We start from the raw sequence: 144,179 nt of genomic DNA on the forward strand, positions 1-144,179 counted from the left end.
CTGCATCATGAACACACGGCAGGTGCCTCAGTCCCCTCGGTGTCACTGGGGCCAGTCCTGACCCTCCAGTCATCTCCTCTCTAAGTGGCCTCCCTCTCTGGCTCCTGGCATCCTCACCTGGGTCGGGGAGCTCTAATGAGAGGCCAGTACTGCAGCCACTGAAATGTGTGCCCTGCACCGGAGGGGCTGGTACCACCCGCCGCCCCCACTCGGTGCTTCCCCCCGGATGTGGTGGGGCAAGGAGCCAAATGGGATGATGATAGCTCTCCTCAGCTGAGCAGATCTTCCCCAAACACAGCTTTCCACGGCTTCTGCTTGGCTAAGAAGCTTCTGTTGCCCAGTGACTCATCCCAGCGCCTACCAGCAAACAGGTGGAATAGAATCACACCTCAGCCCTAGAGGCCAGAGGCAGCCTGGCTGCTGGGACGGGCTCTTTCCTGGCACCTCCGGGCTCTGTGGCTCAGGTGCTTGCTGGCTTCTGCAGGAGCTCCGGTGAGGTTGCTGGACTCAGTTCTGCCTCCCTAGGAGGGTGGAGGCTGAGCCTGTGTGTGTGCTCGTGTGCATGAGGGCAAGGGCAGAATGCAAGCGGCGCCTTAGAGGACTTGGACTTGGCAGCAAGGCCGCTGCCCCCTAAGACTCTTGTGTACACCAGGAGCAGGACCTTGCTCAGCACAGCCCACACAGTGGGGCATGTGTCCTAAGGGTGCATCGAGCCCAGAGGGGAGACTGGGATTTCCAGGATTTCAAGCGAGGTCGCCCTCAGGATGTACTGGACCTGAGCACATATTTTGTGCAGAATGGCTTTCTATATACACAATTAGAGTCCCTTGAAATCCGTACCACCACACCACTCCAGTGGCCCATCTCGGGCAACCCAGACCCAGTCAGAGTGATGGACTGACTTGCCAGGCCCACCCCCTGGAACCAGCCAAAGGGTTCAGTGGAGTTCTCTGGGAAGTTCCAGACCCCTGTACTCTTCGGGGCATCTGGCCAGGCCCCACCCCACTCACTGGGAGTGTGTGGAGGGTCGGAGAATCCCCCAGAGGGGCCCAGCTTAGCTCAGGGCCCCCACCTGAAGGCACTGCCAGCCTTGGCCAGTCCCAGCAGCCAGGGAGACACTTAGACACTTTGGATGAGGGTGGGAGTGCCGGTCCCTGAGGCGCAGGCTTCTTGCCTGGGCTTAAGGCAGGACTGACTCCAAGAACAGCGACTGCGCACAGCCAGGCCCTATGTACTGACCAAGCAGAGAGCTGGGCTGCAGCAGCTGGGGTCCATGGTGCCCCCCTCAGTGTCCCGCTGTGGACGCTACGGTCCCCTCAGCTGAAGTCCCAGGCTGCAGCAGCGTGCATCCTCACGCCCACTCTTCCAACCTCAGGAGTCTGGTGCACACAGCCTCGCTTGCTTCTCACGGCACAGCCCTCTGGGCCAGAGCCTCATTCCTTCAGGATCTCTGAGTCCATGGCCCTGAGCAAGGGAGCCCGGACAGTTCATGTGGGGCCAAGTGGGGTCCCAGCCCAGCTCACTCCTGGTCTGATTGCCTGCAGCCGGGGGCGGCCCACACAGTACGTGGTCCCGCACCAGCCAGGGACAGGGGACAAAGCACAGCCTGGAAGCCTGCCTCCTGACCTAGGCCACTGCGCATTTGTGTCACCATTTGGTCCTGGTGGAGGCCGAGTGGCTCAGGATGAGGCTGAACACAGGGCCAGTGGCAGAGAAAGGCAGGAGGAGAAAGGAGAGGAACTCCTGTCAGCAGGGACGTGGCTTTCACGGCAGCATCACATGCAGGATGAGATGAGACATTGGCAGGGTTCACATCAAGAGAGGGTTTTTATTTTTTATCATTTTAACTTTTTCTGAGACAGGGTCTCGCTTTGTTACCCATGATGGAGTGCGGTTGTGTGATCGTAGCTCACTGCAGCCTCAAACTCCTGGGCTCAAGTGATCCTCCTGCTTCAGCGTCCCAAGTAACTAAGACCACAGGCACATGCTCCCATGCCTGGCTAATTTTTACATGTTTTTGTAGAGCCTGAGTCTTGTTATGCTGCCCAGGTTGGTCTCTAACTCTTGGCATCAAGCAGTCCTCCTGCCTTGGCCTCTCAAAGTTTGTTTTTGTTCTTTTATTTATGTATTTTTTTGAGAGTGAGTCTCACTCTAATGCCCAGGCTGGAGTACAGTGGCACTATCTCAGCTCACTGCAACCCCTATCTCCCGGGTTCAAGCAATTCTCCTGCCTCAGCCTCCCGAGTAGCTGGGATTATAGGCGTGAGCCACCACGCTCGGCTAATTTTTTGTATTTTTAGTAGAGATGGGGTTTCACCATGTTGGCCAGGCTGGTCTCGAACTCCTGACCTCAAGTGATCCGTCCTCCTCAGCCTCCCAAAGTGCTGGGATTACACGTGTGAGCCACCATGCCCAGCCTTGTTTGTGTTTTTTAATTAAAACCGGCCTGCGGCAGGAGCTCCACGCATGGAAAGCGGAAGACAGCTGCTCTCCCAGGCCTTCCTCCTCGTCTCAGTTCACTTGCACTGCTGTCACAAAATTCCTGAGACTGGGTAATTCAGAAGGAGAAGAAACTCATGTTCTCACAGTCTGGAGTCTGGGAAGTCCAGGTCATGGTGCTCGCAGGGGCAGGGGCTGGTGAGGGCCTGCTTCTCACCGATGGCACAGCCTGTCTTCATCGGCATGAGAGTGGACCCACGACCTCAAGCCCTTTCATGAGGGCCCAGAGCCCATCTGTGAGGCTTCACCCTCAGGCTTCCTTCCCCTTGGAAAGGCCTCTTCTCTTCCTAATATCACACTGGCGATTAAGTTTCAATATGTAAATTTTGGGGGGTATGTTCAGACCACAGCACTCCTCAAATCCAAGCAGGATGTAGCAGAAGACAGAGGAGGAAGACTGGGCAGAGTGTCTGTGTCCTGAGCCCGCAGGGGAGCTGTTGGCACCCTCAGGAAGTCCCACAAGGAGCTGTGGGTCAGCCACCATCAGGTAACAGGTGGCAGGAAAGGGGGCTCTAGCCCTGGAGCCCAAGAGCCTACATGTCAGGAAGATGCCGTCCAACTGCCCCTCAAAACCAGGATCTGTGGAAACAAAAAAACACAGCAAGGCCTCACATCCCCCAAGGACTCTAATTCCAGGAGTTATGGAGCCTGCATGCCCGGCTTCGGGTTCCAAGGACCTGGCTGTCATTGCACTGCTGGGTGATGTCAGACACGTGCTCTGCACTGTCTCTTGCCACCTTCCCTGCAAAGCTATGAAGAAGCAGCAGGCAGAGTGGGCACCCCGCAGTGCCAGGCCCTCCCCTTTCCTGGGAGCCTGCGCTTTCAGGTCTCCCTTCACCCTGAACCTGGAAACCTCGAGGTCCCTGGGAGGGCGAAGTGTTTCTCAAAGCACGTGCTGCATCTTCATGAGGGGCTCCTGTGTGGCCCCCAGTCTAGCAGCACCAGGGTCACCTTGAACTCATCAGAAGTGCAAAGTCTGGGGCTCTACCCCAGAACGGCTGAATCTCAATCGGCCCTTAGCAACGCCTTCCCCCAGGTGGCCGTCTCAGGGCTGCTGACATGTGCATACATGCGCATATACACGGATCCATGCATGTGTGTGCAAATCAACTGGGACCATGGCCAGCTGTTAGAAAACGTGGGTTCTCGTCTTGGTTATAACATGGATTTTCTGGCTGCGTTAGTCCGTTGGCAGTGCTATAAAGGAATACCCGAGACTGGGTAATTTATTAAAAAAAAAAAGAGCTGGCCGGGCGCGGTGGCTCAAGCCTGTAATCCCAGCACTTTGGGAGGCCAAGATGGGCGGATCACGAGGTCAGGAGATCGAGACCATCCTGGCTAACACGGTGAAACCCCGTCTCTACTAAAAACACAAAAAACTAGCCGGGCGAAGTGGCGGGCGCCTGTAGTCCCCGCTACTCGGGAGGCTGAGGCAGGAGAATGGCGTAAACCCGGGAGGCGGAGCTTGCAGTGAGCTGAGATCCGGCCACTGCACTCCAGCCCGGGCGACAGAGCAAGACTCCGTCTCAAAAAAAAAAAAAAAAAAAAAAAGAGCTTTATTTGGTTCATGGTTTATTTGGTTCAGGATGTACAAGAAGCATAGTGTTGGCATCTGCCTCTGGAGAGGGCCTCGGGAAGCTTCCAATCACGGTGCAAGATGAAGGGGAGCCAGTGTACCCCACGGCAAGTGGGAGCAAGAGAGACGGGGAGGTCCCTGACTCATTTTAATAACCGGATCACGTGTGAACTCAGAATGAAAACTCACTCATTACTGTGAGGAAGGCACCAAACCACTCATGAGGGATCCATCCCTATGACCAAAACACCTTCCACCAGGCCCCCCTCCAACACTGGGGATCACATTTCAGCATGAGATCTGGAGAGGACACACGTTCAAACCATATCATTCCACCCCTGACACCCCAAATCTCATGTTTTTCGCACATTGCAAAATACAATCATCCCTTCTCCATGGTCCCCTGAAGTCTTGACTTTCTAGTATTAACTTAAAAGTCCCAAGTCCAAAGTCGCATCAGAGACTCAAGGCAAATTCCTTCCACCTATAAGCCTGTAAAATAAAAAACAATTTACTTCCAAGATACAATGGTGGTACAGGCACTAGGCAGTGATTCCCATTCCAAAAGGGAGAAACTGGCCAAAAGAAATAGGGAACAGGCCCTACACAGTCCAAAACCCAGCAGGATAGACATGAAACCTCAAAGCACCAACATAATCTCCCTGACTCCATGTCCTGCATCCTGGGCACACTGGTGTGAGGGGTGGGCTCCCACGGCCCTGAGCAGCTCTGCCCCTGCGACTTTGCAGGTTGCATCCCCCATGGCTGCTCTCCAGGTTGGACTTGAGTGCCTGTAACTTCTCTAGGCAAGCTGCTGGTGGCTCTACCATCCTAGGGTCTGGAGGGTGATGGCCTCATTTCCACAGGTCCACTAGGCAGTACCCCAGTGGGGACTCTACGTGGAGTGTCCGTCTTACATTTCTGCTCAGCATTGCCTTAGTATTCTCTCTGCAGGGACTCTGGGTGGAAATCTAGGGGGAAGCTGCCAAGCCTCTTTCACTATTGCACTCTGTGCACCTGAAGACTTAATACCCAAGGAAACCGCCAAGGCTTACAACTTGTGCCCTCCGAAGTGGTGTCCTGAGCTCTACCTGGGGCCCTTTGAGCCAAAGCTGGAGCTGGGGTGCCAGGGATGTGGGGAACACTGTTCTGAGGCTGAACAGGGCAGCAGAGGCCCTGGGCCTGGCCCACAAAACCTTTCTTTCCTTCTAGGCCTCTGGGCCTATGATGGGAGGGGCTATCATCCTGAAGACTTCTGCAATGGCTTTGAGGTCCTTTCCCATTTGACCATTAGCACTTGGCTCCCCTTTAGTCAAGCGAATCTCTCTAGCAAGTGGTTGCTTCAGCTCCTTTCAATTCCTCTCCTGGAAATGCTTTCCCTTCTTTACCACAAGGCTAGGCTGCAAGTTTTCCAAATTTTTACACTCTGCTTCCCTTTTAAATATAAGTTTTAACTTTAAGTCATTTCCTTATTCCCATATCTGAGCGTAGGCTGGGAGATGCAACCACACCACATCTTGAATGCTTTGCTGCTTAGAAATTTCTTCCACCAGATACCCTAGGTCATCACTCTTAAGTTCAAACTTCCAGATTCCCAGGACTTGGACACAACGCAGCCAAGGTCTGCTGACGTGTAAAGGGTGACCTTTGCTCCAGTTCCCAGTAAGTTCCTCATTTCCACCTGAGACCTCATCATTCTGGCCTTCACTGTCTATATTTCTATCATCATTTTGGTCACAACCAGTTAACAAGTTTCTAAGAAGTTCCAAACATTCCCCTTGTCTTCCTGTCTTCTGAGCATCTTCAAACTCTTTTACCTCTTCCCGTTACTTAGCTCCAAAGCCACTTCCACACCTTCAGGCATCTTTATAGCAACACCCTCCTCCTCAGTACCAATTTTCTGTATTAGACAATTTGTATTGCTATAAAGGAATACCTAAGCCTGGGTAATTTATAGAGAAAAGAGGTTTATTTGGTTCACAGTTCTGCAAGCTGTACACAAAGCAGTGTTGGCATCTGCTTCTGGTAAGGGCTTCAGGAAGCTTCCAATCATGGCAGAAGGTGAAGGGGAGCCAGTATATGTGGTGAGAGGGAGCAAGAGAGATGGAATTGGGAGGGGAACCCCGACTCTTTTTAACAACCAGGTCTTGCATGAATGCAGAGCGAGAACTCACTCATTAACATGAGAACAGCATCAAACCATTCATGAGGAATCCACCTCCGTGACTCAAACACCTCCCACCAGGCCCCACCTCTAACCTTGTGGATCACATTTCAGCATGAGATTCGGAGGGAACACACATCCAAACTCTATCACTGGCGACTCTTGGCAGATCACAATTTCTTTGAGCATCGCTTTCCTCCTTTGTAAACATGAAACTTCTGGCTAGCTGTCATCTGGGCTCCTTATCCTTTCTTGCCCTGGTTTGCCAGAGGCTGTCTTGGTCTTAAAACTGCAAGCCACAGCTAGGCGTGGTGGCTCACGCCTGTAATCCCAGCACTTTGGGAAGCCAAAGCAGACGGATCACCTGAGGTCAGGAGTTCAAGAGGTCAGGAGTTCAAGACCAGCCTGGCCAACATGGTGAAACCCTGTCTCTACTAAAAATACAAATTAGCTGGGTGTGGTGGCGGGCACCTGTAATCCCAGCGACTCAGGAGGCTGAGACAGGAGAATCACTTGAACCCAGGAGGCAGAGGTTGCAGTGAGCCGAGATTGCGCCATTGCACTCCAGCCTGGGCGACAAGAGCAAAACTCTCTCTCACACACACAAAAACAAGAAACAACCGCAAGCCACACACTGAAGGAACCCTCTGTTTTTGCCTCCTGGGGCTGCCATAACAAAGTAACCCAAACTGGATGTCTTACAACAATAGAGACGTATTCTCTTGTTCTGGGGGCTGGAAGTCTGAAATCGAGGTGTTGGGGGGTTGGTTTCTTCTCAGAGGCTCAGAGGAGAACCTGCTCCAGGCCTCTCCTGGCTCCTGGTAGTGCTGGCAGTCCTTGGTGTTCCAGTCTCTGCCTGTGTCCAAATTTATTTTTCTTTATAAGGCAGGGGTCCCAACCCCCAGGCCATGGACTGGCCTGGTCTGTGGCCTATTAGGAACTGGGCCATAGAGCAGGAGGTGAGCAGGGGGCAAGCAAGCATTACCACCTGAGCTCCGCCTCCTGTCACCTCAGTGGTGGCTTCAGATTCTCATGGGAGCACGAAGCCTATTATGGACCGTGCATGCGAGGGACCTAGGTTGCGTGCTCCTTACGAGAATCGAATGCCTCATGATCTAAGATGGAACAGTTTCATCCTGAAACCAACCCCTCAACTCCAGTCCGAGGAAAAACTGTCTTCCACAAAACCAGTCCCTGGTGCCAAAAAGGTCAGGGACCACTGTTCTAAGGACACCAGCCATTGGTTTAGGGTCTGACCTAATCCAGTATGTCCTCACTTTAACTTGCTTCATTGGTAATGACCCTATTTCCAAAGAGTCACATTCACAGGTACTGGGAATGAAGACGTCAACATGACTTTTGTGGGGACACAGTTCAACCCACAGCCCCCACTCAGTCCCAGTCCCCAGGGGGCGGTTAGTGGCCCGGCCACCTCTGCGATCCCACAGTCCTGTCACTCCGGCCCATGCTCCCTCCTTATTCGGACAAGAGCCCTGTACCATTATTGTCCAAGCCAGTGCTTCTCAAAATGCAGTCCCTGAGCCTGCAGCAGCAGCAGCAGCCTCCCTGGGACTTGGGAGAAATGCAGACGTCCTGCACCCGATGCGGTCTCCGCAATCAGGGACTGTGCAGGGGAGGCTAGCCTGTGTCAGCGAGCCATCCAGGTCACTGTGATACACGCGAATGTGTGGTAACTGCCGAGCCAGGCGGCTGCGCTGGCTTAGAGCTGTTACTGCCATTCTACAACTTTACACAATGACCCAGACACAGAAAAGGTTGCGCCTCGGAAAGATTTCTGTTATGGGATAATAAAAATCCCGACGTCAGAGCTAAGGAATGTGACCTTCCACTGCTCCAGTTGTAACTCCCTGCTGTCCTCCTGCTTGAGCCTTTTAGGGTAAAGTTCAGCACATATCACCCTCGTCAACCGCGCCCTGTAAAGCAGCCACAGAGTCCTGTACTGATGTGCTTGACTTCCTTGCTGATCTGATGATGGTAGGCGCAGGAGGGGAGTGGAGGGACATACAGAACGCCAGGCGGCAGCCACGCGGTGCAGGCAGAGGCTCTCTCCCCGCGGGGGCTTGCCAGCTGGCTGCTGTGTTCTTGTAGGGAATAAATCAGGAGGCATAGCTCTGCCCGGGACTTTCTTGGGCAGTAGGAGGAACTGGGTGAAAGGTCTTGGCTGCCGAGGCCACAGTATTTTCCGAATCCTGTGCTATTTCTTGTGAAACTACTAATGCAAGACTGTTTCCTAGATTGTGGCAGATGTGGGAGCTGGGGGGACCTTCGGAGCCGTCTCCCAGGCGACCCTGTTCTTCAGAGATAAGGAGCTGAGGTCCCACTGCTCAGAAGCTGACTGGGCATGTCAGCAGCCTCTCTGGCCATGACACAATCTGCTGTGCTGCCACAGGGTCTGACTGGGCAGGTGTGAGACTGAGCTCTGGGGACCCATAGTGACACCACACAGCCAACCTTCAGCATGCTGGTCATGAGGAGGGCGGGCCTGCAATCCTTGAGTCACTGTGTTGGTAGTTCTGAGTAGATCATACTATTCTTGATGCCTTGGGCCAGACTGGAATGAAATATTTTTTCTCGGATTTGGTAAACTCGTTTGCTGGGGTAAGTCGTGATGTTCCGTATTGTTTCTTTGGATGTGTAGACCAGGAATAAGATGGCAGCACTGCAGGATTCCGGAGCCACCCACAGCACCGACTGCTGCTGCAGATACACAACCGTGGGTGCTCATGAAGCTGCAGAAACTCGTGGGGACCCTGACACCAGGTGAGAGTTCCAGCTGGCAGTCTGAGGTGAACACACCCATCCTCAGGACTGTGGCTTGGTGCTTCTGTAGCACTTTGGAAACATCCAGGGTTTTCATACTTTTGACTGTGACAACAATCCCTGGTGAAGGGAAGCTTTACAAATAAAAGAAGATCACAGAATATAAAGGAGTTGCCCAAAGGTTCATATTAGCTGCAGAGGGGGCCAGGACTGGAATGTTCCAAGTCTTTGTCCCTGACTAGGGGTGAAGCTCTGATTGGGGTTCCCTGTGGACATCTGGCTCATGGGCTTTGTCCCAATGTGGTGTGGTGGAAACACGGACTAAGTAGGGGATCTGGAGACTAGCTGCCCCTTGACCTCTCTGGACCTCGAGTTCCATGCTCTGAAAACAAGGATGTTAAATTAGATCTGATTCTTTCCAGTTCTAACCCCACAGCAGCTCTCACCTGGCCATTCTGTTGCCCTCTAGGAAGTCATTGAGGTAGGGAGGATGGGCAACACGAAAATTCTCTTTCTGTTTTTCTTTTCTTAATATAAAACGTTCCCTTCTTGGGGGAGGGTAAGGAGGTGGAATGGTTCTGGAAACTCCCAAGGAATGCTTTGAAGGCATCCTGGTTCAAGGATTGCTAGGCAGCGTGGGCAAACAGAGTAACCACAGCCTCCAGAGGCTTCTGCGAGCACACACCTCCTGGAACCTCAGGCTCTGCTGAGGCGGCTCTGGCACAGGGGCAAGGCAGCAGTGTGCACACCTCTCAGACTGGGGCAGCAGCCCGCAGGCACTACAGACGTTTCCTTGAGAGCCCAGACCTCTACAAGCATCGCTATGAGGCAGTGGCACATTCTGGGGCATCTGAATGACTTCCAGACCTGTGGGTACAGCCGTGATCTCAGTCTGTTTGCATTAGTAATGGCAGAGGGCGCTGAGCAGGAGCAGCCCTTCCTTGTTAGGAGGTGGTGACAGATGGACTCAATAAAGACAGGTCAAATGGCAGCACAATGCACTGTATACATGGTGGGGGATTTTAACCACGCAGCAACAGGTGCAGGTTAAACTCAAAAGAACCTGCCCAGGTGGTGCCCTACAAAGGCTCCTCTGCTCATTCATTCAGCAGCAACACCATCAGACCCCAGGAACACAATGAGAACACTGGCAAAAACTGTCCAAATAAATAAACGTTTCCAGAGCTCCGGAAATTAACTAAAGGCTCATAATCCAGGGAGTGTTGAAGGAAACTGGCCGAATCTCAGAGCAGCAAGCATTGTGGCATTTTTACTTGCCCTATTCACAGCCCTCCAATCCTCTGCCCCCAAGCTCCCTGGTAGCCTTGAAAGCAACAGCAGCAATCCCCACAAAACCCAGCAGCTTAGCAGCCACAGGAAGGGTCAAGTTGAGGTTGGAGCTCAGTAACCTCATTTGCCTGGTCTGGTGGTCCTACCTGCAAGGCTAGCCTGTGACCTGACTCTGAGCTTGGCTCACCCAGCACTTTCTCCCTGGGGTGTCAGGGATTGCTTGTCAAAACAGGGATTGTTTGTCAAAACAATCAGCAGCGATTTTGGTTGACACTGGGGCAAACAACAAGCTAACAAAAACTGGAAAATGAGAAGCCCACAGGGGGCCTGAGAAGCCATTGTTTCTGGGGTTACACAAGAGCCTGCAGGCTCAGGGCTGAGTGCTGCTCAGGAAATACCCGAATAAGTTGGATGAGTAGAAGTGCTGACAGCAAAACTCTCCCCCCAACTTTTATACCCAACAAGACTATCCTTGAAAAATAAAGAAGACATTCCCAGATAAACAAAACCCAAGATAACCCATTGCTAGCAGACCTGCTCTATAAAATATACCAAAGGAGTCTTTCAGGCTGAAAGAAAAGGACACTAGACAGTAACTTGAATCCAAATGAGGCGTAATAATGGGCACCTGTAAAGGCAACCACATAAGCATGTAGAAAAGACAATATCAATGTATTTTCTTATTGCAACTTCTTTTCTCTATTTGATTTAAAAGGCAACTTCATAAGCAAATTGTAAGCCTGTGCTGATGGGCATATAATATACAGATATGCCATTTGCATGACAATGGCACAAATGAGGAACTAGAGCTAAGTTTTTGTATGCTATTGAAATTAAGTTGGTATGAATCTTAACTAGAGTATTATAATAAATTAAGATGTTAACTGTAATTCCCAGGGCAACTGCTCATAACTCACACACACAGAAACCACAAGGAAATTAAAATGGCACAGTAGAAAGTATTTCGTAGGGTCTGTGCTAGGAGGAGCTTGGAATCCAAGATGTCTGAGACAGACACTGTCTCCACTCCAGCCAAATCTAGTTGAGTAATACACAACATACACAATACAAGGAACAAAAGTGATGATCAGTTATGATACATGCTGTACCATGTAAGACGAGAGTGCTTGGATAGATTCAAATAGAGGGGTGCTTCAGGCCATCCTAGAAGCCCCTGAGAAGAGAGAATGTTGAGCTCTGAAGGCTGAGAAGTCTCAGGAAGGGGTGTCCAAGGCAAAGGGAAGAGCCCCGGAAACCCCCATGGCTAAGAGAGCTTTCTGGCTCTGGAAACTGACCAAGGCCACTGACCAGACAGGGTTGAGCTAAGCAGCAGCAAGGTCATGCTGTCTTGAGGCTGGGACACACAGATTTGGCACAATCACCACGGAAGGATTTTAAGCAAAGGAACTACATGATACTATCTTTACAAGCTGGCTTTGGCTGGGGTGTAGGGGCTTACAGAGTGTGCCATTGCAGACCAAGACACAGTGGAGACAAAAATGGACAAAATACAAGGTAGATTTTTGAAGGCAAGGCCCTTAGGATTTGTTGATGGATTGGATGAGAAGTATGAGGGAATGGATAAAGAACAGCTCCCAGATTGCTAGTTTTCATAGGGACCCAGCGAATAATGGTGTCATTTCGTGAAACACTAAGTCCAAGGGAGGACCAGGTTTCCAAGGAAAATCAAGAATTCGGTTCTTGATTTTTGGACATGTCAACGTGAGATGCCTACAAAACAGCTAAGTAGAAGAGTCTGTCAGGATCAGCCTGGAGCCCCAAGAGGTCAAGGTGGGAGACATTCTGGACTCCTCTGGCTACACAGAGTTAAAGCTATGCTTGAAGAACATCAACGCAGAGGGTGTGGGCAGGAAAAACGGCCTGCTGAGAGGTTTGATACAAAACAGCCGAGGAGACTGATGTACCAGCAGAGCTGGCAGGCCGACCAGGAGATGGTGGGGTAATGACACAGGGGAGATGGCGGTGAACTGTGTGGAATGCTACAGAGAGGTCAAGAAAGCAACCAGAAACTGCCTATTAGATTTGGTGACAAGCAGGTGAGAAGCCATTCAGGCAAGAGCATCTCCAGTGAACCACTGGGGAGAGATGTCCAGAGAGGATGGACAATTTAGTTTTAGCAAAATTCTATCACATTAATTTTAATTTGTAATGTGATTTTATAATTTGTATTTTAAAATTCTGAACTGCAAAATATTTTGGATATAGTTTTACAGTTGCACTTCCTGTATTTCAATAAATCTAAGACTACACTTATGTACCACAAAGAAAAGCATTGCCTTTTACAACACAATTTTATTTTAAGAGACAGGTCTGGCTGTGTTGCTAGGCTGGAGGGCAGTGGCTACTTACAGCCACGCTCCCACTGCTCATCAGCACAGTTCTGTCTGCTGGTTCCAGGTTGGACGGGTTCACCCTTCCTTAGGCAACCTCGTGGTCCCTAGCTCGCAGGTCACCATACTGATGCCGAACTCAGTGTACACACAGGATTAGCACTGCATACTATAGCCCAGAATGGGTGGGCTCCAGCAATCTCCCACCTCAGCCTTCCGAGTAGCCAGGACTGCAGACACATGCATCATGCCCAGTGACAATGTTTTATCACCGATTGTAAGACTAATACTCTGGCCAGGCGCAGTGGCTCACGCCTGTAATCCCAGCAGTTTGGGAGACCAATGTGGGCAGATCACCTGAGGTTAGGAGTTCAAGACCAGCCTGAGCAATATTATGAAACCCCATCTCTACTAAAAATACAAAAATTAGCTGGGCGTGGTGGCATGCGCCTGTAATCCCAGCTACTTGGGATGCTGAGAGAGGAGAACTGCCTGAACCTGGGAGGCAGAGGTTGCAGCGAGCCAAGATTGTGTTGTCATTGCACTACAGCCTGGGAAATAAAAGCAAAACTCCATCTCAAAAAAAAAAACAAAACAAAAAAACAAAAACGCTAATGCTCAAACTATCAAGTAAAGGAATCAACTGTCTTCTTGAGATTGCTGCCGTGGGCAGCTGGACTGGGGCCTCCCCTGTGTGGCATCTCCAAGACTTAGTGCAGGATTGACGCGGCACACGGGTGCGGGTTTCTCTGCTGTGTTCGTGGCACGCAGAACAGTGTCTGCTACGTGGCAGGTACTCAGGGCGTATCTGAAGGAATGTGTGCACTACACCACATACAGAAATGATAATATGCTCCCTCCAATCAGGAGGTCCAGTCCTTAAAGGACCACCCCAGGAGAGTTGAGTTGAACTTCAGTTTCTAGTACAATATGCGGCTGTAAGTTCCATTTACATAGACATAACTGGATGAACTAGGTCCCCATTTTCTGCTTAGTGTTCACACATTTTTAGTCCTAAGAATAACCCAGGTAATAACAATATCATGTTGTTAAAATTTATTTTTATTTAGAAGGTGATTATTTGGCCAGGCATAATGGCTCAGGCCTGTAATCCCAGCTACTCAGGAAGACCACCTGAGCCCGAGCCCAAGAGTTTGAGGCTATGATCTGCACTCTAGTCTGGGTGACACAGCGAGACCCTGTCTTTAAAAAGGGGTTTCGTGGAGGTCTTCTAAGGCAGAAATTTCATCCTGAAATGACAAATGAGGCAAAAATATTTAAAAGATCCAAATTAATGACATGTGTTTTAAGAACATAATTTTTCATTAACAATCAACTGCAAAGCAAAACTATATTTTGTTAATAAAGTCAATGGTAACATTTGCTTACGTATTAGAAATAGCCCTGTGACATTTCAGCTGCAAAAGGGAATCATTTAAAAAGCACTGCTCAGCTCCAAGTTTGACTTACAGACAAGGTAACAGCCACCAGGCAAATGAAATCCCTCTTCTCCTTTATAGTTGCTCCTTGGAGAGAGGGAGGCCCGTCGTCCGGGTCTGAAGGAGGCTCCCGAGACTGACACAGATCACTAAACTCCGGGGTGTTCTAGGAGAGTGACAGGCAGGGGTGTTTTCTCAATCATCTCCTGTCTGACACAGACATCAAGCTAAGCTATGAGCTAGGGTGAACAATGCCTCTCAGCAGCTCCTCCTCCTTGACCAGGCTCCCGACCACGGAGCATTTCAGCCAAGGTTTGGGGATCTAAGGATGGAAGGAAAGAATGTGATCACTGGGGAGGAATTCCCCTCACAGACCCCCGCCAGAGCCACTCAGCTTCAGTCAGCTGTAACCCAGCCTCAACACCTGCCCGTCACTGCGCAGGGAGTCCATGGCAGCAGCCGTGTCAGCACACCTCCTCCTGTGGCCACATCGTCACTGGCTTCTGGAATCCAACCTGGGGCCTTCCTGAAGCCAAGTAAGAAACTCAGGACAAGGCTTCTCTTCTTTGAAAGCCACATCAAGTAGCACAAAGGACTGAGGTTTGCAGCTATTTTATTTACAAGTATACATTAACACAATGAAATAAACACTGATATATTGAAGCCTAGTTAATAGTAGTGTAACAATATGCATCATTTTGATGATTACATTATTTTAAACAACAAACTACACTGAAAAATTAATGCCGATAAAATTCTTGGTCATAATATTAAGAAATACAATATATAAATTGAAAATATGATTGCTTAAAATTTGAAAATGGAAGTGAACTCATTTGGACAGACTCAGAGTTAACATAATCTGAAGGGAGGGGAGCTCTGACCCAAATGGTATCTTTCAGGTTAACAGAAGAAAAAAGAAGCATAGTTGATCTTCAAGGAGAACGGGCAGTTTGCTTCTTCAGGTAGAATATATTCCCAGTGTCCTCAGGCTTCACAGCAGAATCACATCACCGAGCATGAAGACTTGCCTTGTGAAGCTGCCCCATCCATTTTTTCTGCCTCCAAAATTATCCTTCTAAAAACATCAACAGCAGTCTGGAGGGAGAAAGAAACCCAATCACAGTGTCAGTGTGAAGCTGAACTCCGAGACTACTTCCTGGACTGAGGAGGGCGTGCCACTTGCCTGGCCCTCCTGCTGGTGGAGGAGGAGGGGTTCTGGTGAGCCCCAGAACTTCAGGGCCCCCCGACGCCCAGTAAGGCCACTGCCCACCCCTCCTGACCCAGACCATAACCAGCCTCCCACTGTGCTTTTGACCGTTTTCTTCAGGCACCAGGAGAGGCCCAAAGAGTCCTCACTCCTGGACTCACCACCATCTCCTGTCCCACTCCACCCCACGACCCCCACCCAGTGTCCTCTGGACCTCAGAGTCCCTCTTCACTTCTGGCGCTATCTTCCCTCCAGTCCCATGGGACACACTCTCCTAGCAGCCCTTGCCTCTCACATCCTTGACTCCAAGAGGCCTCGAGTGGGGGAGGCACCCTCCGTGCTCCTGAGATGCCATGATGCCAGCCTCCAACACCTCTGCGGCATAATTCTTGGCCACTTCAATCCACAAACTGCCCTCCCTATCTCCTGGCCTCTCCTCTGCTGCCCGTCTTCCTGCCCTTAGCCTCAGCCCAGGGTCAACTCCACCAGTCCTTCACCACAAAGAGGAATCATGGCCACTTGTGGCAGGAACTCTTCTTACACTGAGGGGAGAGAAGAACTGTCAGGTCCTGTCTTTTTTTTTGTTGTTGTTATACAGATTGGAGGTTTCTATGTTGCCCAGGCTGACCTCGAACGCCTAGCCTCGCCTCCTTATGCACCACAACACGCCTGAGCCACCGTGACTCCCCGACCCTGTCCTTTAATAAATGCAGTCCTGTGGTCATGAAAACCTGCCCCTGTTCTCAGAAGCCGCACGGGAAGTGCCCAGTTCTCCTAATCACCAAGAATCCCCCTCCCCCATCACTCCAGTGACTTCCAGTATCCCACGAAATGACAACACACCAACTGCCAGTGTCCCACCAAACCACCTTCCCAGCTCTTTTTCTCTAGCTACCCTGAAGCAACAATTCTCAGCCCCACAGGGGCCTGATTTGTTGACCCTATTATTACATCTCCCATGATCCTTAACCATTTCTTGCTGTTCCTTTCCCTCTCAGTCAGCTCAGACTCTGCAGGCCACCATGGCGCCACTGTACTTCAACTCCCTTCCCTACCAACTGTCACCAGCATGGTGCCCGCGGCCACCCAGTAAACGCTGCCCAGGGAAAACACACACCGCTGACTACTGACCTCACACCCATGACCAGGAACCTGGGACAGACGCTTGGTGCTGCCTAGCCACCCAATTGCATCCCTGGGGCTGGGCACTCCCCAGAGAAAGGATTCATGCCTTGTCTCTTCTCCTCAAATGTTCCCCATCCTCATGCTCAGCTGAAAACCTTGTTTTACACACTTCACTGGAAAACAGAAGCCACATTCATGAAAGAACTCCACATCCTCCGTCCACCAAGCTGACCCACCCACTTGAATGTGGGCTCCCATCCTCAGCCTTCTGTCCTATTGCTATGAATGAGGTGTCTGTCCTCCTAGTTAACCGAAGCCAACCCCAGGTCCCACCCCGCTTGTCTAATCTAGGTCACCGGCTTCGGATCACCTGATTGACAGGAAGCAGTGTGTAGAGAAAAAAGGACTAGATGTGGATGAGATTTACAATTCAGTCTTAGTTCTTACACCACGTAAGGTAGTGGGTGATCTTAGAAGTCATTTAACCTCTCTGAAACTTAATTTCCTCACTTCTAAAATGAGGCGGTTCAACTACATGATCTGAGGGATACAGTCTGTAGGCACTCAATAGATGACTGATTTAATTCAATTTTTAAAATATAGGTATCTCTTAACTATCTCAATTCTTATTTGAATTCTGCCTATACTCAGAAACTGAGCTGACTTCAATAAATCCCTTGCTATCTGGAACTTGGGAACCAATTACACAGATCTGTTTATTCATTGTTTTCATCCACACATAAGAGGACATAATCACACGGATTCACTATCCCTCCATATCCCAACACAGGACGGATTCACTATCCCTCCACATCCCAACACAGGACGGATTCACTATCCCTCCATATCCCAACACAGGACGGATTCACTATCCCTCCACATCCCGACACAGGACGGATTCACTATCCCTCCATATCCCGACACAGGACGGATTCACTATCCCTCCATATCCCGACACAGGACGGATTCACTATCCCTCCATATCCCGACACAGGACGGATTCACTATCCCTCCATATCCCGACACAGGACGGATTCACTATCCCTCCATATCCCGACACAGGACGAAGCCAATTTGACTAATATGGGATACTTGGGCTGACGGATAACCCACTAGATACTAACACACCGTGCTGAACGTTATGAAGGATATTTATGTAAATGATACCGACTCAGATCTCAGAATAAATTAAGGGGGCTAAGAGAAGAAACCACAATTTCTTTCAGCTGGATGGATCCGGAGGGTTCAACAAGAAGGTGAAATCTAGGTGGAGCCTTGAGGACTATGAACCTCTGTCATGGTGAGAGGGGCGGAGCAGGGAAGGAAGAGTGCCAAGGCTGCTGGCTCCCGGCCCTCCCAGGGAGGAGGCACCACCTTACTACACTAGAGCTTCCTCAGAGAAATGAAAACCGAGTCATCTTACCTGAGGATCAAACACGGCCACACGTTGAAAACACATTCAAAATAGAAAACCCCACATGCTAGAAGCAGATACTTGGAGAAGGGTTATTTTAAACCAGAGGCAGCATGAGGAAAGGTGAGACATTCTGAAAGTGGAGTGGACAGGAGATGATGTATTTAAGGAAGGGAGCAGTTTGATGTGATTGAAAGTACAAGAATGTGGTGAGAGAAGAAACTAGAAAAGAACAAATCACTGACTGCGCTCAGGACCAGGCGAAGGTTCTACGGAGAAAGGGCAGTTCACTGACAGTTTGAGTAGAGGACGGTACCATCAGATGTATGTCTTTAGAAAGTTAAGGGCAGCAAAGAGAAACATATAGATGAAAAATGCACTGGGGGCGGGAGACAAGTTTGGTGCTGGGGGTCTAAATTAAAGCAATGGAAGAAAAAGGTTCATACAGGATTGTGAAGCCTCCTGAAGCAGAATCTACATACTTCCCAGAACATGCCTTTAAAGGTACATCTACAGGGTGAAATTGGTACTAAATGCTTATAAGATGGTTCTTAATCATTTCTATGTTAAAAATTAACACATACGTCTGACCCGGTTTCATCTAACAGAAAAAAAAGCCAGGGGGTAGGTACAGTTAAAAATCAGTGCTAATGATATAATTTTTTTTTTTTTTTTTTTTTGCTGCATGGACTTATTTCTGTATCAGTTATTAATACAAAACAAAATACATGTTTACAAAAGGTAGTATTTCCCTTACTAATAGTTTATGTTTATCCTACAAATATCCTAGGTTCCACTGTAAGTAGAATATTGACTGAATTTATAAACACCTAAGTAGTATCTTCCTAAAGCAACACAAAGCTTGGTATTAGAAATGTTCTGGAAGGCCAAATGTTATACAGGAGTGATCAAGACAGAGGTCAAATGCCAACTGCAAGGAACACATCCATGTGACTGATGAGAACGCAATGCAAAATGAGGTTTATAGAATCTGTTACCTGATTTTCTTTAGCAGAAGATTCCAAAAAAGCTGCATTCCAAGATTCTGCCAAAGCTTTCCCTTCTTCATAACTGATCACCCTAAAGGACAAATAAAATTCTGGTTAAAGTACTTTGCTCTTCATTATATAAAATATCTATAATTGATTTTGAAACAGGCTCCATTTTGGTCAATTTCTTTCTCATGAAGCAGAACCATGCCCTGGCCTAACATTAGCATCGAGAATGTAACACAGGAGTGTTTCAATTACGCCTGAGCTGGGGAACAGAATAGACATTGCCTTATGGGATTATCCCTGCTCCAGCAAACCTTCCAGCTCAGAGAACATGATCCTATTTTCCAGTACTCCCGTATCTGTAACAATTGACTATTCTACAGCTAGGTTTTAAGCACCCAAGGCCAGGGGAAATTGTCAAAGGGCCTGAAAGCTCAATTCTCTTGCGTGCAGGATGTAGAGTCTCTTACTGTCTGACATGAAGCTGCCTGGGCATGGGACATCTGCCTCCTTTGCTCCCCACTGTAATCCCAAACCCTGGTACTCAAAAACCACTTGCTGCATCCATGAGCACCACGTCTTTTTAGAATTTGCTCTATGCAAGGTGGTAGATAACCTAAAGGTAGTTTTCTATAAAGTTTGCTCTCTCTTTTCTAGAGGAATGTGAGATTTCTATTGCACTTTTGCTTCTGCTGCACACGACCATAACATCTCTGAACAGATAAGAAATGCCACAGCTAAAAATATTCTTGATATCAGAACAATAATTAAAATGACACTTCAGTGACTAAATCATCTTAGACTTGACTTTAGAAATCACTAATGATTTAAAAGCTACATACCTTTCCATATGCAGGTCTTTCTTATTCCCAACCAACATAATAGGTATTCTATTTAAAAGAAAAACAAAACAGAACAAAATAGTCAGTGCCAGATTGTACTGCTCAGAAGATACTATTATAAGAAGTTTCTCTAACAAACAGATAAAATGGTACTACTTACTGTACTTTCCCCACCATATCCAATAATTTGCCATGGATAACTTTAATCACTTCAAAACTATAAAACAAAAAGTATAAATTAGACATCCATTTTAATGTTGAAGTTTTTAAATGTATGTTATGTTGACAGCTGGAAAATGCAAAATGTCACAGACTCACCATTTTAACATAAACTGAACACAAAGAAGTCTTGTTTTTTCCTAGCAATCCATTCACATGTGCACACATCTGACACTCAGTAACCCTGACTGAGGATATTCAAAGTGAAACAGGTAAGGCATTCAAATGGAAAGCCTACCACTGGGCTGACAAACCACATAAATGCAATTTTTAATCACCCAACTTATTCAGCAAAGAACCAACTGTTTACATTACAACTTGAACAGCTTTTCCTAGAGTGCCCTAGTGCACTCAGCCTGTTCCTGTTTTCTTTCCTAGGTACATACATTCTCTGGGTGATGCCAATCTCTCTTGGCTTTCAATCAGATCAATAAGCCGATGACTCTAGGTTGAAGGTGGCTCTCACTGGGAAGGGCATCTGAGATGTCACAATGATCACTCGAAATCTGCCATAGTAGGATTATTTATACCATTGAATGCAGACAAACGGCCACAAACCATTTCCCACCCTCCCCCCAAAAACCCAGGCGAACATTTGCCAGCACATCACTGGCTCTACGTTCAAATCCTACCTAGAATCTGATGGCTTCTCACTCCCCGCCACAGCTGCCACCGAGGTGTGAAATTCCTGGCCCAAGACTGCCTGCATCACAGCTACAGCCCCACCCTTCCCTGCCACCCCTGCTCAGCACAGCAACCAGAGGACTCGACTGCAGCGGATGGGCAATGTCTCGTTCAACGTCCTCTGATAGGCGGCCATCTCTACTCGGCCCCAGTTACTCTCAAACCCTGACTTCTGCCTCCATTCCTGTCTGCCCCCTCTTCTGTTTTGTCTGAGCTGCACTGGCCTCCTGACATTCCTTTAACACCGCCACAGCCTCTGAAGTCACTCCCCGTGTGCCTGGTATGTTCCTTCTCTAGGGATCCCTTGCTTCAAGTCTTTCCTCAAATGTCACTTTTTTTTTTTTTTTTTTGAGATGGAGTCTTGCTCTGTCACCCAGGTTGGAGTGTAGTGGCACGGAACTCAGGTCACTGCAACCTCCGCCTCCTGGATTCAAGCAATTCTCCTGCCTCAGCCTCCTGAGCAGCTGGGACTACAGGTGCCTGCCACCACATCCGGCTAATTTTTGTATTTTTAGTAGAGACAGGGTTTCACCATGTTGGCCAGGCTGGTCTCAAACTTCTGACCTCGTGATCCACCTGCCTTGGCCTCCCAAAGTGTGGGATTACAGGCGTGAGCCACCGTGCCCAGCCTCAAATGTCACTTCTTACACCTCTTCTGTTTATCCTAAATTACAAATTCCCTGTCTATTTCTTACCCCTTCTGTACTTCATTTTTCTTGACAGCATGGTCACAGACATCCTATCTCATATGTGTGTCGTTTTACTGTTTGTCTCCCACACCAGAAATAAGTTCCACAAGGGCAGGGATTCGTCTGCTCTGTTCATGGTTGCATCACAAGCTTCGGAGCAAGTTAGCTTGTTGAATGAATTACACACTGTGCTATTTTAAACCACGTGTGCTGTCACTTTGATAAAAACAAAAATGAAATTTAACCCCCCTACAAGCTCGCTGTGGGTCAACAATGGGATATGGGTGTCCTAAGGACCTGCGGTTACATTACAGAACCACGTTTTCCTCCGCATGCTGTATTTGCCTACATTTAAAAGTGTCACCACTTGGGCAAAAATACAGTACCCTGTCACGTGAGAAACGGCTGAAAGAACTGGGACTGTGTGGCAGGCAGCTTGGAGCCAGCTCCCAGAGCTCACGCTCTCCTAGCGGCCACACTGTGTGTCATCTCCCTGCATGGACATAACAACGTGCATCTAATGAACAGAATATGGCAAAGGTGACGGGATGTCCCTTTTGAAGTCAGATGGGACTGCAGGCCCTGCTGACACTCACCCTGCGGCTGCAAGAGACTGAAGTAGAGGACACAGCTAGGACACGCCCAAATTCCCGATCCACAAATCTGTGAGATCATAAATGTGTACTGTTCTAAGTGGCTAAATTTCTTGAGGTCACTGATTTTCTGAATCAAACTGGTTGATTCAGAAAGTTTTACTGACATATTTCTTGTATATTTATAAATATTTGTGTATTCAGCATATAGATTTCTAAAAAACAAAACACCACTCTTCTCACACTCATGTTTGAGATTTGAGAATGCTCATTAAACTACGAGCTACTAAGGCAAAAGGCATATAACAAAACAAAACACACCTATTTTAGTAAGGAGAAACTTGGTCAAAACTTGCAACAGTGCCACTGAGAGGACACAGTATCAAGGTTTTTGTCCTCTGCTTTGCACTAGGCCAATGTTTTCTCCAATACATAAGGTCCTTGGTGAGCACATTTTCATATTTTTAATCCAGATCAACTTATTTTTCAATTTCCCCAGTGATACGTGCTATGTTTTCAACTTGATTCTATAATGTCATCTAATTTGTGCCCACCAAAGGAGATTAAAAAAAATCAGTGGACGCACTAAGAAAATTTTCTACCTACTATTTTGATGCCTCAAAGTAACAATTTGTAATGTTGGTAAAAAACACCAACATTATTTTCTAAAAATTAGCTAGAATAAAATTATACTTACCAACAACAAAACAATTTTTGAATCATGTTTTTCAAGTTAATTGGTAAAATAATGGTAATTCACAAACAAACATGAACTTCCAACATTCATTAGATTAGTGGTACATTAAATTTGTTCTGGACAAGGCCTTACACATGGCAGGCACTGAAATGGAAAATCTTAGAATTTATCGAGCAAACGAGAGCTTAACATGAGTTATATATACAGTAAGTACATTTAAAAAATATACAACTGAAATTAAGAAAATCTTTGTACAAAAATGGCCAATATTTTTACTAAAGTGCTCGTGTAAGTCAGTAAGAAAACAATGTTTCCAAATACTATGTACACTGTAGTTTTAAGCATAAAATCCAATCTAAGCATTGCTTTTAGTGACAAGAATATGAATACATTAAAACAGGAAGAGAGCTATCCATCTATTATTGAATATGAAATATTATAAAGCTATTTACTATTTCAAACACTTGGTAATATGGAAAAATATATATTACATGGTAAGTAAAAATACAAAAACATGGAAAATATAAACCATAAAACAGCATTCAGAGAGCAAATAAAAGGATGTTAAAACAATCCATGCAGACTAAAACAAAGACCAGAAAAAACATATACCAAGATATTCCCAGTATCTATGCTTAGGTAATGATATCAAGAATGATTACCCCCACTTTCTATTTTTCACAGTTTCCCAATTTTCCTTAAGGAACACATAATTTTGGTACTTGGTTTTGATTCAGGTGTAAACTTTCTCAGGGACTGACAGTATGGGGTCTGTTTATAAGAATGGCCGAGAATGGTACTCAAACATTTTATAGCTAGAACTCAACACCCTAAATATGTTTCTCTGCCATGGAGAAAAATGTTAAGCAACACACTCACAGAGCTGCAGACTGAATTTTCACTGGCAGTGGAGTATGTGGGGGTAAGGAACCCAGACACTGGCCAACATGGTGGCCTCCAGCCACACGTGGCTACTAAGCACCTGAAGTGGGGCTACTGTAACCGAGGGAGTATGAATTTTTCATTTTTAGTTAATTTAAAAAGCCACCTGCGGAACAAATAGCAAACACTTCTATCACTGCAGTAAGTTCTATTGGATAGTGTCAGCCTTGACTGTGGAACTGGAGAGATGGCTATGAATCCCAGCAACGTCATTTTGTAGCCCTGGGCAAGTTGCTTTAGCTCTGTCACTCAGTCTCTTTCTATGTAAAGTGGGATATAAAACATCTCTGATGAAGGATTGTTTAAGGTAATGATGAAATAGGTAATGTATCATATGTAGGCAAAGAGCATAACAAACTCCCCAATGTGTCGCACACACTCAATAGATGCTAGGTAGCCACCAAACGCCCTCCACTGGCACTGATATTTTCATAAAGTCTTCAAACATAAGCTGTCACCAATGCCCAGAGCTCCGCTGCTGTATACAGCCAGCTGTTCTGTTAACAGACACAGACCACTGCTCCTCCTGATAACACACGCCATCCCCCGATAAGAGATGACATGAGATATGTAGCTAAAGGAACCGACATCCATTCTTATTTATACAAATAATGGCTCTGTTTTTATGTAGTAAAGAGAGACTCTATTACCAAAAGGTCTTATTTCATAAATTCAAAGGATAAGATATTGAACAAACCCAAACCCTCAACATTTTATTAGAAAGTCTATTTCACCTTAATATGGTAAAAACATACACAAAGTAAAATCAATTTAGGCATTTCCCATTTCAATTAGCAGAAAAGCTTAGATCATGCTGAACCACTATTTTTCCCGGCAGCTCGAGGTAAGAAAGAGCCTTTTATCCTATTGATGCAACTAACAGAACATTTAGTGGGCCATGTTTTCCCCCAACAACCCAGTTGCTCCACAAGAAAATCACTAAAAAACATGTAGCCTACTAATTCTAATTGTCACTATTAATAATTCCAGCATAGTCCTTTAAAAGGATCAATGCTATCTATGAGTAGCAAATAAACTCAAGCAGGCAGCAGGAGCCTTACCTTTTGATTGATGTAACAGAATACACAAGAATATAGCCATTAATATCTATGGAGTAGGTCTGAGGAAAGATAGAATATTCATCCTGTGGAAAAAAAAAATATATTTGAGTAGTCTTCATATAGCATCACAAGCAACCTTTACCCAAAGTTTTCCATGTATTACCTGAAGAAATCAAAGTAGACACAGAGTGGATTACAGTATTATGCCAGAAACAGCCTACACACTGAAGCTTTAAGAATGGCTTGGAGGTGATAATGTGGTTCAAGCCAATATTTAAAAATGACTAGCTGTTCTAGAACTTTAGGGGAAAGTCTGATGACCTCCGTAACTCCTGGCAGAAGAGGATGGATGGAACATAAAGATGATTGATTGGCTCTGTGATCTCAAAACAAGGGATGAGCATGACTAAGTCCAGAATCTTCTAGACCTCAGGACATTTATACATCCTGCTGATTTATGCCATAAATCTGTATTTTTATACTTGAAACTGTCCTATTATTTAATTTATTCTCTGCATGTCAGTCACAATGACCTGAGCTTCAATCTACATGTTGCTAGAGGGGTGCCAATAGCATCTGGGGGGGGGGGGGGGAGGGGAAGGAAGGGAGGGAGGCAGGGATGGGGAGAGAGAGAGAAAGACAGAGAGAGAGAGAGAGAAAGACAAAAGAGGATCAAAACACCAGATTCAATTGAGGTATTCAGACTTTTGGGGACCAAGAGAGTTACTTACTGAGCAACTCTAGGAATTAAAGAGAAAGGTACCTATTATGCAACAGCATAGTAGTCCTTAGTTTTATAAAGCAACATTATGAAACTTTGCTTTATATACATATTAAAGCATACAGAAAGTTCTAATGTCAGTGCAGTTTTCAACAGTACATGCTACTGTCTGGTACAAACATTTCATTCTTAGGTGAAACTAAATTGTCAACATAATACATGTCCCAAGCACTATTACGGAAAAATCACATCATGGTACCAGCAGATTAAGCAGCAGTCTATTATTTTTGTAAACTTACAGTATGGTTATAACCACTGTTTACGACAGCCCAGAATTACTGCCCTGTGGTAAAGTTCTTTAAAGAAAAAAAAAAAGAAAAAAGAAAAATAAAATTAAGTTTTACTATAAATTCTTTGATATAATAAATAAGATTAAAAACAAAATCCCAAATGATTTTAATCACTAGCTCAGCGAGAGTAGGTTCAAAGTTAAAATTCTGTTTTCCCTAGAGGGAAAATGTGGAAACATAGAAAAAAGTAGTTATGTCTAAGAAGCACTGAGTGAAAAACCACCAGTTAGAAGATATAATGGAGGAAACAGCCCCTAGCTGATATAATTCTGAAAAAAAATTTTTTTTTTTGAGACGTAGTTTTGCTCTTGTTGCCCAGGCTGGAGTGCAATGGCACTGTCTCAGCTCACTGCAACCTCCATCTCTCAGGTTCAAGCGATTCTCCTGCTTCAGTCTGCTGAGTAGCTGGGACTACAGGCTACACCACCACACCTGGCTCATTTTTGCATTTTCAGTAGAGACAGGATTTCACCATGTTGGCCAGGCTGGTCTCGAATCCCTGACCTCAGGAGATCCGCTTGCCTTGGCCTCCCAAAGGAGCCACTGTGTCCGGCCTTTAAAGTCTACTTTCTGAGAAAGAATAATAGCAATATAGTAGAAATTGGGAGGGTAGGTGAGTAGAAACCATAAAGCTCTCATAAAATAATACTGTACTGGCTCACAAATAGAACAGACTGAAAAATCTAGAAAGATCTGATAGATATGAGAATGAGGTACCTGATAATATTGGCATTTCAATCAGTGAGGACCAAAAGTAACCCTCAACTGAGCGTAGAGGGACACCTGGGGATGAATGGCTAAGCTGGATCTCCAATTCACACCTCGGCAAAAACATATTCCAGACGAAGCAAACATTTAAAGACGAAAACGATGGGCACAATAGATGCGAGAACTTAAAACACATTATCAGTTAAAAAAGATTAATAAATGAAAAAGTTCTTCATGGCTGCAAACCTCTCAAACAAAAACCATAAATAAAACACGAACTGAAAACAAAACTGTGCATCTCAGATCATATACAAAATGTTAATTTTCTTCACATATCGAGGGGGAATCTCACATCAACACGCAGACTAACCACCCAATAGAAAAAAAAAGGCAAAGTACACAGACAGGATAATTCACAGGGGAAAAAAAAATACAAACATCTTCCAACACAGGAAAAAATCAAAGCCCCTCCTAAGAAGAAAAATGCATTATTATAAGTACACTGGGATGCTATTTTTTACCTATCAGATTGGCAAGTACCAAAACGTTTGGTTAACACACAGTGCTGTTGAAGGTGTAGGGAAACAGACACCCTCATTCACTGCTGGCAAGAACATGAACTGTAACCCTATGATAGCCCACATCCAGGAAGTTTTCCTATGCGCATCATTATCCTATGTGTAAAACAACGTCTGGGACGTTCGTTAAGGGATTGCTGATGGTAGCGAGACAGGCAACAGTCTAACTGTTGATCAGCAGTTAACTTACAACATATAACCCAACAACTGGACATTATGCGGCCTTGAAGAGAGGCCATAGGTATTGATATGGAATAATCTCCAAGATGGAGATGTATTACTCTTTGTGTAAAAAGGAAAAAAAAAAACAAAACCAAGCTTAAAACTATATTTGCATATTCATGTATCAAGTATCCTAGAGGCATATACTAGAAACTGGTAAATGGGGTTGCTGGCGGGGGTGAGGGGGTTAGATAGCTAGGGTAGGAACGTCTTAAGTTTTACTGTTTACACATTTTTGCACTATTTATTTTTGTACTATGTGCATTACACCTATTTTTTAAAAATTAAACTTAATTTTCAAAATAGCAAATTTGGTTACATTATAAGATGGATTGTCATTGAATCAATTTTAATTATTATTATTATTATTAATTTATTTATTTTTTGAGACGGAGTTTTGCTCTTGTTGCCCAGGCTGGAGTGCAATGGTGCAATCTCGGGTCACTGCAACCTCTGCCTCCTGGGTTCAAGCAATTCTCCTGCCTCGGCCTCCCAAGTAGCTGGGATTACAGGCATGTGCCACCATGTCTGGCTAATTTTGTAGTTTTAGTAGAGACAGTTTCACCATGTTAGTCAGGCTGGTTTCAAACTCCTGACCAAAAGTGATCCACCCGCCCCGGCCTCCCAAGGTGCTCAGATTACAGGCGTGAATCTAAATTATTAACCAATTTATGCCAGAGGTTGCACTTTTTTTTTTTAAATGAAAAATCAGACCTTGGTGACCTTGATCAGTAGGATATAAATAACTTCCATAAGCTTAGTGTTCCAATAACGGAACACTAGGCATAAATAGGTTATAATACAGAAGAGGCTACTTTTTTTTTTTTTTTTGATACTTCACATTCTTACCCCAAAATTCATTTAGGGTACATGCTCTCACCCTAATATGGGCAAAACCAAAATACTTCATGCAATCTAAAAATAATCAATCTGTATTTAACTATGTTCATCATCATTCCTAGGTCGGCAATTAAACCACTATTAAAGCATAGTGGTATGGATGTACTGACATAAACCACTAAGTAGTAAATAGAACTTGCTAACAAATACCGCTATGCAGCAATTCACTGCATGCAATTTCATTCCTGAAATGTGGAAGCAGCTAGTGAACAAATTTACTACAGAGTACTTTTAAAATAATTTGCCTCTTAATCATCTTACCCTACTACTACCAGTCTTAATCCCAGAACTAGCCCCGTATGCATGCAATTTATAAAGCAGCTCTTGGAGCAGTAAACATCTGAGTTTTGTTCTCACTCAGTTTTCAACAGAATGAAGGGTGAAACTACGGCAGGACATGCCTGTGCTTCACTGTCCAGAGCTGTAAATAAAGAGCACATCTTTAATTTATTGTCCATCAACTGTAAATATAACCTTCAAGAACTACTAGTTGCAATGAGTACAAATGATTTAAAGTAGCCAAATTTGGATCTATTTTGTGCAAAAATTCTCCAATTACTCTTGCCCAGTTGTAACAGAACCCAAAGGGGAAAGACAACAGGGCTGCTAATATGACCACTGCTCTTGTCTCATCTCATATCATATACCCTTCCTAAACACTGGTGCTTTTGGTTTCACTATTTGTATTATTACATCACTAAAATATTTTAAATTGTTTGATACCTGAGTGTACATTTATATTCTAGGGCAAAACAGTACCTCAGAGGAACACATATTCCAACTTGATAAGTAGTCAATATAAAGAAATTTATTCTTTAGATAAATCTTTTCAAAGACAGCTCTCCAAGTATTAAGAACATGTGCACTTTCACCATGCAGCCTGTCAGCACAGTTAATATGCTGGTGTCACACTTGCCTCAGCAGCACTAAAGGTCTACAGAGAAAGAGCACATCTGCTTCAACCCCACTGTGACAATCCTCCAACAATTCCAGTTATCACTATTTATAGATAAAGCTCTGTGACACAGAAAGACTTCTTCACCCTTTAATTTAAAGAGATGGGATCTCGCTCTGTTGCCTAGGCTGGACTGCAGTGGTGCTATCACAGCTCACTGCAACCTCAAACTCCTAGGCTCAAGTGATCCTTCCACCTCCCACAGTGTTGATATTAAAGGCATGAGCCACCATGCCCAGCCCTCATTAGCTTCCTTAAGGTTACTGGGTTAGCAACAAAAGCCAAGATTCAAATCCAGGCAAGTGTGACTCCAGGGCCCACACTCCAAACTGTTATGAAACTGGTTCCCTGAATTGCCTGATACAAAACGTGTTTCCAGAGTAACATTATATGAAAGTGATTTATCAATTTACATTCTCATCACCAGTTTTCAGGAGCTTAAAGAAGATTCTAAATAAGGATACAAAAGCAAACTGAAGTCTTGATAGTGTCAGAGTCCCACAATAAACTGAACAGCTGTATTTCTTTGCCCAGGACACTCTAAGTTACACTGTTGCCCAACGTAATTATTATTAGCACCCCCAGCCCACAACTCTAAAAGTGTCTTGGTTTAGGCAATAAATTATATAGTCAACTTAACTATAAAAGATACGAAACCCAACAACACAACACAATTTCCTACTCAAGCGGCTCTTCCCTTCCCAACTAATTTCTAATGAGCCTTGTCATCTGTACCATGCCCTGCTCCCCCACCAACAGAGACTTACACTGCTCCCCTGGTCCATATAAGCCCCAACTCCTATTCTTCTGTCAAGAGGACAGGTATCAGGGAGTGAAAGTCTAGGATGGCTCTGTTCTAATGAAAGCATCAAGAATCGGACTGCTAAAGCACATCACATCCGCCGCCAGCCGGGAGTGTGTAGGGTGAGTGAAGGAGGCACATGCTATAGCTCTGTGTACAAGCTCAAAGAGCCAAACACATTTATTGTCTTCCAAGCTTCCAAAATGGAAACCTCGGGGTTCCTCCAATGCTAACATCACTCAATATAGCTATCTTCTTGCTTCGCTAAGGCGTCACACTTTCCTTCTATGTTCACTTCAAAACGCAAAGCAGAGGGAATTCATTCCAAACCCACAGGACAGGTCATAGTATTCTGGGTCTACTCCAATTTCCCCAGATTCTAGGAAAAAAGCCCCCATTTAACACGGCAGACCAGATCACACTACACTCACCCTTCTGCTACTCTTATCCTTTCATTATAAGTTGCAAGGGTGGACCAGGCATGGTGGCTCACGCCTGTCATCCTAGCACTTTCGTAGGCCAAGGCAGGTGAATCACCTGAGGTCAGGAGTTTGAGACCAGCCAGGCCAACATGGCAAAACCCCATCTCTACTAAAAATATAAAAATTAGCCAGGTGTGGTGGCGTGCCTGTAATCCCAGCTACTTGGGAGGCTGAAGCAGGAGAATTGCTTTAACTCAGGAGGCACAGGTTGTAGTGGGATAGCGCCACTGCCTTCCAGCCTCGGTGACAGAGCAAAGCTCCGTCTCAAAAAAAAAAAAAAAAAAAAAAAAAAAAGTTGCAAGGGCAGGAGTTAGGAGCTGAAATCCCAGCTTCTTTACATTCCTCACCCTCCAGTGAAGAAGGGTAAATTCAGTCTAATAGAATGGTTTCTAGTAAAAGCAGGCCTGGATGTCATGGTAATGGGGCAGCTAAGCTGTCAAAAGGGCTTTTCTTTGTTCCATGTACTCCTTTCCCCCTTGCTTCCAGTCAATTCCCCTGGTGATCCAATTCCACACATCCCTGCTACATTACCAACATGTGAATATCCTTTCTGGGGGGATTATTTGACTTTTGGCCATTACCTACTGTCTATCAAATAAATTGAAACTCCCTAATCTAGTAATCACTCTCAAATCCACCCACCCAGAGACTTTACTACATAAACTAAACCCAACACTCAAACCAGAGCCTAGACTCTAATCAAACTGGTATTTTATGGCCCAGGTCCTCATAAGATTAAATCAGCTCATTTCTACCCTATGCCCCTCTTATGCCTTTCCTCTAGAAAAGATGTACTTTTGCCCTAATGTAGGAGAACACATATCACAAAGAGAAAGAAAGCAACTAATATGACTCTCTAATATAAAGTTTAGAAAACAGAAAACCACTAACCTGTAATAAGTATTAACCCTTACAATGTTAGTATATTTAAAGTAATTTTAAAGCAGAAAAACAAGTTATTAAAAGAAAACTGCCAGAAATGTCTTAGAAAAGACCAAGTAGACAGCATATTAACATTTAGTTATGTACGCTCCTCGACTTATGATGGGGTTACATCCCAATAAACCTACTGTAAACCAAAAATATCATGAGTTGAAAATGTATCAAATACCTCAACAGACCCATCATAAAGATGAGAAGTTGTTAAGTTGAGCCACTGCAAGCCAAACCATTGGGAGTCAGGGACTGTCTGCACACAACACGAGGGGTTTTCTTAGCATAGCTGGTACTTTCAAAAATCAGTGCTAGGACCAGGACTGTCAGATATGCTGTATAAGATTCTGAGATACCAGAGGTCACTTACTTGCCCAGCTGTGTCTACAAGTTGAAGATGATATTCTTGTCCATTTACTGTGATCAACTTTGTAAAAGCTACAGGGAAAAAGGGAATTAAACATTAGTTTTTAAAAATTAACTCTAAACCACTTAAAGTTTGAACAATGACAACCAATTAAGCACGGAGTCCCTAGCAGTCTCAGAGAAAGGCCCCATGAAACAAAAAAGAACAACTCCCTGACTTGTATAGAATCTCCCCTACTTCCATTATTTAGCTAGGAAACACGGTGACTGGCTAAAATCAAGCTTGGTAAACCTTGATTCTTTTTCAGAGACAAAGTACGCAACAATTCATATCCTATAATAGTAATTTCAATGCTCTGGGGCAAATCCTTCCTCTTGTGAAAAAGTGAAATATACTACGTAAAGTCTGAGCTCTAGAATAAACCAAAACCACAAAAATTTTCCATTAATTTATAGGAAGTCTGGCATCAGAGCACAAAGAGCTAATATTAGTTGAAGTGCTAAGAACTTCTAGTACATAAAAAAAGTAACAGTTTTACTGACGGATAAAACAGCAATGAAACAGATGTTCTATGTTGAAGCCATCCTTCCCACTTAAGCTTAAGGATCCAAGCAATTTGTCACAACTTCTTTTCCCTGACAAGGAAGGAAAGAAAATCAGACTTGAATAACTTTCGGAAAAGTCAATTCAGAATTTGAGGGAGACAGACTTCAAGCAAATATAGACAAAAGAGGAAAGAACTACTAACAGAAACAATGTAAAAATAACCACCTGGAACCCTGACAAGGAAGTGGAACAGATTTCTCTTGCATACCCGCCCCAGCTGTCCTGACTCACGATGAGTCCTCCCATCTCCTGACTGGCCGTCCTATATGACCAGAGCCAGGCTGCAGAATCTATCCGTCATACAACTGAGAGAGGTCCCACTTTGCCCACAGCAGAAAGGCAAAGCTGACACAGACAAATGGAAATTACGTGAGAAAACTCTAAGTAATAAAGAGGATTGACTGGAGATCTTATCTGAATTATATGAGTTCCACAGGGAAAGAAAAGATGGCCGAAAGACAAGCAATCATCATATTAGCGTCACACTTTTCTAATACAAGCAGGGGTGCCAAAAGTCAGGTGAGTAAAGATTACAGACCACATGATGAAATCAATGGCCACACTATATCATGCTTATACCTTTTCTGTAAGTTATCACTTTTAGGAAACAGTTAAATCAGATGGAAACTGAATCGGAATATTTCAAGTTGAGGGGATACCTAATATAACCTATTTCATCAATTCTAAGACAGTACTCAGATTTGTTTTTACACTGTATCCTCTCTGCTTGGGATGCATCCTGCACCCCTGGAGCTTTCAGTCCTTGTCAGCCAGAGTGCAGTCACTATAGAGCTGTGTGAAACCTTTAGTCAGATAAATTGAAGTGTATTTCAGATTTGATGAAAAGTATGTAAGAAACACTGGTGAGGCTGGGCGCGGTGGCTCAAGCCTGTAATCCCAGCACTTTGGGAGGCCGAGACGGGCGGATCACGAGGTCAGGAGATCGAGACCATCCTGGCTAACACAGTGAAACCCCGTCTCTACTAAAAACACAAAAAACTAGCCGGGCGAGGTGGCGGGCGCCTGTAGTCCCCGCTACTCGGGAGGCTGAGGCAGGAGAATGGCGTAAACCCGGGAGGCGGAGCTTGCAGTGAGCTGAGATCCGGCCACTGCACTCCAGCCCGGGTGACAGAGCAAGACTCCGTCTCCAAAAAAAAAAAAAAAAAAAAAAAAAAAAAAAACACTGGTGAGCAATAAAACCAGTGACCTTCAATTAGAACTAAGTAACTGTGGTTATCAAGTATAATTATGATGACAAGGTTACTGAAAGGAAACATCATTCATTCATTCATTCATGCATTCAAGAACAATTTCTTGAGTGCATATTATCACCAGTAGCACTGTTGTGGGTGCTTAGGATGCTGTAGTCTCTGACACTCTGTGAGCTTAGATCCCAGGGAAGGAAAGAAGATACAGACACACATGTACCCTCCCACCCTGTCGGGTATCTTCCCTGGGAGTGGAACATCCAGGCAGAGGTTAAACAGCAAGTGAAAAAAGCAAAAAAGTCAATGCAACTAAAGCTGAGGGAGAATGGTAGGCAGCTAACTAGGATGGACAGGAGGCAGAAGGTCCTACAGAACTTGGGATTTTTACTCTGAATGTGAGGAGAAACCAAGGAAAGATCACTCTGGCTACACTGTATACAACAAAAATGGTCCCAGAGATATTAGGCAGGAGCCCATCATATAGTGACCAGTGTCATGACTGTATAGACTATCACAATCTATAGGTGACACTGGCCTGGATTAGAGATGCAGATATTCTGGAAGTATTTCAGAGGCAGAACCAAAAGGATTTTCTAATTGACTGGAGGTGGGATGTAAGAAAATGAAGAATCAGGATGACTCCAAAGCTTTTTTAAGATGCCACTTACAGATACAGGAAAGACTAGGGGAAGAATACTAGGGATGGGAGAGGAAGGGAATTGAGAGCTGGGTTTAGGGATGTTTTGGGATGCTTATTAAATACCAAGGGGAAACGCAGGCAGTTAAATAAAAAAGCCCAGGATGTAGTGGCTTATGCCTGTAATCCCACTTTGGGAGGCCCAGGCAGGAGGACTACTTGAGGCCTGGAGTTCAAGACCACCCTGGGCAACATAGTGAGACCCAATCTCCACAAAAAAGGAAAAACTGCTCCAGCGTGGTGGTTCACGCCTGTAGTCTTAGCTACCTGCAAGGCTGAGGCAAGATCATTTTAAGTCCAGGAATTCAATGTTACCATAGCTATAATCATGCCACTGCACTCCTGCCTGAAAGACAGAGTGAAAGACTTTGTCATGTAAAATAAAATAAATTATAAAATAAAGCTCAGAGCTGGGGGGAGAGGTTGGGGTTGAGAATACACACTGGTGAGTCAATAGCAAATTAAAGAGAGGGGAAGATCACTTGAGAGCAAGTGCAGAGGAAAGGCCTGAATCAGGGCACCCCGTGTTGCCAAGTCAAAAAAATGCAGAAGATTCGGCCAAGAAGACTGTGAAAGTACTGGCTCACCAGTGAGGTAAGAGAAAAAGGGTAGGAGATGTCATTGTATATAGTGTATAAAAGAAAAAACAATTAATAAACATTGGCATCTATCTTTGCATGTAAAAAGAATGTAACTTGTCCTACTTGTAGCAGTAAAATGAAAAAGAAGACCTTCCATCTTGCTGTCATAGGAAAACTGCCAGTTTTTGTTACTATAGAAAAAAGGGAGGTATAATAAGAGATAGGATAGACTAGGAAATAATTCTGCTCTCTCTCATTTTAACCTCATGTCAAAATGGAAAGCTGGCTTTCTTCTGACATCACTTTCCTTGAGCCCCCTTCTCTCTGCCTCTTTGAATCACCAGAGAATCCCTTTCCAACCTAAACCCCTGAAATTCTCCTAAGTAGACTAATAGCTATTTACTAGTAAATGCTACTAACCAAGGTCATAGAGGTTTCTAAAATTTGGTGTTCACAAAGCAAGATTTGTGTTACTAAAGTGTGGTGAGGACTCTTCTTTCATACCCTACTGAGAAGTCCACACCCAGGACGCAGTGCCTTGAGAATTCTGCAACACCTAACTGCAATCTCCCAACTTCCTGAGAGGAAGGCGCTGATCATTCACCAACAGTGCCACCTGGAGATGGCAGAAGTTGGAAATTGCTGCTATGCTTGCTTTTTAATTATAAACTACCACTAGCTTAATTTAATCCTATCAATTTAGTTTGTATTGAGTTGTTAGATTAACACTGCAGTAGATAATGAAGAATATTTGCATAAGTAGTACTTCTGCTTTAAAATTTCCCCAAACTAGAAAATATGTGGTTTTACTGATATTGTTCTCCTACACCCCTACTGTTAAAGATGACACAGTCCCAGAATTTTTGCTCTCACCATGACACTTCACTGAAATGTGTCACCACTGAGTGCTTGCTATAACAGCTTGTTCTAATATTATAAAGCGTAAAATAACTACTAAATTATTTCCAGATCTACAGTTTTTTAAAATCATAAAACTACCACTTATTTATCTTGCTGGCAACAAGTTCATGATAACCTTTTCTTTTCTTTCCAATTCATTGTTATCACTGAACAATGAATGTTTTTCTACCAAATAGTGGAAGAAATGGTGGACTAAGGGCTCCTGCCCTGTGTTAGGTTATCAAAAGTGTAGTAAGTAGAATATAATGTCTGAACATGCCTCACGAACTTTTAATGGATACATATTCATATTTATTTCTGTTCTTGCCTACAGACTTTAACAAGTACTCTGAATTCATTTTTGAGGTGAAGAAAAGTCTTCATTATTGAACTGTAAGATGAGAAAAATTTAAAATACGACCAAAGATGATGCTGATAGCCTCAAAAAAGTAGCGTCATATTACTCTGTTTCTGAGATAACATCAAGTTACATAAGTTGGACTTTCTTCTGATCCATTACTAAGATAATGTATGTATGTACAGCTCCATGATACACAACTCCATGACTTTCCTTCCAACTCAATTTCTATTTTTGAGACCACATCTTGCTCTGCTACCCAGGCTGGAGTGCAGTGGCGTGTTTACAGATCACTGCAGCCTCAAACTCCTGGGTTCAAGTGATCCACCTGTCTCAGCTGAGACTACAGGCACACTCCATCATGCCCAGCTAATTCCAGTTCAGTATGAAATGGTATGAGGATACATACACAATTATCCACTTTTAGAGGCAGAGCTTACGAAGAAAACAATCTTCTATTGTTCTATTAATACAATTCCAAAATGAACCTTATTATTTCAAGGATCTAAAATCCTAAATTGCTATGTATAGCAAATATTAAAGTCTGAGATGATGATTTCCTTATATTCTTATTCCAGTGGACAGAAAACCAAGCTTGTTCATCTAGCACTCACATTAATCTGCTCTTCACACTTGCTTACTATGATATAATGACTAGCTAGACAAATCATAGGATGTAATCAGGACTCCTCCCTGTGATACCCAGAGGTTACTTTCAAATATAACATCTTGAAAGGTTACTTTCAAAAATATTCCCGGAGTTAGTTTATCAACCAATAGGTTTCCTTCTCTGCTACCAGTACACTGACACACAAAGGACAGCCAAATATTTTAAGTAAGGGGTGAGGAAACTTTTTCTGTAAAGGGTCAGATAGTACTAGTAAATATTTTAGGCTTTGTAGGCCACCTGGTCCCTGCTGTAACTATTCAACAACTCTGCCATTGTACACAATGTAAAGGACAACATGTAAAGAAACAAGCATGGCTGTGTATCAACAAAACTTTACAGACATTAACACTGGAATTTCATATCATTTTCACATCAGACATTATTCTTCTTTGGACTTTTATATATGATGCTTAAATGTAAAAACCTTGCTTAGCTCTTGGTCCGTACAAAGACAGACAATGGGCAATGGGCCTTTCTGGCCTGCAGGCTGTTGTCTGCCAAGCTCCTTACTTTAAGCCAAAGCATTCAAGTGATTCTCTTCTCTTGCAAACCTCTGGCAGGTGAAATCTACCTCATGCATAATATGCCAACCAGGTGTTGATGAATCCCCATGTTTAAATCTACATGTTCCTGGTGACAAATCCTAGGTAAGTCCTGGTCTCAAGAATCTGAGAAAACTAGTTCCAGGGCCCACCTGTGGTTCTAAGCCCGAAAAGACCAGTTTCCCTGTTTCAGATTCTCCTTAGCGATCCCTAGAATCAAGATCTGTCTCAAAGCTGGGCACAGTGTCGTATGCCTGTAGTTCCAGCTACTTGGGAGGCTGAGATAACAGGATCACTTGAGTCCAAGATATTGAGTTCAGCCTGGGTAACACTGTGAGACCCATGTCTCTTTTAAAAAAAAAAAAAAAAAAAAAAAATTGTCTCATGGTCCTAGAATCCATCAGGAATATGCTGAAACCACGGATTAAAATTGAACAAAGTAAAGGTCATAGCTGGTTCTCTCTTCCCTGCTTTTTTCTGCACATGGCCTAAAATGTCAACAGGCTTTTTGAGCCAACTTCTTTTTAATGCTGCAATTGCTCTAACCAATCCCAGAATAGTTCATTTCTCTTTCAAATCTTTAGGGCTGGAAAGAAGGATATAGAGAAATGGGGGCGGGAGTATGGCTTCTGTAAGAATAAGGAACAGCGATCTGGAGTGTTTTTCATTCTTTCAAGCTTGGAATCCCTGGAAACTGCAATGGCTGGGAGGACGGGGGTGTGGGGGAAAAGACTGTGCTCTCCACTCCTGTTTTTGAGCAGATTCTGGAATACGAAGATTCCAGTAATGGGCCAGATTCCTACTGACTTGAATTAACAATTTCTAGATGACAAGGCATGCAGACATGCAAGGAAAAAATCTTTCAGGGTAAAGTAGGTAAATCTTTTGCAAGTTTTCTTTGACCCCAATCAGGACACATACAGAATTTACCTCCTGCACTCAAAGCCTCCATGAATACACAATGGCTATTTTACACAAAAGAAGGCTTCTCAGTTTTTAAGTACTTGAAAACAATACTTACTGTTTTCTATGGTTGGATCGTAGGAGTCCACAAATTGGCCTTCAACAAATTGAATCGTCAATGAGGATTTCCCTATAAAGGAGAACAAGAGCTTAGTGTGTGTTGGCATACGAAGGTAAAAATTTTTAATTTTGCTGTTTCATTAAAAAAAAACCACTAATAGATGAAGAAGCTGAAGGTATTAGGGTCAGAAAACATTCCTTTAATTAGCATTTGGGCAATTTCAAAAAATGAAATAAATTTCATTAATTTGCTTTATATGAGGATATTATGCAATTAAGCTATTACCAAGTAAACTTGTCTGTGACATTAACAAATATTACTGACCAACAAGCACATCAGATATTCTGTTAAACTAAAAGATTTAAAGTAAGCTAATTTCCTCTAGTATCCTTGGAATCTTGCTATTTAATGTTAATATGAAAAGTAAAACGATTAGTTTCGTTGTATTCTTTCATATATGACCATTAGAAGTGTTACCAAGTACAGCTTTTAAAAAGAGTAATATGGCCAGGTGCCATGGCTCATGCCCGTAATCCCAGTACTTTGGGAGGCTGAGGCAGTTGGATCACCTGAGGTCAGGAGTTCAAGACCAGCCTGGCCAACATGGCGAAACCCTGTCTCTACTAAGAATAACAAAAATTAGCTGAGTGTGGTGGTGGGTGCCTGTAATCCCAGCTACTTGGAAGGCTGAGATAAGAGAATCGCTTGAACCCAGAAGGCAGAGGCTGCTGTGGGCCAAGATCACACCACTGCACTCTAGCCTGGACAACAGAGCAAGACCCCGTCTCAAAAAAAAAAAAAAAAAAATAAGAGTAATCTGAAAATATGTAACATAAGTCTTTATCTTAAAAACTCCTTTGAAGCTAGAAATCCTATCTCATTCAGTATGAAAGGCCTAGCAGTATCTAGACAATTAAGAAATGTATGGATTTCACAAAATCGCCAATAATTGAACTTGTATGTTAATAAATCAACAACTAGAGCTTCTCACTCTTCTGTTACCTAAAATGTCTACTGGAGGACTTCAGAACAGGGTATGTGCCCTGTGAAGAAACCGCATGAGAGGCATAGTTCAGATGACTTTATCACCAGGAATGAGGAAGTGGTCCCTCCCCAATTTCGCCTCCAAACCCTTCCTTCTCTCTCACATCCTCGGAACATTATTACACACATGCTGTATATGCCTGGCGTACTTAACTCCACCACAACAGGACGTGCAGTGAGAGTGAAGGAGAGGCGTGGTAACACCCGTCTTACACTTCTGGGTTTAATTTCCGCTTGTTTCTCCTCCAAACTACGGATAGGTATAGTTGCACAACGTTTTCACACCAAAGGCATTCCTCAAAATTTAAATTGTTAAAAAGTTGGCTTAACAGTAGTGGTTGCTGGCCGGGTGCGGTGGCTCATGCCTGTAATTCCAGTACTTTGGGAGGCTGAGGCGGGTGGATCACCTGAGGTCAGGAGTTCGAGATCAGCCTGGCCAACATGGTTGGCCCTGTCTCTACTAAAAATACAAAAAAAGTTAGCCAAATGTGGTGATGGGCACCTGCAATCCCAGCTACTCAGGAGGCTGAGGCAGGAAGATAGCTTGAACCCAGGAGGCGGGCGCTGTAGTGAGCCGAGATGGCGCCACTGCACTCCAGTCTGGGCACCAGTGAGACTGTCTTATTAAAATAAAAAAAGTAGGGGTTGCTGGGAAGGAAAGGCCACAAGTTGGCAGACCTATTTACTCCTTATCAGCGGCCCAATACACAGTTTGAAATGTCTCTAGAATTACTAAAACCTGAAACTATTCTCTACAAAGCAACTTACATGAGCATTTGAAAATTAAACGCTACTTCTCTGCTTCCAATCCTCATTGCAATTAGAATCAATTCCCAACTTCTAACCATGGCCCACAAATACCAGGCCATCCCTGCTCTGGCTACCACTCTGACCTTTACTGCCAACAGCCCCCAACAACCCGTCCTGAGGCTCCAGTCTCCAGTCACATCCCTTCTGCTCCTGGAGTTCCTGCCCGCCTTGGCCCCTTTATTCTAGCAACGCCCATCCCCCCGTCTCTGAATATATGACTCATCTTTGTCATTCTGATCTGAGCTCAAATGTTAGTTCCACAGAGAAACCTTCAAGACCACCCTAAGGTAGTACCCATGCCTTAAAAGTCATTCTCATAGCTACTGCTTTATTAAGTTATTTGAAATTATCTTCATTTAGTGAACACTCTACTGAAGCCAGCACAGGGCCAGCTGACACACTGTAAACATTGATTTCTGAACAAATGAATGAAATTAAAGCATAGACCTCCAAATGTCACTCTTAGCCATTCAGATACTACAAAAGATCTCAATTTTATACAAATGAAGTAGAAAACACAGTTCATCAGAAATTAAGAAACAATTCAACTAGTATTTATTGGTACCCAATCACAGGCCTGCCTGTGATATAGGAATACAATAGTTCAAGAATTCCACAAATTTAAAGTGAATTGTGTTGAAAAGAAACCATGTTATATATGCTAGCCTGTAAAGGAGAATTTAACTCAAAATATAGCAGAACTACTTCAGGTAATAAAAACAGCAATGGGAAAACTCCTCTCTTACGTTATTGAAACTGAAAAATTAGGAGTAAAAAAATTGTTATTTACACTGAATGCTACTGCTTAAAGAAATGAAACTTAATTAGGAAGAAGACAAAAAACTTCTTAAGAGCTTTTGCAGGGTACTTCTAAGGACTCTGGTGGGCTTTTTATACCCTTATGTGGGTAGGATAAGGGTTTGTGGGGTTTTTGTTTTGCTTACAAATGGAAAGGAAAGAAAGCAGATCATTTTCTCCCTAAAGATATGGCCAAGAGTTACAAAGAAAAAAGGAAATAATAGAATTTAAAAGACTTTTGCAACATTTTGTGTAGTAGAACTGGACTAAAAACAGTGAAAGAGGAGCTAAGTATGATACATGGGATAAGCTCCCTAAGCACTGGGCAACCGGGAGCCCCTGGATCAGACAGTCCTCTGAACTGGCACTGGTCAAGTCTCAACAACATGACTTGTGGGAGTGAAGGGATGGGGAGAAGAGTCTCAGGAGTTTCCCGTGAAATTTAGGAAGTCACATTTGAACAGAAAAGAGTTACACACATTAAGCAAGACAGCATGAGATCAAGTGCAAACATGTAGAGAGAGAAGAGCTCCTCATTTGTATCACAATGGGCATATACTATTTGACAGGCTAAATTAACAATTCGGTTGAAAACTAAGAATTTTCAACCGAATTGTTAACAGACAATGTAGTCTAACCAAAATCACATCGCAGGTTGACAGCCAACTGTTGTTTTCATGAATAGTAAATTGGGATACCAGAATTTAAAACTTATTTCTCCAGGGTGGAAACTGGATTCTCAATCAGACTGGCCCTGGGAGAAAGGTATTGTTCATTAGCAGAAGTGGCACTGAAGAAAAATGACGTTTCCCTTGGGTCTCTCCTCCCTGGGGCTCTCCTGCTAGGGTGAGGTCATTAATTATTTAAATAATCCAGAAGGGATAGGAAGGTTATGTTTGCTAACATGCTGTTTTCTGCCATTTCCATTGAAAGTGCTATTATTAGATAATTAGTGTTGAAATTTTGACAAGTCAGCATTAAATGCTAATGAATCTTCATAAATAAACCCCATCGCTCATTTTCAAGTGTTCTCAGTTCTAGTTATAATTTCTGGCTTTAAGGAGTGTCTTCTGGAGACGTAGTTCACATCTTTTGGTTAGGATTTTCATGTAGTCTGCTTGCAGCCACAAAAAGGCATTTGTGATCTCTACTGTGATCATCTGTAACCTTTTTCTCTCAATAACCTCATATATTTACTTTGACTTTTGTCCTTAGCAAATTCAGGTCTGGAAACACTGTTCTTTGCTGAAGATAATCTCACACTCCAGATCAACTCTTTGGAAAAATGTTACATGAAAACTATGTAGGAGTGATCCCAAATAAATGGAAAAGTAGCCCATACTCAGAATGTGTTTATCCTCAAACACAAACCACTCATTTAATGACATAAATTACTACAAATGCTTTAAAAGGCAGTATCTCAATTCCCACAATTAACTGTCAAATATTCTTCCTCCAAACCAAAACCCACCTTAATTTTTAAAAATAAAAATTATTTAAAAAAATTATTCTGAGCGTTTATCGGGGAATAGCATCATATTATTTTTTTCCAATGATAAAATGGTACAGTGAATTTTTCACCTGGTATTTTCACTACAGAAGGTGTATGAACTTTCAGGGGTGTTGACTCAACCTTATACCTCGTGATTATTGCAAAACAGGCACTGTTTACAGAATTATTTTAAGTTTTCAGATTAATGTTGACTTTGTTATCATGATTATTATCCTAAAAAATAACTTATTAGCCAGGTGTGGTGGCTCATGCCTGTAATCCCAACACTTTGGGAGGCTGAGGCGGGTGGACTGTTTGACCCCAGGAGTTTGAGACCAGTCTGAACAACATGGTAAAACCGTATCTCTACAAAAAAATATAAAAAGTAGCTGAGTGTGGTGATGTGTGCCTATAGTCTCAGTTACTCAAGTAGGTGATGTAGGAGGATCGTTTGAGTCCAAGGGTTGAGACTGTGTGCGTGAGGGTGCCACTGCCCTCCAGCCACGGTCTGTCCCCCCTCCCACCAACTCCCTACAAGCCCAGCATTTCCCCAAACAGTTTATACATTGCTTGTTCATTGGGATATGATGGGGAAGACCAGATTTTCAATCTGTTAACTAGTCTATCAAAGCATTCTGCAGAAGGGGGAGTCCATTAGCACCAATGTAATGTATCTAGGACACAACCCATTCCAGGGCTGCTTTCATCACCTCAAATTCATAACATAACTTTAAGGGGCTTTGATGACCATGGACACAAGCTACACAAGCTAACAGCTCAGCCTGAAAGCCCACTGGCCTTTGCACCAGTAATCCTCTCCATGCCACTTCAGCAACCCACCTCCTGAGCATACCAAGAAGTGCCTGGTCACCACCCAGACTGCTGTTCCTCTGGCATCTGCCCTTCTTCCCACCTAGCAATCAATACACAGGACCATGTATTCCCCAGTGGTCTCCCTTTCTGATTCTCATCATCTAATCCAAACCATCTCTACAAGCAATGTTTTCACATCAGTGGTGTGGCCTAACTAGTCATGAAGTCAATACACTGTGCCATGACCCACACTATTTTTTTTAAGAAATAGGAATGCCAGCATGGACTACAAACAAGAAAGGTGTTATGAACCTTCTATCTCAGTTATACACACATTTATTACTGGGTCACAGTGTAAAATATGTTTCTTACTAAGGTGGCTGCAGACAAAAATGTTAGAAATATACTAAACTATGACCTTGAATCTCTAATCTCCACCAGGTTTCTTTCTTCCCTACACAGTATAAGCCCCAAGACAAATCGTCCACTGCGCTGTTCTAAGAAGTCTCCAATTTCCCTTCTATAGGGCCCTTCAACGAACCTGATTTTTTATTTTTTTGAGATGGAGTCTCGCTCTGTCACCGAGGCTGGAGTGCAGTGGCGCAATCTTGGCTTACTGCAAGCTCCGCCTCCCAGGTTCACACCATTCCCCTGCCTCAGCCTCCCAAGTAGCTGAGACTACAGGCACCCGCCACCACACCCAGCTAATTTTATTTTATTTTATTTTTTGTATTTTTAGTAGAGACGGGGTTTCACCGTGTTAGCCAGGATGGTCTCGATCTCCTGGCCTCATGATCTGTTCGCCTCAGCCTCCCAAAGTGCTGGGATTACAGGCATGAGCCACCACACCGGGCCACAAACCTCTATGATCTTAATCTAATCAATTGACTTTGTAAGCCTGTTGAGCTCAGCTACAGAAAATTCCAAAACCATGTGGGTTGGTGACCCTTAGCAAGCTAAGGTCTATCCCTCCATGTCCCATTGCTTTAGAATCCCGAGTGGCTTCTTCCTTGCCTCCAACAGTAGTAATTCTTTCTCAAAGTGTGGGCCCAGCAGCTTAGTACTACATGGTAACCTGTAAGAAATTATTGAGCCCCACTCAAACCTACTGGATGGGCAACTCCAGAATGGAAGTATGAACAAGCCCCCTAGGTGATTCAGCTTGCATTAGGAGCCACTGCCCTCATGCAACAAGTTCATCTATTATCACCTATCGTCTCCAGGGTGTTCCCTAATCCTCCAGCTCCTACCAGCAACTCAGTCCATAACCACTTAAAGGACACCTACTATGGGCCAGGCACTGAGGATATGCTATGACTTCTGAACTATGAGGAAGGCACTCTCAATGTCCCAACTGCTGCTATCCTCTACTCACCCAGTGTCCTAGCCTTGGTGCATACACACCAAACACAGTGACTGGAGCCCCTAAGCTGGGCACATAGCCCTGTCTGCCTTACACAGTCTGACGTTTTCACCGGAAGAAGAGTTAGCCACCCTCCCCTTCCACAAAAGTTGTTCTATCCCCTTGTTCTCTAGATCCCACACTCCCTCCTCGTCTCCTCTGAACCTTCCTCCTTATAAACACATTTTTAGTTTACCTCATTCCATGTGGCTTGTTATAATGGTATCTCTGAAATATTTAAATAGATTTAAAAATCCAAAGGGGCATATTCATTAGGCTCCCCTTTGCTCTCAGTGTTACAGGGAACTCTTGCTGGATGCTGCAGTCGTCGGGTGCCACACACTCGACCATGAAGATGAATGCACCTTACAGAAAACGATCTCAGCCACTTACAGCTCCATTTTACTCACCCCAAATTAAATGTGCCCATGGGGATACACCTGTACGCCCTGTAGAACTCTAATAACACCCCTGACAAAAGGTGTGTAGGTCCTGGCTTGAGGAGCCTTCAAGGAAAAGGTCAGGTAAATAGAAGTTGAAGTACTGGAGGCAATTAAGGAAGAGAAGCAGCTCTCCAACTTTAGAAGAAACATCAATGAAAGAAATCAAACATCAATGAAACCTGCAGAATAGAACTCAATGAATACCACTGAATTGAATGGATATAGTAATTGTAATCTCAGCAATTTTGGAGGCTGGGCTGAGGCTGGCAGATTGCTTGGGCCTAGGAATTCAAGACCAGCCTGGGCAACACAATGAGATCCCCCGTCTCTATAAAAAAATATGAAAAAATTAGCAGGGCGTGGTAGTGCACGCCTATGCTCCCAGGTACTTGGGAGGACCACTTGAGGCCGGGAGGTCGAGGCTGCGCTCCAGGCTGGGTGACAGAGGAGACCCTCTCTTAAAAAGATACAATTGAAAAGCTACTGGCCAGAGGCAAAAGGCAAGCTGTGACTTCTGGATGTCTACCTCCCTACTGACTAAATGATGACATTCCCGCAGAACAGCTATTAGGTTTCTTCCCTCCAGCTTGGTTATATATTTACTTAAACCTCTACCTAGTTTCATCAGTTACAAACAGAATCCCTTTTGTAGAACAAGAAGATTAACTCTCCAATTGTCCCTTCTCTCAGTTCTACCTCCTAACAGCTGTATTTTTACAGTTCCAAGCATGGCAATATTCCATTCCATTCCATTCTGAATCCCAAGTTTTCAAAGCTCTGACTACAGATTAATTCATTCATTTACTCAAGTATCTATCTGTTAAACAGCTACTAAGTACGAGGCACAATTCTAAGCATTGGAATACATTGGTGAACAGACACAAACCCCTTCCTCAGTATATAAATTCTAATGGGGAGAAACATATTAAAAATAAACACAATAGGCCAGACACAGCGGCTCACACCTGTAATCCTAGCACTTTGGGAGGCCAAGGTGGGCAGACTGCCTGAGCTCAGGAGTTTGAGACCAGCTGGCAAAACCCCATCTCTACTAAAAATACAAAAAATTAGCTGGGCGTAGTGGCACGAGCCTGTAATCCCAACTACTGGGGAGGCTGAGGCACAAGAATCACTTGAACCTCGGAGGTGGAGGTTGCAGTGAGCCGAGATTGTGCCACTGCACTCCAGCCTGGGCGACAAGAGTGAAAAGGGAGGGAGAGAGGGAAGGAAAGAAGGAAGGAAGAGAGGGAAGGAGGGAGGGAGGGAGGGGAAAAGAAAAGAAAGAAGACAGTGGGTAAAGGTTTAGGATTTAAACTCAAGATTGTGATGTGAATCCTAACTGTGTCAAGACATTGAAGTTAAGCGCTCTGGGCCTCAAAATCTCTCTGCATCATCATGATTCAATGAAATCACAGATATAAAGCACAGTACCTGGTACCCATCACATACATATTCAGTAAACAGTTATTCAATTCTGTACCACAATCCCATAGTCAATCAAGCTTTTCCCAAATTATGATCAACACCTTGAATCCACAAACACCATCTTAAGTCCTACTCCACGTGTAATTGTGGAAGAGTCAGTATAAAATACCTGATTGAAACCTAAAAGGAACCTGTAGTCTCAACAGGGAGAAAGGTACTACTAATTGTGAAAATCAAATATTATCCTCCTCCACCTTAGAAATGTCTTTTGTTTGGAGACAGGGTCTCACTCGGTTGCCCAGGCTGGAGTGCAGCAGTGCAATCAGAGCTCACTGCAGCCTCCAACTTCTGGGCTGAAGGTATCTTCTTGTCTTAGCCTCCCAAGTAGCTGGGACTACAGGGGTGTCCCTATCAGGCCCAGTGAGTTTTTTTTTGTAGAGATAGGGTCTCACCATGCTGCCATGCTGGTCTTGAACACCTGGGCTCAAGTGGTCCACCCATTCTGTCCTCCCAAAGTGCTGAGATTATGGGTGTGAAACCACTGTGCCTGGCCTGAAAATGTCTTTAAAAAAACATGCTCAAGATTTTCTTTCAAAAGCCACTAGGGGTTTTCCAGTCAGAAGAGTGATATGAGAAGATGAAACACTAGGAAGATGAGAATGCGATTCTGAAAAACGGACTAGAAATAAAAACTGGACTTTTTTTTAGTCCGCTTCAATATAGGTACTTATTACAAACCAACAAAAAAAGGGAAAAATTAATCTCTTAGAAAAAAATAAAAAAATCTTAAGAAGAAACAAAGTATGTATCTGATTTCAAGACTTACTAGGAGTCTAAAGTAATTAAGACAGTGTGGTACTGGCATAAGGACAGACACAGATTAATGGAAGAAAATGCACACTCCCAAAATAGATCCATACATATGTATGATCAATTGATTTTCAACAAAGAACGGTCTTTTTCAACAAATGGTGCTGAAACAACTGTATGTCAATATCAGAAAAAATAAAAGAGAGGCTACGGCAGTAGCTCATGGCTGTAATCCCCACACTTTGGAGCTGAGGTGAGAAGACAGCTTGAGGTCAGGAGTTTGAGACAAGCCTGGGCAACACAGCAAGACCAGCCTCTACAAAAAAATTTTAAAATAAAAACAGAAGAGAGAGAAGCTCGGCTTGTATCCTATAAAAATGTATAGGATCCAAAATTGATCATATTGCTTGAGCCCAGGATTCAAGACCTGCCTGGGTAACATAGCGAAATCTCACCTCTACAGAAAATCAAAAAATGAGCCAGGTGTGGTGGTGTGCTCCTGTGGTACCAGCTACCGGGGAGGATGACGTGGAAGGATCATTTGAGCCTGCCAGGTTGAGGCTGCAGCAAGCTGTGATTGTGCCACTGCACTCCAGCCTGGGTGACAGAACAAGACCCTGTCTCCAAAATCAAAAAGATCATAGACCTAAATGTAAAAGCTATGAAACTTCTAGGAGAAGCACTGGAAAAAAATCTTGGCAAACTTGAGTTGGGTGAAGATTCTTAGGTATAAAATCCAAAGTACAATCCATAAAAGAAAAAAATAACATCTTGGACTTGATCAAAATTAAAAACTGTACTAAGAGCCTTGTTAAGGGAATGAAAAGACAGGCCACAGACTGGGAGAAAATATGTGCAAAGGACCCACAAGCAGAGTATGCTTAACTCTCACGACTCAACAACAAGAAACAATCCAATGAAGAAACTGAGCAAAAGATTTGAACACTTTAACAAAGAAAATATGCAAGTGGCAAAGCATATTAAAGATGCTTTTAACATCATTATCCATTAGGGAAATGTAAATTAAAAATTACAATGAGATCTACACACCTAATTAAAATGGCTAAAATAAAAAATACTGGCCATCCCAGTGCTTGCTAGGATGTGGATCAACCTATACGCTCACCCACTGCCTGTGGGAATGCAAAACAGTGCAATTTGGCAAGTTCAGCAGCTTCTGAAAAGCTTAACCTACACTTACCATATGACTCAACAATGTCATTCCTAGGTATTTATGGAAGACAAACGAAAATTTATGGTCAATACAAAAACCTGTATTTGCATGTTTATACTGGCTTTACTAATAATTGCCCTGAAGTTGAAACAAACCAAATGTCCTAAATTATGTTAAACCCACCCCACAGCCTTGCACTCCGCCCCTGGCGGAAGAAGTGATATCACGGGCACCATGTGAGCGCACTGCAACATATGCAGCTGCCTGGTGAGAGGGAGCCGGCGTCCTACCAGCCGCTGCTGCCCAGGACTGGGCCCTTAGGGAGGAGGAGATGAGAAGATGGTGGACGACCCCAGTGCTGTGGACAGGAAGGTGGAGATATGGAAGATCAAGAAGCTCATTAAGAGCTCAGAGGCGGGCTGGGCATGGTGGCTCACGACTGCAAATCACCTGAGGTCAGGAGTTCAAGACCCATCTGGCCAATATGGTAAAACCCCGTCTCTACTAAAAATACAAAAATTAGCTGGGCGTGGTGGCACGCGCCTGTAGCCTCAGCTACTCTGGAGGCTGAGGCAGAAGAATCTCCTGAACCCGGGAGGTGGATGTGGCAGTGAGACGACATCATGCCACTGCACTCCAGCCTGGGCAACACAACCGTCTCAAAAAAAAAAAAAAAAAAAAAAAAAGAGCTTGGAGGCGGCCTGCAGCAATGGCACCAGCATGATATCATTGATCATTCCTCCCAAAGACCAGATTTCACCAGTGGCAACAATGTTAGCAGATGAGTTTGGAAATGCATCTAACATTAAGGCAGGAGTAAACCACCATTGAGTCCTGGGAGCCATTACATCTATACAACAAAGGCTCAAACTGTATAACAAAGTACCTCCAGATGGTCTGGTTGTTTACTGTGGAACAACTGTAACGGAAGAAGGAAAGGAAAAAAAAGAAAGTCAACATTGACTTTGAATCTTTCAAACAATTAATACGTCATTGTATTTGTGTGACAACAAATTCCATACTGGGGCTCTTACAGCACTACTTTCAGACTATATCGTTTGGATTCGTTGTAATAGATGGAAGTTGTGCACTTTTTGGCACACTCCAAGGAAACATTAAGAGAAGTCCTGCACAAATTCACTGTGGATCTCCCAAAGAAACACAGTAGAGGAGGTAGTTAGGCTTGCGTTTTGCCCGTTTAAAAATGGAAAAGCGACATAACTATGTTCAGAAAGTAGCGGAGACTGCTGTGCAGCTGTTTATTTCTGGGGACAAAGTGAATGTGGCTGGTCTAGTTTTAGCTGGATCCGCTGACTTTGAACTAAGTCAATCTGGTATGTTTGATCAGAGGTTACAATAGAGAGTTTTAAAATTAGTTGTTATATCCTACGGTGGTGAAAATGGATTCAACCAAGCTACTGAGTTATCTACTGAAGTCCTCTCCAAAGTGAAATTCATTCAAGAGAAGAAATCAATAGAACGATACTTTGATGAAATCACCCAGGACACGCCCAAGTACTGTTTTGGTGTTGAAGATACATTAAAGGCTTTGGAAATGGGAGCTGTAGAAATTCTAATGGTCTATGAAAATCTGGATATAATGACATTATGTTCTTCATTGCCAAGGCACAGAAGAGAAAATTCTCTAACTCCAGACCAAGAAAAGGATCAATCTCATTTCACAGACAAAGAGACTGGACAAACATGAACTTATCGAGAGCACGCCCCTGTTGGAATGGTTTGCTAACAACTATAAAAAATTTGGAGCGACATTGGAAATTGTCACAGATAAAACGCAAGAAGGGTCTTGGTTTGTGAAAGGATCTGGTGGAATTGGAGGTATCCTGTGGTACCCAGTAGACTTCCAGGGAATGGAATACCAAGGAGGAGACAATGAATTTTTTGACCTTGATGATTACTAGGTAGTTGACATAGGTCCGGCAAAACGTGCCTCACCCTCCAGCATCCAACCCAAGGAACATACCCATGGTGGAATCCAAACAGATCCCTGCCTTACAACTGGAACATTTCCAGAACTTTATCCATGAGCACTGGTTATTGAAAAGACAACCGACACAAAACCAGACCCAATGCTACACTTTGGTGTGTCATGGTGTCAGCGCACCAGCCTACAACTAAGTTCCTAAATACCACTTTGGACTAATTTAAAAAAGAATCCCAGTTTTTACTTTTACTTGATGGTGAAATTGGTTGCTCCTGTACTTTATGAAAAAAAAATAATTTTTTAACCTTCATATATAGAAGTAAAAATACTTTAACTGCTGTAAACCTTCAAAAGTTATATGAAGTGAGATCATACTGGCTTACTTTGATTGGAGAAAAATTAAAATTGCTGCATTTTGCAGTGACCCATTTAAATGGCATTCCCAGCTTAGACTGCATAAGAAATATATGTGGTGAAATGTTGGAATCATTTCTCTCTTGGTCTATTTAATGTTGAAAGGATGAGCTAAGAGGAGGCAATTTCAACTTCACTCCCTCACGCTACCCTGTCTTCCTCCAGACTGGCAGTTTCAAGGATGCAAACTGCATTGCAAAATCAAACTGACTCATGAAGCATTAGGGCCAGTGTACTGTTTACTTCTATCTGTTTGCTGACACATTAGTGCCCGGCACTTGGGAGTCCTTTGTATCAACGTTCTGACAAGGGTCCCTATAACCTTAACCTACTCGAAACCAGTTTGGGTTGGATATGTTGGGGCTTCTGTGCTATCGCTGGGATTGGGGGAAATAAAACATGCAACTTAAGTGGGGGGGAAAAAATCCACCCAAAGGGATATAGGCATCCCTTGGTATACAAGGGGGACTGGTTCCAGGATGCTCGAGTATACCAAAATCCGAGTGTGATGAAGCCCTGCTTTTCACCCTGCAGAACCTGCATATGTGAAAAGTCGGCCCTCCATACATGTGGGCTTTGCATCCATGGAATACTGTATTTTCCATCTGCATTTGGTTGAGGAAAAAAAAAACCCTGCCTATAAGTAGACCTATGCAGTTCAAACTGTGTTGATTAAGGGTCAACTGTCCTACTAAGCAATACAAAGGAATTAAATAATGGTATGTGTACACATGAATAAATCTCAAATGTGTTGTGCTAAGTAGCCAGACGCAAAAAGCTGCGTAATATATGGTTCCATTTATTGGGCATTCTGATAAAGACAAAACTATGGGACAGAAAACACAAAGGGCTAACTAGAAACAGGCACAGGACGCTTTCTGGATTGATGGATTGTTCTACAGCCTGACTGTGGATGTAGATGACTGCAGACTTGCCAAAACCTGTTGAATGCTACATGAAAAAGAAGAAATTTTCTCAAAGTTTTAAATTTTATTTTTCCTTTCTTTTTACAGGTGTGGGACCGCAAGTTTTTTTTTTTTTTTTTAATCTTCACCCTTACCTCATACATAAAAACTAACTAGAAATGGATCAGAGACCTAAACATAAAAGCTAAAACGAGAAAAATTCTAGAAGAAAACATGGAAACAAAAAACAAACAAAAAAACCACTTTATCTCAAGTCCGATAGAGCTTAAAGGTGAAAACAAAAAAAAAAAACAACTTTATGATCTTCAGGTAGACAGATTCCTGACACAATACAAATAAACAAAAAACCAAAAACACGATGAACCGAGTTTCATCAAACTTACAAACTTCTTCTGTTCTCTGAAACACAGGAACAACAAAAAAGTCACACTAGGAGAAAACATTATATATACACCTGAAAAAGGACTTTTATTCAGAATATATAATTCAGTAAGAAGAACCTGATAATCTAGGCAAAAGACTTGAACAGACACTTCACAAACCAAGATATCCAAATTTCCAGTAGGTATATGAAAAGACGTTCAACATTCTTAGTGGGAAAATTCAAATAAAACCACAACCTACCATCTGAGAATGGCCAGAAAGTTAGAAAGGCCGCCAATACCAAGTATCAGGGAGGATAGGCAGAGCAACCAAAGCTCTCATCTACTGCTAGTGGAAGCATAAAATGGTCAAAATGTTTTGGAAAAACAGTTTGGTAGTTTCTCCTGAAGTATACACTTAACATATATGTGACACAGCAATCCCACTCCTAGGTATTTACCAAAGAGAAATGACTGTGTGTCCACAAAGACATTTACTCAAAATGCTCATAATAGCTTTATTCTTAATAGTGAAATACTGGGATAGTCCAAATATCCACCAATAGGTGATCAGATAAACAAATTAAGGTATATCCACTCAACAGAACACTACTCTGCAATAAAAAGAAATTATACATGCAACACCATGGATGAATCTCAAAAACATTATGCTAAATGACATACAAAAATGAGTATATATTGTATGATTCAATTTATGTGAAATTTTAGGGTAAGAAACTAACCCAGAATGATGGAGAGCAGATCAGTGCTTCCCGGGGAGCCAGGGTAGGGTGTGAGGGACATGAGGGAACTTGTGGGGATGACGGAATGTTTCATATTTTGATAAAGGCGGAGATTACATAGGTGCATAAATTGTCAAAACTCATCCACCTCTACACTTAAAATGGATATTTTACAATATGCAAATTACACCTCAATAAACTTGATTTAGGAAAAAAAGAGTTTTTTTTTTTTTTTTTTAAAAAGATAATGCATTTACTTTTTGTTTTTTTTTTTTTTGAGACAGGGTTTCGATCTGTTGCCCAGGCTGGAGTACAGTGGCAGGATCATAGCTCACTGTATTCAAAACTGCTGGTCTCAAATGATCCTCCAACCTTGGTCTCTCAAAGCACTGGGATTACAGGTGTGTGTCACCATGCCCAGCCCATTTACTACTTTTTACTAAACAGTGTGAGATGGTAGTTATTAGCTATGTGACTTTGGGCAGTTTTCCTGAGTGCTTTTTCTTATCTGTAAATGGACATAATAATAGCACCTATCCTATAAGGTGCTTCGTGAGGATTAAATGAAAATATCTAACAAACATCTGGCATGTAGTAAGTGCTCAGCAAATCTCATTATTATTAATATTAGTAATACTATTAGTAACTGCTCCTAGGCAGAAATAATCTGCTTAGGATAAAAAAAGTATTTTCAGAATAATATCTAATAAATTAACCTGAAAGATGACATACAGTTTATTTCAACTAAAGCCTCAAAATAACACAACAAAAATAACAAACACATACATATGCCCCTAAAGCAGAAAATTACTGTTTCACAGTTACCCACAGCTGTAGTACGAACCACCCCACAGCTGACTGACTGACACCACCCATTTCATGTGCTCATGGTTCTACAGTCAAAGCTGGGCTCACTTTTAGTTTACTCTTTGGGCTGCCTTTATCTGGTGGGCTGGTGGTGCTACACAGCTGGGAAGGCAGGGCATTCTCCCTTTCTTTGTGTCTCCTCCTAACATCCACTGCATGTCACTTGAGGCTCCCAAGAACACAAAAGCAGAAGCTGCCAACTTCTTAGGGCTTAAAGCATGGAACTGGCACATCACCATCTTTGCTGCATTCTGCAGGCTCAAGACAGTCCCAGGGCAAGCACAGGAATATCAGGAGAGTGCCTCGTTGGGGACTAACAATAGAACAGACACCAGAAAAGCAGACTTGGTTTGTAAAAGGCAGAAAAAGACTGCAGACTCACCTGGGTTATAAATGGAATGAAACCTGAATCACCATTGTTAAAAGGCTGGAATAATAATGAACTGCATAAAGGTTTCTATGTGTTCTTTATATGACATACAATGCCAATCATATGCTTAACAATCGTATGCACCCACTCTAGTAAGAAATGTGTAGATCCCCCTATGGTAGGATTGGTGGTTGTTGCTTTTTCGAGAGGGAGGGGTGATATGTGCTGTGTTGCGGCGTGTGTCTATGTATATTACACACACACACATATATATATTAGTGTCACTAAGGAAGTGTTTTGAAAAAGTGTTTACGATTCTAGTGGGAATACCAATCCCCACACGAACGTCATATACAGTCGGATGACAGTGTGTGATGCAGAACATACACATCTTAATTACTGAACAGAACCTAAAAAGTGAGACACTGTTAGAGTTTACAGGACATTCTCACATGAATTATCTCGCATGTTCCTGTGAGCTAAGCAGGGTTGACATCATGTTGTTTTTTCTCACACCTCTTCCCCAACTTTAAAAACAGATGCTGGGAGATTTTTAAAAAAGGAAAAAATTAAACTGCAATTATTATTATTATGACAAAGACAAGGCAGAAAAAGTAAAACTAGTTCATAAAATTACCCTTTCAAATACTTACAGGTAATCCTATTGCCAATTATAATGCTACCAGATATAAGCCACTGAGGAAAATAAGAAATATGTTTAATTATATAACATGAAGGACTAAGTTTCATAGATGAAGAATTTTGTTAATAGGATTACTAAACTAAAGGAAAATAAAGTGCTAACCAGAAAGGCCATAAAACTGTTTCCCTGAAGACTTTAAAAATAGGATAGTCATCTCTAAAGGATGGTTTAAAGATAAAGCTGAGGTGAAAGGCAGTAATAATAGCCCTGATAAACTGCAGGAAATTAAATGTTTAACAACAATGAAGAATGAGTTTTCCTAGAATTGTGGCCAGTCTGGAGAGAAGATCCGGGACACAGGTGAGGGTGGGAAAGAGCTAGAGAAAAGCAAAGACAAAAATTCTCTAATTCTTAAGATATTAAAGAACATGAAATTTAAGAATGATCAAAACTAGTAATAACAGAGTATGAAGAAAATGAGATAGAGTATACTCATCTGTCAGCCTGAATGGTTAAAACCATTCATGTTTTAGAAAGATAATTTCTTCAAAAGTTCTTAAAATCTGCACTGACCTCATTATCAACACCAATTCACTCCTCACAATATCTGGGCTGCCCAATATACATGGCAGCCAGTAGCCATACATGGACAGTAAGTACCTGAAATGTGCTCAGTTCTGATTGAGATGCCTCACAGTGTAAGTATGACAAAATATACAAATATCAACAATATCCATCACATGTTGAAATAACATTTTGGACATATTGAGCTAAATTAAGTATATTAATTTCACCTATTTCTTTTTACTTAATATGGCTACTGGAAAAATCTAAAATTACATTGGTTTTTTTGGTTTTTTTTTTTTTTTTTTTTTTGAGACCTCAGCCTCCCACTTTTGTACAGACAGGGTTTCGCCGTGTTGCCCACGCTGTTCTGGAGCTCCTGAGCTCAAGAGATCTTCCCACCTCGGGTCCCAAAGTGCTGGGATTTTAGGCGTGAGCCACTGCACCAGGCCAGATTATGTTTCCATTGGACAATGCTGCTCTGTACCCTTGTTTAAGGGAAAAGGATCATATTATTTGTATAAATTTAGCTCCCTAAATTTGTGCTCCAGAAATACTTCCACAGAAGTCTAAAAAAAACGGAAGGTAGGCTCATTTTGTGTACAGCTCAATTTTTTAGGACACTGCTCATACAGAAACATGGTTAGAGTAAGAAAGCAATTTATTATTATAAAACATATTCACACATTTTTGTAGCACTGTTATGCAGAATGAAAAGATCTAGAGAAAGAGCCCAACTCCCCCTCCCCGCAAGCAGGAATGACAAACATCCCTGTAGTAAGACCCTGCCTGCCTGAGTGGGCAGCGTTTGAGTGTGTGGGGCCAGCTGGGTCCAGCAACCTCTTTTGTCTCTGGGGCAATAATCCTGCGGTGTGAGGGTATGCTTGGTCAAATCCTTGGGTGACACAAAGACCTAGGGGCAGCAAACCCTCAGAACCCTAGTTGTAGGCACAGCCACCTGTCTTCAGGACCATGGGAACTGTGCCCTGTGTGGGTGGTTGCTAGGGCCTCTGTGGCCAGAAAGCAAGGCAAGCGTGTGGATCTGGCAGGTGGGTAAATGAACCTAGTCCGCCCCTTAAACTTGCTCCTGTTCCATCATTTCTGATTTTAGCCAATGGCAACATGACCTACTCAGGCACTCGCATGAGAAATCTGAAGGCTACTTCACAGCTCCCACATTGATCTTGTCCATTCTCCCTCTAAGGAAATCTCCGACGTGTGTCCTCTTCATCTCATCTACACTGCGCCTTGGCTGGTCTTCCCATTTCTACTCTCTTACCACCCCCACCCACTTCACAGAACAGCAGGAGGGATGGAAGCCAGGATCAGCACACTTCAGACCAGGGGCCAAATTTGGCCTACAGCCTGTTTTGGTTTTGTACAGTCTATGAGCTAAAAATGGTTTTTTCATCTTTAAGTGGTTGGAAAAAGAAACAGTATTTCATGATACTGAAAATCAGATGAAAAGTTTAAGTGTTATATCCATAAATAAAGTTTTACTGGCACACAGCCACACCCACTCGTTGATGTATTGTTTGCAGCTGCTTCCGTCCTACAAAGGCATAGCTGCAGCAACAGAGGCTACATGGCCTGCAAAGCTTGAGATATTTACTATCTGGCCTTTTACAGAACGAGTCTGCAAGCCCCTGCTATAGATTATCATCTTATTTGTTGCTTAAAACCCTTCAGTCACTTCCCAGTTTCTAGAAAAAAGTCTGAAACTTTTCACAGAGCAGACAAAGCTGTTCTTGATGGACAGCTGGCAAACACATGAGTCTGGGCCTCTCTCACACCTCTCTTACTCACACCTCACCCTTCTCATTCACTCAGTGAGCCACACTGCCTTTCCTTTAAAGACAGTTCTCCCACCACCCCCATCCCCACCTGATGCTCAAGTTAGCCCTGCCTTTCATTATTTCTGTCAAGCACTTATCCCAACTGTATTTAAATAACAATCGTGTCGTAGCTGGTTAAAGACTGCCTGCTCTGGAGCCACTGCTTGAGTTCAAACACTGGCTTTGTCACTTAACAACAGTTTGACATTGGGCAAGTCACATAAACTTTTTGTACTTCAGTTTCCTTATCTGCAAAATAGGTGTAACAACTGTACCTACCCGAGTTTAAAGGCTACTAATACATGTGCATTAAGATTGTACCCCGTAACAGTAAATGCTTCAAAAGCACCAACAATTATTATTCTCAGTAGCAGGAAAAGGTTCCTGTGGCTCCTCAACTAGATCGAAGCTTCTTGAGGGCAAGGATTATTAACTGTCCTAGCTTTTGTGACTGGTACTAAGTAGAACATTTATTCAAATGCTTAATGAACACCTAGTTGAGTAACACATAACACTCACAAACCGTCCTCTTCAACCAACAGTTGCAGTGATTCAATCTTTGGGGGCCTGGCCCAACTGTTCTCTTTTAAACAAATGCCAAATGTGACTGAGATTTTAAAGCCAGCAAAATACAGGTGCAGTGGCTCATGCCTGTAATTCCAGAACTCTGGGAGGCGGAGGTGGGTGGACCACTTGAGTCTAGGACTTGGAGACCAGCCTAGGCAACAAGTGAGACCTTATCGCTACAAAAAAATTTAAAAATAGCCAGGGCATGGTGGCACACATCCATAGTCCCAGCTACTCGGGAGGCTGAGGCGAGAGGATCCTTGAGGCTGGAAGGCTGAAGCTGCAGTGAGCCGAGATTGTGCCAATGCACTGCAGCCTGGGTGACAGAGTGAGACTCAGTCTCAAAAAATAAAAAACAAAATAAAAATAAAGCTAGCAAAATAGCCAGACATATTTATATCTAAGACATAGGAGTCTTAGAAAAGCAATTCATCTCATAAAACTGTATTAACTGTAAAAGCCCACATTTGCATACCCATTCACAAATGATGTACTATGCCATCAGGCAGTTATTAACATTCAACTCTCAATTCTGCAAAGGGTGGGATTATGTATCTTGCTAAAACACCAACTTCACTTTCAAATGTCCATGAAGAGTCCTTCTGCAAACATGTAAGCACAACAAGAAGAGAAATGGGGAAGAGGAAGACTCAACTCTACTATAGGTAAGACACAAACCAAGCAAGCACGACACTTTGCAGTGAATTCTATCAGTATCTTTAAATTGCCCTGCTTTCTTAACTTGCCCATAAGAGCACAACGTAAAGGCTTTCTAGCACTTCCTGTTCTAAACTAATACCAGTTTAGATTTAAAGCTCCAATCCTACAGGGAACTCCTTTTTTTGTAACCAGAAGCCTAACATATATTGAAGAAAATTAAAATACTGAAGTAGTATTCCAGGACTTTTAAAATGTTAGATTTCTTTTCTTTTCTTTTTTTTTTTTTTGAGACAGAGTCTTGCTCTGTCGCCCAGCCTGGAGTGCAATGGCGTGATCTCGACTCACTGTAACCTCCCGCTCCCGGGTTCAAGTGATTCTCCTGCCTCAGCCTCCATAGTAGCTGGGATTACACGCACCCGCCACCACGCCCAGCTAATTTTTGTATTTTTAGTAGAGACTGGGTTTCACCATGTTGGCCAGACTAGTCTCAAACTCCTGACCTCAGGTGATCCACTCGCCTCGGCCTCCCCAAGTGCTGAGATTACAGGCGAGAGCCACCGCGCCCGGCCAATTATATTTAAAAATCAATCAAGCAATTCACGTTAAAAGGACTCAGCAGTTTGCATTCTCACAGTTAGCAGTGTGAAGAAGACAGATCGTTGAGTACTCTCTCAATGTTAAGATTTCATTTGGTACTTCATAATAAATAAGAACCAAGAATGAAGGTTCCTTCAAGTATGATCCCTAAAGATTTCACAATGCTCTCACTTGCACAATCATGTGCACGCTCAGTTCTGATTTATTCAAGTGACTAAGAACAATCCAGCCATTTGTAACAACTATTACAGTTGTTATTGTGAACTTGTTATTCTGAATCTTCACCCAGGAAAAGCATTGCGCATTTCTGACTTCCACAATCACAGGGAGAGGTGGCAGTGTCTCATTCTGTGATAAAGTTGCTATTTTTACTTGTGTACTCCTCCCCCCCTTCATCCTGATACTTGTATTTAAAAACTATATTATTAGTATATGGGTCTCTGGTATCCTGCTACTCTTTGCAATTTTCACTACTCTCTGGGAGCCTCACCATCACCAGGTCCAAACACAACCCATCCAAAAATGTACCACAGTCAGAAACCAAACCAGCAGGCACACAGATATCATAACTCTCCTGATGTTCTCTGGCCTCCCTCGTGCTTCCTTCCATTCTCAACCACGCCAAGTTCTTTCCTGCCTTGCCATCTTTGTCTCTCACAATGCTACAGGGCCTCTCCTAGGAGGCTCTTCTAAGACTGTGGGAACCACATCGCTGTGAACAGCATCGAGGATGCAGTCACTCTCAATTCAATTTTGCACAGCAGTGAGCAAGATCCTAGCTTACAACAATTGAATGGTTCTCAAAGGATGGTCTGTGGACTTCCAAGGGGTTTACCAAAATCTTTTCGGGGGCTCATGAGGTCAAAACGATTTTCATAGCAATATTAAGTTATCATTTGCCTTTTCTACAAAGTTCCCACTTGTACTAAAGGTGCAAAAGCAATGGTGGGGAAAACGGCTAGCTTGGCACCCCTTGGCATGAATCAAAAACAGTAGTTACAAACTGAGTGGTAAGTCACTGTATTCTTTACTGCCATGTGTTCACAGTGGGAAAAGAGCTGTTTCCACTTAACGATGTCCTTAAAAAAGCAGTAAAATTATATTAAATGTTGACCCTTTGGTACATGTCTTTTGAATATTCTGCATGACAAAATGAGATGCATGCATAAAGCACCTCTGTTACATACTGAAGTATGATGGTTGTTTCCAAAAAAAGCACTTGTGCAATCATTTGAGAAGTGATCTGAACTGGCCACTTTTATCATGGAATGCCTTTGTTACTTGCAAGAATGATGACAAACTATCATTATTGCAAATGTGAATAGCTGGCAGACATTTTCTTGAAAATTAAAGAAACAGAACAGTCAATTCAAGTAAAAACTAGTAGCATGTTGCCAAGAAAATTATTTGAACTCAAGGAGGAAATTAGAATTTTGGAAAACTTGCACTGCTCATAGTGAACAGTGTTCTAAAACTTAAGACTCTGCAGAGATTGGCGGTGATATTAACAAATGTGATTTTAAAAAATGCTTGTATATTAAAATGTGTCAACATGTGGAAGATCTGTGTAACGATGAACAAATATTTTCCAAATGACCAATGATGCTACAAAACCAGGCATGGTAGAAGATCCATTCCAAGTATAAAACAGACCTGCGGAGTTGGGCAAATTCATCAATATGATTTCAGATTGCATAGTGTAACTATTCTTCCAAACTATCACTTATGAAGTTTTGGTATCAAAGAATATTCAGCTACCTGAAAAAGCTATTCAAGTACTCCTTACTTCATTAAAATAACGTTAAGGGAATGAATTCAGGAGCAGATATGAGAATCCAGCTGTTAAGACATTAAAAGATACCTGCAAAACCGTGAAACACCCTATCAAAATTGCAGTTGCTGTTTTGGCAGAAACTGGCAATCTAGTTCTAAAATTCAACGTGAAAATGCAAGGAACTGAGAATAGCCAAAAACATCTTCAGAAATAATAAAGTTAGAGGACTCATATGCCCCTATTTAAAAACCAGCTACAAAACTACAGCAATCAAGATCATGTGGTACCGGCGTAAGGACAGACATATAGATCAATGGAATGAGTGAGTCCTTGTATTTGTGGTCACTTCATTTTGGACAAGGGAATTCAATGAAGAAAGAACATTATTTTAACAAAAGAAGCTGGGGCAACTTGATATCCACACGCAAAAGAATAAAGTTCTCGCATCATATACAAATATTAACTACAAATAGATCACAGATCTAATGTAAGAGTTAACAGGATAAAACATCTAGAAGAAAATAGAGTAGTAAATCTACATGACCTTGGATTAGGCAATGGCTTCTAAGATGTGACACCAAAAACATAAGTGACAGGAGAAAAATAGATATATCGGCCTTCAAATTAAAAACTTTTTGCTTCAAAGGACACCATTGAGAAGGTAAAAGGACAACCCACAGACAGAAGAAATTATTTGCAAAACCTATGATACTACTTTACACCCACTAGGATGGCTAAAATGAAAAAGACAGTAATGAGTGTTGATGAGAATGTGGAGAAAATTAAACCCTCATACACTGCTTATGGGAATATAAAATCGCACAGCTGTTTTGGAAAACAGTTTGACAGTTCTCCAAAACATTTAGCACGGAGTTAACCATAACGACCCAGCAATTCCACTCCTGGGAATGTACCGAAGAGAAATGAAAAGATATGTCTACATAAAAGCTTGTACAGGAATGTTCAAAACATTATTATTCATAGTAGCCAGAAAGTAGAGCTCCAAGTGGTGGCTCACACCTGTAATCCCAACACTGGGAGACTGACGCAAGAGGATTGCTTGAGGTCAAGAGTTCAAAACCAGCTTGGGCAACAGAGCAAGGTTCCCACCTCTACAAAAAAATTAAAAAACTAGCTGGGTGTGATGTCACACACCTGCAGTCCTAGCTACTCGGGAGGCTGTGGTGGGAGGATCATTTGAGTCCAGGAGGTTGAGGCTGCAGTGAGCCATGATAGCTCCACTGCACTCTAGCCTGGGCAACAGAGCAAGACCCTGCCTCAGAAAAGTAAATAAAATATAATACCCAAAAAAAAAAAAAAAAAAAAAAAAAGAGAGAGAGAAACCACCCACATATCCAATTGACAAATGCATAGAAAAAATGTGGTATGCTCACATGACGGAATATTAGTCAGCACTCAACAGGAAGCGGCAACATACGCTACAACACGGACAAAACCCGAAAACATTATACTAAGTAAAAGATGCCAGACCCAAAAGACCACATATGTATGTTCTCATTTATATGAAATGTCCAGAGTAAGTAAATTCATAGAAACAAAAAGATTAGTGGTTGCCAGGGGCTGATAGGGAAGCAAGATGGAGAGTGACTGTTAATGAGTACAGTTTCTTTTTGGGGTGATGAAGTAGAGAGATATAACCCATATGGACAGCAAAATAACATTTGGCACTGGAAAGTCATCATCAGAAATCTGAATTCGGATTACGCTCTTGTGCAGAACAATGAATAAGACTGAAAAACAGTAATTTCAAGTTTCAATACAAAGTGGCCACTTCAGGACTACCCCCACCCACAAGTATACAACATCAGAATATTAAGCACCTGAATACACAATTTCACATACTGGTAGATTTCATACATAGCAAATATTGTTTTGCCTTTCAATTTTCAATAAAAAGTGTCATCAAATGATAGGTTAACTTAAAAAATAAACAGTACATCAGAATCTGCTGGGAACAACCAAATATTTAATGGCATCTTTCCTCATGAAGACTCTAAATACTACCCAAAACATTTTGACAAAGTAATAATTTGAGTACTTTTGCTGAATTGCCTTCTTCCAAACCACAAAGCTGTTTCATTTTCCCCTATGATCTTTCACATGCCTGTGATCCCATCCCTCTTATTAACTGTATGTAAGAGGCTTATATATGACAACCAGCTCTTGATTACGGTCTAATGGTAAACTAGGTTACCAAAGCTCTCTGTACAGGGAAAATCCCAGTGAAACACGTACCAGACTGAAGACAGTTTACGTAACACTACCATTTTAACTTAAGTTTAGTTACTTCCTATTGCGGGACTACTCTGCTGTGGTAGAAACAACGGAATGTCAGGGAGCTGGTACTTTTGGCCACCACAGAACAGTTAATACAAAGCACTCCCTGAAAGCCAGACTCCCAGAGTTACAGGTGACATGTCCTTAAAAGCTTTAACATTGTAAAGAACAGGAAAAGTACAGGGGATTGGGAGGGAGAATTGTATAGATTACCTGAAAATTATATTTTCCCTATTGGTAGTTCTGACAAAAACCTGAAAGCCAAGTAGAGGGCTGGGCACGGTGGCTCACACCTGTAATCCCAGCACTTTGGGAGGCCGAGGCAGGTGGATCACGAGGTCAGGAGTTCAAGACCAGCCTGGCCAAGATGGTGAAACCCAGTCACTAATAAAAATACAAAACTTAGTTGGGCGGGGTGGCAGGCGCCTGTTATCCCAGCTACTTGGGAGGCTGAGGCAGGAGACTTGGTTGAACCCGGGTGGCAGAGGTTGCAGTGAGCCGAGATCGCACCACTGCGCTCCAGCCTGGGTAACAGAATGAGACTCTGTCTCAAAAAAAAAAAAAAAAAAAAGAGAAAGCCAACTAGTAAAACAAACATAGCATTTTGTTGTTTTAGCTGAAGACAACTTTAAAAATAAAGTTTGTGGCATGACAAAGTCACAATGACAAGTATCCTACTAGTCAAACTGGTTTAATGTACTTAAGAGAACATTCTAAGAAAGGTGTGGAGCCTTTCTCTATGGCTCTACCCCCAGAATATAGGAGAAAACAGCTCAGCATCACAAAATACCACAATCTAGAAACACATGTGCTCAGATTTCTCTGGTATAGCACCATTTGCAAGCTCCCAGAAGTGAGCATGCTGAGTAATTCTCAAAAGGGTGGCTTACTAGAAGAAACCTGCTGGCAAAACCTAATCTCCTTCCCCTGCAAAAGACCCCACAAACTACAAAAAATCCCGGCTCATAATACACTTTAAAATCAAATGGGGCTGGGTGTGGTGGTTCACGCCTATAATCCCAGCACTTTGGGAGGCCAAGGTGGGAGGACCACCTGAGGTCAGGTGTTTGAGACCAGCCTGAGGGTTGGCCACGTGGTGAAACCCCTCTCTACTAAAAATACAAAATTAGCCGGGTGTAGTGGTGCATGCCTGTAGTGCCAGCTACTCTGGAGGCTGAGGCAGGAGAATCGCTTGAGCCCTGGATGTGGAGGATGCAGTGAGCCGAGATCGCGCCACTGCACTCCAGCCTGGGTGGCAAGAGCCAAACTCTGTCTCAAAAAAAAAAAAAAAAAAAAAAAAAAATCAAATACAAGATTGGGAGCAACTTAACCTCTCCAAAATCGTTTAATATGACTACGCTTGAAAATAAGTATGGAGAAGTGGGGTAGGTTGCAGAAATATGAAATACTGAAGACAGAAAATAGGGACTAAAAGTGACGCTGTAACCCACCGAAGACTAAGTTAGCACAGTATTTAACAAGCAGCAGTTTAAAATGTTTGTGAAGAGACGGCTAAGGGGTGTCCTGTCACATCTCCGTCCTCAGGAGGAAGCTGAATAGAGGGGAAGATAAAACAGAATGGATTTCAACTGGACACAAGGAACTTCTTTAGCAAAAAAACCAAAAACAACAACAACAACAACAACAACAAAACACCAAAAAGTGATAAAACTAGCCCTGCTTACCAAAGACTAGAGCTACCATTTCAACATTTTAAAAGGGTAAATCAGTCAGGATCTTTAGGTCATTCTCTTGGGTTGAAATCAAGTAGCCGAGGTACTTGTTGACCATAATGTGATTATTCAGGGGCTACTATTTTCAAATAGTTGGCAATAAGTACTTACTTGACTGACCAGGGAGGGCTCACCCAAGAGCCAGGACACCTCGCGGTCCCAAATCCTCAAAATGCAGAGGAGGAAATCAAGAGAACAGAGACAAGAGCATGGATTCAGGCTGCCAATAAAGGTTGGATCCCAGGTTCCATGTAGATGTTTGAACAGTTGGTGACTTTGAACCCCTCCATTTGATTCGTGGTTACTTCCTGGCTGCAGCACCGCATCGCACAAGAGTTCCCCCTACGACTCTGGGCACCCCGCATCTCTAGCCAAGCTTCTTTCGGCCCTTGACTTCCTCCAGCTCTCGACGGAGAGGTGGTAAAAGGATGAGTAAGCATGCAGTGGCTGATCTTGGTCAAAGAGCACAGACCCTGGCACCGGCGGTGGAAAGCGCAGCTGGGGAGTGCATCCCGCGAGCGGCAGGCAGGTACAAGCTTCCCACGACAGATACTGTCACCCCGTTCCGCAATCACCGGAGCCTTTGAACCCTCGCTTTCACCTCCCCATCCCCCCAACTGTGGCCCGGTGCACGTCTTCTATAGATAGCTACTTCAAAACAGCCCGAAAAGATGAACGTAATTTCTCCAGGCTTCCGGATGTCGGGAGACAATACAGCCTCACCCTGAAGCGTGTCTAAGTTCGATCGCTCTGGTTTCTCACAGGCCAGAAAACCGCTTGTTCTGTGACACCCCGTCCGCGCCCCAACCCGACCCTAAGCCACCTTATTCAGCAGTAAGGCGACGCTAGGAACCGTTTCAAATGTACGTCAACCTTTTGGGGGAAGAAAAAGAAAACAAAAAGACTTTGGAATTACTTCAACAGCGTGGTTGCAAGTACCTGACCTTATTCCTTCCCGAACAAATATAGGGCACTGAGAGATCAGACATTCCTTTTTCTCTGCCTTCCTACCCGGGCCGCCAGCAGCATCTCCAGGGCCTCCAGAGGGGCCTCTTTGGGGGCTCGCCTAGGTTTCCTATGTAGAAAACTTGCGTTCAGAGACCAAACGTTCTCTAAGTCCCTAGTTTTCTTTACAAGGGTAAACTTCACCACAGATGGAATGAAGCCGAGGTGCTGCTTCCTTTGTTAAAATCCCACGGACTTTCTTTTCCTTGCATCGGGGGCGGGGTGGGGGAGACCGCCAGCCCCGGTCACGCGCGCCCGCGGCGAAGGCGGGGAGGCAGGTGTGACTCCTTCCTCGCGGGAGCCTCTAGCGCGGCTCCCCGGCGCCGCCTCATTTCCCCAGACGAGCCCCGGACTCCTCGGCGGCCGGCGGCCTCCGCCCCGCGCCTCCCACGCCCTCCGCCCGGCCGCCACCTGCCCGCCCGGCCCGCGGAGGGCGCCCGGCTACCGCAGCTCCTCGACCGGTGCGGACGCCGCCCCGACCGCCACCACCTCCGCTCAAAATGGTGGTTACGAAACGCGCGGCCCCCGCCCGCCCCGCCACATGGCCGCGCCGGCTCCAAACTTCGCAGGCCCGACAGCGACCCGGCTTCCAGGCGAGGCCCCGGCGGCGCGAGGAGGCCGCGCAGCCACCGGCCACTCACCCACAGACCGGTAGCCCAGGATCGCGATCTTCCGGGACTTGGACTGCGGCATCTTGGCGGCCTCCTCAGCCCCGGCCCAACCACATCAACCGCGGCGGCGGCGGCTCCTGCTGCTGCGATCGGCGGCGGCCGCGCCGGGGGAGAGCGTCATACAGAGCAGGGGCGGCGGCGGGCGCGGCTGCCTCTAGCTAGCTCGCTCGCTCGCTCGCTCGCGCGCTCCCAACCGCCCGGAACCGACCGCGCGGCGGCGCCCCTCCCCCCACAACACACCCACGTGACCGGCCGGCGTCAGCACCGCCCCTCCTCGCGCCGTGGCCCGCCGCCTCCGCCCCCTCGAAATACGCGGGGGTGCGTCGGGGCGACGTTTTACTTTAAAGGCAAAAAAGGGGACGCCGCGATGCCCCTAGAAAAGTCACGACTGAAACTCGCTGCGTCATGACCCTCCCACCTTCTTCCGCCGCTTTTTAATTACGCCATTCTCCCCGAGCGCCGATTGGACAGCACCTGCACAGCCGCGCGATGACGTGTCAGAAACTCCATCTCCCATTGGGGGAGGCAAGGAGGCGGGGAGGAGGGGGCGGGGCTGCCCACCCAGGAGCTAAAAATACACCGCGCTTCTACAGCGCGGTTGGGTGCCGGCGAGGTTTGAAGGCTTCAAACTTCCAACTGGTTGGGGGCGGGCGGGAGAGGCGGAGAGACAAACGGTGACTCCCCGGTGATTGGCCGGAACGGAGCGCAGGGCGGGGCAATAGGTGGGAGGTGCGGTGATTGGTGATACGCTGAGCGGTTGGCGGGTTCGCGCCCGCTGAGCCCGTGAAGGGCGTGAGGCGCGTGGCCGGGGCGGGCGGTGGTTGGGATGGCTCCTCCCTCGGGGCTTTTTTGAAAATTCCCCTTGAGCTGCGTTAGCGTTCGTGTCTGGGTTTGAGGATGTAGTGGTGACTAAGCGTCACCCACGGCCGAAGGACTGTGGGAAGCATGGAGTCTGCGTTAATTCAAAGTGTTAGGAATTTCATTAAAAACAGGATGAGCCTCGTCAGTTCTGGTGTCTGCTTCGCTTCGCGCGGAGCTCGGCGCACCTCCTGGAACAGCTCCGGGGCGGGAAGCCGGTTCTCCGCCAGCGCCTGGGCGGCTGGTGCGGCGGGCAGGCCGGAGCCGGGTGCCAGGAACGCCTCGGGCCGCGGTGTGGGCACAGCCTTCCCAGGGGTGCAGTGCAGAGGGGCGCGGGAAGAGAATCCGGGCCGGGAACACAGGTGCCGTTGAGGGACGAGCCTCCGGGCAGGGTGGCTGCTGGGGGGCTTGGCACTTGCCGAGTTAGCAGAGGCTCCGCCGCGCTGGGGAACCCGCCCCTATTCTGCCGAGGCTGTTTGGCAGTGGGGACCTGCAGAGGCCGGGCATGGCCCTTCGCCCTTTCCCAGTGATCGGTAGGGAGGAATGAAGCCCAGGGAAACTGAGTAGCAGGCCTTGTATTCCAGCGTAGGAAAGTTTAGAGGTGACTGGAGTCGAATTGGAACACCCAGCCCAAGAGCGACTCCCTCCAGCTTTCCCACGGAAGCACTCCGACAGGGGCTGGGGTGTGCATTCTTGTCCTTGGGGATCTACAGATGGAAGCCCCAGGCAGCCAGCCGGAAGTGATCAATGTCTGGAAGTACTATATTTTCATGAAATGTTGAGGTTTACGCTACAGTTATTTTAAGTGTTTTAAAACTAAAGGTCTTAAAATGCACTCTCCTGTAAAATGTGTCGTTTTTATCCTGTGGATTGGGATATCCTCACCACAGTGTTTTTGAACAGATGCTACTAAACTCCTTGCATTATCAAATCAGTTTAGTTTCACCTTTTTTAAAAAAACAGAACAGAATAGAAAACTGCATTATGCATAGTAAGGGTAAGTATGTGTCCTCATTAGTACAGTGGTGAGTTAAACGAGTAAGGGTAAGTGTGTGTAAGTGCATGCGTCAGTATATATATTTATAGATATGCTATATATGTATTATTGTATGTTGGGATTCATTGTAAAGTTTCCTTTTTTTTTTTTTTTTGAGACGGAGTCTCGCTCTGTCGCCAGTCTGGAGTGCAGTGGCGCGATCTCGGCTTACTGCAACCTCCACCTCCCGTGTTCAGGCAATTCTCCTGCCTCAGCCTCCCAAGTAGCTGGGACTACAGGCGCACACCACCACGCCCAGCTAATTTTTGTATTTTTAATAGAGACGGGGTTTCACCATGTTGGCCAGAATGGTCTTGACCTCTTGACCTCATGACCTGCCTACCTCGGCCTCCCAAAGTGCTGAGATTACAGGTGTGAGCCACCGCACCGGCCTCATTGTAAAGTTTCTTACCGTGGGCTGCTTCAAAAAGTTTGAAAGCACCACTCTAGCCTGAGAATATTGGTAATCCAGATGTGAAGCACAGTCGTAAAGGACAAACTCATTCAAGAAGTTTTCCAGGCCGGGCTCGGAGGCTCACGCCTGTAATCCCAGCACTTTGGGAGGTCGAGGCAGGTGGATCACGAGGTCAGGAGTTTGAGACCAGCCTGGCCAACATGGTGAAACCCTGTCTCTACTAAAAATACAAAAATTAGCCAGGCATGCAAAATTTAGTAGAGCCCTGTCTCTACTAAAAATACAAAAATTAGGTGGGCACCTGTAATCCCAGCCACTCGGGAGGCTGAGGCAGGAGAATTGCTTGAAACTGGTAGGCGGAGGTTGCAGTGAACCGAGATAGCGCCACTGCACTCCAGCCTGGGTGAAACAGCGAGACTCTATCTTAAAAAAAAAAAAAAAAAAAAAGTTTTCCAGTTGCTATCTTCAAGCCCTTTAATGTAGGATCCAGAGGTTTAGAAGATTCTTTTATTCCAGAGTGGGGAGAACTTGTTTCGTTTAAACAATGACTTAGCCAGCCTGGGGAACATGGAGAAAAGCTGTTTCTATAAAAAATACAAAAAAATTAGCCGGACGTGGTGGCGCGTGCCTGTAGTCCCAGCTACTTGGAGGGCTGAGGTGGCGGGATCACTTGAGCCCAGGAGGTCGAGGCTGCAGTGAGCTGAGATGGCGCCACAGCACTTCAGTCTGGGTGACAAAGTGAGACCTTGTCTTAAAAAAAAAAAGAAAAAAAGAAATGGCTCAGATTAGCTAAAATAGTAGGGACTCAGTCTGAATTCACATGGAAATACTTGACTGCAACCAGATGGGAACAGGGTCGGAAGAAATGGACTTGCTTTTGTATTCAAAGTAGCTCCCTTATTGGTGGCTAACTCAGTCACCTTTGACTTTGCAGCAGCAGGAAGGTCTGCTGCCACCAGTCAGCTTCTCCTCAGCAGGTCCTGCTTGTTCGGGACTGCTCCTCGAGGCCTAAGCCTGCTGCCTCCTCTGTGTGTACTTCCACTTCTGTTCCCTTTCCCTGCGAACTAAAAACCATGTGTCTTCCGTTAAGTTTCCAGAAAGAGAACATCATCAATTCTGTTAATTCCCATCATCCCTTGAGTGAGGAGCTCATGCTAAGCATGTAGATTGTCCAGAGGGGTCTCTGCTGACCTACACCTCTGATGGCTGGTGGCTATGGAAGTTCTTTGAAATTTGGACATCTGATACGGGGTTTGTATTAACTTTCTATGAGCATTTCCAAGCCCAATATCTGATTTCTAGTTCCAACATGTTTTTTTTTACATACCAGAGATAACATACAAAACTTTTTTCCCCCCACCATTGAGTTACACTAAGATCAGAGTAAAAAACCACTGCTATGATTGTTTTTACCAAAGGACATTCTTTTACATGGAAAATGGTGACCCCAATGAAAGTAGACATTAAGGAGTTTTGTGGTTTGGTTTTTAAAAATATTTGATGAGGGAAGAATGGAGAAGAACCAGACTCCTTTTGATCTTGGCATAAGCCAAAGCAGACTGAACTGTTATGTCTCACATCGGTATCATTCAAAATCAAACAATGCATGCTAAGGTTATTCTATCGTGTGGTCATCTTATTGAAGTCAAAGGGGCAGATCCTTTGTGGATGGGAGAGCGGTTTCCTTGGTGGGGAGTTGACTGTCCTGTCTTCAGCATTGTAGGATGAAAGCCATCCTGGGAAAGGTGAATCCCCTGAATTTCACTGGGAGGAAGGAAAATCCTGCCCTCCCTCAATGACATAGGGGATCAGTCTAGTCTGAATCCTGAGGTATGGAGTTGCGTGGAGTGCTCTCAGAAGGGGGAAAGTGGAGTAAGCCAGCCCTGAGTCCATGGAGGGAGGCCATGTTTGAGAGAGGGTCGGCTCAGCAAAGAACTCTGAGGACAGATCTGGGGTTATACAGTAGTTGTAAATTGTTCTCAACTGTTACAGGTTGAATTGTGTTCCCCGCCAAAAGATATGTTGAAGTCCTGCTGTTTCAGAATGTGACCTTATTTGGAAATAGGCCATTGCAGATGTCACTAGTTGAGATGAGATCATATTGGAGTAGGCCGGGCCAATCCAGTATGACTAGTGTCCTCATAAGAGGAGACACAGACACGCAAGGGATGGTCCACGTAAAGACCAAGGCGGAGACTGGAGTGATGTTGCCTTAAGCTAAGGAACTCCTGGGGCTACCTGAACCTGGAAGAGGCAAGGAAATGTCCTTTCCTAGTGCCTTCTGAGAGAGCAGGGCCCTTCTGACACTTTGATTTCAGGCTTCTGGCTTCCAGAACTGTGAACAAATTTATCTTGTTTTAAGCCTCCAAGTTTGTGGCACTTTGTTATGGCAGCTACAGGAAACTAACACATTATCCTCAAATTTTCAAGAAAGTTTCATTAGAAGTTCAAATCTGGTTTCTGCTGGGCTATGAATGAAGTTGGCTTCTCCCAGCCCCAAGACCAGGATGCTCCTAGTAGGAGCCTTCACCAGCAGCGGGCTGCCAAGCCCAGCAGTCTCCTGAGGTTGCCGGTAGCAGTGGCCAGGCAAAGTGGTTGGTGCAGAACACACACATGGGACCTGTTCCTAAGAACCTGTGCAGAGGCACCTGGGAGACACGCAGGAAGAGCCAGGAGGCCCCTTCCTTGCAATAAAACAGGTGATGGCTTGTGCCTGCACAGCTTGGATTACATGTGATCCTCAGATGCGTCTTACATGTGGATTTAGTCACAGGGTTAGTAAGCCACTGAGAGATATGTTAATAATTAACATTTCAGGGACGTATTCACTATTGGTTCATCCTCCTATGTGAAGAATTGTCTTATTCAGCATATTGGGCTCCAGAGAGTTTCTTCCATTGTGGTGCAAGAAAAAAAGAACTTCTATCTTAAACATTTTTCTTTAAAAACAAAAAAATTGAGCTTTGCTACTTTGGGAGGCCGAGACGGGCGGATCATGAGGTCAGGAGATCGAGACCATCCTGGCTAACCCAGTGAAACCCCGTCTCTACTAAAAAATACAAAAACAAAAACAAAAACAAAAACTAGCCGGGCGAGGTGGCAGGTGCCTGTAGTCCCAGCTACTCAGGAGGCTGAGGCAGGAGAATGGCGTAAACCCGGGAGGCAGAGCTTGCAGTGAGCTGAGATCCAGCCACTGCACTCCAGCCTGGGCGACAGAGCAAGACTCCATCTCAAAAAAAAAAGAAAAAAATTGAGCTTTGCTAATATGTAATATATGGACTGACCACAGCACTCTCACTCAGTCTGTGTGGTGGATGGTGGCATGTGATGACTGGTACATGTATCACAACAGAGAGGCATTAGCACCATTGCCTTGAGTGTTTAGTGTTGAGAATTTTATAATATATTGCTTGTCACATGCTTGGTTATGAGGAACTACAGAATACATTACTTAATTTCTGCTAAATTAAACCAAACCTCACAAAACAGCCATTGGCCTAAAAGATTACCTTCAAAGAGACCATGAATTAACGAGAATAAACATGCAATATAAGCATATACTAAGAAAAATGGCAGAGCTGCCACCTCTTCCTGTGTGAGCTCTTTGTAGCTACATTAAAGGTAAACATGATGGTCTAATCATATCTGACAAGAAAATCACCAAAAAAGTGAAATATGACAAGAGCATTTAAAATATGAATTCACATCCACTATTTCTAATGACTAAGTGTAGCTACACTTTGAAATACTTGCTAATGATATAGTGTCTCTTACAAATAGCAAGATGTTTAAAAACTAAGCCTCCAAAACATGAAGACAGACATGATATACACATTTTACTGCCGCCTTCTTTTTTTAAAAAAAAATGCACATCAAAACCATATTAGTGCAATAAGCTGCTGCACCCATCACCTGCTTTAATATTTACTGAATCACAGACAATCCTGTTTTTTTGTTTGTTTGGTTAGTTGGCTGATTTTTTTTTTTTTTTTTTTTTTTGAGATGGAGTCTCGCTCTGTCGCCCAGGCTAGAGTGCAGTGGTGCGATCTTGGCTCACTGCAACCTCCGCCTCCCAGGTTCAAGCGATTCTTCTGCCTCAGCCTCTCAGGTAGCTGGAATTACAGGCATGTGCCACTGCACCTAGCTAATTTTTTGTGTTTTTAGTAGAGATGGAGTTTCACTATGTTGGCCAGACTGGTCTTGAACTCCTGACCTTAAGTGATCCATCCGCCTCAGCCTCCCAAAGTGCTGGGATTACAGGCACGAGGCACTGCACCTGGCCAACAATCCTGTTTCTTCTTCATTTGTACCCTACCCATTTGCCCATCCACACGTGGATTTTTTTTTTTTTTTTTTTAATTTTATTTTGGAGACAGAGTCTTGCTTTGTTGCCTAGGCTGGAGGGCAGTGGCATGATCTTGGCTCACTGCAACCTCCACTTTTCAGGTTCAAGTGATTCTCTTGCCTCAGCCTCCCAAGTAGCTGGGATTACAGGCACGTGCCACCATGCCCAGCTAATTTTTGTATTTTTAGTAGAGATGGGGTTTCACCATGTTGGCCAGGCTGGTCTCGAACTCCTGGCCTCAAGTGATCCACCCATCTCGGCCTCCCAGAGTGCTGGGATTACAGGTGTGAGCCACCATACCCATGCCATAGATTGTTTTGAAGCAAATCCTAAATATTACATTTCATTTATAAATATTTCAGTATTTTCTTAAAGATGACTTTAAAACCATAATATCCATGTTTACATGGAAAACAAAACCAGGTAAGGAATGCTTTTTTTTTTTTTCTTTTTCACCATGGATGGCACATTGGACTTCTTTTTTTTTTTTTAGAAAAATGTATTTTATTTTTAGTAGAGACAAGGTCTCACTATGTTGTCCAGGCTGGTCTCAAACTCCTGACCTCAAGCAATCCTCCCTGCTCAGCCCCTGAAAGTTCGGGGATTACAGGCATGGGCCACCAAGACCAGCTAAGGAATCCTTAAATACCATCAAATATCCAAACTATTCACATTTCTCCTAATGTGCTTTTTTAAATATTATTTATTTATTTATTTATTTATTTATTGAGATGGAGTCTTGCTCTCTCACCCAGGCTGGAGTGCAGTGGCACCATCTCAGCTCACTGCAACCTCTGTCTCCCGGGTTCAAGTGATTCTCCTGCCTCAGCCTCCCGAGTACCTAGGACTACAGGTGCGTGCCACCATGCCCGGCTAATTTTTTGTATTTTTAGTAGAGATGGGGTTTCACTGTTATTAGCCAGCATGGTCTCGATCTCCTGACCTCGTGATCCACCCTCTTCGGCCTCCCAAAGTGCTGGGATTACAGGCATGAGCCACCACTCCCAGCCTTTTAATAATATTTTTAACATAAATAGAGATGGGGGTCTCATTATGTTGCCCAGGCTGGTCTTGAACTCCTGGACACAAGCCATCCTCCCAACTCAGCCTCCCAGAGTGCTGAGATTACAGGCGTGAGCTGCCACACCAAATTTCTCCTAACGTTTCACAGTTTTCTTTTCTTTTCTTTTTTAATTGAGATGGAGTCTCGCTGGGTCACCCAGGTTGGAGTGCAGTGGCACGATCTAGGCTCGCTGCAACCTCCGCCGCCCAGGTTCAAGCAATTCTCGTGCCTCAGCCTCTCAAGTAGCTGGGACTACAGGCGTCTGCCACCATGTACAGCTAATTTTTGTATTTTTAGTAGAGATGAGGTTTCACCATGTTTGTCAGGCTGGTCTCAAAGTCCTGACCTCAGGTAATCTGCCCACCTTGGCCTCCCAGAGTGCTGGGATTACAGGTGTGAGCCACTACGCCTGGCCAGGTTTCATAGTTTTCTTTACAATTTGTTTGTTCAATTCAGGATCCAATAAGATCCATATATTGCAACTGTTTGCTATGTCGTTTAAGTTTCTTTGTTATTTTAAATAAATTTTATTTTTTGGAACACTTTTAGATAGATATAGAGAAAAATTGCAAAGCTAGTACACAGAGTTCTTATATACCGTGCATCCAGTTTCACCCATCATTAACACCTTTCGTTAGTGCGGTACATTCGCTATAATTAATTAACCAATACTGATGTTATTGTTCACTAAAGTTCATTCATTATTCAGGTCTTCTCCATCTTCCCCGATTTCCTTTATCTGCCCAGGATCCCATCCAGAATACCCCTTTACATTTAATGGTCCTGCCTCAGGCTCCTCTACACTGATAGTTTCTCAGACTTTTTTTTTTTTTTTTTTTTTTGAGACAGAGTCTCGCTCTGTGGCCCAGGCTGGAGTGCAGTGGCGGGTGATCTCGGCTCACTGCGAGCTCCGCCTCCTGGCTTCACACCATTCTCCTGCCTCAGCTTCCCGAGTAGCTGGGACTACAGGCGCCCGCCACCACGCCTGGCTAATTTTTTGTATTTTTAGTAGAGACGGGGTTTCACTGTGTTAGCCAGGATGGTCTCGATCTCCTGACCTCGTGATCCACCTGCCTTGGCCTCCCAAAGTGCTGGGATTACAGGCGGGAGTCACCGCGCCCGGCCTTGATGGTTTTTTTTAGGTCTAGACCAGGATGGGAATATTTTCTGGGAGGGGGAAGATCACAGAGGTGAAGTTCCATTTTCATCACATCCTCTCAAGGGTATGCTGTCAACACACCGTATTACTGTTGATAGTAACCTTGATCATCTGGCTGAGGTAGTGTTTGTCAGATTTCTCCACTGTAAATATACTCTTTTCTTCTCTTTTTCCATAGTGTCCTCTTGGGCAGGAAGTCTTCCACAGCCCTCACATAAAGAACAGGGAGTTATGCCTTCTGTACCCCTTTTACCTTCTGCCTGATGTTTCCCTTAGTCTTGTAGTTTCCTGGAAACAAGTTCAGCATTTATTTATCTGCAAGTGTCTTTATTTCATTTCTTTAACTTTTTGTTTTAAAGATTATAGATTAATAGGTAGTTTCAAAAATATTATAGAAAGGTCCTGTGAACCATTCCCAATGGTAACATCTTACATACATACAGTACAATTTCAAAACCGAGATTGAAATTGATCTTACTCAGACTTCACCAGTTTTACACGTACTCACTTGTGTGCATATGTATATGTAGTTCTGTTCAATTTTATTACGTCTAGATTTGTGTAACCAAAACCACAACCAAGATACAGAGCTGTTCTAGCTGGGCACAGTGGCTCATGCCTGTAATCCCAGCACTTTGGGAGGCCGAGGCAGTCAGATTGCTTGAGTCCAGAAGTTCGAGACCAACCTGGGCAACATGGTGAAACCCCATCTCTACAAAAAATATGAAAATTTTGCTGGAGATAGTGGTGCATGCCTGTAGTCCCAGCTACTCTGGAGGCTGAGGTGGGAGGATTGCTTGAGCCTGATAGGCAGAGGTTGCAGAGCCTGTCTCAAAAAAAAAAAAAGACACAGTACTGCTCCATCACCACAAAATCTTCCTCATGCTACCCTTTTATTCCTCTTCACTTTTAAACTTTTTAAACTTTTAAAAATTTTTATTATTGGCCGGGCGCGGTGGCTCAAGCCTGTAATCCCAGCACTTTGGGAGGTCGAGACGGGCGGATCACGAGGTCAGGAGATCGAGACCAGCCTGGCTAACACAGTGAAACCCCATCTCTACTAAAAAATACAAAAAAACTAGCCGGGCGAGGTGGCAGGCGCCTGTAGTCCCAGCTACTCGGGAGGCTGAGGCAGGAGAATGGCGTAAACCCGGGAGGCGGAGCTTGCAGTGAGCTGAGATCCGGCCACTGCACCCCAGCCTGGGCCACAGAGCCAGACTCAGACTCCCTCTCAAAAAAAAAAAAAAAAAAAAAAAAAAAAATTTTATTATTATGGTTGTATATATTTATGGGGTACATGTGATGTTTTGTGCAGGCATACAGTGTGTAATGATCAAATCAGGGCAGTTGGGGTATCCATAACCTTATGCATTTATCATTTCTTTATGTTAGGGGTTTTGCTGGATATAGAATTGTAGGTAGACAGTATCTGTGTGTGTCTGTGTGTGTTTACTTTTTATTTTTATTTTATTTTTAATTTAAAAAATTTTTTTTGAGACGGAGTCTTGCTCTGTCGCCCAGGCTGGAGTGCAGTGGCGCGATCTCGGCTCACTGCAAGCTCTGCCTCCTGGGTTCACACCATTCTCCTGCCTCAGCCTCCCAAGTAGCTGGGACTACAGGTGCCCCCCACCACGCCTGGCTAATTTTTTGTATTTTTAGTAGAGACGGGGTTTCACCATGTTAACCAGGATGGTCTTGATCTCCTGACCTTGTGATCCGCCCGCCTCGGCCTCCCAAAGTGCTGGGATTACAGGCGTCGCCTGGCCTACTTTTTTTTTTTGAGATGGGATCTTGCTGTGTTGCCCAGGCTGAGGTGCGGTGGTGCAGTCATGGCTCACTGCAGCCTTGACCTCTCCAGCTCAAGCAACCCTCCCACCTCAGCTTCCAGAATAGCTGGGACTACAGGTGCACACCACCATGCCTGGCTAATTTTTAATTTAAGATGTTCTGTTTTCTTCTGGTCTCCGTTTTTCCTAGTGAGAAATCAGCTATCATCTTATTGTTGTTCCCTTAATGTGTTTCTTCCCACTCTGACTGGTTTTAAGGTTTTCTCCTTATCTTCAGTGTTCAGCAATCTGACCATAATGTGACTGTGTATAGTTTTCTTTGCTTTTATGCTGTTTGAGGTTTATTGGCCTTCTAAGTTTGTAAGTTACTGGGGTTTTTTATACAATTTAGAAAACTTTCCAGTCAGTATTTCTTCAAGTGTGTTTTTCTGCTTATATTCCCTCTTCTCATCTGGGGACTCCAATGTCATGTATGTTAGATAGCTTGATAGCATTCCACCAGCCACTGAGCCTTGTTCATTTATTTCCTCAATACTTTTTCTCAATGTTTAGAAGTTCAATAACGTTTAAAATATTAGGATAATGTATTTTTCAATTCTGGGATTTCCATTTGGTTTTCTATTAAAAGTTTTCATATCTCTCCTGAAATTCTCACATCTACACCCAATATACCCATATTTTCTATAGATTTTATAACATAGTTAAAGCCCTATCTGCTCATTGTAATGTCTGAATCATCATAGGTCTGCTTTTATTGAATGGCTTTTCTCTTTACTATACATATCTAGTAATTTGTATTGCATAGTGGACATTATGAATGATACGTAGTGGAAATTCTGAATTCTGTATTTTCTGACAATTGTTGAGGTTTATTCTGAGTTAGTATTTGTAGGTGGTGAAAGTATGGATCAAAGTTCTTTTTTTTGTATATGAATATCTAATTGTTCCACCACCATTTGTTGAAAAGACTCTGATTTCTCCACTGAATTGCTTTAGCACCTTTGTCAAAATTCCGTTGCCCATGTATGTGTGGGCATGTTTCTGGGCTCTCTTGTGTCTCATTGATTTATTTGTCTGTCTTTATATCAAGACTACACTGTGTTGATTACTGTAGTTTTATAATAAATCTTGAAATTAGACCAGGTGTATTAGTCCATTCTCATGCTGCTATGAAAAAATACCCGAGACTGGGTAATTTATAAAGAAAAGAAGTTTAAGTGACTCTCAGTTCTGCATGGATAGGGAGGCCTCAGGAAACTCCCAATCATGGCAGAAGGCATCTCTTTACAGGATGGCAGGAGAGAGAATGAGTGCAAGCAGGGGAAATGCCAGACCCTTATATTAATAAAATCATCACATATCATGAGACTCATTCATTATCATGAGAACAGCATGGGGGAAACTGCCCCCATGATTCAGTTACCTCCACCTGGTTCCATCCTTGACACATGGGGCATTATGGGCATTACAATTCAAGGTGAGATTTGGGTGGGGACACAGAGCTGAACCATGTCATTCAGACTCTGGCCCCTCCCAAATTTCACGTCCTCACATTTCAAAACACAATCATACCCTTCCAACAGTCCCCCACAATCTTAACCATTCCAGCATTAACCCAAAAGTCCAAGTCCAAAGTGTTGTCTGAGACAAGGCAAGTCCCTTCTGCCTAGGAGCCTGTAAAATCAATATCAAGTTAGTTACTTCCTAGATACGATAGGGTTACAGGCATTGGGTAAATATACCCATTCCAAATGGGAGAAATTGGCAAAAACAAATGGGCTGCAGGCCCCATGCAAATCCAAAATACAAGAGAGCAGTCATTAAACTCATTAAACCTTAAAGTTCTAAAGTGATCATCTTTGACTCCATGTCTCACATCCAGGTCATGCTGATGCAAGAGATGGACTCCCACGGCCTTGGGCAGCTTTGCCCCTGTGGCTTTGCAGGGTACAGCCTCCTCCCAGCTGCTTTCACGGGCTGGCGTTGAGTGTCTGTGGCTTTTCCAGGTGCATGGTGCAAGCTGTTAGTGGATCTACCATTCTGAGCTCTGGAGGATGGTGGCCCTCTTCCCACAGTTCCACTAGGCAGTGCCCCAGTGGAGACTCAGTGTGGGGGCTCTGACCCCACATTTTCCTTCTGCATTGACCTAGCAGAGGTTCTCCATGAGGGTCCCGCCCCTGCAGCAAACTTCTGCCAGAACATCCAGGCATTTCCATGCATCCTCTGAAATCTAGGCAGGGGTTCCCAAACCTTAATTCTTGACTCTGTGCACCCACAGGCTCAATACCATGTGGAAGCCAAGAAGGATGGGGGCTTGTACCCTCTGAAGCAATGGTCTGAGCTGTACCTTTGCCCCTCTTAGCATGGCTGGAGCTGAACCAGCAGGGATGTAGGGCACCATGTCTTGAGGCTGCACACAACAGGGCACTCTGGGGCCAGCCTACGTTAACTATTTTTCCCTCTTAGACCACTGGGCCTGTGATGAGAGGGACTGCCTTGAAAGTCTCTGACATGCTCTGGAGACATTTTCCCCATTATCTTGGTGATTAACATTTGACTCCTCATTATGCAAATTTCTGCAGTGGGCTTGAATTTCTCCCCAGAAAATGAGTTTTTCTTTTCTATCACATTGTCAGGCTGCAACTTTTCCAAACGTTTATGCTCTGCTTCTTCTTGAATGCTTTGCCACTTAGAAATTTCTTCTTGGCTGGGTGCAGTGGCTCACGCTTGTAATCCCAACACTTTGGGAGGCTGAGATGGATGGCTCTCTTGAGGTTAGGAGTTCGAGACCAGCCTGACTAACATTAGTGAAACCCGGTGGCGAGCGCCTGTAGTCCCAGCTACTTGGGAGGCTGAGGCAGGAGAATGGCTTGAACCCAGGAGGTGGAGGTTGCAGATTGTGCCACTGCACTCCAGCCTAGGTGACAGAAAAAAAACAGAAATTTCTTCTGCCAGATAGCCTAAATCATCTCTCTCAAGTTCGAAGTTCCACAGATCTCTAGGGGTCACAGGCACAAAGCTGCCAGTCTCTTTGCTAAAGCATAGCAAGAGTGACCTTTGCTCCAGTTCCCAAGAAGTTCCTCATCTCCATCTGAGACCACCTTAGCCTGGACTTCATTGTCCATATCATTATCAGCATTTTGGTCAAAACCATTCAACAAGTCTCTAGGAAGTTCTGAAGTTTCCCACATCTTTCTGTCTTCTTCTGAGCCCTCCAAACTATCCCAACCTCTACCTGTTACCCAGTTCCAAAGTCGTTTCCACATTTTCAAGTATCCTTATAGTAGCTCGCCACTCCTGGTAGCAACTTACTGTGTTAATCTGTTCTCACCCTGCTATGAAGAAATACCCGAGACTGAGTTTTGTTTTGTTTTGTTTTGTTTTGTTCTGTTTTGTTTGAGATGGAGTTTCGCTCTTGTTGCCCAGGCTGGAGTGCAATGGTGTGTCTCGGCTCACTGCAACCTCCGCCTGCCAGGTTCAAATGATTCTCCTGCCTCAGCCTCCCGAGTTGTTGGGACTACAGGCTCCCACCACCACGTGTGGCTAGTTTGTTGCATTTTTAGTAGAGATGGGGTTTCACCATGTTGGCCAGGCTGGTCTTGAACTCCTGACGTCAGGTGATCCACCTGCCTCGTCCTTCCAAAGTGCTAGGATTCCAGGCGTGAGCCACCGTGTCCAACTGGTCCTTTACATTTTCATATGAATTTTGGAATCTGCCTGTCACTTTCTATTAAAAACAAAAGCCTGCTGGGATTTTGACTGGCATTGTTTTGAATCTATGAATTAATTTTGGGAGGATTTACATTGTAACACCATTCAGTCTTCTGACCCATGAATGAGGTATATCACTCCATTTATTTAGTTCTTCTTTAATTTCTCTCAGCAATATTTAGTACTTTTCAGTGTATAGGTTTATATGTATAGACAGATTTATCCCTAAATATTTCATATTTTGATGCTATTATAAATTGGATTTACTTTTTTTTTCAGTATTTGATTGCTTGTTGTTAATATATAGAAATTCAATTGGTGGCTGAGTGTGGTAGCTCGTGCCTGCAATCCCAGCAATTTGGGAGGCTGAGGCAGGCAGATCACTTGAGCCCAGTTGTTTGAGACCAGCCTGGGTAACATAGGGAGACCCCATCTCTACAATAAACATGAAAAATTAGCCAGGTGATATGGTTTGGCTCTGTGTCTCCACACAAATCTCATCTTGAATTGTAATCCCCATGTGTCGAAGAGCGGACCTGATAGGAGGTGACTGGATCATGGGAGCAGTTTTCCCCATGCTGTTCTTGTGATAGTGAGTGAGTTCTCATGAGATCTGATGGTTTAAAGGTGTTTGACACTTCCCCCACTACCCCTTCTGCCACCATGTGAGACGTACTTTACTTCCCTTTAGCCTCTGCCATGGTTGTAAGTTTCCTGAGGCCTCCCCACCCTTGTAGAACTGTGAGTCAATTAAATATCTTTTCTTTATAAACTACTCAGTCTCAGGTAGTTTTTTTGTTTTGTTTTGTTTCGTTTTTTTAAGATGGAGTCTTACTCTGTCGCCCACCTAGGCTGGAGTGCAATGGCACAATCTCGGCTCACTGCAACCTCTACTTCCTGGGTTCAAGTGATTCTCCTGCCTCAGCCTCCCGAGTAGCTGGGATCACAGGCATATGCCACCATGTCCAGCTCATTTTTTTTGTATTTTTAGTTGAGATGAAGTTTCAGCATATTGGCCAGGCTGGTCTTGAACTCCTGACCTCATGATCTGCCCACCTCGGCCTCCCAAAGTGTTGGGATTACAGGCACGAGCCCCGTGCCTGGCCAGGTAGTTCTTTATAGCAGTGTGAAAGCAGCCTAATACATCGGGAGTGGTGGCACACCTATAATCCTATCTACTTGGGAGGCTTAGGCAGGAGAAGGAGGCTCGCTTGAACCCAGGAGGTTGAGGCTGTAGTGAGCTACGATCTCACCACTGCACTCTAACCTAGGTGACACAGCGAGACCCTGTATGAAAGAAAGAGAGTGAGAGAAAGAAGAAAGAGAAAGAAAGAGAGAGAAAGAGAGAAAGAAAAAGAAAGAAAGAGAGAGAAAGAGAGAAAGAAAGAAAGAAAAAGAAAGAAAGAAGAAAGAGAGAGGAAAGAAGAGAAAGAAGAGAAAGAACAAAAGAGAAAAAGAAAAGAAAAAGAAAGGAAAGAAAGAGAAAGAAGGAAAGAAAACATTTTTCTTTGAAAAGGTAATGGACTTCATATGTGGATGTAACATAGAGCTAAGTTACGCTTTAACACTGAGTATAGTCAAATGGTCATAAAAACAAATATTATGTCTTTGGTCTTTATTATGAACTGAATGTGTCCCCCCAAATTCATATGTTGAAATTGAATCATCAGTGTGATGGTATTTGAAGGTGGGCCCTTTGGGAGGTGATTAGGTCATGAGGGTGGAGCCTCATGAATGGGATTAGTGCCCTTAAAAAAGGCCTGAGAGCTAACTCACCTGCTTTCCACGAAGTGAGAATACAAGGAGAAATCGTCCATCTGCAACCCAGAAGAGGGCCCTCATCAGAACCGACCAAGCTGGCACTCTGGACTTCTAGCCTCCAGAACTGTGAGAAATACATTTGTGTGGTTGATAAGCTACCCAGTCATGGTATTTTGTTATAGCGCCCAAAGAGGCTAAAATAGTCTTAAACATGAACTTCCATTTCTTTGCAAATATGGTCATATCCGTCTCAGAAGTTGGTGTTTCTGACCTTGTTCTTTTCTCATGGTGTGACGCTTGTACTGGTCCATCTGATCCTGATACTCACTGGATTGATAAGTAGGTAATTGTCCCTGGAAAAATGGCAAAGTGGGGTAAACATGCCTGAATGTATAAAACATTTCAGAAGAGGAACAATATCTCTTCAGAACCCTATCTTTTTTTTTTTTTTCTAAGGCAGGGTCTTGCCCTGTCACCCAGGCTGGAGTGCAGTGGTGTAATCATGGTTCGCTGCAGCCTCAACCTCCCAGGCTCAAGCAATCCTCCTGCCTCAGCACCTGCCCCCCATTAGCTGAGACTACAGGCACACACCACCATGCCCTGCTAATTTAAAAATATTTTGTAGAGACGTGGTTTCGCTGTGTTGCCCAGACTGGTCTTGAACTCCTGGGCTTAATCAATCCGCCTAGCTTGGCCTCCCAAGGTGTTGGCATTACAGGTGTGAGCCACTGCATCCAGCCAGAACCGTATCTTTTTATAAAAGGTTTTTGCACATTTGATGACTAACTGCCAATCTTGCTGTTTTGCCTAATTTGGAAGGGGGATGGTATTCACCACAAGGACAAGATACACAATTGGCTCAGTCTCCCAGACTTTAGCAGAGAGGTTTGTGCCTTAAATCATTAGGAGAAAAGAAAAGCTGACGGATATGCCAGTTTTATTCCAGAAATGGCATCTCACCAAGGAAGTGACTTCAGTTTAGAACCAGAACCCCTGGGTTCGAATTCCTGCTCAGCCATTTAGATCTGCATAGCCTTGGACAAGACACTCCACTTTGCCATGCCTCAGGGCCACTCTGAGACAGAGGGCACGCACCCACAGGGACGGGTGTTCTGCCTCAGTCTTCTCCCATCCCTTGCCTGGTCTCCGTCTCTTTTGGGACTGGATTTAGCATTTGATTCTGTCCTCAGTGTGACATACAGTATGTGATATGACACTGAATATGAAGTTTCCTTTCAACTTGTCTTCAAATTATTCTATGATATTTACTTTCCTCTGAATTCTTTCATAACAGTAGTTCCTTTCTTGTTACTTGTTCTTTAATGTGGTTTTTGTTCAAGTTTTCATTTCCCAGCAAAGACCAACTTTCCTTTGATTTTGATGGAGGAAAGATTAGCTACATAAATCATTAAAGCAAACCAAACACAATACAAACATGAAAGGAATATCAAATGCTTCCCTGAATTAAAAGGGTTCCAATCCCAGCACCTCTGAAGTTGGGCAGCGTCTTTACTACTTGACCTTAAAGAGGTAACCCAGAAGAAAAAAGAACTTGAGTTGTTAAGAGAAGAGAGAACAGCCAGCTGGAGAGGAACCAATGAAAAGCATTAGCGGCAGCTCTTGGCTGGAGGAAGAAAGCAGTCTGCCTTCAGCGTCTCATACAAAAGTCTCCTGGTGCACCGTGCAGAGCCAGGCTTGGTTTAAAGTCTCTATTGTTAGGCAGATGTCAGCACGACCAGGGTCAGGGTCAAACAGGGAACTCGCAAAATGAGTTGAATATTAAAAAAAAAAAAAAGTGATGTGCCCAGATAAACTACAAGAAAAAAAGGCCATCTTTAATGGATGAATAAGAAATTTTAGCTGTTAATTTCCATGAGGATTCCAAATGTTAAGATTACTGCAAGCATAAAATTAGCCAACTGTCTATAGCTCAAGATAATTTGCCATTCAGTATGCCACATATTAAACAGTAAAAATATTCAAGTAGGACACTTTTGAAAATAAGCTTCATGCCCTGGTGGAAGAATGGATTATCTCAGAGACTGAGCTCAGCAGTACATAAATTCTTAAATGAAATATCCAATCCTTATTTGGGAGTGTAGCTTTATCTTAGTGTTTGCTGAGATACAGAAGTTCATTAGTAACTTGCCAGCTGATGTAAGATACAGATAGGCCACGACATTAGCATACTGTGTCTGTATTGCTAGTTTTATTTCCGGTGGTACTGAGATCAAGCACCGTGCTTGCTGGTTAGTTATACGGCTTTTTTTTTTTTTTTTTTTTCCTGGGGAAATTTTAGAAGGCTTTTTGTGCCCTAAGGGTCCCTCTGGGGTTTTCCTGCTGCAGATTGTCATGTTCTGTGCAATGTGACTCTGAGATCTGGTCCACAGCTGATTGGGTCAGAGAGGGGCACCTGACCCTAGGGCAGCCAGTTTCTAAGCTGGCCTGTGGCCGACTCAGAGCTCTGTTCAAAAGAGCCATCTATTCTGTGTGGTGATTGGCTCGCTCAGCCAGAGGATGTTTGACTATAAGATGCGAGAGTCTGCAGTCAGAAGCAGGGTGGAGGCTGAAGGACACCCAGGGAGACTGGAACCACAAGGCAGCAGAAGCCACGAAGCAGAGACAGCAACCATGGATGCCGGCATCACGGAGGAGTGGAGTGATGGGGAGCAACCACCGCCCACTGTTGCTCTTGGGGTGATGGCAGAAAGAGCAGCAGAGCAGGGCTGTATCCCCAACAGGGTTCCTGTTCTAAGCACATTTGTGTGCGAGAGGCTGGCTGTGCAGCTGCCTGACCGTTCTCTGTTTCTTTTCAGTACAACCCTGTCACTAAGGTAACCAGACTATAGCTTTTTCTAGGGAGCCAGGATACCAAGCAAAGCCTTCGTTTATCAAACTGACTCGTTCTCACTAGGGGCTCTCAGAATCTCTGAGTGAGTTCGGCCAAGTGCTGGTCTTTGCATGTCGGTATTCAGCCAGAATACAGGCAAAGGGAGAGAAGGGGAGGCCAGCTAATAATGCAACCAAGAGAAATATTAGGGAGTAGATAATTCAATTCTATGAAATCGAAGGATATGTCTTAGAAAGTATTTATGTATTTATTTCTGAAACAGGGTCTTGCTCTGTCCCCCAGGCTGGAGTGCAGTGGCACAATCATAGCTCACTGTGACCAAACTCCTAGGCTCAAGGGATCCTCCTGCCTCAGCTTCCCGAGTAGATGGAACTACTGGTGTGGGCCACCACACCTGCCTAATGGTTTTATTTTCAGTAGAGACAAGGTCTCACTATGTTGCCCAGGCTGGTCTTGAATTCTTGGGCTCAAGCGATTCTCCTGCCTCAGCTTCCTAAAGTGCTGGGGTTACAGGCGTGAGTCACTGCGCCTGACTTGTCTTAGAATTTGTGGTAAATTATTACAGTAGTCCTCCCTTAACCGCAGTTTTGCTCTCTGTGGTTTCAGTTACCCATGGGTGACCCTGGTCCAAAAATATTAAAAGAAAAATTCCAGAAACAATTCGTAAGTTTTAAGTTGCGTGCCGTCCCTGAGTCGCGTGATGAAATCTTGCTCCATCCTGCTGTGTCCAGCCCAGATGTGAATCAGATATCCCTTTCTCCAGGTACCCGCACTGTGCACACTACCTGCCCTTTAGTGACTTGGCAGCCATCCCAGTTATCACGTAAGAAAAACATAGTCGGCCGGGCGCGGTGGCTCAAGCCTGTAATCCCAGCACTTTGGGAGGCCGAGACGGGCGGATCACGAGGTCAGGAAATCGAGACCATCCTGGCGAACACGGTGAAACCCCGTCTCTACTAAAAAGTACAAAAAAAAACTAGTCGGGCGAGGTGGCGGCGCCTGTAGTCCCAGCTACTCGGGAGGCTGAGGCAGGAGAATGGCGTAAACCCGGGAGGCGGAGCTTGCAGGGAGCTGAGATCCGGCCACTGCACTCCAGCCTGGGCCACAGAGCGAGACTCCATCTCAGGAAAAAAAAAAAAAAACATAGTCTATATAGGGTTCAGTACTACTCATGGTTTCAGGCATCCACTGGGGGTCTTGGAACACATTTCCTGTGGATAAGGGGGAACTGCTGTTCTTTTACAATTTGGGATTGTATAAACTGGGCACAGTGGTTCACACCTGTAATCCCAGTGCTTTGGGAGGCTGAAATGGAAGGATTGCTTGAGGCCAGGAGTTTGAGACCAGCCTGGGCAACATAGGGAAAACCTGTCTCTCCAAAAAAGAAAAAAAAAAAAAAAAAAAAAGAAAATAAATTAGCTGGGCATGGTGGTACACATCTGTAGTCCCAGCTACTCAGGAGGCTGATGGCTTGAGCCCAGGAGTTCAAGGCTGCAATGAGCTATGATGTTACCACTGCACTTCAGCCTGGGCAATAGAGTGAGACCCTGTCTCTAAAAACAAAATTTTAAAAATCTTGGGATTGTGTAAATAAATTTCCATTAAACAAGGATTGTTGATTATAACACTGGCCAACATTTCATCTTTTTAGTTTTGTGGCTTTTTTACTCTTGAAACCTCTTTTTGCATTTAAATAATTTTGCTTCAAATAGGGTAAAGTATTAGCAGAGACAACAAAGACGACTCTCGGTTACCAGTAGATCCATGCAACCAAGGCTTCCCGAAGAGTCAGGTTTTTTCTTAAGGCACTCACTGGTAAAGTTTTATTATTATTATTATTATTATTATTATTTTGAGATGAATTCTTGCTCTGCCCTCCAGGCTCGAGTGTAGTGGTGTGATCTCGGCTCACTGCAACCTCCACCTCCCAGGATCAAGCGATTCTCCTGCCTCAGCCTCCTGAGTAGCTGGATTACAGATGTGCACCACCATGCCTGGCTTATTTTTTTATTTTATTTTATTTTATTTTTAGTAGAGACAGGATTTCACTATGTTGGCCAGGCTGGTCTTGAACTCCTGACCTCAAGTGATCCACCAGCCTCAGCCTCCCAAAGTGCTGGGATTACAGGCGTGAGCCACCATGCCTGGTCAAAAAATTATTTTGTATGCAGGTGTAATAAAATGCATAAAAGAAATCATATTTAAAAATCTCTTGAAAATCTATTATCCAGAGGAAACTCCTATTAAAACTTTGGTATAATGTACTTCTAGACTTTTTCTAATCACATTTCAATGTATTTAGAGCCGACAAAAATGAAATCATACTGTCCATACCATTTAATGCCATCTGTTTGGCAAATATGCATCTATCCGCAGCACAATTTTGAATGTCCATATAATGGAATACTACTCCAACAATAAGCTGCTACTCCAACAATAATAGCAATCTATGGAGCTTTTACTTGGATTCAAGTGCTTTCTATATATGACCTCGACTAACCCTCACACTGACTCTAAGAGGATAGGTATGATTTAGTGTCTCCATTTAACAAGCAAAAACCTGAGGTTTAGGGTTGCTGGCCTGCCCAGTTGCTCCCCGTCACGTGGCGATCGGAAGGCAGGCTCACTGACTCCAGAGCACGCACCCTGAAAACACTTTTGTGCTTCCTACTGTTAGACACTTTGGAAACCACTTTGGTGGTTTCCAAAGAGCTACATGCCAATTGTTATTTTGGTATAAATATCATTTTTTAAATTAAACCAGATAATCATATAATATGATAAATGTCATAAAACATGTTTGAAAAGTAAAAGCAGTCCATTTTTGTACCTTTCTCACTAACATTTAACTAACTCAAATGACAACTTACACTAATTCTATTCTTAGAGACATTAATGAAATTGCTGTGTTCATTCCCTCCATTCCTCTCCTGCGGGTCAAACCGCCCCAGACAGGGACACCACGTGGCTTAGAGAGGCCTCTGGCTGAGCTCCTCACCTGCTGGCAGCTTCTCGTCCTCCCCAGACGCAGCCAAATGAGAAGCCACAGCCTGGAGACAGGAAGGCCACGGTGCCTCTCCTCCCCGCAGTCCTGTTCCTAGAACTTCTACCATGCCCTATCCTCATGTTTTGTCCCCATGCTGAAGGCTGGGGATTAAATTAAAGAGCATCCCTACACATGTTGCATAAGACCCACTCGGTACATATTTCCCCAATAGGAAAGCAGCACTGTACCTTTCCTTACAAAGGCTATTTCTAGAAACTGCTTGCTAGGTGTAACTTGAACCTGATACTGGTCAATACTTCTCCTGGAAGCAGAGTGAGCTCATGAGCTGAGGGAGGGCTGACTTTCCACTTTAGATTGTGATGCCCAGTGAGGCTGGCAGATATTTTCCAATTTGATTCAGATGATCTCTGAGAAATGGTCAGTTTAATCTGGATTTCCTAGGAGGAAGCTCTTGGCACCTCATTCAGTCTTCTATATGGTTACATGCAGGGCTAGAGTCCAGGAGATGTACTCAGAAGAGGCACAGATGGATTCTAGTCTCCTGTGGGATCAGGACACATGTAAAGAATTCAAGGTCTTCAAAGAAGAACACAGTGCCCCAGGAGTATGAAAAGCTGTCCAAGAGGCTGGGCGCAGTGACTCACCCCGTAATCCCAGCACCCTGGGAGGCCGAGGCAGGAGAATCAGTTGAGGTCAGGAGTTTGACACCAGCCTGCCCAACATGGCAAAACCCATCTCTACTAAAAATACAAAAGTTAGCCAGGCGTGGTGGTGCATGCTTGTAGTCCCAGCTACTCAGGAGGCTGAGGCAGGAGAATCACTTGAACCCAGGAGGCAGAGGTTGCAGAGAGCCGAGATCACACCACTGCATTCCAGTCTGGGCGACAGAGCAAGACTCTGTCTCAAAAACAACAACCACAACAACCACAAAAAACTGTCCAAGAGCTACACAGGAACAGGCAATGGAAAGAGAATCCATTTCCAGGTTTTCAACTGACATGGACATGCCCTTTCCTAGATGAGTCTGCCTGGATTGCACCTGAGTTTGTTGTGGCTCTTTTCCTACCTCAGAACAGAAAGGTAGACCCCTCACCAGTCCTAAGTCCTACTAGGTCTCATTGTTCCTGGTGCACCAAGCACTGGGACACAACATCAGGGAGCACTCCTTTAGTGCTTCACGGGAACATCACAAGCCCTAATGCTTCCTATGCTCTTCCTTCTCATTCACATTTACCTTCAGGCTGCAGCCTGCACACTTACAAGTGTGGTGTTGAGTTGGGAAGTTCAGAATTCAGAAGCGAGGCAGAGAAGGGTGGTGAGAAGAGCACTTTTCAGGGACTCCCCTCTTCCATCCCTGGACTGTTGCCAATAAATCTCAGTTTTGAACAAGAGTTTCATGAAAGCAAAATAAAGAGGACATTGAAAAGAAATAATGTATATGTATATGACAACCACTTTTTTTTTTAACAGAGACAGGGTCTCACTGTGTCACCCCGGCGAGAGTGCAGTGGCACAACCATAGCTCACTGTAGCCTCAACCTCCTGGCCTCAAGCAATCCTCCCACCTTGGCCTTCCAAAATGCTGGGATTACAGCAGTGAGCCACTGCAACTCATCTAAAAACTACTTACTAAAAACAGTTATCAGAACATAATTCTTTTCCACTGCTGTCTCTTAAAACTCCCTCTCCAGCATGCATTGTTAACTGGAAAGAAAAGAACTTCATTTTATTATTTTCTTTTATTTTTGAGACAGGGTCTCGCTCTGTTGCCCAGGCTAGAGTGCAGTGGTGCAATCTTGGCTCACTGCAATCTCCACCTCTGGGTTCAAGTGATCCTCCTACCCCAGCCTTCCCAGTAGCTTGGACTGCAGGTGCGTGCCACCAGACCCAGCTAATCTGTATGATTTTAGAAGAGATGGGGGTCTCACCATGTTGGCCAGGCTGGTCTCAAGCTCCTGACCTCAGGTGATCCACCCGCCTTGGCCTCCCAATATGCTGGGGTTATAGGTGTGAACCAACACACCCAGCCCAAAAGAACTTTAAATAACCAAAGCAGTATATGATGATTAAGCTAATTCTATTTATGCAAAATAAGTTAAGCAAAACTCAACAGAACTGAAAAGACAAGTAGAAATCATGTGGGAACTTTTAATATTCTTCTCTCGGTAATTGGTAGATTAAGTAGTTTTTGAAAATCAGTAAGGATAGGGAAGATTTGATAACAAAGTCACCAAACTTGTTAACACACACCTATAGAACATTGCACTCAACAAACGGAGAATACACATTCTTTCCAAGCATATATAAACCACTTATGAAAACTGGCCCTGCAATGGGTCAGAAAGCAAGTCTCGACACATTTCCAAGAGTTACTCACATCAATCATGTTCTGTGACCACAATGCAAATGAGTTAGAAGTCCATAACAAAAACATAGAAAAGAGAACTCTATACTTCTGGAAAACAGGAAGTTCACATCTACATAATTCATGGGTCGAAAAATCAGAAAGAAAATTAGAAAATATTTAGAACTGAATAAGAAAAATGCTACAGATGAGCACTACGAGTCAAAATCTATGAGATGCCATAAAAGGGAAAATTTTAAGCTTAAATGCTTACTTTAGAGGGAAAAAAGACTGAATGTTAAAGAGCTTCGTAACCTATTTTGTAAGTTAGGACTGGGCACGTCGGCTCATGCCTGTGGTCCCAGTACTTTGGGAGGCTGAGGAGGGCAGATTGCTTGAGCTCAGGAGTTTGAGACCAGCCTGGGCAACATGGCAAAACCCCGTCTCTACAAAAAATTAGCTGGGCGTGGTGGCATGCGCCTGAAGTCTCAGCCACTCAGGAGGCTGAGGCAGGAAGATCACCTGCGCCTGGGAGGTTGAGGCTGCAGTGAGCTGTGATCGTGCCATTGCACGTCAGCCTGGGCGACAGAGTGAGACCCTGTCTCAAAACAACAGCAGCAAAAAATTAGGACAAAGGATAAACTCAAGGAAAGCAGAAAGGAGAGAAAAGAAAGAGCAGAAACCGAAGATACAGAAAACATAAGTTAAATATCCATAGGGAAAAGTGTTGCTTTTGTTTTTATTTTTGTTTTGAGTAAGAGTCTCACTCTTCTCCCAGGCTGGAGTGCAGCGGCACCATCTTGGCTCAGTGCAACCTCCACCTCTGGGGCTCAAGCACTTTTCCTACCTCGGCCTCCCGAATAGCTGGGATTACAGGCGCCCACCACCACGCCCGGCTAATTTTTGTATTTTTAGTAGAGATGGGGTTTCACCCTGTTGGCAGGGCTGGTCTCGAATGATCTGCCCACCTTGGCCTTCCCAAGTGCTGGGATCACAGGCGTGAGCCACTGCACCTGACGGCAAAATGTTGTTTTCAGAAAGAACTAATCAAATTGGCCAGCCTCTGGCTGGGCAGCAGATCTAGAAAAGTCATTCATCCAGATGGAAGCAGGAGGATGGGAAGGTGCAGGAGGGAGGTCTCTGAGAAGAACGGAAACACAAAGTACCTGAGGTGCAACTCACTGTGAGGAGACGAACAGGTTTCTAAAAAATTTCCATAGGAGCTGCGCCATTTTGCTTTTCCACCAACAGTGTACAGGGTTCCCTTTCCCCCCACACTCTTGCCAACTCTTGTTGCCTTAGGTCTTGACAACAGCCATCCTAACAGTAGTGGGGTGATACCTCATTGTGGCTTTGACTTGCATTTCTCTCATGGTTAGTGATGCTGGGCCTTTTGTATATCTTCTTTGGAGAAATGTCTATTCAAGTCCTCAGCCCATTTTTGAATCAGGTTGTTAGTTTTTTTTGCCATTGAGTTGTAGGAGTTCCTTATATATTTTGTTATTAACCCTTTATCGGATGTATGGCTTACAAATATTTTCTTGTATTGTATCGTTGCCTCTTCACTCTGTTGGTTGCGTCCTCTGATGTGCAGAAGCTTTTTCGTTTGTTGTAATCCCATTTGTATATTTTTGCTCTTGTGGTTGTGCTTTTGGTGTCATATCCAAGAAATCATTGCCAAGACCAAGGTCAAGGAGCTTTTTCCTTATGTTTTCTTCTAAGAGTTCTGGGGGATGAATTAGTGATAGAACACGAATGGAACACTAAGCAAATGAAAAAGTGATTGCTGAGGTCATCTAGGGATAGGGGCTTTTCAGGTGAAGAGGAGCACACGGCAGTTGATGATGTTGGCCACAAACATTGGAATCTGAAGTAGAAGGGAGGGAGGGAAGCCAGTGAGTGTTCAGAGAAGGAGGGGTTGTGGGTTGGCCGTCTCCTTTGGGACTTGAGCAAGGGGGCTGGAGAAGGAGCAGTTTGCCCTCAAGATCAGCGCGTTCTTTCCTGTGATGATCACACACTTGAAATTAACGGTGGACAGGCAGGGGTGCAAGGCTGTCACCCTGCCTGTCATTTCACTTTCCAACAACGTGTGCTCCCCGGATCCTCAGACGATCATTTAGTTTCACAAACAGAGGAAGGAGCATTTGTTCTCTAAGATACTTTGCAAACAAGAGAAGAAAGTGTACCCTGTTTTCTTTTTTAAAAAGTGTTTACACTTCCTAAAAAACACTGTATTTTTTAAAAAAAGCATTTGGATCAACTAATTTATAGCATAAATAGGACTTTATAGGGGGAAGTATTATGAACACATCAAAAGTATTCATCACTATATGTTGTGCTAAGATGCCTGAAATCTATCATATGGTTACTTTAAGTGAGTTTCCTTTCAATGCGCTAATAATAGTAGCATGCCCTGTTTCTAATGAATGCATTTTAAAGTACCAGGAAATGAATCTCTGTTGCCATTTGAAAAATCTCAAGTGTCTGTTTTTAACTCTCAGCCATATCAGATACATTTTAATTTTAATATGTCTCAATTAAGATACAGTTACTTTGAAAGGAAAGAAATGGTTTACTTTTCTAAAAAAATTTTATAATCATTTAGGAACAACTTTTTATTATGGAACATTTCAAACACATAGTCAGCACTTAACTCTGTCACACTAATCAATGCCTGGCCAATCTTGTTACATCTGTCCCCCAGGCCACTCTCCCACCTCTATTCCTCCGAATGATTCTAAAGCAAATCCCAAACATTATATTAGTTCACGGATAAATGTTGCAGTGTATGTCTCTAGCAGATGAGAACTTTTTTTTTTTTTTTTTTTTTTGAGACAGGGTCTCACTCTGTTGCTCAGGCTGGAGTGCAATGGCATGATCTCAGCTCACTGCAGCCTCGTCCTCCTGGGCTCAAGGGATCCTTCCACCTTAGCCTCCTGCGTAGCTGGGACTACAGGGGCATGCCACCACGCCCTGGCTAATTCTTTGATTTCTTTGTAGAGATGAGGGTTCACTGTTGTCCAGGCTGGTCTCGAACTCCTGGACTCAAGCGATCCTCCTGTCTTGTCCTTCCAAAGTACTGGGATTACAGGTGTGAGCCACTGTGTCCAGCTAAGGACTGAGGAGGGGGGACTCATGTTTTCAAAGGACAAAACTGTATCCATAATACCATTATCCTACCTAAAGAAATCCTGGAATGCCTCAGTGTTGCCAACTACTCAGTCGCTATTCAACTCTCTCAATTATGAAATCATTTTAAAAAAGGGTCTCCACATTGAATTTGGCCTATGTAGTTGCATTCATTCCCCCTGCCCCCCCACTTTGTTTTCTTACGTGTATCGGTTGAGGAATATGGGTTTTGTGGATTTTGCCCATTGTGGGCTCATTGCTTGGGTTCCTCTGTCTGCATTTCCTGTACACAAATAGTTAGACCTAAGTGGCTAGATCTGATTCAAGTTTGATTTTTTTTTTTTTTTTTGGTAAGAAGACAGGATAGGTTTGACCACTGTTTGATCTGAGGTCTTTCTTTCTTCCTTTAAAAACATTAAATAGAAGGCATACGGGAGGAATCTGCTGCGGGAAAGCAGCGCAGACCGATGCTGTTGCATCGCATCTCCCAGGAGCAAGGCCACTTGCAGCTTGGGGAGTGGCAGTGCACATCTCTGTTGACTGTGTCCTTGGCGGTGCAGAAGCTTGGTATTTTGGTGCAGTCCACTTGTCTACTTTTGCTTTTGCTGCTTGTCCATCTGTTTTATTTACATGGTCTCACTGAACATAAGTGTTTTTATGTGCCAAGTGTTTTACTTACATTATTTCACTTAAGCCTCCCAAATGCCTTCACAAGAAGATGCTGTTATTCCCATTTTACAGATCTGGAAATTGAGATCCAGAGAAGTGAAGAACCAGTTTCAAGGCTAGAGGTCTAGAGGGGGAGGATCAGGAGCAGCCCGTGCTCATCACGGCGACTGCACATCCACTGACCTCTGGGATGCACCTGGAGATCGGCTGCCCCCTGCTTTAGCAGTCAGCCCAAAGGGCAAACATAAGAAATGTTTCGGGAGGGAACAAGGGCCTCTGTCCTTTCCTGTGTAGGGCTGTTGCTCTTTTAGCTTGACATGCATCCCCTTGTCTTCTTGATGAAGCATTTAAGATGGACACATTCAAAGTGACACTTACATTCTGCTCCCAACTAGGAATCTCTTACCTCCCTCAGGGTTCCCTCTGGGAAGAGACGGACTCCTAAGTTGCTGCCTTGGGTGCCCTTTGTGCTTCCTAGGTCTAGTTTCTCTGTTATTAAGATTGAGGCTTTGATCTCACCTAATGGTGAAAAAGGGTAAAAATGTCAAAACTTGTATTGCAGAAAAAAAAAAATCAGTAAAATAGGGTGCAAAGAGAGGCATTTGTATTAACTTCCTGGGGCTGCCATAGCAAAGTGTCACAAACTGGCTGGCTTAAAACAAGGGACATATATTCTCTCACACTTTTGGAGGCCAGAAGCTGAAATCAAAGTCTTGCAGGGCCACACTCCCTCTGAAGGCTCTAGGGAGAATCTGTTCCACGCTTCCTTAGCTTTCGGGGTTATGCCAATCCTTGGTGTTCCTTAGTTTGTGCATGTGTCACTCCAACCTCTGCCTGCAATGTCACATGCTGTTCTCTTTGTGGATCTGCTGTGATTCAATGTGTCCCCTAAAGTTCATGAGTCAGAAGCCTAATCCCCAGTGTAACAGCACTGAGAGGTAGGACATTTAAGAGGAAGAATGGAACAGATTAATGTCTTTATGGTGATAGTGGGTTTGTTATAAAAGCAAGTTTGGGGCAGGTGTGGTGGCTCAGGCCTATAATCCTAGCACTCTGGGGGTGCCGAGGTGGGTGAATCACCTGAGGTCGGGAGTTCGAGACCAGCCTGGCCAACATGGCAAAACGCTGTCCCTACTAAAAATACAAAAAAATTAGCTGGGGGTGATGGTGGGCGCCTATAATCCCAGCTACTCAGGAGGCTGAGGCAGGAGAATTTCTTGAACCTGGGAGGCGGATGTTGCAGTGAGCCAAGATCACGCCACTGTACTCCAGCCTGGGCGACAGAGTCAGACTCCATCTCAAAAAAAAAGCAAGTGTGGGCTCTCTCTTGCCTTGTGATGCCACTGGCCATGCTATGACTCAGCAAGAAGGCCCTCACCAGATATGGGCCCTTGATTTTGGACTTCCCAGTCTCTAGAACAATGAGCCAAATAAACTTCTCTTGTTTATAAATGACGCAGTCTGTGGTTTTCTGTTATAGCAGCATAGAATGGACTAAAACAGCATCTGTGTCCAAATTGCCCTCTTCTTATAAGGACATCAGTCATAGTGGATTAATACCCACCCTAACGGCTTCATCTTAACTTGATTATATTTACAAAGACACAATTTCCAATAAGGTCACATGCATAAGTAACCAGGGGTGACAATGACATTATGTATTTTGGGAGGGACACAGTTTAGCTCACAGCAGCCATTTGGAACTGGGATTAAGAGCACAGGCTATGGCCAGGTGCAGTAGCTCACGCCTGTAGTCCCAGCACTTTGGGAGGCCAAGGCAGGAGGATTGCTTGAGTCCAGGAATTTGAGACCAGCTTGGGCAACATAGGGAGACCATATCTCTACAAAGAAGAAAAAAAAAAACACACATTAGCTGGGCATGGTGGCACATGCCTGTAGTCCCCGCTACTCAGGAGGCTGGGCTAGGAGGATCGCTTAAGCCCAGGAGGTCAAGTCTGCAGTGAGCTGTGACTCCACCAGTGCACTCCAGCCTGGGTGACAGTGAGCTCATTTCCAAAAAAAAACCACACACACTCACACACACACACACAAAACAACCAAAAAACGAGCAATAGAATTTGGTATTAGACTGTTTCAAAGGCCTCAAATTTGGCATGGTATGAACTTTGCCAAATGAGTTAACATTTCTGGGATAATAAAGACTACCTCATGATATTGTGTGAAGATTAAAAAAGATCATGAGTAGAAAGCACGTGGCTGAGTGCCTGGCAGGAAGCAGCCCTTGGTGGCTGGCAGGTCTCCTCCCCTTATTTTTCTTTGCATTATTGTTATTGGCAGTAGTAGTCATTATTAACAGTCTGTGGTCTAAGCAGGCCTCATCATGAGGGTGAGGTTTCAGCAGGACTTGAAGGAGGCAGGGGAACTGGCCCAGCTGGTATCTGGAGAAAATATTCCAGGGAGAGGAAACAGCTGTAGCAGCGCTTCCAGATCCTTCTTACATTGCTCTGCTTTATAATATTTTTTTCTTTTTCCTTTCTTCCCCCACACTAGAATGCAAGCCCCCGAGCATGAGTTTACTGCCTCCTAGATGAGTCCTAAGCCCCCAGAACAGTGCCTGGTGTGGAGCAGGGCACTCTGTGCACAGTGTAACAGTTGTTAAAGAAATCAGTATTGGAGCCCAGAGGGATTGGGGATGAAACATCTCTTTTGTGTCTTTTTTCCTTTTTTTCTTTTTTTTTTTTTTTGAGACAGAGTCTCACTCTGTCGCCCAGGCTGGAGTGCAGTGGCGCGATCTCGGCTCACTGCAAGCTCCGCCTCTCGGGTTCACGCCATTCTCCTGCCTCAGCCTCCCAAGTAGCTGGGACTACAGGCATCTGCCATTACACCTGGCTAATTTTTTTGTATTTTTAGTAGAGACGGGGTTTCACCGTGTTAGCCAGGATGGTCTCGATCTCCCGAGCTCGTGATCCGCCCGCCTCGGCCTCCCAAAGTGCTGGGATTCCAGGCGTGAGCCTCCGCCCCGGCCTCTTTTGTGAAGTTCTAAAAAGTCATGAGATGATGTGGACTGTGAGCCTCAGGAGAGCCCCCTCATTGCAGGCCAGTTTGTTGGTGCCTGTTTTTGAGAGACTCCTCCAAACCAGGGGTGCCACCTCCCCCTCTTTCCACTGGACACTTCTGATTAGAACTTATTCCAGGGGCTGGTCCTAAAGCAGTATTTTTTAATTAAATTAAATTATTTATTTATTTAAAGACAGAGTCTTGCTCTGTAATCCAGGCTGGAGTGCAGTGGCAAGATCTCGACTCACCGCAACCTCCACCTCCCAGGTTCAAATGATTCTCCTGCATCAGCCTCAGCCTCCCGAGTAGCTGGGATTACAGGTGTGCGCCACCACACCTGGCTAATTTTTCCATTTTTAGTAGACAGAGTTTCACCATGTTGGCCAGGCTGGTCCCAAACTCCTGACCTCAAATGATTGCCTGCCTCAGCCTCCCAAAGTGTTGGAATTACAGGCGTGAGCCACTGCGACCAGCCTTTTTTTTTTTTTTTTTTTTTTTTAACAGACAGGATCTTGCTCTGTCACCCAGACTGGAGTGTAGTGGCACCATCTCGGCTCACTGCAGCACTGATCTTCTTGGGCTCAATTGATCCTCCCACCTTAGACTCTGGCGTGGTTGGGACCACAGGCACACATCACTACACCAGTTATTTTTTTATTTTTTGTAGAGACGGGGGTCTCACTGTGTTGCCCAGGCTGGTCTTGAACTCCTAGCTTCAAGTGATCCTCCTCCCTTGGTCTCCCAAACTGCTGGGATTAGAGGTATGAGTCACAGCATCTGGCCCCTAAAACAGTACTTTTAAAAAGTTTCTGGAAATTGTTTCATCTGGCAAAAGACAGACAAGGGCCAGAGATGGTACATGGAAATTCTCAAAACGTCATGGAATCGCAGGTTTGGATTTCAAGAGGCTCAGGAATGAGCCCATCAAATGTCTCCCTCTGTGGAGGTGAGGCGCAGTCTTTTGTACTTCTGGCTCCTGGAGCCGGCCTTGCTTTTCTTTCTAAGCAGGCACTGGGACACTTTCCTCCCTTCTCCTAAAAGGCAAGGGGGGCTCCCTCCACACACGGCTACATCGTGTTCTTTGTGCACGGTTGGTCTGTGCACTTGGCCACCTCTGGATTTGTCTGTAACGCTGCAGATTCTGTGGCATCTCTCTAACTTTATCAAGTCAACTGGCAATCTAGAGGGAAAAGCTTTGTGCGACGGGGACATTGCACCAGCGCCAAAATCCATGTAGACGTGCTGGCCTTCACCAGCCACTGTCCAGACTCTGAACAGACATCCGTCGAGCACCTGCCACATGCTGGATCCTTGCCAGAGCTCAGAGCATCGAGATGAACAGGCCACCCTCCTCAAAGGACTCAGGGGACCACCGTGTCAACAACTGCTACTAACATTTATATGGTCCTTTAGAGCTGCAAAGTGCTGTTGCCTATAAATAACTTGCCAGGTGAGAAAAACCAGTCTAAGCAAGGTAAGGGATTGCACAACAGCTTTCTGGCAGTGACAGCAGTGCTGGGTAGCAAACCCTCCTTTGACTCCAGACGCCAGCTGCTTTCAACCACTGCTCTCCACTGGCCAGGAGGGAGTGAGGGTAGGGAAGGGACAGTGACTTACAATAAATACAGCTGTGCGTGTGTGGCGGGTCTTGTGCAGCACAGAGGGAGGGGGCCTCTGTTTGCTGGGGAGGGTCACAGCAGAAGTCAATTTGATTCAGGCCTTGAGAGATGAACAGAATTGTTCTAGATGGAGAATGTGGAGACAGGGCGCAGGCAGGCAGGTGTGGAAGCTGGGGACCCTTCTGGAGTGCAGGGGAGTGCATCAGAGTGGGCAGAAGCCAGTGAGGGCCTCCATCTCCCAGCTCAGTAGATAAGGCTGGATTCTCCAGGCAGTCAGGGTTTCCCAGCACTGAAGTGATTCAATTTTGGTTTAAAAATGCAGCCAGGCATAGTGGCCATAATTTGGAAGGGACACCTCTTAGGGCCTACAACTCGAATGCATTCAAAGTTGTTGGAAATGCTGCCCTCTTAGAGGTCTTTTCAAAGGGGTGGGGAGGAGGATTTAAAAATGCACAGAAAACGAGGAGGTTCCTAGCTTTTCTGCTTTGTGTGTGGAGGAGGAGAGGTGAAGGAGGCTGTGTTGGAAACAGGAGTGAGGTGCCCAGCGGCAGGGCTATAGACAGAGGTGAGGGCTCCTCGCCTGCCACCCTCTCCCCTTGCCTGGCAGGCGAGTGAGGCCCCTGGGGGAGCATCGCTCCGTGTCTCCTCTGTTCTCTGCAGCTCAGACAAGTCGGCCACAAGCGCAGCGCTGGCTCTGGCCGCTTCTTCCCCACTGGCCCAAAGGGCACAGGTGAGGAGAGGGACAGCAGGAAAGGAAGGAAGCTGCTCAGAGTGCAGCATCAGCCCGGCTGAGAGTCCGCCGCTGTGTGCCAGGGACAGCTCCCATCCAAAGCCTTTTGCCCTCCAATGCCTGCCAGGCCCAGGAGGTGGCTTGAATGAGTGAGCTAGGGGGCCTAGGTGTGGGCAGAGGAGCAGGGCCTGGCCCATCGCAGCCCCCTCTCTCCACCCCGAGTTGTGACAACCGAAGATGTTTCCACATTGCCAAATGCCCCCTGGGGAACAGAATCTCCCCTGACGGTGAGGACTGTCTGCTTCCCTGAGTTTAGAAGATTAAACCCTCCTAAGAAATGTTCTAAGAAATTCTATCAGTTCAATACATTTACATTATAAACTCTTCTTAGAGATTAGAATGCGAAACACAACCAACATCCTTGATTTGTGACATGCACCTGCCCTTATCCACCACCCAGGTGACATTCAGGACAATCCTCTCAAGTGCTCTCAGCTCCGCCTCAGGGCAGGGGTGGGACAGCACAGGGAGCCAGTGCCCACGGGGTCCCTGCGAGTCTCACCATGACGAGGTCAGGGCAGACACCTGGGGGTCAGCCAGCAAGGGTTTCTCTATCTAGAACTACTTAAAACGTATTCCCTTCAAATCTCTCCTTCAATACATATTTACCAATGTGTGGCCTTTAACTAGGCTTGGCCTCTTTCAGGGCCACTTTCCCTTATTCCTACAAAGGCACCGAGCAGGAGCAGCACGCTCACCACAGCCAGGTCTTCCCCATTTGCGAGGAACAAATGCCAGCCCTTCGTTGGAAGAGGGTACAGGCCTTTCTTAGTTGTAGTCTGACAACAGGAAGAGAATTCTTCAAGGCCAAGCCCCAGCAAGAGGCCTGTGGTGAGCCATGCTGTGCCTGGTGCCTCTGCACCACTCAGGAGCCCGGAACAAGCTCGCTTGAGGGAGACCAAGCTCTGCTGAACGAGCCTCGCGGGAATAGGAATCGCAAGGACCTATGTGGCCCAAAGCCCTTTTCTAAAGCAAAAACATGCCATGTCACCTACACATCTAGATATATGCCACATCATTTAACTATACACGTAGTTACCTATAGTCATGTGTTGCTTACCCATGGGAATGCACTGAGAAATGTGTGGTTAGGTGATTTCATTTTTTTTAGACGAAGTCTAGCTTGGTTGCCCAGGCTGGAGTGCAGTGATGCGATCTCAGCTCATTGCAACCTCTGCCTCCCATGTTCAGGCGATTCTCCTGCCTCAGCCTCCCAAGTAGCTGGGATTACAGGCGCCTGCCACCACGCCTGGCTAATTTTTGTATTTTTAGTAGAGACGGGGTTTCACCATGTTGGCCAGGCTGGTCTCGAATTCCTGACCTCAGGTGATCCACCTGCCTCGGCCTCCCAAAGTGCTGGGATTACGGGCGTGAGCCACTGCGCCCGGCCTAGGTGATTTCATCTTTGTGTGAACATCATGGAGTGTACTTGCACAAACCTAGATGGTGCAGCCCACTACATGCCTGGGTTATATGGTATGGCCTATGGCTCCCAGGCTACCAAACTGTACAGCATGTTACTGTAGACAATTGTAACACAATGGTATTTGTGCATCTAAACATAGAAAAGGTACAGTAAAAAGATGGTATTATAATCTTGTGGGGCCACTGTAGCATATGCAGTCTGTCCTTGACTGAAGCATCTGTACACGGCCCATGACTGTACCTGTGTAGGTGCCACATCACCTGTATGTAGATATGTAGTCTGCACACACACTCATGTGTTGGGCACACAAACAAGGAACAGATTGATAAATTCTTTGAGTTTCAAAATTGTGTTGTTTTGGCAACTTTGTGACTTTTTCCTTTCTCCCAAATGTTACCATTAGCTTAAATCACAACCACTATTGTTTCTATGGGGAAAACATACACATTTGCTGTCTCTCTCATATTTGGCCTACTAGGAAATGAAAAAACTGACAACTTAGCACACATGCAAAAAACCTGTGTGGCAATTTTAAATTAAACATATTCATACTCGGCTGGGTGCGGTGGCTCACGTCTGTAATCCCAGCACTCTGGGAGGCTGAGACGGGTGGATCGCCTGAAGTCAGAAGTTTGAGATCAGCCTGGACAACATGGTGAAACCCCATTTCTACTAAAAATACAATTTAAAAAAAAAATTAGCTGGGCGTGGTGGTACACACCTGTGATCCCAGCTACTTGGGAGGCTAAGGCAGGAGAATCGCTTGAACCCGGGAGGCAGAGGTTGCAGTGAGCCAAGATCGTGCCACTGCACTCCAGCCTGGGCGACAGGGCAAGACTCTGTCTCAAAAAAAAAAAAAAAAAAAAATATATATATATATATATATATTCACACTTAACAGTGGAGACAGATGGTTTACGAATTAAACCCTGACTCTTTTTCCTGATAACGGAAAAGAGATGAAATTCATGTACTTCTTTATTTGGGGAGAAATAGCTAAGTGGAAAACTGCATGTAGAATTTTAATTGATAGGTGCTGAACTACAAGGCATTTTAAATAACTTCTTTAACAAAATGGTAGATAGTAGGATTTATTTTAATTTTTCAATCTGAAAAAAAAAAAACCCAAAAACAAAAAAAACCCAAACTATCCTCATATATATATATACAGTGTCAACATTTTCAGAGCACTTACATTAGGAAACATTGTTTCTCTTCAACTGTATGACAATACTGTATATGCCACAATAAAATTTACAAACACAATCGCATCGGCAGTCATACAAACATCATGATTTTACATTTTAATACACAAGAAAAAAAATAGACATCTTCCCGGCACTTGGCTCCCGCCTGACGGCAACGTCTCCTACACGTTTTGAGAGACCTCAGCTTTGAAAACCCAGCAGCGGCTGTTTCAGAAGTCATGTCCTTTCCAGATCCAAACTTAAATAATGAGAAATTTGCCATTTCAAAATAACTGAGAGTTTATTCATGGATGTGGTGAAGTTTACCCCACCAAAAGATGTGTAAAAAAATGGCATGAAAGTAAAACTAAATAAAGCTGTTGTAAAGCAGCCTCGTTGACACGGTAGCCCAGGACGAAACACTTACATGTAAAAGTGTCATTACAGTTTTAAAGTCACTCGTTATATTCAAACGACAACTTTTTGACAAATCTAATGAAAACAAACTGATTTGGTAAAAGGTTCAAAGACTTCCACATTCAAGCTCGGTGTGGCTTCGCACGCGTGCGCCCCGGCTGCGGAGGTGACATATTGCTGTATTCGGACATAAGGCACTGTGATCTGAACATGCCGTGCACTCACCTTATGTCGCATCACCTGTTCCATACCAGTGAACTCTTTGAAATGAAAAATAATGGAAACTTCAGGACACAGTGCACTTTAATGACATACAGCATTTAAAATCCGTCAGACGAAGGTCTGAAAACAGTCTTTTAATGCGAGCCTGAATCTTCAAGCACATAAAATCTTTCTTTTTTAAGCTTAATTCCAACATCACTGGAAGAAATACCCATCATTAAACCCTGATATACATTCTTAACCACTTGCAGCCAGTGTTCATGAGGCAAAACGTGACCCAGAAACTTTGTTCAAGTTCTCCTCCTAGGGCGTCTACATTCACGGCGGTCACTCTGTTTCCGTCTCCTTTTGTTTGGCACCTGTCAGTGGATGGAAGACGAAAGTTTCAAAGCTCATGGTAACAGCAGGGTTCTCTCCCCCAGGGGTTTCTACCTGTGCCTGGCAGTGCCTTAGGAGGATGATCCAGAGGCTTCGGAGGAGGGCAACGTGGGAAGGAGCAGGTGGCCCAAGCTCCCATCTCCCACCCAATCGTTCCTGCAGCTTGGATCCATGTAACATCTTGTCATTCTAAATATGTTAGATTTAATTTGGAAAAAAAAGAGTTCCACGCCTAAAAAAATATTACTAAGAAATATGTAGGTATGTTTTAGTGAAGGTGTGAAGTATTTCAGTTGTGCACACTTAAAAATATGTGTTAAAAAAAGCTTAGGCCAGGCGCGGTGGCTCACACCTATAATCCCAGCACTTTGGGAAGCCAAGGCAGGTGGATCACCTGAGGTCAGGAGTTCAAGACCAGTCTGGCCAACATGGTGAAACCCTGTCTCTACTAAAAAGACAAAAATTAGTTAGGCGTAGTGGTGGGCACCTGTAATCCCAGCTACTTGAGAGGCTGAGGCAGGAGAATTGCTTGAATCTGGAGGCAGAGGTTGCAGTGAGCCGAGACCACACCATTGCACTCCAGCCTGGGTGACGAGTGAAACTCCATCTCAAAGTAAAGATATAAATGAAATAAAATAAATAAAATAAAATAAAATAAAATAAAAAGCTTTATGGTATTCCTAAGGATAATGGCACCTAACAAGTATCTGGCTAGGACATTCCACAGTGGATTGGCAGGAGAGCTACTATTTTTCTCATCACAGGAGTTTCTCTCCTATTTTTTCACCAGATGCTAGACCCCTGAAAGACATCGGCAATCTATTAGAATATGTGGCTAAAACATTGTAGCTCCTAGCATCAGACTGCCCACGCACTGGATGCACGCACACACAGGTTCATTCAGGCAGTCTACGTTTGACAATGAACTATTGCTAAAAACTTTCTGAAAAGGAGAAAACGTTATTGTGTTGAACCAGTATCCCTATGGGGAACGGAGGCCATTGCCTAGTGAAGAGAGTCACCCTAGTACCTTTCAATCGAGTAACAGCAGACGCTTCATCAAACTGCCTCTTACTGACTATTCCACGGACAACCACCTAACAGTGCTGGTCCTGGGCACCGCGCCTCATCGCACACACATGGCTTCCATGCATGGCTTTCAGCTTTTCTCATAGCATCCTAGGAGGGAGACTGGCCTGTATCAGCCCACTCCTTCTCCACTGAAGAAACTGAGGCTGAAGGAGGTGAAGTGACTTGCTTACATTCAGACAGTGCTCGGGTGGGACGGCTGGGACTTGGCCTCACAGTGGGGGCCTCCTCGTTCACTGCTTGTAGCCGGCTGTCTCCCGCACACGGAAGCACGTCAGTGACTGTTGATCAGATGCAGGCGTCCCACTCCAAAAGTTCACGTGCAATCCAGTTATTAGTAATGTGGAATATTTTCCTCAACGAATCGTGTTGTATACACTGCATCATAAGGAATTCCAATCCAGCTACCCCCATCTTCACGGCACAATTTCTATGGTAACGTACATTCCAAATTCCAGCTGGAAATAGATTCCTCCCTGCGCCAGCAGGGATGGGAGGGGCATCGCAATGACTTAGAATTTTTGAAATACCAAATCTGGATGGAAATTTGAACTCATCCAGTACAACCGTCTCATTCTTATGGTTTGAGATCTCAAGAAACAGAGAGGATGAATCACTTGACTTGTTTACTCTTTTTGTAATGTCCAAAGAGACAGCCAAGAGCTGACATTCAGCCTGACCCTGCTGGGCAGACTGTGTCCCTTGGTCCAGGGCTGGAAACGGGCTTTTTCTGAAGGTGCTAAGCTATATACCTGTGGGGATAAATCTGCCCAAAGAGGACTTTTTCTAGTGAGCACGAATGTGCTGTGCAGTTATGCCAGCTTGGAAATTTACATGAATTTAATACGATGGTCTGGCTGAGTCGGGTTCCCTCTGTTCAGTGTTGCCTGTGAGATTCCTCCACAGTTGCACTGTTCGTTTTCAATGCTGCGTCGTATTCCATCGAATGAACGTGACACAATTTATCCATTCTTCTTTTCAAAGATATTTGGATTATTTCCAGTTTTATGGCGTTGACATGCGTTTAGTTCTTAATATTTCATGATTATAAAGACTATTGTGAGATTCAGGTCTTTCAAACACTTGAAGTTTGCAAGTGACTGCACCAGGCCCCATTTCTAGAGTTTCTGATTCAGTGGATTCGGGGCGGGGCCCCAACGTGGACATTTCCTAATAAATTCCAGGTGGCAGTGATGATGCCTGGCCTGAGGACCACCTCTGAAAAATCACTGCCGTACTGGAATTTCTCTTGGTGTTCTCATTTAGCGAATGACACAGTTGTTGCAGGTGGTGAAGATTCCTTTAGGGTAGGTATTTTTGGGTTACAGACTGTAGAAACTAGTCTTAGCTGAAATTTCTGAACTAAAGAGAAATCAATACTGTAGTACATATACCATTTAATATTTGATTCTTAGAGTTCAAAGGGCATGCTGTTTGCTCCCACATTGGGTCCATGTGGCCCTGACAAAGGCTGGGTTGTTCATATTTGACTGGGCTAGGGAGGTGCAGGGATGGGAAAAGGAGGAGGAGGGAAGGGAGGGCTGGGGTTTTAAGAACTCTGAAGCCCACCTCTTACTACTGAGTGTGTGAAATGAGAGGAAGGCCAGCTCCTCTTGTCTAAAGCCCTCTCCTCCTCTCTCTGCTCCTCGCTGTCTGAGATCCTGGGGGCTTGCTCAAAGTCAATCTGTCAGAAAATGAGTTTAACCACACTCTACTTGAAAGTGAATGTAATTTCTGTACAATATTAATGAATAAAAGTTTGTATAAGTATTCTGTTTTATCTATTAAAAAATACAAGGTTTTTTTTTTTTTTCTCTTTAAGGAAAGATGAAGGTATCAGTAGAAGCCAATGACATTCCCTCTATGTTTCTTATGTTTCACTAGTTCTCCCACAAAGCACAACTGAAGAGGTCTTTTCAGTGGAAAAGGTTATGATGAACATGGCAATGGCTCCCAAGTCATTTAGGGGCCACTGGACCTTGATAGGATGCTCTTAACTTAGAATACATTCTATACACTTTCCTCACTCACGCAGAACACTTAAACTTCTCCACTGAAAAGAAAACGAAAACGGTTTACAAAGTAATATGGTCAAAGCCTTGATCTGTAGGTGGGTGGTGGAGAAATGATGGTTTAAATGCTGCACTTCCTGTTCTGCCCCCCACCCTTCCTAGATGCCAATGGCAAAGTCAGAAACCAGCATTTTACCTGCTGGTGTGAGGATCAGGGCTTGCAGAATATCCGACAGGGAAATAATACCCACGATACTATCTGCTTCATTTACCACCACCAGCCGATGGACCTGCCAAGAGAAAAGCAGGACACGTGAAAATTAACATTTAAAAAAGGCTTAAAATGGACATTAGGAAAAAATATCATGTCATGTTTTTATACGATAAACACATCCCTCCAGCCTGGGGAATATAGTGAGACATCATCTTTAAAAAAATGAGACAGCGGCTGGGTCTGCTGGTGTGCACCTGTGGTCCCAGTTACTTGGGAGGCTGAGGTGGGAGGATTGCTTGAGCCCGGGAAGTGGAGGGTGCAGTGGGCCAAGATCACCCCACTGCACTCCAGTCTGGGTGACAGAGTGAAACCCTGTCTCAAAAAAAGAAAAAAGCAACACACACACACACACATCCCATAAATGAATAAATGAGGGAAAGTAGCAGCAGACAGACCCAAACGATGACCCTGGGCTCTAATACTCAATGTATTACTGTCTGATTGCCTGGAAGACCCACTCCGTACTGAATAGTCACAGCCCTGGTGGAAAACAGGGACACAGGCAGGAGAAGGAAAGAGGGGAAAACTATCTATCTACTGTCTCTAATGATACTGATTTGTCTCTAATTCAAGCTGATTTGCTTGATTACTTTTAAGAAAAAAGAGCTAGCTATGCCCTGCTGAGTTTTCAATTTTCAAAATATTAATATAGAAAAGATACACCTCAAAACACGAAGCACAATGCAGCTATAACATGCTCTTAAACATAACAGTTTTAATTTCTAAAAGCTGTATGTCAGTTTCTAATAACTATCAGGTACTTGTCTTATTAATACATGGGAAGGAAGTCCAGATGATGACGGAAATGAAGAAACAAGGTCGTGGCTCTTACAAGGGTTTTATTTTCTGCAGTGTCTTTTCTCTGTGAAGTTCACATGTTAAGAATCCCATTCAAGAGGATAAACGAGCTATAATGAAGTGGGATAGATTGCGTTCATCTCTAGTTTTCTACTCTGAAATCTCTAATGAGTGACTGCAGAGCGTTTTGTGGTGTTTCTGTAACAGGCATTTCATCTGCAGGAAGGGAGCAGTGTCGCTATTCTCTTAAAAACTTCAGAACGGCTGGGCGCGGTGGCTCATGCCTGTAATCATAGCACTTTGGGAGGCCTAGGTGGGCAGATCACAAGATCAGGTGTTCAAGACCAGCCAAACATGGCGAAACCCAGTCTCTACTAAAAATACAAAAAAATTAGCCGGGCATGGTGGTGCATGCCTGCAATCCCAGCTACTCAGGAGGTTGAGGCAGGAGAATTGCTTGAACCTGGGGGGTGGAGGTTGCAGTGAGCTGAGATCATGCCATTGCACTCCAGCTTGGGCAACAGAGCGAGACTGTGTCTCACAAAAAAAAAAAAAAAAAGACTTTGGAACTTGGGCCAGCCACGGTGGCTCACGCCTGTCATCCCAGCACTTTGGGAGGCTGAGGTGAGCAGATCACAAGATCAGGTGCTCGAGATCAGCCTGACCAACATACAAAAATTAGGGGGCGTGGTGGTGCATGCCTGTAATCCCAGCTACTCAGGAGGCTGAGGCAGGAGAATCGCTTGAACCTGGGAGGTGGAGGTTGCAGTGAGCCAAGATTGCACCATTGTACTCCAGCCTGGGCAACAGAGTGAGACTTCATCTCAAAAAAAAAAAAAAAAAAAAGGGCTTCAGAACTTGGGCCAAGGCAGCTCTGTGCCAGCTGTGCCCTGGGAGACCCTCTCTGTATTGAACAGCGATACCCTGGTAGAAAACAGGGACATAGAAAGGAGATAGGAAGAGGGGGAAATCCAGTTTTTATATTTTGTCTCAAATAATACTATGTTGGTGATGTTTCTGTCATAGCTTGCTTTAGGTAAATAATAATAATAATGTCTTGGTCATCTTTCTCATGGCAGTCAACATAAATTTCTTTTAAACATTTCTCTAAAAAAGCTTTTAGGTTCATCAGTAATCCTGTGATATAACACAGCACAATTATTTGCTAACTATAATCACACATTAAAATGATAGTTCACATTTGTCTTCACTGAACACATTTTATTGGTTACATTCAATAGTGGATATTAAACAGTTATCTCTTGAACTCTGAAGGGAAACCATCTCACTCAGAGAATCTCTCAAGGGAAACCATCTCACCCAGAGAATCAAGTAGTTCTTTCAGATTGAAATGACTTCCCAAATATTTTCTTGTCATCTGCTGCTGAGTCAAACTTATGTATGTCCCTTGTTGGAGGTACCTAAAAGTTAGTGCTCTATTTATGTCATATAAATAAATGGAATCATCACTGATACTGTACACCCTTCTCCTAGCTACATTAAAGCTAAAAACTTATTTTTTTGGTCCTTCTGTGAGGAGTCATCTTGTGAAGGAATTTTTTTTTAGACGGAGTCTTTTATTTAGGGTGTTACACAAAGTATATTTTAAAATCCTATAAGCATTAAAGTCTAAGGAAATCGGACTGCTGAGGTGCAGGAACCTGGGAGTTACTAGATTATTTGCTATTTATCTAATTGAGGAAAAAGAGATACTGGTGGGAAGAGAGAAAAAAGTTTTATTGATTTATCATTCACTTTGTTAAAATGTACATTTTGCACTTTAGATTTTGAATTCATAAATACTCAAATGGAACTTAAAGCTTCCGGGACAACTTTTGTTTTCTCAAAACAAAATGTATCTATAGAGATAGATACACAGATCTATTTAGAGACAGGGTCTGGCTCTGTTGCCAAGACTGGAGTGCAGTGGTACCACCACAGCTCGCTGAAATCTCAAGCTCTTGGATTCAAGTGATCCTCCTTCCTCAGCTTCCCTATTAGCTATGACTACAGGTCCAAGCCACCATGCCCGGCTAATTTATTTTTATTTTTAGGAGAGACAAGGTCTTCTTATGTTGTCTAGGCTGTCAAACATATATAGTTTAAACTATGGATGTATCTTACCAGTTTATTTGATTCAGCTATGATATCATGACTTTTCAATTCAATTCGACAAATCTTTAGGGATTGCCCTTGTGCCAACAGTGTGCCAGGTTCTGGGACAGGAGAGAATCCCCTCCGACTGAACTTGGAGGCTGCCTCGCTGGGCCCTTCCTGAGAGTCAGGCTTCCGGAGGCACCATTCACTACTGGGGACTTGTTGCAGTGGCCTGCAGGGGAGCAGGACTGGGAAAGCCGTCTCACCTCAGCTCTCACTATTCTGTCCACAATGGTCTCCAGTATTTCCAGCTTATTGCACTTTACAACACCTTCAAAATACTGTGAACGGTGCTGAAGGGCCTGGGTCACTGTGATATCTAGGTTATTGTATGTTTTCTCAGCAGCAAGATTCTGTAAAGAAGCAAGAGAAGAAATTATATCCTTTCATTTCAGTTCACTTCAATGACCAAAATTAGTGAGCTTAAGACAGCCTGATTTCTAAAAACTTTAATGCTTATCTGAATTTAGTACCTGCATACATCAGACGTTCGTTCTGGCTTACAACATACCATTGGTACTGTTATTTCATCAACGTATCAATCACAATTAAAGATAATCATGTTACGAGGTCTACCTTCCTTATGAAGCAACATTGTTAAACTTTGATAGCATATCCTGCCAAAGATTGCCCCCCATTTTTACCCTCTAATGCTCTCTACCATGCATGGATAAAATCTCTGGCAAGGTGGGCTGACACCTGTAAAGCGTGGTGAGTGCCACAGGACTGGAGATGCTGCAGCAATGGACCTTCTCAACGAGCTCCCTGGGAAACAAGGTTTCTGCTGGGAAGAATTTGGAGGGCCCAGGGGGATCAAGCAACCATGGAGGAAGAACGGGCTTGATGAGCCCCATGGATCCAAACGGCTGCATGGGGCTCTCATTCATTTTAGCGGGTCCCACTCAACCAAAATGCCCATCAGCATATTTCTCGGTGACTATTATGTTTAACATAACAGAATAGTGTGAAGCAAAGGGTTTGAGACAGCTGCAAAAGAATGTTTAATGTGGGGTCAGCATTGTGGCAAAAAATGGCGTGCACATTTGCGGCTATAAAGTGTCAGTCCCCTTTTCTTCTTTAGAACAGTGGCTCCCAATCAGTAAGCAATGGGATGTGCCCGACAAAGGAGCTATGAGTCCACGTGTGCACTACGCATACGCCTAGAGGCAAATAAATCAGGCCTCCTCCTGGGAAACAAGAACATTGAAAATACATACACATGCTGTGGCAGTGCATAAAATATGCATGTATTGTAAAGATGAGGAATTATAAAATGTTGCTAATATATAACTAATTGCTAAACCAATGCATATTAAAAGTACAATTACTATAGGTCTATAAAATTCTGATAATATCCTCACACCCCAAAAGGTTAGAAATTATTAAATTAAGAAACAAGAGAAAAACATAAAAACATATTACATGAATGTTTAAAATGCATTCTAGGTGACAGATTGAACAAAATTAAAATACTTACAATTACATCAAATTTGGAATAAATATCCACAACTTTTCCTAAAAATGAAAAATATATGTTAGAAAAATGTCTTAAAAAAGAAACTCATTTAAAATCAGTTTTAATGACGTAATTACTAAAAGTTAAACGCTAATAACCTTGTCTATTTTTAAATGGAAACTTAGATATAAAATCATATTTTAATGGACATATGAAAATAAACCAATTAAACATTTGTATGACCCTTTGTGCCCCTTGGTGCTGAATTTATTCACCATATCCAAGTTTTCATTTTCCCCACGTTATCTCCTGTGCCAGGTCATCTCACAATAATTGCACCCTGAGATAAACAATTATTTCTGTCTGACTGTCAGCGCCAAACACACAAACCTGACTCATCCACAACAGGCAGAGCTGATATTCGTCTTTCCACAAATATGTTCAAGGCTTTAATGATGGGAGTGTCTGGGTGTATGAAGGCAATGTTGTGGTACGTTCCTATTCCAAGCTCATCCAGGTTCTGCTTCATGAAGGCAGGCTTTGGCATATCAGACATCTAAACAGGAAGATAAGCGCAAATGTTCTAGACCCAGAACACACCCTTTTCATGTTCAAATGTCCAGATGTGAATGAAAAAGTATGTTCAACAAATTAAAGTTCGTTTTTTCTAACAGTCTACCTGGATGCCTGAATTCACATGAGAAATTACAAAGAACTGTATCTTTTGTTTGAACCAGTCTGTATGTCTATGCTTATATTTAACCACTCACAAACTCTTGCAAAGCATTAACACTGTAACATTTTTTCATCTCCCCTTCACTCACTAAAAACGTGCATAGAACCAGGGAAGAACAGGTCTATTTGGGATATTAAGACCTGTAAGCCACCAAGAATTGAATCCTTTATTCTTAATTGTTCATGTTAAATTTCTGGTCCTGCTGTCAGGATTAAGTAATATTTATTAAGAACCCACACATTTCCAGAACCAAAGCATTTGACAGCAGCTGTCTGAGCCACTGCTAAGCTGGTCCTCACGCCACCCGCCTCTACATCCTGAACTCTCCTTGGAGAGCTCCAATTTTTGTCTACTAGGAACAAAGCAGCCAGCTGAACAGAATTAAAAGAATCTTTAAAAATTAACTTTTCTTTTCGGGGGCTGTTTTAAAGGAGGAGGGATATGGCAGGAGAGAAAAGTCTAGGGTCATGTTTGAGTATAACAAAATAAGGTCTACGGTTTCAAAAATCCACCTTTTATAAAGGGTATAGTTGATTCCATCCTCCTGGTGTACCTTATAATTATCAGGAAAAGATGAACAATTAGAAGAAACAAAATGTTCAAGTCAAAGAGTTCATCAACATTCAAATCATGAGACTCCTAGAAATTTAGAGAAAAAAAAGAAAGACCTATTAGGTCACCTAGTCCATCTCAATATCGCTAATTCCCTGTTGCATACTATGTGCTTAGGCTAATTTTCAAATGTCTTGAAGGGAAATGCTTTTTTTTTTTTTCTCAGAAAATGATCTCATAATTCAGTAAAAAACAGGCTCTGAAATTTCTTTAAGTTCTCTATTTTTATCTGAAAACCTTTAGTTAGCTGAATATTCTGGTAGCATGATTCTAATTACCATATTGGCCCAAATATGAGGCAGTACTGGGCAGAGGCAACTTCCTCTCCTTTTTATAGAAGATAAAAATCTAAAGCAGCTCTGCGAAAGAATGATCTCACGCTTTGACTCCCTCTTGTGCAACAGCACACTAGCAGAAATAGTTTGGGCTTGGGAGTCGGAGAGACTCCCGGGTTTGAAATCTACCACTCAATATCCACGTAACTTGGGGCAGGTTTCCCAGCCAGGTGTCCTGTGTATGCAAGGTGTGCAAACGCCTCCCTCCCACGGCCCCTGCATGGAGGAAAGTGTCAGGAGTGAGGAACGCTCGGTGGGGATGCTGGCTCTACCGCTCCCCAGCCACGCAACCTTGGCAAAGCTACTTAACCTCTCTTAGCTGCATCCCTATAAAACAGGATTAACAAAAATACCTACCTGATAGGGTAGCAGCAAGGATGAGATTATGTAAAGTACTTAGAACAGTGCTGGACATACAGTAATCAGCTCTCATGATTAATATTATTTAAAAATGACTCCAAGGATTAAGTGAGCTGCAGGCCTGGCACATGGGGGCCCTGAATACATCCTTCCCACTCCATGCTCCCTCTGTTCCTATGAAACTTCAACTACTAAAGCGGCTGCATTCCCAGATGTACAGTATGATAATGTGGATGCATCCCTAATCCTTTTTTCCTAGATTATCGCCTTTATTAAACTTCAAACTTTAGTTTTTCGTAAATTATTCTTCCCTACCTTATTTCTTAGCATAGCATGGTTAAATAAAAGTTATTTATATATGTGAATGATTTAAAATATAAGACTGGGTTGATTGACAAGGTATTTCTCTCAATCACTAAGCCCTCCGTGCTTCTGTAAGCAAAAGGGGTCCCTCCAGCTGCCTCCAGGGCAGGAGCTTCAGCTCCTTCACACTGCACCAGAACGCTACTTTAGGTCCTTAGGTGAAGCCATGGGGAGGAAAATGGGAAAGCAAATTTGAAGTATATTTTTAATATCTGTTACATTCTTTAAAAACAACTCTTCAAATTACCGCTTCAGAACCACTAAGACCTTCTACTGGTTCTATCTGACTGATTACTTATAACCTCAAATTCTATACATGTAATTAAAAGGAAAACATAAAAAAACCTCTTACAAACTCTCTGTTCTTCCTGAGTCTCTTTTAATGTTTACAACCAAACACGCTCAAAGTTCTGGATGACTATGGAGGCAGCTCATTTCAAGTAGCTGAGAAAACCTGCAGGTAATACAGGCCTTATTTGGGCCAACATGGTATTCTTGTGTCAAAATTTTATTTGTTTTGGGTTTTTCTATCACTGCTGCAGTTTATAATAAGATAATCTTGAGGACAGTATTTTTTTTTGGAACATGTTTCTAAAACTGTGACACCAATAAAAGCAACATAAAGCAATTTTTACTCTAGATATTAGTTCAATTTATCTTGTACAACAGTCCTTAATTAGACTGACTTGCAGATTGCCTTCTTTCCCCTATGTTGGTGATAAATGTTTTAATTTAATGAGAGAATGCCAAGTTTTGTTTTTAAAGTTATTTTGATACTTGCACTAAAAGGAGATTGCTTTTAAATTGGAATCAACTTTAAGAAAGTACAATTCAGATAGTAGTAAGTTGAGAAACTGAAGTTTAGAAAGGGAGATCTCAAAACTAACAATTTCTTCTATTGAGGGTAACAGGAGCCAATTTACTTGAAGTACATTATTTAATAAGTAAATGCAATTATGTCTTTAGAAACGCTAAAAACAACTTACAAAAAGCTGGAGGAACTTGAGGATTCTTTTGTGGGTGAGTATATAAAGTGCATTCCCACTGATAGGGTCAATAACTGGCAATCTGTGGATTTTATTTTTGATCAAGGAGTATACAGCATCGAAGAGGCTGTGGGAAAAGTCATTAAAGTTGTTAGGAGGCTTTCAAGAAAAATCAGAACATTTGGACTACCCCTGCCTTAAAGCACTTTCAGTGTTTTTATTATTACAATAATTACAGTGTTTTGGAAGAGTTTTAAATTAGAGATCTCAGCAAATTTTTCATTTTTCACAATCTATGTTAACATATCTCAAATACAAGTACAAGCTACAAATCTCTAGAAGAGGAGTTTTTTTTTGGTTTGTTTTTTTGAGATAGGGTCTTGCTCTGTTGCCTGCTGTCATGGCTGACTGCAGCCTTGACCTCCCAGGTTCAAGTGATCCTCCCACCTCAGCCTCTTGAGTAGCTGGAACTACTGGCATGCACCACCTTTATTTTTTGTAGACATGGGGTTTTGCCGTGTTGCACAGGCTGCTCTCGAACTCCTGAGCCCAAGCAATTCACCCACCACGGCCTCCCATAGTGCTGGGATTACAGGCATGAGCCCTTGCGCCCAGCCAGGAAGAGGAGTTTTTTTTTGAGTGTATTTAGTGATTTTATTTGAAAGATAATATAACCTAAATCCTTAGAAAAGCAAACAGATGCATCATATTAGCAAGAGAGCAAGGGCTGTAGCAGCAAGCCCCCTGCATTGGTGAGTGGGCAAACTGGCTCTACCCTGGGCCGGCCTGGCTAGTAGATATTGTAGGGCCAACACTTCTGTTCTACTTGGTGCCTCTCCTGGGACTGCCAGTAAAAAGGTTGTTACATCTTTTTGTTAGGACTTGTAAATAAAATGAAAATAAATGCTTTAATCTTTCTCTGTACTGGATTTGAGTTTGAAAGATGCTTTTACACAAATGTGGAAATGTATCACAGCCAAACCAGAAGGCTGGATAAAAAAGGATGGCCCAGACGACTACATAGAAGGCAGCTCACGTTCTGACTACATCTGAACTGACATCTCACATACACTGATGTTTAAACACTAGTGTGGAGCTGAATTGCCACAGGAGTTGTTTAAATGCATATTCCCAGGCCCTATCCTGATTGAGCAGGTCAGGGGTAAAAGCCCAAGAATCTGCAATTTCAACACACCCCCCAGATTGGCCGAGATCTTCATGATGGTTTAGTATGACCCTATTACTAGCCCATTATCAATCCTTAGCAACACAATGGCTGTGATTTTTCTAGTGCTGCTAGGTTTACTGAATGCATACAGTGTAGTTGGAATTAAGGAGGCCATGGGAACTGTTTAGAATGAAGAACATGTTTATTTCTTTCTTTCTATTATGGTGATAAAACACATACATCTGAATGAATGTTTTCAAAGGAAAAAAAAAGTTTACCTTGCATCTGGAGATATATTCACTAAAGGCTTAAATGTTTCTTGTAAATAAAGCTCTGCATTTATAGAAAGAAAATATGCAGTTAGTAACACATTTGCTGTTTGCAGTTATTACATAAATTCAAATACCCTTCAGTTTACAGTTAATAGAAGGATTAAAAACTCAAATAAAAAGAAATTTAATTTGCCTAAAACTCCTGCATTAATTACAGTTATGGCTATTTTAAACAACTTCCAAACTGTTTTCAGGATGTTGCATTTGAAGAAAAATTAAATATTAAAAACCAATTTGACAGTAGGTGTTTATAAAATCAGGAAAAAAAGAAATCTGATAAAAGAGCAATACCAGCAGGTCACTAGAATGCTATCAGGTTCATATTACTCTCAAGAAATGAAGCAATTATGAAATTAAAAAAATTAATTTCCATAAGTTATAAGATAAAATCAGTTATAACAAACTTTGTTCTTTAAATATTCTTAAGTATTATACCAAATTAATGCTCAAAACCTACTGCATTGTGGGCATCTTTCCAGCATATAAAAACTTTTTTTCTAAAGATATCAACTGCAATTAATTTGCTTTTCCAAAGTTTCTTTTTTTTTTCTGAGACAGAGTCTCACTCTGTCGCTCAGGCTGGAGTGCAGTGGCATGATCTGGGTTCACTGCAATCTCTGCCTCCCAGGTTCAAGCAATTCTCCCACCTCAGCCACCCAAGTAGCCGGGACTAAAGGTTCACGTCACTATACCTGGCTAATTTTTTTTTGTATTTTTAGTAGAGATGGGGTTTCACGATGTTGGCGAGGCTGGTCTCGCACTCCCGACCTCAAGTGATCCACCTACTTCAGCCTCCCAAAGTGCTGGGATTACAGGTATAAGGTACTGTGCCCAGCCTAATTTTTTTTTTGAGAAGGAGTTTTGCTCTGTCGCCCAGGCTGGAGTGCAGTGGCACCATCTTGGTTCACTGCCTCCCAGGCCCAAGCCTCTGCCTCCCAGGCCCAAGCAAGTCTCCTGCCTCAACCTCCCAAGTAGCTGGGATTACAGGTGCGCACCACCATGCCTCGCTACTTTTTTGTATTTTTAGTAGAGACAGGGTTTCACCATGTTCGCTAGGCTGGTCTCGAACTCCGGACCTCAGGTGATCCACCCCTCTCGGCTTCCCAGAGTGCTGGGATTACAGGCATGAGCTACTGCATCCGGCCCTAATTTTGTATTTTTAGTAGAGACGGGGTTTCACCATGTTGGTCAGGCTGGTCTTGAACTCCTGATCTCAAGTGATCCACCTGCCTTGGCGTCCCAAAGTGCTGGGATTACAGGTGTGAGCCACCACTCCCGGCCTTGCTTTACCAAGGTTTCTATACAGAAGGTGTTTAAGAATATTTTGGCATTATTATTACTACCAAATACCATGTAATGTCAAAATGTAAATATACTTAAACCTTGGTCTAACAGTACTTGTACAGTAGAACTGGATAAGAAGTATCTATCTTGGTGTTATACAATCTCTGTACAACAGGCCGTACAGATCCCATGACAAATTTGTTTAGCTTGGTTTGACAAAGCTGTAATAAACCAAATCCATCACTCAGTGAAACTTCTAAATCACATGGATTTGAAAGGGCCCCTGGGGTGTAAGAGAACTCCAAGATGTGTTCTGATTTCACAGCCAGTTACAAAGCTTGCTTCTCCTATCAAGCATATTATGGGAAACATAGAACCAAACTCTTCAATTTTGAATCCAAAATTTTCCTTTAGTTGGTCCCTCCATTTCTACCAGTGTTTCCTTCAGCACCCTGCAGACTGGGTCTGCCGTGATTCCCACCCCCGGTCCTCTCCACCAACCCATCATGACAAGTCTCCGTGAGACCACCACCTTCACAATCATGAAATGTGAATTTAAGAAACGGTTCCATGGCAGAAAAGAGTATCATGATTTTATAGGGTGAATGTCAATGTGACAAAGAAAAGAACATGGTCTTCAAATTACTTCCATGCTATTTGCTCCAAGCCATCTAGTTTGAGGTTCATTTGTCCTAAGTTTCTCCATAATTTGTAAAGAAACAATTACTAGGTTTAAATAAGAACAGATGCTTGCTTTGGTTCAAGTTAGGCATGCCTCTGATGCATTTCTTAATACCAAGGCAAATCTCTGAGGGTTGGACTTAGTAGAGAACGGTGGCCCCACTGTGGACAGCGAGGTGGAGCTTGGTTAGCTCATTCATCTTCACATTCCTGGCCCTAGGATAAGGCCCTGCCTGCTGTAGGTGTCCTATACATGTCTATAAACAGAATGGACAATACTTATATTGTTCAGCTTTAGTACAGTAGCATACTATCAAAATTAAGATAGAAATAAAGAGAATGTTTTAAATAACATTTTATGATGAGCATTTTTTCAAGTGTCTGTTGGCTGCATAAATGTCTTCTTTTGAGAAGTGTCTGTTATACAAACACTTTTTGATGGGGTTGTTTTTTTCTTGTAAATTTGTTTGAGTTCTTTGTAGATTCTGGATATTAGCTCTTTGTCAGATGAGTAGATTGCAAAAATGTTTACCCATTCTGTAGGTTGCCTGTTCACTCTGATGGTAGTTTCTTTTGCTGTGCAGAAGCTCTTTAGTTTAATTAGATCCCATTTGTCAATTTTGGCTTTTGTTGCCATTGCTTTTGGTGTTTTAGACATGAAGTCCTTGCCCATGCCTATGTCCTGAATGGTACTGCCTAGGTTTTCTTCTAGGGTTTTTGTGGTTTTAGGTCTAACATTTAATTCTTTAATTCATCTTGAATTAATTTTTGTATAAGGTGTAAGGAAGGGATCCAGTTTCAGCTTTCTACATATGGCTAGCCAGTTTTCCCAGTACCATTTATTAAATAGGGAACTCTTTCCCCATTTCTTGTTTTTGTCAGGTTAGTCAAAGATCAGATGGTTGTAGACGTGTGGTATTATTTCTGAGGGCTCTGTTCTGTTATGTTGGTCTATAGCTCTGTTTTGGCACCAGTACATGCTGTTTTGGTTACTGTAGCCTTGTGATATAGTTTGAAGTCAGGTAGCATGATGCCTCCAGCTTTGTTCTTTTGGCTTAGGATTGACTTGGCAATGTGGGCTCTTTTTTGGTTCCATATGAACTTTAAAGTAGTTTTTTCCAATTCTGTGAAGAAAGTCATTGGTAGCTTGATGGGGATGGCACTGAATCTATAAATTACCTTGGGCAGTATGGCCATTTTCACAATATTGATTCTTCCTATCCATGAGCATGGAATGTTCTTCCATTTGTTTGTGTCCTCTTTCACTGGCCATTAGAAAAATGCAAATCAAAACCACAATGAGATACCATCTCATGCTGGTTAGAATGGTGATCATTAAAAAGTCAGGAAACAACAGGTGCTGGAGAGGATGTGGAGAAACAGGAACACTTTTACACTGCTGGTGGGACTGTAAACTAGTTAAACCATTGTGGAAGACAGTGTGGCGATTCCTCAAGGATCTAGAACTAGAAATGCCATTTGACCCAGCCATCCCATTACTGGGTATATACCCAAAGGATTATAAATCACGCTGCTATAAAGACACATGCACACGTATGTTTATCGTGGCACTATTCACAATAGCAAAGACTTGGAATCAACCCAAATGTCCATCAATAATAGACTGGATTAAGAAAATGTGGCACATATACATCATGGAATACTATGCAGCCATAAAAAAAGGATGAGTTCATGTTCTTTGCAGGGACGTGGATGAAGCTGGAAACCATCATTCTCAGCAAACTATTGCAAGGATAAAAAACCAAACACCGCATGTTCTCACTCATAGGTGGGAACTGAACAATGAGAACACTTGGACACAGGAAGGGGAACATCACACACCAGGGCCCGTTGTGGGGTGGGGGGAGGGGAGGGGGGAGGGATAGCATTAGAAGATATACCTAATGTAAATGACGAATTAGTGGGTGCAGCACACCAACGTGGCACATGTATACATATGTAACAAACCTGCACATTGTGCACATGTACCCTAGAACTTAAAGAGTGTGTGTGTGTCTGTGTGTGTGTATATATATATATAAAGTACGTATGACCACACACACTGCAGTCTTTCCTGCTACAATGATGATTCTCAATGGAGAATAATGTCAGCACATCAAAGAAGTTGTATTATGGCCGGGTGGCACATGCCTGTAATCCCAGCACTTTGGAAAGCTGAGGCAGGTGGGTCACCTGAGGTCAGGAGTTCAAGACCAGCCTGGCCAACATGGTGAAACACCATCTCTACTAAAAATACAAATATTAGCCAGGCATGGTGGCAAACACCTGTAATCCCAGCCACTTGGAAGTGTGAGGTAGGAGAATCACTTGAACTCAGGAGGAGGAGGTTGCAGTGAGCCGAGATCGCGCGACTGCCCTCCAGCCTGGGCGACAAGAGCGAAACTCTGTCTCCAAAAAAAAAAAAAAAAGGAAGTTTTATTAATAAATCAAATTCATACCATTTTACTTTTGTGTACTATAATTTAACAGCAACTGAATACAAAGTACATTAGATTAACTAAATGTAGAAAACCAGGAGAAATCGTGTTTTTCATGGCTCAGTTTAACCATGTCCTCTGGTTTGAAAGTGCTTAAAGAGTGTTACTCCCTGGTCTTTGTTCATTTTGTTCTTTTCTCCATAACTTAACAGTCTCAACTCTTTCTCATACCCCCATTCCATCAGGGCACCTTTGTCTTTTTTAGGTAAAATCTTTTACTTTTTAAATTTTTAAATTATCATTAAAACAACTTTTAAATGTTAAAAAAAATAACATTTTATGGAGCAGAGAGAAAAGGATCTGCAAAATTAAAACACATTTTTCATACTAAGCATAGCTTTCCTGATACTAAAAGATTTTAAAAGTCCAACAGTGCTTACCCCTCCAGGTTTCAATTTTATGTTCCTCTAATTCATAAATCTGTACCTGAAAATAAAAGAATTCTTATTTATATATATATATATGACACAGAAAAAATATTTGGAAAATGAAACAAAACATAGCTTTCATAATAGCATTTTCTATTCACAATTAGAAAATGAGGTGGCCAGGTACGGTTGCTGATGCCTGTAATCTCAGCACTTTGGGAGACCAAGGTGGGCAGATCACCTGAGGTCAGGAGTTCGAGACCAGCCTGGTCAATATGGTGAGACCTCATCTGTACTAAAAATACAAAAATTAGCCAGGCATAGTGGTGCCTGGAGTCCCAGCTACTCGGGAGGCTGGGGCAGGAGAATTGCTTGAACCCAGGAGGCAGAGGTTGCAGTGAGCCGAGATGGCACCACTGCATTCTAGCCTGGGCAACAGAATGAGACTCTCTCTCAAAAAAAAAAAAAAAAAAAAAAGAAAAGAAAGAAAATGAGGTGAGATATAGAGGAAAAAATGTATCTGCAAGTTTTTTGTTTTTTGTTTTTTTTTGAGACGGAGTCTTGCTCTGTCACCCAGGCTGGAGTGCAGTGGCACGATCTCCACTCACTGCAAGCTCTGCCTCCCGGGTTCACGCCATTCTCCTGCCTCAGCCTCCCAAGTAGCTGGGACTACAGGCGCCCGCCACCACGCCCAGCTAATTTTTGTATTTTTAGTAGAGACGGGGTTTCACTGTGTTAGCCAGGATGGTCTCGATCTCCTGACCTCGTGATCCGCCGGTCTCAGCCTCCCAGAGTGCTGGGATTACAGCTGTGAGCCACCACGCCCGGCCTTTTTTTTTTGAGACAAAGTCTCACTCTGTCACCTAGTCTCACTCTGTCACCCGGGCTGGAGTACACAAGTGTGATCATGACTCACTGCAGTCTCAACCTCCCAGGCTTAAGTAATCCTCTCAACTCAGCCTCCTGAGTAGCTTGGACTACAGATGCACACCACCATGCCTGGCTAATTTTTGTGTGTGTGTATTTTTTTTTTTTTTTTTTTTTTTTTTTGTAGAGCTAGGGTTTCACCATGTTGCCCGACTGGTCTCAAACTCCTGGGCTCAAGTGATCTACCCTTCTTGGCTTCCCAAAGTACTGGGACTACAGGCGTGAGCCGTGCCTGGCCTGTATCTACAGATATTAGAAAAACTTTGGGCTGCATATTTAGATATAACTGCTTTTTTTTGTGATTTTGATATCATAATCTACTGCTGAGATTTCTTATATGGGATTTGCTGCATGTCACAGAAATCTATCTATTCAAAAATCATACTTGTGCTGAGTTTGCTAGTTCAAAAGCAGAGGTATGACCATTATAAGGAAAGCCAGTATTCATTTGCATTGGTAATATTTAAGAAACAATAGATTTCATGGGAAATAAAAACAAGATATTTACAAGATCTTCAGTAAAACTTCCTAAGGGTATGGTTTTTTGTTTTGTTTTGTTTTTCGGAGACGTGGTCTCATTCTGTCATCCAGGCTGGAGTGCAGTGGCACGATCTTGGCTTGCTGCAACCTCCACCTCCAGGGTTCAAGTGATTCTTGTGCCTCAGCCTCCTGAATAGCTGGGATTACAGGTGCCCGCTGCCACACCCAGCTAATTTTTATATTTTTAGTAGAGACAGGGTTTCACTATGTTGGCCAGGTTGATCTCAAACTCCTGACCTCAAGTGATCCACTGGCCTCGGCCTCCCAAAGTGTTGGGATTATAGGCATGAGCCACTGCGCCCGGCAAGAACATGTTTTATGAAGAAACTCATTTTTGTATTTTATGTAAGAATTTAATTATTGGATAATATTGAGCATTACGCATAAAGCAGTATTAATTGAATTAACTTATACCTTTTAAGTACCCCAAATAGGACCAGTTAAATAGAGTATGCAATTCTGTCCTTCCTCCCACCCTCATGAACAAACAAACAGAAACTAAAAACACAAAACCAAGCAGGCCGAATCTCAGATACCACAAAGTTAGATGAAGGACAAAAGTGGTTTTGAAGCTACGCTCTTCCAGAACCACTGTACCAGGGACCAGAGAGTTCTGCTACTAAAATTAGCCAGTAGCTGTCTTTTCCTAATGAGCAGGAAAATGTCAAAACTGAATTTCATTTTAATGACTCATTTTTTCTTCTTTAAAATCACAAAGTACATAGAATTCTTGTTCTGCAATTGCTGGGATAACTGAATTAAGCTCTACCACATCAACAGGCCTGCAGAGATAAGCAAAACGTACAGAACGTCTAACTAACAAATAGAATTCTGCTAAGCCGAGGAATTCTGAAAGCTGAATAAAGAATCTATTTCCTTTTATTTTTCCTGAGAATTCCTTCTTTGAGTTTCATATATATGACTTACGGTAAAGATAGTTTTATACTTAAGTTCCCTGCACGTTATATATATTTGGAAAATCAACCACCACCAGCACTCCATACCAAAAAAGAAAAAACTGAAAACATTAAAAATCTTAAAATACACACATATACCTATACACATACATAGACATGTACAGCCCAATTACTGACATAGGAACTGGAGCCACTTACCATAGGCGATTTATAGTATCTATGTAGTATATTTATGAAATCTGTAATTGTTAGCATTCCTGGAACAAAGAATTATATGTTAAAAACAAAGCTATGAAAACATTTTAAAAAATTCCAAATGACAAGTGAGCTTAGAATATATACTAGAAGAGCTTATAAAATACATTTTGAAGATATCAAGCAGAGTTTAATATATTATTTAAAACTATTGATGTGTTAATTGTGCATACCAAACTGGATATACAAATTTAGTTGAAATTAAACCTGACAGTAAGTACTATGGAACTAACCACAGAATTTGGAAATCAATGAGAAAACTTATTAATTGATACAAATTTGAAAAAAGAATTGCAGTTACATGTAAATAATTTTAAATGCTTTAAGATAAAGTATTCCATAAGCTTGAGAAACGTGACAATTCTGGGCACTTGGATTGTTTCCCAAGAAGCATTCTAAACACAATGGTTTTAACAAACAGTTGCCATGTATTGAGTGCTTTTGATGTGCTAGACACTAGGATGACAGGGATGAAAAAGACATGAACTTCTTCCCTGATGAAATTAAAACCTAGAAGCAGGCGTAACAATCATTTCAAAATCATGTGAAGAATACTAAGAGAGACAATGGCATTTTCTGCTGTGATTCATAAGATAAGTAACGATGGCATTTAGATAGCTGTAAGTTACACAACAGTTTTAATAGTATAACAATGGTCTGGCAGAGACATCAGTCATGTTTACAGCATCTAATTTGCCCTGCCAAAAAGGTGTGCACCAGCGAGGTGAGTGTGAGGCCCAGGGATGCTGTATGCCATGTATGGCCCAAAGTGGGGCGGCTGGCTCACATCTGACTGTGGTGTCCTACGTGGGGTTTGTTCATTGGGCTGGTAAAGACATATAAGCTCTTCAGAGAGCCAAAAAGTTGCTAAATTAAAAGAAATTCAACAACAACAAAAGCTCCATAAAAGTTACAACAGTGTGTATTCTCAATGAGGAAGCAAAGAAAAACAGGACAACAGTGTTTGGACCTTACTAGCAGTTCCACCTTCTTACCCAGTATGTAAAAGCAAGGATTGTGTGTGTGTGTGCGTGTGTGTTTGTTGTTGTTGTTGTTGTTTTGACAGGGTCTCGTTCTGTCACCCAGGCTGGAGTACAGTGCAGTGATCATGGCCTCGATCTCCTGGGCTCAAGTGATCCTCCCACCTCGGCCTCCTGAGTAGTTAATTTTTGTATGTTTTTGTAGAGGTGAGGTCTTGCTATGTTGCCCAGGCTGGCCTCGAACTGCTGGGCTCAAGCGATCTCCCTGCCTTGGCCTCCCAAAGTGCTGAGATTATAGGCATGGGCCACTGCACCCTGCCAGCAGGAAAGTTCTTTAACTTGGAAACATGTTTACTAGGTTGAATTCCAAACTGGCATCTATTAAAATACTTCAGGCTTTCTGCTTTCAAGGTTTCCATTTTCGGTTTTCCTCAGGCCCACACTGCTTACCTACAAAACTTTGTTTTTTACTCTCCCACAGTGGTGCTGCTCGGACACCGTTGGCTACCAAAGCAAAGAAGGCCTTTTTAACCTGAAGAAGAAGAGGAGAAACAAAACACACTTTCAAAGTCCAGGAAGAAAAATATGTGTTTTTTTTTTTTTTTTTTTAGACAAGGTTTCACGCTGTTGCCCAGTGGCACGATCTTGGCTCACAGTAACCTCTGCTTCCTGGGTTTAATCAAATCTCTCACCTCAGGCTCCTGAGTAGCTGGGATGACAGGCATGCACCACCATGCCTGGCTAACTTTTGTATTTTTGGTAGAAACAGGGTTTCACCATGTTGGCCAGGCTCATCTCGAACTCATGACCTCAAGCAATCCACCCACCTCGGCCTCCCAAAGTGTTGGGATTACAGGCGTGAGCCACCGCTCCTGGCCAGAAAAATACCCTTAACTAACACATTTGACCAAGTGTTACCAGTTATCTTCCACAGTAAGTTTTGTAAGTTTGATAAGCTAAAAATAACGGAATTTATTAACATTACCCCTAAAGGCATACAGGGATTAGAAATTATTTTTGAAACTGAAATAATGCAATTAATTTCTATATTTTTCTTATTGTATCTGAAGACTCTTGTCTGCATAGATACTTTATATAATTAAAACCATACAAAAGAATTAAACTTCAGGGTCTAATATCTCTTATATATGGTTATTAATTCATCTGAAAACACTGAAATTGTATCAAATTACCTGAAATAAAAATTTTAATTAATTTTCAGCTCAGTGCTGAAAATGATCCTGTAAATTCAGACAGCAAATAAGTACAGGGAAAATGTCCAACCTTATTAATAACCCAAGAAATGCAAATTAAAACAAAGTATCATTTGTAGATGCTAAATAAGCCAATATTTTAAAGCCGTAGCTCCTAATACAAGGGCTATTATAAAATCACTGGTAGCACCGAACATTGAGAAAATATTTTTTCTAACACAGCTTGTGTCAAGAATCACAAAAGTATTCATATTGCTTGAGCAACAGCTTTTTCTCTTTGAATTATTTTAGGAGTGGGATTCCTGAATCAACAATGTTCCATGTGATATTACTTCTAATCTTGAAAACTGAAAAAAAAATCCACCTCCCAAACAAAAGAAAACTTACCAAGTACTAGCATACCAATGAGAAAAAAATCAAATAATTAACATAATTATGATGTTTACATAACTATATCAAGAAAGGTCAATGACAATAAAAACATAACTGTAAAATTATACATTATGATACTTACAAAAATACGTGTTTAAATGGAAACAATGAGAAATGGGCAAAAAAAAATTAAACTGATATATTAAGAAGCTGGGATGGTAAAATGTTTCTTTAAAAAAGGTGTTACATTACGGTATGGTATAGTTTTTTTTTTAACTAAAAGTAAATTATTTTCTTCTCACTCACTACTTAAAAAAAACTCTTGTTGGCCAGGCATGGTGGCCCACGTCTATAATCCTAGCACTTTGGGAAGCCACCTGAGATGCACAGATCACCTGAGGCCAGGAATTTGAGACCAGCCTGGCCAACATGGTGAAACCTCATGTCCACTAAAAATACAAAAATTAGCTGGGCATGGTGGTGCACACCTGTAATTCCAGCTACTCGGGAAGCTAAGGCACAAGAATCACTTGAACCTGGGAGGTGGTGGCTGTAGTGAACCGAGATCACGCCACTGCACTCCAGCCTGAGTGACAGAGACTCTGTCTCAAACAAACAAACAAGCAAATGAACAAACAAAACAAACAAAACCCTTGTTAACTTAATAATGAAAACAATTGCAGGAACCTAGGGCAGATGACTTTAGGACTAATAACTTAGTACCTATTTATTCCCTTATTGTGATACACTTTGCCTTATATGGAACTACTCATGATGTATCTAGTTCACCTATACAAGAATATAAGGACTACTGGTGCATCAGGGGAGCTCATCGATTATTTCATGCATTTATTTTAATCAATCCAGCACTGAGTCCTGAATATAGCAGGGATTGTATATATTAGTCAAATGAACTACAAGAGAACGAAGATGGGGAAATGAGTAGAGCCAACCCAGTGATGTGGGAGAGCAACAGTAACTGAGCGGCATCCAGAAACTCATCAACTGTTTCTGAATCACACCTTTATCAAAAAGGCACAAACATACACTGTTTCTGTAACTAAATGGCATCCAGGAAAGGTGTGCCCATTTGAATGGTTTGCTATTTGTACCCTGGGCATCTCTGATCGTGGTCCTAGAATATATTATAGAAGAATATAGTGGAAAAGTCACATGTTAAAACACACTGAATATCTAGTAAGTTTGCTAAACTGGTTGGAATAGAATGGGAATGGGGGCACCTTTTATGTTTTATTTGTATTTTATTTTATTTTTTTTGGGACGGGGTCTCACTTTGTCACCCAGGCTGGAGTAGAGTGGTGTGACCTTGGCTCACTGTAGTCTCACTGCACCCTGCCCCCACCTGCCCCCGCCGGGCTCAAGTGATTCTCCCACCTCAGCCTTCCAAGAAGCTGGGACCGCAGGCACATGCCATCATGTCCAGATAATTTTTTCTTGTAAAGGCAGGATCTTGCTATGTTGCCCAGACTGGTCTCACACTCCTGGGCTTAAGTGATCCTCCTGCCTCGACCTCCCAAAGTGTTAGAATTACAGGCATGAGCCACTGCGCCTGGCCAGGGGCATCTTTTAAAAGCACAAATTGCTTACCGTTTCCTTCAAAATGACAGATTTAGCAGAGAAAATAAATGTTAAAAAACATTCATGAGGATCATTCATGAAACCCTAAGTAGCCATAGGTATTGAAAAGCTATTCCAGAAAGTTCCGAGTTTGGCATAATGAAATAGTTGAAAACAACTATACAAGTTGTACAAAAGCCAGGAAACACTATTTGAAGGCTCTGGAGGGCATCAACACAGGGAGGATTCTGGGAGCCACAATTCTTGAAAGAAAAGAAGGCTATGAATTGAGCACCACATTCATTCTGCAATTTTTCTGAGGGCTTTTCCCACATCATCTTCACACAGGTGAATTTCAACAAGAAGCTGAAATTTATCAAGAAGAATCAAACAAATCCCAGGTAAGATAAACACAAAGAAAACCATAACTAAGCATGTCATAGACAAGATGCTAAAAACCAAAGGTAAAGGGAAAATCAGCCAGAGGGAAAAAGACACATTGACTTTCAAAAGGGTAACAATCAGGCTGACGGCTGACTTTCCAGCAGAAACTGTGAAGGTCAGAAGACAACAGAAAGAAAACTTTAAGATGCTAAAAGAAAAAACCTGCCAAGCTAGGTTAGCGCATACATCCAGTGAACACATCCTTCAGAAAGGATTCGCAAAATAAGGTTTCTCGGATAAACAAAAGCAGAGAAAACTGTCACCAACCAACCAGCATTAAGAAATACTTAAGGGAGGCCAGGCGCAGTGGCTCATGCCTGTAATCCCAGCACTTTGGGAGGCTGAGGCGGGTGGATCACTTGAGGTCAGGAGTTCAAGACCAGACTGGCCAACAGGTGAAAAAACCCCATCTATACCAAAAATACAAAAATTAGTCAGGTGTGGTAGTGAGCACCTGTAATCCCAGCTACCTGGGAGGCTGAGGCAGGAGAATCGCTTAAACCCAGGAGGTGGAGGTTGCAATGAGCTGAGGCCATGCCACTGCACTCCAGCCTGGGTGACAGAGTGAGACTCCGTCTCAAAAAAATAAAAAGAAATACTTAAGGGAGTCCTTTGTACTGAAGGAAAGATTCTAGACCTGCACAGAACTGCAGGAGGGAACAAAGAGCACAGGAGAGGGCAGAGATGTAGGTAAACATAAATCAATACTGTGTAAAGCCAGAGTAATGATATCCTGTGGGATTCATAACTTATATAGAAGCAAAATATACAACAATAGCACATAGGGTAGGAGAGGGTTTAACTTCTGTATACTTTTTTTGCATTGTTTGGGAGATGGTAAATTATTATTAAAAGATGGAGAGTAGTAAGTCAAAGATGCTACGTAATCTGTAAGATAGCCTCTGAAAGATTAACAAAAGAATGTATAACTAAGTTCACATGTTCTCATTCATTTGTGGGAGCTAAAAATTAAAACAACTGAGCTCATGGAGATAGAGAGTAGAATGATGATTACCACAGGCTGGGAAGGGTAGTAGGGGTGTGTGGGGGGGCAGGAAGTAGGGACAGTTCATGGATAAAAAATTATAGTCAGCATGAATATGATCTAGCATTTGATGGCACAACAGGGTGACTACAGTCAACAATTATTTATTGTACATTTAAAAATAACCAATAATTGGGATGTATGTAATGTAAATAAATGATAAATGCTTGAGGTTATGGACACCCCATTTATCCTGATGTGATTATTACACATTGTATGCCTGTATCAAATTATTTCATGCGCCCCTTAAGTATATACATACGAGTACCCACAAAAATGAAAAAAGAATGTATAACTAAAAAGCTAGCAGAGGAGAAAAATGGGTTAAACATAGTTTGTTAAATCGAGCGAAGAAGGAATAAAAGAACAAGTCAATAGAAAACATAAAAAACGCATAGCAAGATGGTAGACAAACCTAACTATAGCAGTAATTGCATGAAATGAAAATGGACTAAACAGTAATTAAATGCTATTCTAGGCATTTATTGTATGGTTTAATTGCAATTGTTAATATAGAAAGTAAATGAACCTTGTATATGACCTAAGTCCTCGGATCCTATCAAGGACTGCCTTTCCCTAATAAGGGCGGAGGAGTCCAATGGATCTAAACCATAGAAGAGGCCATGTGAGAGCCAAACAAGAGGGCTTCCTTTAGTGGACACATTTCTAGAAGCTTCTGGAAGAGACTATTGTATCCAGCTTCAAGACATAAATGACTGAGCAGAGTGGACATCTACAATCAAAAATCTCTGGTCAAATGATATAGTAATTAACAAAACCCAAGAATAAATATTGTTATTAGCTTAGTTTGTGAATATTTTGATATTTTGATATTTAATGTTTACACCTTGTACAAATGATCACATGTAGATCCAACAGATTTTAAGGGACATTTTTACACTACAGTGAGCCTCATCACACCTCAAGCTTAAAAGAATGATACCAACAAAAGCAGGGGTTTAATTTTAACACTCAAATATGATGACTGTTACTTCAGACTCGGAAAAAAAATCCTGCTTCCCCATGATAAATTCTCAGACTAATCTGCTACGAAAACGTTTAGCCCCCCAAATGCTGCAGTTACTATTTACAGTGAGGCCACTGTGAATAACACAAACAGGAAATAACTGCATAACACCAATTCTTAAGGTGGCAAATACATGTATGGAAACTATACGGGGTAATAATACGGATGTTAGAAACTGATCACGCATGCTGAACCAAGTTAATTCTGAGATGAAAGACACTGATGCTGCATGGTCAATGGCAAGGAGGGATGGAGGGAGGAATTAATTTCAGACAGTATCGGTCCAATAGAGAGATCGATGTATGTATGTATGAATGACAGGGTCTCGCTCTGTTGCCCAGGCTGGAGCGCAGTGGCAGGAACATGGCTCAATGCAGTCTCAACCTCCTGGATTCAAGTGATTCTCCCGCCTCAGCCTCCTGAGTAGCTGAGACCACAGGTACACACCACCACAGCCAGCTTTTTATTTTGTTATTTTTTGTAGAGACAGGGTCCCGCTATGTTGCCTAGGTGGCCCGTGAACTCAAGTGATCCTCCTGCTTCTGCCTACCAAAGTGCTGGGATTCCAGAGGCAAGCCACTTCACCCAGCCCAATGGCAAGGTTTATAGAGAGAAAAGTCCCAGTGAAGTAGTAGTTCAAGGGCAAAGAGAATGTTAAGAATTTAATGTGAAAAGTGGTATCTCTTCTGCAACAGAAGGTAAAACAACCAGGGCTCACGGAAGTACATGGAGTGAATTAAGACGCCATCCCGCTGCTTGTCAACGAGCTAAGGTGCTACACCTACTGGACTTCAGCTTCTTGTTTTCCACATAAAATGCGTATCTCTACAGAACAGGGACACTGCTTCATTTCTCAAACTGAAATCACACGCACAGCAGCTCACTTCATTTTCCGGATGGCCTCAAGCACCAAGGCTTTCCCTCAGGCCCCTTCGCCCGCCAGTTGGGTGGTGGCCACTCAGTCACTTAACCCTCTGTGAGCCTCAACATTCTGTTATAAAATGGGGCTAATGGATATTTCCTCACAGGTGTAGCGTGTGGATTGAATGGACTAGTATTTGAAGATATTCAGTATAGTACTCAGCATTAACAGCCAAGAAGAACAAATGCTTAAAATTTCCACCCTATATTGACCAAACCAGAAGCCAACAGAAATTTATTTATTTTTTTTTCATTTTGGAGACAGGGTCTTACTCTGTTGCCCAGGCTCGAGTATAGTGGTATGATTACGGCTCACTGCAGCCTCAACCTCGTAGGCTCAAGTGATCCTTCTGCCTCAGCCTCCTGAGTAGCTGGGCTCACAGGCACGTGCCACCATGCTTGGCTAATTTTTAAATCTTTTTGTAGATATGGGGTCTTGCCATGTGCCCAGGTTGGTCTCAAACTCTAGGCCTCAAGTGATCCTCCTCCTTCGGCCTCCCAAAGTGCTGGGATGAAAGATTTATTCTTTTAATTTCACCCACATACACCATTGACCTGTCTGCAGGTCACTGAGGAAGTCTCAGTTCCATCCTTCAAAGACCTCGTATAATATTCCAAATGTACAAGACACTCATACAATGCATTAAAAAGCAGTGTCCTGGGAGAGCTCGTGAGGGACCTGACACTTTTGTGGTTTTGCCGACCATCTTCGCAATAATGAAATCTTCTAAAACTTGGCTTTAAGAACACATGCATGGAGCTGTTTATCAAGCAATTTAAAATTACACTTGGAAAATTCTCCATAATTACAGATGGCACAGGGTGTTCCAATTAACTAATAAACAGGATACAAAGAGGACTAATACAATCTGGTTCTCATTTGCAGGAAAAATCCTGTCAGGGGTCTCGAGTACCTTTGAAAATTTCTTTCCTTTTAACTGATATGCAATTTGCTCGAACTATGATTAATTTTAAAATTTATATTTTAATAGGATTTTCAAACAAGCAAATGTGATAATTAGATAAGAAAAGATGGGAAATAAAATTTTCATAGAGAGGTAAGTTTTTAGAATAGTGGGCAGGCCCGAGCTGCTCTAAGAGACTCTGGCAGTCTCTACCAAGGTGCACATCTGTGTTCCCGGAATGGGAAGCTGGTTCCTCTGATGCCTCACCGTTTTCCACACAGCTTCACGCTGATTTTCAGTAACTGACTGTGAAGCTTTTAAAATTAATGCTGGTATCTGCTGCATCAAGAAGGGTCCAGCTTCTGAAATATGGTCCTTGAGACTCTTCTCCGTCCAGGCCCAGGCCTCCCTTGCCAGCTGCATGACTCCTTCCTCCCTGAACTCATCTTCCGTGCCCCTCCATGCCCCAGTACTCCTTCAACTTCAGAGGAACAGCTGTCCACCATTATCATGGAAGGACTGTTTTCTGGAGGAAATGAACTGCTCCAGAAAGAAAACACACAGATAGGAACATGGGGCCTCCGGTGAAAAAGACGGCTGGCTACTGCTCTTCAGTGAAGCCCACCAAGCAAGAAGCCCACGTGTGAACTCGGTGTGTCCATGCCAACTGTTAGCGGTCACTCTTAATTATGAACGAATGGGCAGCCATCTGACAGCGCCCTGAATGCTGAAGTCACACAAGTCCCAGTTTTATACAGATCTCACTAGAACGGTTAGGGGAAAAAAAATCTTACAAAAAGTGGAACAGAAAGAAAAATGGAAAAATCGATGGGAAAAGAGTATTAAAGATCAACTCAGGGGGTCTCAGAGCTGCTCACTGAAGTTCCAGAGAAAAGCAAGCACTGGGAAGAAAACGATTGAGGAAAGAATGTAAGGAAGGCTAGGCACGGTGGCTTTGGGAGGCCGCAGTGCTGAGGATCGCTTGAGCCTAGGGGTTCAAGACCCATCAGGGCAACATAGCGAAACCCGGCTTCTACAAAAAATAAAATAATTAACTGAATGTGGTGGTGCACGCCTCTAGTCTCAGCTACATGGGAGGCTGTGGCAGGAGGATCGCTTGAGCCCAGGAACTGGGGGCTGCAGTGGGCTGTGACTGTACTACCATACTCCAGCCTGGGTAACACAGTGAAACCCTATCTCTAAAACAAACAAATAAATAATGTACAAAAGAAACAATGCAAGGACTAGAGACCTGGATACTAAGAGTGTCAGGTTCCAGCGGGAAGTCACCTGCCTGGCACCATGAACTGACCACAAGACACATGATGATGGAATTTTAGGGTACCAGGCAGAAAGCGAGAGCCACAAAAGCTTCAAGGGGGAAAAATAAAATCACATATAAAGGTTGGGGATTTTAAAAAAACAACAGATTTATCTTTATCAGCACTGGTAGCTAGAAGGAATGGAATGATATTAGTACCTTCCAAATTCTTAAAAATGATTTCTGTTATGGAATTCTAGATGTAGCGGTCTACAGGTTGAACATAAGTGATATATAAAATTTCAAGTAATACATTCCCATGCATCTTTTCTTGGGAGGTTTTATGGACTCAGTGTGTTTGGTTCAACGGCTCAACAGGTTGTTTCTGTGGAATATGACAAGAGTAAGTAAGGCACAGGAGCAAGAGACTATGTCTTTATTGTCAGTTTTTTGGTACCACTTGACAGATGTTATCAATACTGCTTTGAAAAATTCTCAGTCACTAGTCTGCTCTGCTCCAGCACATTCCCGAGCCCCAGCCCATGTGTGGCAGGGGCTGCCATTCTCCCTCCCTGGTTCTCAGCCAGTTTTCATCTTTTCTAGAATATTCACATGCTCTCATTTCTTCTGTCCTTGATGCCATATCAAGTGATCCTATGTATAATTTTGCATACTGAGGAATCTTTCTGCATTTCCATTACTATCAGCTATCCCACCTGGTTTCAAGTCATCTGTAAATTAGATGATGCCATCAACAAAATCAATATTCAAGTCATTGTTCCAAAGCTGAAGAGCGTAGGGCACAAGAAAGCTCTGGCGTACCCCCAGTTTCTCAGCTGGGGCTCCCCAGAAGGCAGAGTGTATTTGGGAATGTGATGCCAGGGAGCAGAAGTACAGGAAGGGAGGAAGGAGACGGGTGGGTGGGTGAGTCAGTGCAGGACGCATTCCTGAGCCGCCGCCGCGGGGCCCACTGATGCTGATGCCAGCGAGATCTTCCTAGGACTGTATGTAGCTGCTGGCTCCCGTCCTCCCCTGGCGGAGGAGGCTGGGGCACATGGCATGGTCCTGAGCTGAGGGCCGTCCCACTGCCCCTGCACAGAGTAGGGAGCACTGGACTATGAGGTGATGTGAATGGATTTGGAAATGGCACACGAGAGGCATCCAACACAATTAGAAACCTTACTCCAGGTTGATCGAGATTTAAACATTAATTGTTCACTTGGCTGCCAAGCTGCAGCTCTGCGTCTCATCCTCTGGGACCTCGTGCCAGGCTCTGCCAGCCTAGTCTAGCTGGAATCCAGATGTGCCTGTTGTGGCACAGCCATCTATGCAACAGCCACAAAAGAAAGGCAGGTGAATCTCCTGCAGATTTTGTTTTGGTCAATTCATGACAGATTGCATTCATTCATAAATCTCAGCTGGGATTGATACTACATTCCCCAGCCTCCGCTTTTTGAGAAATCTATCTGCTCTGTCATCTCTAGCCTCCGAAATCAGATCTCTTCTCCGCAATTCCTCCAATACCACGAACATTAGGAATCTCCTTTGTAAGTTCCGTTTGATGCTAGAATGTGATTCATCTGGATCAGAAATGAGACAGGGTTTGTGCTGACAGGTGCTCTCCACAACTATTGTGGGCTTTAGTTTCCTCGAATCACTATTACTTTACCTCTTCCACTTTGAACATCATTTTCCTTGATAATCAACAAAGTATAATTTGAGCTGAACAGTTCTGTTTTCTCTTTGTTGACATCAGCAGCATCAGCCTGGAACAATAGGGCTGGGGCTTCTCTTTCCTTCTTGCTTTTAAAATAATCAAGCGCCCCTTCCCTTTGTGCCTCTTAATTTTAACACTAAACTAGGATTGTCCTGGGCAGCTCCCTCCTATTCAAGCTCTCCTTTTACTTTACTTCTGATCATGTGCTCTGCATTCTATATTCTCTACTCATTCTTTGAGGTGGGTGGATCACTTGAGGTCAGGAGTTCGAGACCAGTCTGGCCAACATGGTGAAACCAAGCCTTTACTAAAAATACAAAAATCAGCTAGGTGCCCGCCTGTAATCCCAGCTACTCAGGAGGCTGAGGTGGGGAGAATTGCTTCAAGTGAGCCGAGATTGTGCCACTGCACTCCAGCCTGGGCGACAGAGCGAGAGTCTGTCTCAAAAAAAAAAAAAAAAAAAAAAAAAGTGCTTGGTAAACAGCCACTTATTTGGATACTTGCTTGGTTTTTATTGGCATTATTCAAAATCACAATGCCTAGAATAATGTAAGCAACAAAATGAAGTTGTTCTGGATTATAACCCAAAGAATAAAATAAATATCCATAAATCCATACTGAAATAAATGACTGAATAAATAAATAGATGGAGAAGAGACAAATCTCCCTTGCAGAAAAATCTCAATGAACTCACGTAGCTGCTCAGCCCTCACAGAGGTGAAGCGTCACTCCCCACTGGCTAAGTGTGGGCTGTAGGTGGTGACTTCCTTCTTGGGACTACGGCATGGAAAGGAGGAAGAAGAGGAAGGATCTCATGGTGGAAATACCTGGCACACCTCAGCCAGGTAATGGGGAGTGGTAAGTCCCGCAGGCAGTAAGCACCCTGGAGATGGTGTGATGAAAAGGGCACTTTACCTGTCTCTGGCCTTCCTCCTCCAAAGCCACATTCCCAGTCTAATCATGATAAATCATGCAAATCTCAATAGAGGGCATTCTAGAAAATACCTGACCGACACTCCTCAAAACCATCAAGGTGTCAAACACAGGGAGCGTCTGTCTGAGAAGCTGTCTCACCTAAGGAGGCATGATGATGAGACGTGATGGGGTCACCTAGATGGGATCCTCCAACAGAAATGGCATTATGTAAAAACTAAGGAAATCTGAAAAAAGCATGGACTTTAGCAAATGATCATATATCAACACTGGTTCATTAACTGGGACAAATATAGACCCACACTAACGCAAGATGTCAAAATTAAACTGGATGTGGGGTATATGCAAACTCTCTGTACTAGCTTTGCCATGTTTCTGTAAATCTACAACTCTTATAAAATAAAACATTTGTTAAAAAAAATAAAGCTATCATTTGTAGAGTGTTACTAAAAGAAGTCACATTGCCACTGTGAGGAAAAGCCTAGATCGTTCCTAATGCTTCCCCCACCAATCCTAGGGTGTGAGAATTTCATTATAAAATTTTATTTATTTTTGGGCCTCTCATAATTCTTGAGGTGTCATCTTTTGGAATCACTAACTGATGTGGTTTGGCCGTGTCCCCACCCAAATCTCATCTTGAATTGAAGTTCCCATAATTCCCACGTGTGGTGGGAGGGACCCAGTGGGAGGTAACTGAATCATAGGGAAAGTCTTTCCCATGCTGTTCCCACGATAGCAAGTCTCAAAAGATCTGATTTTTTTTTTTTTTTTGACAGATTCTTGCTCTGTCACCCAGGCTGGTGTGCAGTGGTGCAACCTTGCCTTCTGGGTTCTGAAGGCAAGGTTCTGAAACCTCTGCCTTCTGGGTTCAAGCAATTCTCCTACCTCAGCCTCCCGAATAGCTGGGACCACAGGTACCCACCATCAAGCCCAGCTAATTTCGTATTTTTAGTAGAGACAGGGTTTTGCCATGTTGGTCAGGCTGGTCTCAAACGATCCACCCACCTCGGCCTCCCAAAGTGCTGGGATTACAGGTGTGAGACACCACACCCAGCGATCTGATGGTTTTATAAAGAGGAGTTCCCCTGCACAAGCTCTCTCTCTCTGCTTGCCGTCATCCATGTAAGATATGACTTGCTTCTCCTTGCCTTCCACCTTGATTGTGAGGCCTCCCCAGTCACATGGAACTGTGAGTCCATTAAACCTCTTTTCCTTTATAAATTACCCAGTCTCAGGTATGTCTTTATTGGCAGCATGAAAACGGGCTAATACACTAACTGATACCTATCTTTCTCTGAATTCCTGGGCTTGTCTGGAAGGGAATGGGATGTCCCCCCTTTCTACTGTGCCAGTCATTAAGTTACTGTCTCTTGGCTCCATGTCCACCCCTCTAACTTGGCTCGGTGATGCTGGGACTTTGTAGGCCCTGTTTTGGTGTTGCCAGCTGGCTCTATTTCAGGCTCTGACAATAAAGGAGTCTAGGGAGGGACTCAAAGCCAGAGCAGGAGGAAGCTTGCTCCTCCCGTCAGCGGCCAGCAGGGCTCCTGTCTGCCTGCAGCTCCCGTGAGCTCCACCCAGGCAACGCCCTACCTGCACACTGTAGGAGCAGCAGCTGAATACAGTTTGTTGTTTTCCCATTTTGTGCGAAATGAGCTTCCTCAAGCCCCACTCCCACTCAGAGACATAAGCACCAGCTAGAAGGCACATGCCAGGACGCCCTCTCCTCCATGACCTGTAGAGTACACCAGACTCAGCATCAAGGTAAAATGTGGGTCACTGAGCCTCATCTCCCCATTTCAGATTCGGGTCTGAGATTGGGTCCGATGAGCTGCGTTTTTATAAGTTCCAGTTGATGCTGAAGCTACTGGTCTGGGAACCAGACTTTGAGAACACTGCCTTAGAGGTCTTTATTTATCCTTTCAGTTACAAGTTAACTTAGATCCAGTTAACATTTGCTTATGTTCTTTTTCTGTTTAAATAACTGGTGTGGCTTCTGTCTCCTGACTGAACCTTGACTGATTAAGAAACTGGCACCATGGCCGGGCACGGTGGCTCAAAACCGTAGTCCCAGCACTTTGGGAGGCGGAGGCAGACAGGTCAAGAAGCCAGGAGTTTGAGGACAGCCTGTCCAACATGGTGAAACCCCACCACCTCTACTAAAAATACAAAAACTTAGCCAGGCGTGGTGGCGGGCGCCTGAAATCCCAGCTACTTGGGTGGTTGAGGCACAAGAATTGCTTGAACCTGGGAGGCGGAGGTTGCAGTGAGCCAAGATCATACCACTGTACTTCAGCCTGGGTGACAGAGTGAGACACTATCTTAAAAAAAAAAAAAGAAGAAGAAAGAAAAGAAACGGCCAAGACTGGTTCCTAGAAACAGAGGACTTGGAATTGGTTTCCCATCAGTGGGTTTAACACGGTGTTGAGCTCTTTGTCAGTGGGAAATCAGATTCCTGTAATCCAGGGCAGGCCATGGCACTGTGACTAAACAAGCCATCATCTGTGACTGTGGTGATATCTGGGTGCCAGGGCCCACATGGCCACTGTACCGGCCACCGACGCAGAAGCCAGGACCAAAGGACTCAGTGTGAGAGCCTCCTGTGAGTACGCTGGGGCCTCTGAGAAAACCACAAGCCCAGGTCCGGGACCTGCACTCACAGACAGAGAACCCAACAGCCTCTATGGCAGTCCCCAGAGAATCTATTTCTCGTAGCTACAGGGCTGTTTCCAAAATCAAACACAAAGCATAACTCTGCGGGGTGTGGATGCACAGGCAGAATTGGCGGCATCTCTGGGTTTGATGGGAAAGCCGGGCACGGATCTGGAAGGAGCGGGACCCCGGCACCGGACAGAGGGACATCTGACTGGACTCACATGAAGGTGGGATTCCAGATCCGGGAGTTCCTCCGAGCCTCCCATGGCAGTGGGAACGGCTGGCTCTCCAGTGTCTGAGAATCACTCGAAAGCCCAGTGACAGGCTTTCCTGGGGCAGATGCCTAGCGCAGGCCTCTCACCCTCCCAAAGAAAACCCCAGCCAGCCATTGGTGCCCCTTGACCTGTAACTGGGGACAAGTTTCTGCATGCAGCAGGGGACGAAACCACTTATACGCCAAACAAACTGTGAGATCTTCCATTTCACAGTTGCAGAAACCGAGGAAGTATGTATGGGAACAGTGCTAGTAATGTCAGGACAAAGACGAGAAATTTAACACCCGTTTGGTGGGACTGATTGCTCTGAGTGGTCTCACCAGTAATGGTTCGTTAACATTTTGCAAACGTAGCCGGCAGTGGCTCTAAGCGCTCACTTGGTTGACTGCCTGAAGTGTGGGGCACTGCTGAGTCCATGTTTAATAAGGCTGAGATGCCAGGCTTCTGTGGCACAGTGAACTATACAGAAGGAATCCACAGGCTTAGGGAGACAGGGGCACTGGCATGGATTTGTCACGTGCCACCTGCACATTCCATACCCAGAGGACACTCCTCCTGGAGCCCCTGAGGAACATATAGGTGAGGGACCCCTTCAATCGGAAAAGTGAACTTGTCACTGCAGCAGCTGTTCCCAATGTAGTATCTTGGGGGACCTATAGCCCCTGCCTGGGCACATACTCCTTTCTCTATACCAACCTACAAGGACCCCTAGACAGAGTCTGCTTTACCTGGCAACAGGACACTTTCACCCATGTGTCTCAAGGCTGCAGCACCCCCGCTCTGTACCTTATTATGGTCTGCAGAGAAGCTGGCCATCTTCACACCGCACATTGCCACACTGGCCCATACGCTGATGGCAATGTGGGCTGGACTGGACAGGCACGAAGTAGCAGAGCTCTACGTGCCTCTGTGAGATATGTGCAGGGCACAGCGTGAGGGACAGACCCCAAAGAACGAGCGGTCTCACACCCCAGAATGGCCTGAAACACTGGAGACAGCCCTCCAATGGGAGCTTCAAGTTGTCACTCCATACTCCACCTGCCACTGCAACCACCAGGCAGGTGTTTTGGAGGCAACATGCACCACATGTGCGTGTGCTACTCTGACACAGGTACTGAGTGACACTAAAAGCTGTTTTCAGAGAGGCCCGGGGCAAGATCAGGCATGTGGCAAGTCCAGGTTGCTCTTCTGTGTGGCCTTAGGATCCAGCAAGGTTGATATTAGGGATGCTGTAGGAAGCCTCCACCAAAAGGAAATTTACAGAGTAGACACTGAGGGTTTTGAGGGAAGATTAACTCCAAAACAACCATGTCTTCTCCTGCAGATGACTTTCCCGCTGGGAAACAGTTCTGGCTGATTGCGCCAGGCCCTTGCAGAGACTGAACAAGCTAGCCATGAGACGCGGAGACCATGCAACCTGAGCTCCCCATCGCGAACAAGGAACTACCAGGCCCTCCAAGCCGAATGCTGAGTGTGCACAGCGACCCTCTCTCACCAGGCAGAGACGGGGCTTGCCCAGGCCTGTGAAGTACACGGACGCTGCACGGGTACATGATGCAGCTGCTCTGCCACTGGTGCCTCCCCTACTTTGATCCACACCCAGACTCGGGGGAGCTCCTTATGAGCCACTGACTGACGGAGAAAAAGCTGGGCTTGGTTTCCAGGTGCTTCTCCTGCTGGGCTGGCCCCTGCTGGCACTGCAGAGTGTGGCTCTTGAGGACAGTGGGGATTACATCCCCAGCAGGCTGACCTCCCAGCTGGACATCTGATTTCCACTTTATCAGGACGGAGATGGCCAGGACATATCTACACGGATCCCCAGGGTGATTCCAGTATTAAACCAGGGGAATCTCATGGAACCCAACCGCAGGGAGTCCAGTCGGCCTCTCAAGAGACTGAAGATGGAAACAGAAAAGCCAAGCCCGAGACTGCTCGTCCCGCCTCATTCTGGCGGCACACCCTCCCACTCTGCTCTCCTCTGGTCGGCTCTGTTCTACTCCTGTCTGCACACACTCTTTCAGCTTCCCTGCAAGTGGCTCGCCTTGGTCCCCAGAGCAGTTATGGCTCTGAGGATGTAGTACCCTCAGAGGAACGTGGTCATTTTGAGTACTGTTCTGCAGCTTACTTTTTTTTTTTTCCTAATAAATGAATATACTCTTGACAAACATTTTCTCCAGTATGCAGTATTCTGCTATACGCCTATGCGAGGATTTCTTTAATCTCTTAGGTTGTTTTGGGTACGCGGCTATTTTCTGTTTGCTTTCTTAGCTCTTGAGGGTGTGTCAATAACTATTACTGCAGCCTGTGTCTAGAAAATACTCAAATCACCCCCTTGCAAATACATCTTTTACTGTGACTTAACCAATGCCAAACAACTTTCTCCCCCTATTTCCATGGTAATGCATCTCAGTTCCTCTCAAACTCAGAGCCTCACAGGATAAACGGCTTCCCAGAGATGATGCTCACAGTTCCTGTTAATTAGGGAACTGATATTTACTGGATCGGTGATCTTGGACATCCATAAGGTATCGCATTTTTCATGTATTACTCATTTTACTTTCTTTAGGGTTTAGCCAAAATGAGTAATACGTGGAAAGCTGGGTAAAAGTCAAACCAGCTGTTACTTGTTACTGTCATTTTTTGAGAGTCTTGCTTCGTTGGAGTCTCACTCTGTCATCCAGGCTGGAGTGCAGTGGCACGATCTCGGCTCACTGCAGCCTCCGCCTCCTGGGTTGAAGCGATCCTCCCGCCTCAGCCTCCTGAGTAGCTGGGACTACAGGTGCCTGCCACCACACCCAGCTAATTTTAATTTTTGTATTCTTCGTAGAGATGGGGTTTCACCATGTTGGCCAGGGTGATCTTGAACTCCTAACCTCAAGTGCTCTGCCCACCTCGGCCTCCCAAAGTGCTGGGATTACAGGTGTGAGCCACTGTGCCCGGCCTACTGTCACTTATTTTTATGTTGGTAGAAATGCCGGTGGTCAGAAGATCTGGTATTTTACAAAGTAAACCTCCTGGGGGATGGGGGTGAGGCTGAAATAGGCTGAGCCAGTAGTTCCTTTATCTTGGGAATTCAGAACTTCTTGTTATTTTGTTACTGAAACACGTGGTCACAGTTCTCGAGACCGCATCTCTTAAAACGACTGCCTATCATTTTCCCTACTATAAGACTGTATTTGCATGCTTTCCTCTTTGTGTCAAATAATCAGAGAATCTCAGGGTTTTAAAAGTGGCTCTGAAGGTCACCTGGTCCAAAGTGAACTCAGCAAAGAAAAAGGATATATAAAGCCAATTTGCAAAAATGAATTGTATTTCCATATGTTAACAAGAAACAATTGGAAAATGAAATTAAACGAAAGCAACATCATTTTTGGTCATCCTGTAAGTCCTGGGTGGCAGGCACAGAATACAGGTACGGGGCTCCAAGAATCCGGGGAGCCCTCTGAGGATGCATGGCAGGTGTGGGGCGTGGGAACAGAAGCAGGCCACACCTGGGGGTTCCTGGGAAGGTCTAAAGGGTCTGGTGGAGCAGGAAGAGCCTGGGAGGATCACCTAAGGCAGGGCTATGGGAGGGGTTGGACACGCCCCAGGGCACCTTTCAGCCGGAGCTCCCGAGGGCTCAGGCTGAGGCCGCCCTTGCAGGGCCCTGGCTGGGTGTCTTCCCCTGCCCTGCTCTTCCTCTGATCCCTTCATGCTTCCTCCTGGGAGTGCATCCTTCATAAACCACTTGCCCGTGAACTCTTGGTTTAGCATTTACTTCTGAGGAACTCGACTGAGGACAATCCTACTTGGAAAATATTTATATAGAAACAATATACTAAATGTATATGCACAGATATGTGGGTAGACACACATTTGATTACATGGAATGTAGTTTGATCACTGTATTGAGTGTAATATTTAGGACTTTTCGTATGTGATTATAAGTTACATTGATATAAAGTAAGTTGCAACAAGCATAATTTTAATACCAAAATGTTAAGATTCAAATTTTCTGTGAAAAGAGATTGGTAAGGTTCTTCTCTCAAGAGATTGCCCATTTTAGTGATTGTCTTCTTTTTCACCATTATTATTTCAAATTTATGTATCGTATGTTCAACTAAATAACTAAGAAAGACCATGAGGATATACTGAGTGAGGCTATACAGTTTAATAATGAACAGCTTAGGTTCTAGCACACATTAGACAGCCCTGTGTTCAAAACCCCATCTTGTACTAGCTCTGTGGATTAGATCCTTAAATTCCACAACAACAACTTGTGGACTAAGCTTGCTTTCTTTCTTTTTTTTTTTTTTTTTTTTTAAATGAGATGGAGTCTCGCTCTGTTGTCAGGCTGGAGTGCAGTGGCATAATCTCGGTTCACTGCAACCTCTGCCTCCTGGGTTCAAGCGATTCTCCTGCCTCAAGGTCCTGAGTAGCTGGGACTACAGGCATGAACCACCGCACCCGGTTAATTTTGTATTTTTAGTAGAGATGGGGTTTCATCACATTAGCCAGGCTGGTCTCCAAATCCCGGCCCTCAGGTAATCTGCCAGCCTTGGCCTCCCAAAGTGCTGGGATTACAGGCGTGAGCCACTGCACCTGGCCAAAGCTTTCTGACTTAAGTTCTTAAACGCTATAATTTGAGCTTCCCTGTCTTCAGGAAGAAGACAGTAATAGCACATTTCTTATAAGGTTGCCACAGATGTTAAGAATTCAGATAAAACCTCTGCACAGTGCCTGATAGTGCAAAGGACTCAATAAACGTTTGCTGGCATTGCTGGTTTTAAATGACTGCATAAAGCAGTAGCCATCCAAAAGTGAAACAAAAAATTCATGAAAACTGAGTACACTTACTTGTAATGTAGTATCAAAGACGACAAGCTTTGAACTGGTTGGAACGATGTCATAACACTTGTGTGACCTCATGAATCGCATGTAAACACCACTTTCTGAGTCTTCTGCTATAAGAAAAAAAGGCAAAACATCAGTAACAATAAAGAACACCCTCAATCGCATGAAGAGCATATACATAAACCTATCACTAACAGACTTCATGGTAAAATACGAAATGTTTTCCCAGTATGACTTAAGGGCCAGGCAAGGATGCTCACTCTCACTAATTCTATGAACACTGTACTGGAGGTCCCAGATGGGGCAATAAGGCAAGAGAAAA

General features: G+C 43.8%; 2 protein-coding genes and 1 pseudogene across 5 annotated transcripts in view; 1 reads left to right on the top strand and 2 right to left on the bottom strand.

Annotated features, from left to right (window-relative positions):
• Positions 1 to 14,696: 14,696 nt before the first annotated feature.
• Positions 14,697 to 66,892, bottom strand: RHEB (Ras homolog, mTORC1 binding). 2 transcript variants are annotated; one of them, XM_007983533.3, is made up of 8 exons: positions 66,835 to 66,892; positions 38,173 to 38,244; positions 31,593 to 31,660; positions 24,572 to 24,654; positions 19,847 to 19,903; positions 19,687 to 19,734; positions 18,848 to 18,929; positions 14,697 to 15,198 (listed from the first exon to the last, which is right to left on the bottom strand). In XM_007983533.3, exons 1-8 carry the CDS (start codon positions 66,875 to 66,877, stop codon positions 15,106 to 15,108), a joined length of 546 nt encoding a protein of 181 aa, XP_007981724.1. In that variant the 5' UTR covers positions 66,878 to 66,892; the 3' UTR covers positions 14,697 to 15,105. The 2 variants fall into 2 exon arrangements, with proteins under 2 accessions (XP_007981724.1, XP_007981723.1); XM_007983532.3 differs by lacking the exon at positions 66,835 to 66,892 and adding an exon at positions 66,331 to 66,776.
• LOC103227257 (eukaryotic peptide chain release factor subunit 1 pseudogene) lies at positions 46,440 to 50,308 on the top strand (annotated as a pseudogene).
• Positions 66,893 to 102,425: 35,533 nt separating the features above from the next.
• Positions 102,426 to 144,179, bottom strand: part of PRKAG2 (protein kinase AMP-activated non-catalytic subunit gamma 2) — a 323,168-nt gene continuing 281,414 nt past the window's right edge. For all 3 annotated transcript variants that reach the window (XM_007983534.3, XM_073009507.1, XM_007983536.3), the window contains 11 exons: positions 143,861 to 143,967; positions 125,131 to 125,212; positions 123,644 to 123,702; positions 121,074 to 121,119; positions 116,177 to 116,231; positions 114,731 to 114,857; positions 111,729 to 111,894; positions 111,360 to 111,397; positions 110,089 to 110,235; positions 106,850 to 106,943; positions 102,426 to 103,533 (listed from right to left, as the gene is read on the bottom strand). In XM_007983534.3, the coding sequence (XP_007981725.2) occupies positions 103,502 to 103,533; positions 106,850 to 106,943; positions 110,089 to 110,235; positions 111,360 to 111,397; positions 111,729 to 111,894; positions 114,731 to 114,857; positions 116,177 to 116,231; positions 121,074 to 121,119; positions 123,644 to 123,702; positions 125,131 to 125,212; positions 143,861 to 143,967 (953 nt within the window). In that variant the 3' untranslated portion in view covers positions 102,426 to 103,501. The remainder of the gene's footprint in view (positions 103,534 to 106,849; positions 106,944 to 110,088; positions 110,236 to 111,359; positions 111,398 to 111,728; positions 111,895 to 114,730; positions 114,858 to 116,176; positions 116,232 to 121,073; positions 121,120 to 123,643; positions 123,703 to 125,130; positions 125,213 to 143,860; positions 143,968 to 144,179) is intronic.

This window comes from Chlorocebus sabaeus, chromosome 21 (genome assembly GCF_047675955.1).
Source record: "Chlorocebus sabaeus isolate Y175 chromosome 21, mChlSab1.0.hap1, whole genome shotgun sequence".
NCBI classification, from domain to species: domain Eukaryota; kingdom Metazoa; phylum Chordata; class Mammalia; order Primates; family Cercopithecidae; genus Chlorocebus; species Chlorocebus sabaeus.

Bases quoted from the DNA above. Each gene is read 5' to 3' on its own strand.
- RHEB (XM_007983532.3), bottom strand. From the start codon at position 66,382: ATGCCGCAGTCCAAGTCCCGGAAGATCGCGATCCTGGGCTACCGGTCT. The intron at 24,655-31,592 runs GTAAGTGACCTC...TTTTTTCCACAG, and splicing joins TTGTAGACACAGCTGGGCAA to GATGAATATTCTATCTTTCC. The intron at 18,930-19,686 runs GTATGTAGCTTT...TTTGTCCTTTAG, and splicing joins AAAGACCTGCATATGGAAAG to GGTGATCAGTTATGAAGAAG.